Raw genomic sequence first — 144,179 nt, forward strand, 5'->3', positions numbered from 1 at the left:
TTTGTTGCTTTTCCTAGCACACAGCTTGTCCCCTAGGTGTGGGATTACAATTATGGACACGTGGGTTTTTAAACACAAAACACTGTTTATTCTATGAACTCAACTTAACATCTTAAATAAACATTGGATCTCTTAACACCCCTTACTTCAAAGATAACTCAGAAAATTTTGCAACAGTAAATAATTCCGTAAAATGTTCCTTCAAACTTCCAAGAGACTTAACATCTTTAAACAAAATCACATCAGGTTAAAGGCTTTACTTTAAATCACCCAAATGATCCAGAGATAGTCTTTCATGGCAGAGATCCAGCTCACTGCAAAACACAGACACACACCCAGCTCTTTTCCTCCAAACTGCAAAACTAAACTGCAAAATGGCTGATCTAAAGCCCAGCTCCTCCCACTGTCTGACATCACTGTTTTTTCAAAGGTACATTGCTTAATCATCCATGTCTTAAAGGTACTCTCACATGACACCTCCCCCCAAGAAAAAAAACCCATCAACTTCAAGATGGTTTCATTTTTCACTTTTGCACCATCCACTAAGAAATGTACACAGTAAATATACCTTTTTGTTTTTTAAACAACACATGCAAACAGGTATAATAATATAGTCCATTTTTCTTTGTTCTTCTTCCTCCAACCGAAAACCTTCTTGATTGACAGTCTCTTTGAACAAAGTCTCTGGACGATCCATCCAGTCCTCTACACCTCAGCATTTCTCTTTAGAATCAGATACTTTAGTTCAATCTGACCACAGAGTCCATTGCAATTCTCAAATACAGGTACATTGGTGATCACAGCTTTCAGGCAGTCAAATGCCTGTTGAAAGTCCGCTGTCCATTGAATTTTTTTACGTTTCTTCAGCAAGTCCATCAGTGGAGTAATCACGTGACAAAACCTTTGCACAGCTGTTCGATCAAATCCACTCATGCTAAGAAATCGCATTATTTCCCTTCGTCTTGAGGATATCGGAACCTCCTCAAGGAAAGTGTTTGGGCTTCTCCAAATTCACTTTCGGCTAGGTTCATCACCAAACCTGCCACCTGAAGTCGATTGAAGAACTCCATACGATGTTTTAAATGTTCTTTCCATGTCTGGAAGTTGGAAATAAAAGCAGATTGTCCCACTTTCTCAATGCAATCCTTCAAATATGGGATAGGATAAGAGTCCGTTCTTGTAACTGCATTCACCTTTCGATAGTCCACACCCAACCGTTGGGTACCATCTGGTTTAGATACCATCACTATGGGTGAACTCCATTGGCTGCAACCCACTTCAATTATGCCATTCTTCAGCATACTCTCAATCTCTCTGTTAACCTGTGCCAATTTTAAAGGATTAAGTCTATATCGATGTTGTTTGATAGGAACAGCATTTCCCACATCTACATCATGTATAGCCATTTTAGTACTTCCCAATTTATCTCTACAAACTTGCCCATGTGATATCAATAACTCTTTCAGGTCAGTTCACTTTTCCTCTGGAGGGTAACTTAACAATTCATCCCAATTTTTAAGAACATCCTCATTTTCCAACTTAATTTGAGGTATGCCAAATTCACAGTCATCTGGATTCGGTTCGTCACTTTGAGTTCGAATCATTAAAACCTCGTTTTTCTCTCCTTCCCTTTCAAAGTGCCTTTTAAGCATATTCACATGACACACTCGATGAGTCTTCCTTCTATCTGGTGTGTTTACCACATAATTCACCTCACTTAATTTCCTTTCAATCTGATACGGTCCACAAAACCTAGCTTTTAAAGGCTCACCTACCACTGGTAACAACACTAAAACTTTATCCCCACTGGCAAAACTACGAACTTTGGATTTCTTGTCCGCTACCCATTTCATTACATTTTGTGCAACTTTCAAATGTTGTCTAGCCAATTCACCTGCTCTATTTAATCATTCCCTAAAATTTGACACGTATTCCAATAGTGTAATTTCCGATTTCTCACCCACCAATTTTTCCTTAATCAATTTAAGTGGTCCTCTTACCTCATGACCAAAAATTAGTTCAAAAGGACTAAATTTGGTAGACTCATTAGGTGCATCCTTAATTGCAAACAATACGAATGGGATTCCTTTATCCCAATCCTCTGGATAATCTTGACAATATGCCCTCAACATTGTCTTTAATGTCTGATGCCACCTTTCCAACACTCCCTGCGATTCTGGATGGTACGCAGTTGATTTAAATTGTTTTATTCCTAAGCTGTCCATAACTTCTTTGAATAACTTTGAAGTAAAATTCGTTCCTTGATCCGATTGAATTTCTGTGGGTAGTCCATATCTAGCAAAGAATTCATGTAACTCCTCCACAATCCTTTCAGCTGTAATATTACGTACTGGAATGGCCTCTGGAAACCTAGTAGACACATCTATTATAGTCAAAAGATATTGATTCCCACTTTTTGTTTTAGGAAGCGGTCCTACACAATCGATTAGGACTCTTGTAAAAGGTTCCTCAAATGCTGAAATGGGTATTAAGGGTGCTGGTTTTATCACTGCTTGAGGTTTCATTATCACTTGGCATGTGTGACATGATTGACAAAATTTAACTACATCTTTATGTAGTCCAGGCCACTAAAAATGTTTTTGGATTTTAGCTTGAGTTTTCCTCATTCCCAAATGACCTCCCACTGGTACCTCATGTGCAACTCGCAACACCTCCTTTCTATACCCTACCCGCAATACTACTTGATGAACTTCTGCCCACTTTTCATCCGCCTGCATATGTACAGGTCTCCATTTTCTCATCAAGACATCATTTTTACGGTAATAACATTCTGGTATACTCTCAGATTCCTCTTCCGTATATGCTTTCCAATATATCAGTTTTCTTCCTACATCTTTCTGTTGTAACTCCGCCAATTATCTTGAGCTAAAAATATCTGCCTCATCCTCCTCCTGTTCTTGTTCTTTTTCAACCATCTGATCAAAAATCGTTTCTGATAATTGCGCTTCAACTTCATCTTCACTCTTTGATTTCTCCTCTTGTCTTAACCTGTGACTTTGAGACCTTGTTACTACACAATCCAGGAAAATCCCAGCATATTCATCCTTCAACACTTCAGTTGACTGATTTTCCACTGGCTTATCAACCACAGTAGGCATCACTCCCACCTGCGATCCAGCTATATCATTACCCAAGATAAACTGTATTCCTGGACAAGATAGTTTATCTATTACTCCTACTACCACTTCACCACTCTCCACTGGACTTTCCAACCTTACCTTATATAATGTAACGCTACTCCTCTCACCCTGAATGCAACATATCACCACCTTTTCTGGCAACATTCTTCCCAAACTACATAATTCCACATCTCTTACCATTAAAGATTGACTAGCCCCTGTATGTCTTAAAATTGTGACTTCTTTACCTGCTCCTCCTGATACACATGAGTAAACTTTACCCACACAAGTAAATTCTTTAAAAAAATAAATAAATTCAGAGTACCCAATTAATTTTTTTTCCAATTAAGGGGCAATTTAGTGTGTTCAATCCATGTTCAATACCTTGCACATCTTTTGGGTTGTGGGGGCGAAACCCACGCAAACACAGGGAGAATGTGCAAACTCCACATGGACAGTGACCCAGAGCCGGGATCGAACCTGGGACCTCGGCGCCGTGAGGCAGCAGGGCTAACCCACTGCGCCACCGTGCTGCCCTAATCTGGCACCTTCTAAACAGTTACTTCTTGAATAGGCTGTACAATCGTTTGCACCTCCTTCACTTCCCTTGGGCTTTCCTTTATCACTCTAACAAACCCCACTGTCTTATCCTGTTTTATGCATCAGCCTTCCCAGCGCTTTTCTTCAACCACCAACACTGTGACTTTACATGGCCTAGTTTATTACAGTGAAAACATTTGAAACTTTTCATTTGTTTTCCACCCTCCTGGATTTCTTTTTTAATCTGAGGTACACTCTCTTTATCGTCTCCCATCAGATCACCTTTACCTTTACCACTTGAGTATTTCCCATGTCTCCAGTTTCTATCCGTCACCGGCTGAAACTGATGTCGGAAATCAATCGGATTGGATTTGTTTATTGTCAAGTGTACCGAGGTACAGTTAAAAGTATCTTTCTGCAAGCAGCTCAACAGATCATTAAGTACATGGGAAGAAAAGGGAAGAAAAGAAATGAAATGAAAATCGCTTATTGTCACAAGTAGGCTTCAAATGAAGTTACTGTGAAAAGCCCCTAGTCGCCACATTCCGGCACCTGTTCGGGGAGGCTGGTACGGGAATTGAGCCGTGCTGCTGGCCTGCCTTGGTCTGCTTTCAAAGCCAGCGATTTAGCCCTGTGCGAAACAGCCCCTATACATAATAGGGCAACATCAACATATACAATGTAACTACATAAGCACTGGCATCGGATGAAGCATACAGGGTGTCGTGTTAATGAGGTCAGTCCATAAGAGGGTCATTTAGGAGTCTGGTGGCAGTGGGGAAGAAAATGTTTTTGAGTCTGTTCGTGCGTGTTCATAGACGTCTGTATCTCCTGCCCGATGGAAGAAGTTGGAAGAGTGAGTAAGCCGGGTGGGAGGGATCTTTGATTATACTGCCCGCTTTCCCCAGGCAGCGGGAGGTGTAAATGGAGTCAATGGATGGGAGGCAGGTTCGTGTGATTGACTGGGCAGTGTTCACGACTCTCTGAAGTTTCTTGCGGTCTTGGGCCGAGCAGTTGCCATACCAGGCTGTGATGCAGCCCGATAGGATGCTTTCTATGGTGCATCTGTAAAAGTTGGTAAGGGTTAATGTGGACATGCCGAATTTCCTTAGTTTCGTGAGAAAGTATAGGCGCTGTTGTGCTTTCTTGGTGGTAGCGTCGACGTGGGTGGACCAGGACAGATTTTTGGAAATGTGCACCCCTTGGAATTTGAAACTGCTAACCATCTCCACCTCGGCCCTGTTGATGCTGACAGGGATGTGTACAGTACTTTGCTTCCTAACGTCAATGACCAGCTCTTTAGTTTTGCTGGCATTGAAGGAGCGATTGTTGTCGCTACACCACTCCACTAGGTTCTCTATCTCCCGCCTGTATTCTGACTCGTCGTTATTCGAGATCCGGCCCACTATGGTCGTATCGTCAGCAAACTTGTAGATGGAATTGGAACCAAATTTTCCCACGCAGTCGTTTGTGTACAGGGAGTAGAGTAGGGGGCTAAGTACGCAGCCTTGTGGGGCCCCGGTGTTGAGGACTATTGTGGAGGAGGTGTTGTTGTTCATTCTTACTGATTGTGGTCTGTTGGTCAGAAAATCGAGGATCCAGTTGCAGAGTGAGGAGCCAACTCCTAGGTTTTGGAGCTTTGATATGAGCTTGGCTGGGATTATGGTGTTGAAGGCGGAGCTGTAGTCAATAAATAGGATTCTGATATAGGAGTCCTTGTTTTCGAGATGCTCTAGGGGTGAGTGTAGGGCCAGGGTAATGGCGTCTGATGTGGACCGGTTGCAGCGGTATGCGAATTGCAGCGGATCAAGGCGTTCTGGGAGTATGGAGGTGATGCGCTTCATGATCAACCTCTCGAAGCACTTCATTACGTCTGAAGTCAGGGCCACTGGACGGGTAGTCATTGAGGCACGGTGCCTAGTTCTTCTATGGTAACTAACTCTAACCCTAACCGTAACCCTAACCCTATCCCTAACCCTAACCCTAAATCTTTGATTTATGAACTAATTCATAATCATCTGCCATTTCCGCTGCTAATCTCACAGTTTTAACCCTCTGTTCTTCCACATGAGTTCTCCCTACATCAGGAATTGAATTTTTAAACTCCTCCAAAAGTATAATTTCTCTGAGAGCTTCATATGTTTGGTCTATTTTCAAAGCCCTTATCCACCTATCAAAATTACTCTGTTTGAGCCTTTCAAACTCCATGTATGTTTGACCAAATTCTTTCCTTAAATTTCTGAACCTTTGTCTGTAAGCTTCAGGCACTAGCTCATATGCACTTAAGATGGATTTTTTCACCTCCTCATACGTTACAGATACCTCCTCCGATAGTGATGCAAACACTTACTAGCTCTACCTACCAGCTTTGTTTGAATCAGTAACACCTACATGTCCTGTGACCATTTCATTTGTTTAGCTACCTTCTCAAATGAAATGAAAAAGGTTCCACTTCCTTCTCGTAAAACCTTGGCAATGCTTGGACATACTTAAATAGATCCTCACCACGTCTTCGACTATGACGCTCTGTCTCATTATCCTCATCCATCTCCTCCAACTGTACGTGTCCCTTTATGTCTGCCAATTTTAACTGATTGTCATGTTTCATGGCAATTTTCTGAAGTTCAAACTCCCTCTCTTTATCTTTTTCCCTGATCTGTATCTCCCTTTCTTTTCATTTTTGTTCTGCTAGGGCTATTCTTTCTTTTCCCCTTTCTTCTCTCTCTTTTTCTTTTTCCTCTCTCTCTCTTTCTCTTTCTTTTTCCTCTCTCTCTCTTTCTCTTTCTTTTTCCTCTCTCTCTCTTTCTCTTTCTTTTTCCTCTCTCTCACTCTTGTATGCAAGCCACTTTAATTCTTTCTCATGTTCCATTTGTTTAATTTGCAACTGAATTTTTGCCATTTCCAATGAGTCAAACTCTATCTCAGGCAACTTTAAATGCTGAACCTCCGCCATAATTACCTCATCTTTTCGCATTTTATCAGGTAATGTTAACTGCAATGTTCTTGCCAAATCTAACAGTTTGTTTTTCGTTTCTGTCCGTAAAGTACTACGTGTGACCTTCTCCACCCCCAAAAATGTCTGAGCCTCAGAAAGAGCCATTGTTCACAACACTCTCCCCACTTAAACTAAAATACCACACCGGTAAAGCAACAATCCTTCACTGTCTTTAAGTTCACAACAGCCAATCGAATAGATAGGCTTTTATCCAGGACGAGCCCCCAATTGTTATTGGCGAGGCGTTTTCAGAACCCCAAAATGTATCATGGAGTTCAACCAACCTCTCTTTTTAATGTATTTGTTGCTTTTCCTGGTACAAGGCTTGTCCCCTAGGTGTGGGATTACAATTATGGACACGTGGGTTTTTAAACAATGTTTATTCCATGAACTCAACTTAACACATTAAATAAACATTGGATCTCTTAACATCCCTTACTTCAAAGATAACTCAGTAAATATTGCAACAGTAAATAATTCCTTAAAATGTTCCTTCAAACTTCCAAGAGACTTAACATCTTATCAGGTTAAAGGCTTTACTTTAAATCACCCAAATGATCCAGAGATAGTCTTTCATGGCAGAGATCCAGCTCACTGCAAAACACAGACACACACCCAGTTCTTTTCCTCCAAACTGCAAAACTAAACTTCAAAATGGCTGGTCTAAAGCCCAGCTCCACCCACTCTCGGACATCACTGTTTTCCTAAAGGTACATTGCTTAAACATCCATGTCTTAAAGTTACTCTCACATGACAGTACCTAATTCATTTTTTCCCAATTAAGGGGAAATTTAGCGTGGCCAATTCACCTAGCTTGCACATTTTTGGGTTGTGGGGGCGAAACCCACGCAAACACGGGGAGAATGTGCAAACTCCACACGGACAGTGACCCAGAGCCGGGATCGAACCTGGGACCTTGGCGCCGTGAGGCAACAGTGCTAACCCACTGCGCCACCGTGCTGCCCCTTTTAGTCACTGTTCTAACATAGCAAATCCTGCAATTAATGTATGCACAGCAAGATCCCAGACACAGCAACACATCTGCAGGTAATTGTTTTTTTTAAAGTGTTTTTGGTTGAACGATCAATATTGGCCAAGTCACCAGGGAGGACTGTCCTCTCTCCTTTGGACAGTTGAACCCAACGTTCATTTGCTTTCACCTGGGAAGGCAAGTGGGGCTCCGGTTTAATGTTGTATCAGAAAGACAGCACCTCTGACAGGGCAACGCTCCCTTAGTACTGTCCTGGAATGCCCACCTAGATATTCTGCTCAACCCCCTGAGTGACACTTAATCCCACAACTGTCTGACTCAGAAACAAGAGTGTTGACAAGATGAAAGATCCTATTACAAGATTGAGCAGTTCCAGTGGTATTGTACACATGCAAATAGAATAGTGCCGTTTTTTAGGCCGTGTGTTTTGTTTGCTTCTAGAAATGAGCATGTACTCCAGTGCAGAAAAGTAGGACAGTCTTACATTTAATTAAGTTTTGTTTCTGATTACTCACATGTTGTCATGTTGACTGAAATTCTGGGACCGAAGGAGGACAAACGGAGCAAGACGAGGCCATTTGGCCCCGGAGCATATTTCTGCTCGTACATCTTGTGGCCGACTTTAGGCTGTTGGACTTTGACTAGGAAAGAGTGGTCCACCCTTAACAGGTTCAGGACCAGCCACAGCCCCTGCTTGGCCAACCTCTGCAGATGGGGCATTAGTGTCAACCCCTTTGTGCCCGTGGCAGAGAGCAAACTGCGCACCACATCATCGAAGAATGTCCAATCCTCAGACTCAGTGGAGGCCTATCCGCACTCAACACAGCAGCACTGGAAGAAACTGCTTGGCTTAGGGACGTTGCATTCGCTAAATAAATCACATCTACTCTGCCATTCAGTAGAATCAGGGCTGAAGTCCCTTAATTTCCTTAGTCCCTGAAAATCTATTGATCACAGTTTTGAATAGGTTCATTGACTGAACCCCTGCGGTGAAGAATTCCAAAGATTCACAACCGATTGAGTGAAAAAATATATCTTCATCTCAGCCCCAAATGGCCAACCCCTTCTCCTGAAATTAGGATCCCTGGTCTCCAGCCAAGGAGGGTGATAGTGGCTGTGGTGGGCCACGTGTCCTTACCAAGGGTGGAGGAATTTAAGGTTGTGCGGGACCCTCCTGTGTCCCAGAGAAGCTAGATCGGCTGTCCCCTAACCTTTGCTGAGACTACGGGTCGTCCTGACCTATCCCAAAGGGTATCGCAGCCCCAACTGGGGGAGCCTGTACACCGTCAGTCCGTTCCGGTCAGGTCTGTCTGATCGGACTGGGCGCTAACGCTATGTATGGGCTCTGCCTTTTTCTTATTGAGAGTGCCTGTCTGTTGGGCTCTCTGTGGTTTTTTAGGGGCCTTGCATTCTTTGGCAAAATGTCCCAACTGTCCGCAATTGTAGCATTCTTGCGGTTTTGCTGGGGGGGCTGCTCTTTCCCTCGTTTACCCAGGCGGGGTTGTGAAGAGTGGTTCTTACTTCCTGCACGTCTGCGGCGGCTTGGTTTTCCTCGGGGGTTCTAGCTGCGGGTTTACTGTGAGCCGCTTGTTCCCAAACGCGGGACAATCTTTTGACCACCCACTTCTCATTATGAGCCTCCTCCGAGGGGTCATAATTACTACAGGCATTCTGTCCTGCTTCCGTGGCATGGGAGATAAGGGTGCGGGTCCATTTGGCCATATTGTCTGCGGACAAATGGGCACGGTCTACGTTTCCGAAAACGGCTTCAAAATGAATCCACAAGCGTCCAGCGAACGCTGTGGGGTGTTCAGACTTTTTCTGTCTGCAGTTATTTAGGCCATCTACGGGGTCGCCCCGGTTATACCCGATCGCATCCAGGATCGCGGTATGCATTTCTGCAAGGGTGCCTCCTCCTACATTCTGTGTGTCGGGAAGGGCTGCTGCGACCGATGGGTCTAAGCTGAGGACCGTGAGTTTTACCTGCTCTTTCTCATCCAGGCCGTACAAGGTCGCCTGGTGTTTGACGGTGGCAAAGAAATGGTGTGGGTCTGAAGCGGGGAGGAACGGTGTGATTTTAGCACACGCGTCCTGTAATTGGGTCACTGTGAGGGTGGTGGAATATAAAACTTCAGCCTCGTCTGCTGTGGCTGTGCGGTGGGTTGTTACAGGGTTCATGGGAGCCTGTGTTACTTGCTGTGTGGGGAGTGAGGGTGCTTTCCTCCTTTGGGGCTTTCTCTGCGCACATGTTCCCTGAACATATCTCTGCGCTGTCTCTTGCAGTTCTTCCCAATCAGGGCCGTCTCCCTGTTCTAAACTTTCCCCAAAGGTGTCTTGGAATCCCTTTTGGACAGAAAGCATTGATTGCAGGTCTGCAATTTGCTTTCGGCACTTCGCATGGTCTAAGGTACTCTGCCTTTGTTCCGTGGTTGCCGCGTGGAGCGCTCTCAAGGCAGCCTTGAGATCACTACATTGCTTCTGTAGCGTCTCCACCTGCTTCTCTGTCTCTTTCTTAACCAGGACTGCACGCTGCGTGTCCTGATAAGCCTTCTCATACTGGGATTGAAAACTGCTAAAATGCGCCAGACAAGACTGGTGACCCCGTTTGGCGTCAGCCACCTCTTCGTCCTTGGCTTCTAACTGCCTTTTCAATTCCAGGTTCTCTTTTTCCATCTCGCATACATCGATTTTACTCATTCGATGTATGCCTTCTATTTCTTTTCGGAGCGTCCCGACGACCTCCTCTGTGCCTCGCAATTGTGCCATGCAGGACACGATTGCCATCGGCTTGCGCGTTTTTGCTAAGCTTTTCTTATGAATTTCACTTATGTTCTCCCACCAAGTATGCCCTATACTTCCAGGACCTGCGTCGTCATTATTACAGAAACCACTCCACGCGGGCCATCCTTTGCCCTGTAGAAATTTCTGAATTTCCACTTCCCAAATGGGACACTGTCCCACTTTAATGCTGCTGATCGGTGCAACCGCAAATTCTTCAGGGTTCATGAGGTGTTGCATTGCCTGCATTGCCTGCATGGCCATCTCTCTTATCTGCTCGCTACGTTCAAATTTGGAACAGGGGGCTAAGGTGGTGTTGTAGATGCGGGTACGGCTTGCGCTAATTTCCGAAAATACCGACTTCCGACAGTTTTGACGCAACAAAAATCTATCAGGTTTACCTTATAACCCTGTTAGTTACGCATGCATACACACACTTCCGAATTGTGAATTATTAACCCGAACACTTGTGTTTTTTTTTGTTTTTGTTTCCGATTGGATTCTATTCAAATTTCTGGGGTTCTCCCGGAGTGGATTTCCACTTCTATGTCGGGTCCCGGCAGAGTCGCCAATTATGTTGCTCTTTTTAGCCTTAGTTTTATTAGCTCTGATTATGTCATCTTTCCTCACGAGTCGCCAGGTATCTTTCTGATACCACCATGTGGTTCAAGCTCGAGTTCTGATTAATAAGTCAGCACACCGCTTAGTAAGATTGAAATCAACGGTCATTTATTATGTACAGCAATCAATACTTACACAATAATCCTACTATCTATATCAAAACCTACCACTACAGGCCAATGCTTAACTTTAGGAGATGGCCCACCAGGTCAGGGAAACAAATAGTTTATCAAATTGGATCTGGCCTGCGGGATTCAAAAGGCTGATACGGGTCGATGGCTAGGAATCTCTATCGGGTAGCGATCGCTGGAGTCAGACTTACGGTTCTTTGTTGAAGGTTCTTGCGAAGGTTGCGAGCAGGTGAAGAAGGGAGAGAGAGAGAGATCTGAACTTGGCCGCTCACTTTATAGGGCCCAGGGGCTTCCCGCCTCTAGGGGCGGCCCTTGACCCTGAGTCCGAAGTAATTGGACTTGTTCCCAATCACTGGGTTCGATACGTCCAATAACGGGGCGATTCCTCGATCGGGGGGTGGTCGTTCACCTGTCTTTGTTTCGGCCACTGCAGGCGCCAAAAGGTCTGGCCCGGCATTCAATTGCTAATATGTTGCAATTGTTCCCGGGGATAGCCGATTAAACGGCAGATGTCTGTGTTGATGTGCTGCTAATAGTCTTAGGTATCGATCTGGGCCGACTTCCCCAGATCCAAATACGCTATTCTGTCTGCAGCTGTCCGTTTGTGTCCTGTTGGCTGCTTTTCCCATCAGCCTTTTCGGTTAGCCATTTTAAATCGTGTTTTGGCCAAATTAATAGGGAATCAGCCACTTTAGGTGGCTACAACATTAAGGTAGATAAGCCCCCAGAGCCTGATGGAATCTATCCCAGAATACTGAGGGAGGCAAGGAAGGAAAGTTCTGGGGCATTGACAGAAATCTTTATATCCTCACTAGCTACAGGTGAGGCCCCAGAGGACTGGAGAATAGCTAATATTGTTCCGTTGTTTAAGAAGGGTAGCAAGGATAATCCATGTAATTACAGGCCAGTGAGCCTTATGTCAGTGGGAGGGAAATTATTGGAAAGGATTCTTGAAGGCAGGATTTACTCCCATTTGGAAGCAAGTGGACAATTAGCGAGAGGCAGCATGGTTTTGTGAAGGGGAGGTCATGTCTCACTAACTTGGTCAAGTTTTTCGAGGAAGTGACAAAGATGATTGATGAAGGTAGGGCAGTGGATGTTGTCTACATGGACTTCAATAAGGCCTTTGACAAGGTCCCTCATGGCAAATTGGTTCAGAAGGTGAAATAACATGGAATCAGAGGTGAGCTGGCAAGAGGGATACAGAACTGGCTAGGTCATAGAAGACAGAGGGTAGCAGTGGAAGGGTGCTTTTCTGATTGGAGGGCTGTGACTAGTGTTGTTCCACAGGGATCAGTGCTGGGACCTTTGCTGTTTGTCGTATATATAAATGATTTGGAGGAAAATGTAACTGGTCTGATTAGTAAGTTTGCGGACGACACTAAGGAATTGAGGGTAGTGACGAGGACTGTCAGAGCATATAGCAGGGTATGGATCGGTTAGAGACTTGGGCGGAGAGTTGGCAGATGGAGTTTAATCCAGACAAATGTGAGGTAATGTATTTTGGAAGGTCTAATGCAGGTGGAAATATACAGTAAATGGCAGAACCCTTAAGAGTATTGACAGGCAGAGGGATCTGGGTATACAGGTCCACAGGCCATTGAGAGTGGCAACGCAGGTGGAGAAAGTAGTCAAGAAGGCATACGACATGCTTGCCTTAATCGGACGGGCATTGAGTATAAAAATTGGCGATGTCATGCTGCAGCTGTAAAGAACCTTAGTTAGGCCACACTTGGAATAGTGTTCAATTCTGGTCGCCATACGATCAGAAGGATGTGAAGGCTTTGGAGAGGGTACAGAAGAGGTTTACCAGGATGTTGCCTGATCTGGAGGGAATTAGCTACGAGGACAGAGTGGATAAACTTGGTTTGTTCTCACTGGAAGGACAGAGGTTGAGGGGGACCTGATAGAAGTCCACAAAATTATGAGGGCCATGGACAGAGTGGATAGTCAGAATTTATTTCCCAGGGTGGAAGAGTGAATTGCTAGGGGACATCGGTTTAAGGTACGAGGGGCAAGATTTAGAGGAGATGAGCAAGGGAGGTTTTTTGCACAAAGGGTAGTGGGTGCCTGGAGGAGGTGGTGGAAGCAGGTACGATAGTGACGTTCAAGGGGCCTCCTGGCAAATACATAAATAGCATGGGAATAGAGGGATATGGACCCCAGAAGTGTACAAGGTTTTAGATTCGGCGAGTAGCATGGTCGTCGCAGGCTTGGAGGGCCGAAGGGCCTGTTCCTCTGCTGTTTGTTCTTTGTTTGTTCTAAAGGGCAATTTTAGAACCATAGAATTCCTAAGCGCAGAACCCGATGAAGGAGTTGCGCTCCGAAAGCTAGTGATTCGAAACAAACCTGTTGGACTTTCACCTGGTGTTGTAAGACATCTTACTGTGCCCACCCCAGTCCAATGCCGGCATCTCCACATCATAGATAAGGTAGATAGTCTACATCTTTTCCCAAAGGTATGGGAGTCTAAAACTCGTGGAAATAAATTTAAGGTGAGAGGGGAGAGATACAAAAGTGTCCAGAGGGGCAATTATTTCGCCCAGAGGGTGGTGAGTGTCTGGAACGAGCTGCCAGAGGCAGTCTTTTAAAAAGCATTGGATAATTATCTGGGAAGGCTGGGTATAGAGGGTTATGGGCCAAATGCGAGCAATTGGGACTAGCTTAGTGGCAAAAATTGAGCGGCATGGACAAGTTGGGCCGAAGGGCCTGTTTTCATGCTGTAAACCTCTATTTAAAAAAAAAATTTAGAGTACTCAATTAATCTTTTCCAATTAAGGGGCAATTTAAAATGGCCAATTCACCTACCCTGCACAGCTTTGGGTTGTGGGGGTGAAACCTACGCAAACACGGGGAGAATGTGCAAACCCCACACGGACAGTGACCCAGAGCCGGGATCGAACCTGGGACCTCGGCACCATGAGGTAGCAGTGCTAACCACTGGGCAACCCTGCTGCCCTTGCTGTAAACCTCTGTGACTCTATATCCATTCTGTGGTGGTGATGGTTCACTCAGTGAGCCCAAGTTGCTCTGGCAGTCTGGATCTATATGGATAGTCATTGTAGAGGCTCCAATTCTCTTGTTATCATATGGCTGAGCAGCAATCTCTCCTGATCTTATGTACTGGAAGGATTTGTAGGTTGATACTCAACCTGTTTGGCCATATTATGAACACCCTTCCTTGGCCATCAAGCCAGAGGGTGGGCCTAATACTGGTGCTCCTGGCTAAGGGAGAGGGGTTTACCCACTGCACCATAAGGCCTCCACCCAGTCACTGAGCTTGGGTTTAAAGGGCATATGGGAAGTTTATTTTACCTGGTTGTTGTAGGTAGCATGGGAATCACAACAGGAAGATTTTCTTATTTAAATCTAATTAAGATTTGGCTGTTACTTGCTTTGAAAGGAAATCTTCCCCCATTTCATGCGCAAGAGAACACGGGCTCATACTCAGTCAGTGGTATGTTTTACCAGGGAGTACTTCCCACTGACAATTGATGGTTAACAAAGTAAAAAGAATGTTCCATTTGTTCCACATTGATCTCCGTCAGCCTGATGAACAGGACAATTCACTCTCACTCTTCAACAAATAATAAATTAATCAACCTGCACTCAAACCAAAATGTGGACAGCAAAGACGATTTGACAATTGAGCGGGGGAATGCTCCCTGGTGTTGTGGCCAATATTTATCCCTCACCCAATGATTCCAAAACAAGTGATCTGACCATTGTCACATTGCTGTTTGTGGGAGCTTGCTGTGCGCAAATTGGCTTCTATGTTTCCTCCACTTTAACAGAGATGACACATCAAAAGTGTTTCATTGGGTGTAATCATGCTGTGGGATTTCCTGAGGTTGTGGAAGTTGCTATATAAGTCAAAAACTTTCAAAAATAGAATCCATGCCGTAACAACTTCAACAACACCAATTAATATTTATATAGGACCTTTGACCTAACAAAATAGCACAGGATGCTTTACAGGAGCATTTTAAAACAATATGGCACCGGCGACTGAATGTTTGGTCAAAGAGGTAGGTTTTAAGAAATGGCTTAAAGGAAAACAATGAGGTGGAGAAGTGGAGGGAAGGTATTCCAGACCTTGGGGTCCAGACACTTGAAGGTCGAGCAACTAAAATGGGCGACGTTCTCAAGGTCAGAATTATAGGAGCGCAGATATTTCAGAGGATTGTGGGGCTGGAGGAGACCAGAGATAGGGGGGGCAAGGCCATGGAGGATTCGAGAAGGATGATGTTGTCATGATATGCAAACATGCAGATAATGATATACAGACAGGCACAGACAGGCAGCTAATGAACACAGAGAACAGGACATGACCAATGAGCAGGCAGGACACTCAGGGGTGGTATCTCACTAAAAAAGGCACGAGGCACTCACACTCTGCCGCTTTCCACTGATGAACATCTACAGAGTGAGTCGGGGTGTATGTACAGTATCACACCTCCAGCATGTGGCTAAGAGCTAGTCTGGTTCAGTCAGACAGAGTAACCACACTTAGGTTAGCAGAGAGTCGAACTCATAGACAACTATGCTAACTGTGCTACTGGTTCAATAAATCAGATTGAACTAACTTCAAGGTCTGGAGTATCTGTTGGTCAAAGCTGCATCCAGTTGCAGCCTGTGTTATCCCAGAGTACATAACACATCATGCTACCAGGAGACTGTTTAATCTAGGTGGTTTACCTCAGTCTGTTCCGTGACGACCAGCGAATGTATCCCGGCACCATGGAGAAGATTCAGGCTCCTCACCAGCTCAGGACCTCCGGCAATCTCAGTGCCAACTGGCGGACATTCAAGCAAAAGTTTCTGCTGTACATCGAAGCGTCAGGCCTCGTGGGTGCGTCTGATGCAAGGAAGATCGCGCTTCTCCTCCCAACAGCGGGTGATCAAGCCATCGAACTCGTCAACTCTTTTCACTTCACCAAAGGCCAGAACAAGACAAAGTTTCAGACCATCCTGGACAAGTTTGACAGTCACTGTGAAGTGGACACCAATGAAATCTTCGAGCGCTACATTTTTAAACAGGGTCTACCAGGTAAAGATGAATCTTTCAACTCCTTCTGAACTAACCTCCGCCTACTCGCGGCTGTCCTGCAACCTTGGTGATCGTGCCGACCCCATGATCAGAGACCAAATCGTCTTTGGAGTTCACTCTGATCCTCTGAGAGAGCAGCTACTGAAAATCAAGCATATGACCCTGCCAGTCGCGATTAAGACATGCACAGTGCATGAGCACGGCAAAAATCGCTATGCCCAGTACAAATCGGCTGCAAATGAGAAACTTGCTCCCACAAGGCAGAGAGCGTGCAGGCCATCTCCCGGATGCAGCGCCTCAGCATTGATGAAAGCGGCCATTTTGCGCGCTTTTCCCGGGGCCCCACACATGCGCGATGCGAACGGGATGACGAAGCGGCCGACACCCGCACTGCGCATGTGCGACAACGCGCGGAGCGTCAGGATGCCGACGTCATGACGTGCTCGAACTGTGGCAACGCCCACTTAAAGCAACACTGCCCTGCAAGAGGCAAGCGATGTTCAAACTGCGGGAAGCCTGGACATTATGCAGCCTTGTGCAGGTCTGCACCACCAGTCAGGGGCCAGCGCTCCCAATTCCGACGCCGGCGCATTCAGAGTGTGCAACAACGATTACAGGATTCTGATCCTGGCAGCACAACGGATCCAGAGGAAGAATGCCTGGACTCCGCATACTGTGTGGGCATCATCACCAAATGTGACCATGCCACATCCAACTCATCACAACTTCAATCCATCCTCGCTGTGGATTCTGCGGACGAATGGCGTGCGGTGATGCAGGTCAACCACTGCTCCATCCAGTTTAAGCTGGACACAGGTGCTTCTGCCAACCTCCTCTCACAGGCAGATTTCAAACACATCAAGAAGCCCCACAAGGTCCTTCCAGCAGCCTGCAGGCTTCTGGACTACAACGGAAATGCCATCACGGCACTGGGATCCTGCCATCTACTCGTCTCCAACCGGAGCACCCATGCACGGTTACGTTTTGAAATTGTCAAGCCAGATAGGGCATCCCTACTTGGCACGCACGCCTGCAAGCAGCTGAACCTCGTGCAGGAGTTTACACACCCACATCCTCCAATGAGGATCTTCAGGCCGGCATTGATGGCATCTGATGTGTTGGGTATGCTGGGTCTGCGAGGACTGCGTTTACCAGAGCAGTGAGAGGGACAGGCTACCAACACTTGTAGAAGTACAACTCTATTTTATTTAGCTATGAGCTGTTAAACATACTTGCACTGTGGGTTCACACTATGTTAGGTTGACTGGAGACCTGAGGCTAACCTGACCAGACTATACTGCTAGCACATGGTAGATGTTCGTGTTACTGATCACGGGCTCTGGCTGTCTCAGAGGCTGCATCCCGAATGAACGGGAAGACTAGTGCCCTCTGGCTATATAGTATCCATGTCCTGTCTGGTGATTGGCTGCTGTGTTCTGTGTGTCGATTGGTCTTTCAGTGTGTCAGTCAGTGTCTGTCTCTGTATCATCATATACTTGTGTGTATATTATGACATCTCACCCTTTTTGAAAAAAAAATGTGTACGTGGCAATAAATAGTGTGGTATGTGAATGTTTCTGACTATGTGGAGAATATGTGAGCATATTTACAGGACTATATACAAAAATCCTAACATATTTACATGGGAAGGTGTCTAGTGCAGATAGACTGTATGTAACAAAACACGGGACATGAATAACAGTATGTACAAATTAGCGAACAAATAACCAGGGTAATGAAACAATCAGTCCATGAGTTTAGAGAGTTCAGAAATTCAGGCAGTTCATAAATTCAGTCTCTGTGGTGGACGACGAATTCTGGTTGACCGCCGCAAGTGTGGGTCAGGGGCCGCCTGCTCTGGAACGGGCAGGACTGTGTCAGTCGCAAAGGGTGGCAACAGAAGAGGCAGATCTGCGAGCTCTTGGATGGGCCTGTCCTGAGGGCGAGGCAGGGCATCACGATCTGGCGGCGAGCGTGGAAGGAGCCGCAGTGCCCGCCTATTTCGGGGAAGAAAAGAGCCATCCTGCATACGAACCAGGAACGACCTGGGGGCCACTTGGTTGATTACCACCGCGGCGGCAGACCAACCTCCTTCAGGAAGTTGTACACGAACCTGGTCATCAGGAACGAGAGCAGGGAGATCTGTGGCACGGGCGTCGTACGCCGACTTGTGTTGGGCCCGAGACAGTTGCATTCGATGCAGGACCGGAAAGTTGTCCAAGTCTGGGGTGTGTATTGCAGGCACCATCGTTCGTAATGTGCGGTTCATTAACAATTGAGCTGGTGACAGGCCAATGGACAATGCAGTTGACCTGTAGGCAAGAGTGCGAGGTAAAAGTCGGAACCTGCATTGGCTGCTTTGTACAGGAGTTGTTTGACAACGTGTACCCCCTTCTCAGCTTTGCCATTCGACTGGGGGTAGTGGGGACTTGAGGTGACGTGCGTGAAATTATACCGCCGGGCAAAGTTGGATCACTTCTGACTTTCAAAACACGGGCCATTATCAGACATGACCGTGAGTGGGATGCCATGGTGAGCAAAAGTCTCCTTGCACGCACGGATGACCGCTGTCGACGTGAGATCATGCAGCCTAACTACCTCTGGTAGTTAGAGAAGTAGTCCACTATGAGGACTTAGTTCCGGCCCAGTGCATGGAAAAGATCAATGCCAACCTTGGTCCAGGGGGACGACACCAGTTCATGTGGCTGCAAGGTCTCTTTTGGCTGAGCTGGCTGGAACTGTTGGCATGTCAGGCAGTTGAGAACGACGTTGGCGATGTCATGCTTGATGCCAGGCCAGTACACTGCCTCACGGGCCCGCCGTCGGCAATTCTCCACCCCCAGGTGACCCTCATGGAGCTGCTCAAGGACAAGCTCCCGCATACTGTGAGGGATGACGATCCTGTCCAACTTTAGCAGAATTCCATCTACCACTGCTAGGTCATCTTTGATGTTGTAGAATTGCGGGCATTGGCCCTTGAGCCATCTGTCTGTAAGATGGCGCACGACACGTTGGAGCAAAGGATCATTGGCTGTTTCACGACAAATCTGGATGAGTTGTTTGTCCGTGGCGGGCAAGTTAGATGCGCAGAACTCAACATGAGCATCAATTTGGCACACGAAGCCCGACGGCTCACAGGGCGTAGTGACAGAACAGGAGAGTGCATCGGAGACGATGAGCTCCTTACCCGGGGTGTAGACCAGTTCGAAGTCATACCGCCTGAGTTTAAGGAGGATTCGTTGCAGGCGCAGCGTCATATTGTTAAGGTCCTTCTGTATAATGTTGAACAGTGGCCTGTGGTCCGTTTCGACTGTAAATTTGGGGAGTCCTTAGACGTAGTCATGGAATTTGACAATTCCCGTGAGGAGGCCCAGGCACTCTTTTTCGATTTGCGCATAGCGTTGCTTGGTGGGCGTCATTGCACGCGATGCGAATGTGACTGGAGCCCATGAGGAGGCGTCGTCGCGTTGGAGGAGCACTGCTCCAATGCCGGACTGGCTCGAATCAGTGGAGATCTCCGTCTCTTTGGCAGGGTCGAAGAATGCCAATACCGGGGCCTTGGTGAGTTTCGCCCTGAGTTCACGCCACTCTTGCTCGTGGGCGGGGAGCCATTGGAATTCGGTTGTCTTCTTCACCAGATTGTGGAGAGCCATGGTGAGGGATGAGAGGTTTGGGATGAACTTCCCCAGGAAGTTGACCATGCCCAGGAAGCGGAGGACCGCCTTCTTGTCCTCTGGTGTCTTCGTGGCATTGATTGCCGACATCCTGTCTGCATCTGGCTGCATACCAAGCTGTGATATGTGGTCGCCGAGGAATTTTAGTTGTTTGACCAAAGGAGCATTTGGCTCTGTTGAGGCGGAGGCCATGCTGATGGATTCTCCGGAAGACGCGTTGGAGACGATCAATGTGTTCCTGCGGGGTGGTAGACCAGACGATGATGTCGTCTACATATACCGCACCCCTTCGATGCCCTCCATCATCTGCTCCATTATTCGGTGGAACACCTCCGAGGCTGAGATGAGGCAAAACGGCATCTGGTTGTAACAAAACCGGCCAAATGGGGTGTTAAAGATGCAGAGCTTCCGACTGGACGCATCAAGTTGTATCTGCCAGAACCCCTTGGATGCTGTGTGAAAAATTTGGCGCGAGCCATCTTGCAGGTGAGTTCTTCGCGCTTTGGGATAGGGTAGTGTTCCCTCATGATGTTACGGTTCAGATCTTTGGCGTCGATGCAGATGCGTAGTTCTCCGGAAGGTTTCTTAACACACACCATGGAGCTGACCCAGTCGGTTGGTTCGGTTACTTTAGATATGACGCCCTGGTCCTGGAGGTCCTGCAACTGCTGCTTGAGGTGGCCCTTGAGGGGCGCCCGTACCCGGCGAGGTGCATGAACCACAGGCGTGGCATTTGGTTTTAAAATAATTTTGTACATGTATGGGAGTGTGCCCATGCACTCGAAAATGCTGTGGTAGCGAGTGATGATGTTCTTCAGTTGTGTTTGAAAGTCGGCGTCCGGTGGTGCTGAAGCCTCAGCGGGTGACATGGAGTGAACCCTTTGGACGAGGTTTAGGATCTTGCACGCCTGAGCACCGAGCAGGGAAGCTTTAGTGGCCCCTACAATCTCAAAGGGCAGGGTGGCCTTTAAGGAACGGTGCGACACCACAAGCTGGCATGAGCCGCTGGCTGCAATGGCATTGCCATTATAGTCGAGAAGCTGGCAGGCGGATGGAAGGATGGTCAGCTTAACGTGGAGGCTGTCCAGGTCAGACCGCGCAGTGAGGTTGGCTGAAGCGCCGGTGTCCAGCCTGAATCGGATGCGAGATTTGTTGACCGTGAGGGTGGCACACCACTCATCGTCCGGATCAATGCTCATCACTGGGAAGGGCTTGGCCTTTTTCTTTTCAAGCACCGTGTGCTTGGTGATGATGCCCACCCGGAATGGGGATTGGAGATCCTCGGTGTCAGGGTCTGGAACCATGTCGGAGTTGGAATCGGTGACCGGTTGTTGTACGGTTCGAACTTCCCTGCGCTGCTGGTGGGAGCGACAGGAGGCAGGTGCTAGAGCAGACCTGCACAGGGCTGCGTAGTGGCCAAGCTTGCCACACTGGAGACAGCGTCGAGATTTTGCGGGACATTACCGCTTTAAGTGAGAGGAGCCACAGTTGTCACACGTCGTGATGTCAGAACGCTCAGTGCGCCACCGCACATGCGCGGTGCGGTCATACATAGTGCGCGCCTGCGCAGTTTGGTCTTTGGCCTTGCCGTCCCCTCGGTCATCGCGCGCATGCGCGGGAGCCCGGGAAAAGCGCGCGAAGTGGCCTCCCTCATCCAGGCTTAGGCCCTGGAGCTGTTTTACAGTCTGCACCCGCTCTGCTTCGTGGGGACCTTGCCGCGCTGCCTCTGCCGCTTGAATGTGCGAGTATCGGTTCGTGGCGTGCTCATGCAGAACGGAGGTTTCGATGGCTATAGCGAAGGTGAGCTGTTTAACTTTGAGGAGCTGCTGGCGTAGGGGGTCCGAGTGCACACCGAAAACGATCTGGTCACGGATCATTGAATCAGAGGTGGAGCCGTAATTGCAGGATTGCGCGAGGATGTGAAGATGGGTGAGGAAAGATTGAAAAGGTTCATCCCAACCCTGCAGACGCTGCTGAAAGACGAAGCGTTCAAAACTTTTGTTGATTTCGATGTCACAGTGGCTGTCGAATTTGAGCAGGACTGTCTTGAACTTGGACTTGTCTTCACCTTCAGCGAATGTGAGGGAGTTGAAAATATGGATGGCGTGGTTCCCGGCCGTGGAGAGAAAGAGAGCGTCTGAGGCAGCTTCCAGGTCGGTAGCTTCGAGGTACAGTTGAAACTTTTGTTTAAAAATCTTCCAGTTCGCACCGAGGTTGCCGGTGATGCGGAGCAGCGGGGGAGGGCGTACGCTGTCCATACTACCGGATGTCTGATTGTTGGTCGAAGGCAGATTATTTCATGGTAGATCCATCAAACTCTAACATCACGTCCTGGTACCATGATGTGTTCGGTATGCTGGGTCTGCGAGGACTACGTTTACCAGAGCAGTAAGAGAGACAGGCTACCAATATTTGTAGAAGTACAACTCTATTTTATTTAGCTATGAGCTGTTAAACATACTTGCACTGTGGGTTCACACTATGTTAGGTTGACTGGAGACCTAAGGCTAACCTGACCAGACTATACTGCTAGCACATGGTAGATGTTCGTGTTACTGATCACGGGCTCTGGCTGTCTCAGAAGCTGCATCTCGAATGAGCGGGAAAACTGGTGCCCTCTGGCTATATAGTGTCCGTGTCCTGTCTGGTGATTGGTTGCTGTGTTCTGTGTGTTGACTGGTCTTTCAATGTGTCAGTCAGTGTCTGTCTCTGCACCACCATATACTTGTGTGTATATTATGACAACATCCTCGCTCAGTATCCGGCTGTTCGACGGGATGGGCACGCTGCCATATCGATACAAGATTCTGCTATGACCTGATGCCAAGCGAGTGGTCCACGCACCACGCCGGGTCCCGGCTCTGCTGAGGGAGCGCCTGAAGGCACAGCTCAAGGATCTTCAGCAACAGGGCATCATTTCCAATGTAACCAAACCGACTGACTGGGTCAGCTTGATGGTATGTGTCAGAAAGCCTTCAGGAGACCTGCGCCTCTACATTGATCCCAAGGATCTCAATAAGAATATAATGCGTGAACACTACCCCATCCTGAAGCGTCCTACGAAACCTGGTAAAAAAGTCCACTGCCTTTGCGTGGCAGGCAGCACATCAGGCAGAGTGGCTGAAGCTGAAAGCCAAGCTCACAACTGCACCTGTCTTGGCATTTTTCAATCCCGACAAGGAGACCAAGCTCTCCACAGAAGTGAGCCAGGATGGCATTGGTGCGGTGCTGCTTCAACGCTATGCCACTTCGTCCTGCGGACCGATAGCCTATGCATCGAGGGCCATGACGCCCACCGAAACACGGTATGCGCAGATAGAGAAGGAATGCCTGGGTCTTCTCACTGGCATTCTCAAGTTTCACAACTATGTCTACGGCCTGCCGACATTCACTGTCGAGACGGATCATAGGCCTCTGGTCCAAATTATCCACAAGGACCTGAACGACATGACGCCTCGGTTGCAGCGCATCCTCCTCAAACTCAGAAGGTACGACTTTGTCTTAGTGTACACGTCTGGCAAGGAGTTCATCATCGCTGATGCATTGTCCCGCTCCATCACATTGCCTAGTGAACGGCTGGAAATCATCCGGCAGATTGAATCACAGGTGCAGCTGTGTGCTAGCACCCTCCTGGTGTCTGATGAGAAGGTGGTTCGTATCCGCGAGGAGTCAGCCAAAGACCCCCTCTTGCAGCATGTCATGCACCACCTCGCCAATGGCTGGCAGAACGGGCAGTGCCCTCAATTTTATAATGTAAAGGATGACCTGACGGTGATTGATGGTATCCTCCTCAAGCTGGACCATATTGTCATTCCACTCAGTCTCCAGAGCTTGGTGCTCCGCCAAATCCATGAGGGACACCTGGACCTATAGAAGTGCAGACGCAGAGCCAGGCAGGCTGTCTACTGGCCCGGTATTAGCCAGGATATCTCGAACATTGTCCTCAACTGTGCGACCTGTCAACGCTTCCAGCCAGCGCAGAGCAAGGAGACGCTCCAGCAGCACGAGATCGAGACCTCCCCTTGGTCCAAGGTTGGCATCAACCTCTTTCATGCGAATGGTCGTGACTATGTGTTGATTATTGACTATTTCTCCAATTACCCTGAAGTTGTGAAGCTCTCAGACCTCACTTCTCGGACCGTCATCAAGGCCTGTAAGGAGACGTTCTCTAGGCATGGTATCCCACTCACTGTCATGAGTGACAATGGCCCGTGCTTCAGCAGCCACGAGTGGTCTATGTTTGCCAAGTCGTACCAGTTCAAACATGTCACTTCCAGCCCACACTATCAGCAGTCCAATGGGAAGGTTGAAAAAGGGGTGCACATTGTGAAGCAGCTCATCTGCAAGGCCACAGATTTTGCTTCTGACATCTACCTCACGCTGCTTGCGTACAGAGTGACCCCACTGTCCACTGGCATGTCGCCGGCTCAACTCCTGATGAACAGGGACCTGCGGACGACACTTCCAGCCATACACTTGCCCAACCCGGATCACCTCCCGTTGTTGCAGACGGTGCAGCATCTCCGAAACCAGCAAAAGCAGGGCTATGATGCTCATGCCACCGATTTGCCCGTGTTAACCCCGGCGGACACAGTCAGGATCAGGATACCGGATGGTGGCTGGTCTGCTCCAGCTGTCGTTGTTCGACAGGCTGCGCCCCGCTCGTATGTTGTCCATCTGGCTGATGGTTCTGTTGTGCGACGGAACAGACGGGCACAGCGCAAGGTTGCCTGTCCGCGACCGCTTTCTTCTCCGTTTCCATCCATTGTTTTGCCACCTCCTGATACCTCGAACTACGAGGCCACCAGTCAGGCTTCCATCCCGCCTGTCAAGACACTATCGTCTCCACCTCCACCTCTCCTGCGATCGACAAGGATCAGACGCAAGCCCCAGAGGCTGGACTTATGAACACTTGTGTTGTTTGCTATGTTCTGTTTTCTCACATTAGACAGCTGTCTTTATATGTAAATACTTTCACATATGCCACCGTTTGTACATATGTTAGTCTCTGACACCACATGTGTATACATTTCCATATGCCAACAGAGCATACAAAAAAAAAGGGAGATGGCATGATATGCAAACATGCACATAATGATATAGAGACAGGCAGCTAATGAACACAGAGAACAGGACATGACCAATGAGCAGGCAGGACACTCAGGGGTGGTATCTCACTATAAAAGGCATGAGGCACTTACACTCCACCTCTTTCCACTGATGAACATCTACAGAGTGAGTCAGGGTGTATGTACAGTATCACACCTCCAGCACGTGGCTAAGAGCTAGTCTGGTTCAGTCAGACAGAGTAACCACACTTAGGTTAACAGAGAGTCAAACTCATACAGAACTGTGCTAACTGTGCTACTGGTTCAGATTGAACTAACTTCAAGGTCTGGAGTATCTTTTGGTCAAAGCTGCATCCAGTTGCAGCCTGTGTTATCCCAGAGTACATAACACATCAGACGTATTGGAGGGAGCTAAGACGTGGGCAGCAGCGTTTAGACGACCTTAAGCTTATGAAGGGTAGAATGTGGTAGAGTGGCTGGGGCCTGGCATCATCGAGTCTAGAGGCAACTAAAGTACGACCGAGTGCTTCAGCAGCAGATGCGCTGGGACAGGAGCAATATTATGGAGGCGGAAGACCTCTGCGATGGCATGAATTCAAAATCGACATCACAGACTCAGTTTCCAATTTACTCAATCTGTTTAAACTGGTTATGAATTCAGGAGTTAAATGGATCCTCCAGCTATTGGAATAAGAGCCTTTCTCTTATCATGTTGGCCTATCTCCTGTGCATTACTCTTCACTTGAGCTTGTGGGCTCACACCAGATGAATCTGCACCAATTATTTATTTGAAGTCAATTACGAATGCTAATTGAGGGCGGCATGTGGCGCAGTGGATAGCACTGGGACTACGGCGCTGAGGACCCGGGTTCGAATCCTGGCTCTGGGTCACTGTCCGTGTGGGGTTTGCACATTCTCCCCATGTCTGTGTGGGTTTCACCCCCACAACCCAAAGATGTGCAGGGTAGGTGGATTGGCCACGCTAATTGCCCCTTAATTGGAAAAAAAATAATAATTGGGTACTCTAAATTTTAAAAAATTTAAAAAGGAATGTTAATTGAATGGTAAATTATTAAGCCAAGAAGAATGAACAGAGTACAATATATTACATATGTTTGACCTGATTGTTCACATCTGTTCTGATGACCTTTGCAATATTACAAAAATGCCAGAATGTATTTTTATCCTCCACTTTATTAAGTGGATAATGAACATTATTGTTGTCATTGGCTGTCCCTCGATTCGAGGGTGATGTCTGCTCAGGGGTGTGAATTTCTACCATGGGTCTTCATGTGACTGAACAGGCAGATTCCCTGCCCGCCAATCTTTGGGCACTTGGGGCAGGGTGTCCCAAGAGGTCGTGCGATCCGGAGTACAGGGGTTGCTTCCTGTTCTTTACTCCTCCCTCGCTGCCCTGTTGCATCATTATGACGTTGTGACACAAAGCGTGATGCAGCTTAATGGACGAGTTGCCACCAATTTGAACGTTTGCGAGAAAGCTCCGCCCAGTCATCAATGTCAATGCAGCCTCACTTCAAGGAGAGCTCCAGGCTGTCTTTGAAGCATTTCCTTTGCCCTTCCCAAGAGCATCGGCCATTTGTGAGTTGGGAAAACAGGATCTGGCAGGAGAGACACTTTTCAGCCACCTAGTCACAGTGTGCAGTCTATCGGAGTTGATTTTGCAGGGGTTTTGCCTGAATGTTTCTGGATGTTGTCCCATTGAATCTGGAGCAAAGGTATTATTGATGGGACTTCTCTAGCACTTTTGTGTGTCACTGATACACAATCCAGATCTCACTGTGGTGTAAGTACAAGTACATGGTAGCAACATTTACACCCAGACTTTTGTTGACTTGTGGAGGGAGATCTTCATTATCAAACACTCACTGCTATAGTTTATTGGAGGCTGAGCTGACACAGCTGATCCAGTGCTGGATTTCCTTGTCAATGGTGGCCTTTTGAAGGAGATAGATCATAAACATAACAAGAGCATAAGAACTAGGAGCAGGAGTAGGAAATTCAGCCCTCGGGCCTGCTCCGCCATTTATTACGATCATGGCTGATCCCATTGGCCTCATCTCCACCTTCCTGCCTGATCCCCATAGCTGTTGAGGATGGGCGGTGCTGAATATATTCCTTCAACATATGTGGGGGGTCGAATGACCTGGTGTGGGGCTATAGGAATTTTGTTGGAGCAACATTCAAAGACAGGCCAAGTTTCCTGTATACAGAATTGAAGAGATTGAGGTGTAACGTCCAGTATCTTGGGGCCAAACTAAAAATCATGCAAAAAACACTTTCATAGTTGATGAGTTAGACAAAAGTGTATATTTTTAAAGTTGATACAATTTTTGATCATCATTAAGGAGAGGGATGTTAATACAAAAAAATCGAGCTGTTTCTTTCTTCAAAGCCATTGATTTGTCATCAATGAACATTTGGCAATGATGGCGCAGAATCCATTCTCTATTCCTTCTCCCTTGTCCTGCAGAAACGCCTCATCATCAGTGTTGATGGAGAACAATGTATTGCTTTGCAGTTTCATACTCCATACCAGTAATCCTTTATCCCACAACTCTTATAATTTTCTGAAATCTAAACTTATAAGTTCTCAGCTCTCTACACTCCCCTCCTCTATGATCCTCCTTCAAATCTAATTCTTTTGAACAAGCTTTTGATCATCTAACCCTAATTTGGGGGGGGGGGGGGGTATGGGGGTGGGGGGGCTTGAAAATCATGTGGTGGAAGGCCTATGAATGATATTAAAATTTACCAAATTAATTTAAATAGGTTCCTGTCCCTTCTGGGCGGGAACTTCATTACATCGCGAGCAGGGGGTGGGGGCGGGGAAACTTGGGAAACTAGGGCAGAGTCTATCGGCAGCGTTGCGCTTGAACAGGAGCGTGGCGTGGCTGGTAGATGCTGGGTGAAGCCTCCTGCAGGCTTCTTGACAGCCAGTACGTCTTGTGAGATCTACCCAGAGAGTTGGGCGCCATTCAGTACTGGTGGTTCACACAATCATGGACCAGACAGGATGGCACCCGGGGGTCTCCGGGCCATCGGAGGCCCCTGGGTGGGGTGGCACCCTGGCCCTCCCCCTGGAATGTGGGCACCTTTGCTCTGCAAAGCAGGCACCTTGGCACTGCCACTGCTACTGTGCCTGGGTGGCACTGCAAAATCAGCAGGAACACTGCCAGGGTACCAGGATGGCAGTGCCAAGGTTTAGGGCCTGAGGGGGACCATGCCCATGAAAGGCGGGATGTTATGAAGGGTGGGGGGATTGCAGGGCCGGTATGTAGGGGCCTCTGGGAGATTGGGATGAGATGAAGGGTAGGGGTCTTGGAAGGAGGGCCTGTAAGGGGGTGAGAGGGGGGCCTGAAGAGGGTGAGCCCTTTGGGACCCAATGGCAGGGTTTTCTCACTTGGAGGGGTGTAGGGTAATGCCCATGTGTGTGGGGGGGGGTCACATTCCATTGGTGTGGGTGTGGGGGACACTCAAGCTCACTGAGAGATCGGGGCACCCTTTCAGAATGGTACCCCAATCTCTGATGAGCCGGTCTGGCCAGTGGGTTCCGCCCCTGCTGTGATGAAAATAATTCTAAGTGTGGGCTAAACCGGTGAGAAACTCCCCAGGGCCCAAGGAGCTGACGACGTGTTGGTTCGACAGCGGTGGGGAACTTGCCGACTGAACCGGCGGGAAACTCCCAGCAAAACCCGCCACAAATGACACTTAGAAACGTTACAGTTAGCCCGCGCCCTAGATCTCACCAGCGAGAATCTCATTTCCCGACGCTCGTGGGATTTTGCGCCCGCAAAATCTCCCCAGTGACCCAGCTTCCACTGCTTGCTTAACAGAATTTCACAGACTAATGATCCCCTGAGAAAAAAACATTCACTTCAGTCTCAAATGCGAGATCCCTTATTTTTTTAAACTGTGCCCCCTAGTTCTAGACTTCCTCACAAGGGAAAACATTCTTTCAGCATTCACTCTGTCAAGCCAATAAGATCGTCTCTCATTCTTCTAAACTACACTAGGTATGGGCTCAACCTGTTCAATGTTTCATCATGAGCTAATCTATTCATCCCAGGAATCAATTAAGTGAATCGTCTCTGAACTCCTTCGAATACATTGCTACTTTTTTGCAAGTGGGGGACCAAAACTGTACACCGTGTTCCAGACGCTATCTCACTGAGGCCCTATTTCTACATTTTACTCCTCTTGCAATAAACACCAACATTCAATTTGCCCTCCTAATCACCTGTTATATCTGTGTACTAACCTTTGTGATTCATGTTCCAGGCCAAGTTTTCTCTGTTCCACTGAGTTCTGCATTCTCTCCCTGTAATAATTATTTGCTACTTGTCTATTCTCCCTGCCAAAGTGGACAAGTTCACATTTTCCCACATTATAGAATCATAGAATCCCTACAGTGCAGAAGGAGGCCATTCAGTCTATCAAGTCTGCACCGACTCTCCGAAAGAGCACTCTACCTAGGGCAACACTGACCTTACTCAGTGAAGCAGTGATGTAAAAGTACTGCCTTTCTGGCACTCTCCCTCAGATCAATCCAGGTTTGATCGGGCAATGGAGCAGAGAGTCCCTGATAGCTACTAATGAATTCTGAGCAGGCCAGGCCTGAAGCCTGTTTCATTCACCGCTCATTAATCTCCTGCTATAGATGCTTGATCATCTAATTTACACCCTGCAAGATCCCACAAACAAGCAATGAGATAACCGGTCAATTAATTCCACCCAGGGCTCCTAAATAAAGGGCCTTCATCAAACTGAGCAGTGGGACCACCGCCTCTGTACATTGCTTGCGATACAAACCAATTTCTACCCCCACATGGTTTGTAATTCAAGATTCAGAAATCAAAAACACTGACGACAGTCCGTCCCATGATATCACCCAGTTCCCAGTGCTATAGTGGAAATCAGGCAGGCATCTTAATGTGAGGTCGCATGTGCACTCACAACATACTTTCAATTTGAATGTGAGCTTTACAGATCGTGTCACTGATGGGACCTTCATGGCAATGTAGCAACTGCACTGTTTGACTTTGGTTAACTTACAAAAAAACATACATCGAAAATAGGAGCAGCAGGAGGCCATTCGGCCCTTCGAGCCTGGTCCGCCATTCATTATGATCATCAAGTTCAATACCCTGACCCCGCCTCCCCCCACTTGATAACTTGATAATAATAGCATTAGGTAATCTATCCATTTTAGATTATTTTTCAATCCATGTGTCATAAAGTCTGGCAATCTTTATATGAAACTCTGAAGCTGAGTTGGATATTTCAAAGTGACATGAAATCCATTCGGTCTTCGATGCCAATGCACGCAATTATTTTTATATTTTTAGGCTGTCCGGGTTCTGTGTAGAAAGAAAAGCTGGCGCCGATATGGTGCTCGCCATGACCACCAGGTATCTCAAAGCGCCTAACGGAAGTGTGGTCACAGTTGTAATGCAGGGATCTGGTGACCACAGCAAGCTCCCAGAGACAGCAATGCGATACTTGTCAGATAATCTGGTTTTTTTTAATGTTGATTGAGCGCTAAATATTAGCCAAGAAACCAGGGATAATTCCCCTGCTCTTCTTCAAAGTTGCACCTGCAATCTTTTACATCACCTCCCCAAGCAGGCAGATAGGGCCTCTGCTTAATACCTCATGTGAAAGATGGCGTATCGAACGGGGCAGTACTCCTTCAGTGCTGCTCGAGAGTGTCAAGAACTGTCCTGTGCTAAAGTCCTGCAGTGGGACTTGAACCTAGAAGCTTGTGACTCAGAAGCAAGCGGGCAACCAACTGGGCCACAGCTATGAGAATCCTAAGCCATGTTTTCACTGGGGCACATACAGGAAACAAAGGTTTGTGGACTGTACACAGTCCTTCAGACTGACACGTCAGTTTAGTTCAGTACCAAAGAACAAAACAAAGAACAAAGAAATGTACAGCACAGGAACAGGCCCTTCGGCCCTCCAAGCCCGTGCCGACCATACTGCCCGACTAAACTACAATCTTCTACACTTCCTGGGTCCGTATCCTTCTATTCCCATCCTATTCATATATTGTCAAGATGCCCCTTAAATGTCCCTATCGTCCCTGCCTCCACTACCTCCTCCGGTAGTGAGTTCCAGGCACCCACTACCCTCTGCGTAAAAAACTTGCCTCGTACATCTACTCTAAACTTTGCCCCTCTCACCTTAAACCTATGCCCCCTAGTAATTGACCCCTCTACCCTGGGGAAAAGCCTCTGACTATCCACTCTGTCTATGCCCCTCATAATTTTGTATACCTCTATCAGGTCGCCCCTCAACCTCCTTCGTTCCAGTGAGAACAAACCGAGTTTATTCAATCGCTCCTCATAGCTTATGCCCTCCATACCAGGCAACATTCTGGTAAATCTCTTCTGCACCCTCTCTAAAGCCTCCACATCCTTCTGGTAGTGTGGCGACCAGAATTGAACACTATACTCCAAGTGTGGCCTAACTAAGGTTCTATACAGCTGCAACATGACTTGCCAATTCTTATACTCAATGCCCCGGCCAATGAAGGCAAGCATGCCGTATGCCTTCTTGACTACCTTCTCCACCTGTGTAGCCCCTTTCAGTGATCTGTGGACCTGTACTCCTAGATCTCTTTGACTTTCAATACTCTTGAGGGTTCTACCATTCACTGTATATTCCCTACCTGCATTAGCCCTTCCAAAATGCATTACCTCACATTTGTCCAGGTTAAACTCCATCTGCCATCTCTCCGCCCAAGTCTCCAGACAATCTAAATCCTGCTGTATCCTCAGACAGTCCTCATCGCTATCCGCAATTCCACCAACCTTTGTGTCGTCTGCAAACTTACTAATCAGACCAGTTACATTTTCCTCCAAATCATTTATATATACTACAAAGAGCAAAGGTCCCAGCACTGATTCCTGTGGAACACCACTGGTCACAGCCCTCCAATTAGAAAAGCATCCCTCCATTGCTACCCTCTGCCTTCTATGGCCTAGCCAGTTCTGTATCCACCTTGCCAGTTCACCCCTGATCCCGTGTGACTTCACCTTTTGTACTAGTCTACCATGAGGGACCTTGTCAAAGGCCTTACTGAAGTCCATATAGACAACATCTACTGCCCTACCTGCATCAATCATCTTAGTGACCTCCTCGAAAAACTCTATCAAGTTAGTGAGACACGACCTCCCCTTCACAAAACCGTGCTGCCTCTCACTAATACGTCCATTTGCTTCCAAATGGGAGTAGATCCTGTCTCGAAGAATTCTCTCCAGTAATTTCCCTACCACTGAAGTAAGGCTCACCGGCCTGTAGTTCCCGGGATTATCCCTGCCACCCTTCTTAAACAGAGGAACAACATTGGCTATTCTCCAGACCTCCGGGACATCCCCTGAAGACAGCGAGGATCCAAAGATTTCTGTCAAGGCCTCAGCAATTTCCTCTCCAGCCTCCTTCAGTATTCTGGGGTAGGTCCCATCCGGCCCTGGGGACTTATCTACCTTAATATTTTTTAAGACACCCAACACCTCGTCTTTTTGGATCACAATGTGACCCAGGCTATCTACACCCCCTTCTCCAGACTCAACATCTACCAATTCCTTCTCTTTGGTGAATACTGATGCAAAGTATTCATTTAGTACCTCGCCCATTTCCTCTGGCTCCACACATAGATTCCCTTGCCTATCCTTCAGTGGGCCAACCCTTTCCCTGGCTACCCTCTTGCTTTTTATGTAAGTGTAAAAAGCCTTGGGATTTTCCTTAACCCTATTTGCCAATGACTTTTCATGACCCCTTCTAGCCCTCCTGACTCCCTGCTTAAGTTCCTTCCTACTTTCCTTATATGCCACACAGGCTTCGTCTGTTCCCAGCCTTTTAGCCCTGACAAATGCCTCCTTTTTCTTTTTGACGAGGCCTACAATATCATTCGTCATCCAAGGTTCCCGAAAATTGCCGTATTTGTCTTTCTTCCTCACAGGAACATGCCTGTCCTGTATTCCTATCAACTGACACTTGAAAGCCTCCCACATGTCAGATGTTGATTTGCCCTCAAACATCCGCCCCCAATCTATGCTCTTCAGTTCCCGCCTAATATTGTTATAATTAGCCTTCCCCCAATTTAGCACATTCATCCTCGGACCACTCTTATCCTTGTCCACCAGTACTTTAAAACTTACTGAATTGTGGTCACTGTTACCGAAATGCTCCCCTACTGAAACATCTACCACCTGGCCGGGCTCATTCCCCAATACCAGGTCCAGTACCGCCTCTTCCCTAGTTGGACTGTTTACATATTGTTTTAAGAAGCCCTCCTGGATGCTCCTTACAAACTCTGCCCCGTCTAAGCCCCTGGCACTAAGTGAGTCCCAGTCAATATTGGGGAAGTTGAAGTCTCCCATCACCACAACCCTGTTGTTTTTACTCTTTTCCAAAATCTGTCTACCTATCTGCTCCTCTATCTCCCGCTGGCTGTTGGGAGGCCTGTAGTATACCCCCAACATTGTGACTGCACCCTTCTTATTCCTGATCTCTACCCATATAGCCTCACTGCCCTCTGAGGTGTCCTCTCGCTGTATAGCTGTGATACTCTCCTGAACAAGTAGCGCAACTCCGCCTCCCCTTTTACATCCCCCTCTATCCCGCCTGAAACATCTAAATCCTGGAACGTTTAGCTGCCAATCCTGCCCTTCCCTCAACCAGGTCTCTGTAATGGCAACAACATCATAGTTCCAAGTAGTAATCCAAGCTCTAAGTTCATCTGCCTTACCCGTAATGCTCCTTGCATTAAAACATATGCACTTCAGGCCACCAGACCCGCTGTGTTCAGCAACTTCTCCCCGTCTGCTCTGCCTCAGAGCCACACTGTCCATATTCCCTAGTTCTCCCTCAACGCTCTCACCTTCTGACCTATTGCTCCCGTGCCCACCCCCCTGCCATACTAGTTTAATACTTTATAAAAATAAATTTAGAGTACCCAATCGTTTTTTTCCAATTAAAGGGCAATTTAGCGTGGCCAATCCACCTACCCTGCACACCTTTAGGTTGTGGGGGTGAAACTCACGCAGACACAGGGAGAATGTGCAAACTCCACACGGCTAGGATCGAACCCGGGTCCTCAGCGCCGTAGGCAGCAGTGATAACCACGGTGCCACGGTGCCGCCCCAGTACCAATACTATTACCTTTAAGCCCAGGAGATCATGGCAAGATTTGGGAGTGCAATTGAGGCTGAGATTCACCGATGCCGGGATGACGTGCGACACAATTGAAGGCGCCACATTTAAGTTGAGATGTAAAGCCAAGGTCCCAGTTATCTACACAGAGGAATGCAAAAAAATTACACGACACACTATTGAGGGCAGAGTGAATTTCCCCTTGTGTCCCGTCCAACATTTATCTCTTGACTGACACCATCAAGAAGAAAAATAGTCATTGTTGTTTGAGGGACCTTCGAGCACCATGCTTGACTACATCACAACATCCCAGAAGTAACTGATTGGCTGCGAAGCCCTTTGGGACATCATGGGTTGTGAAAGGTGCTATGGAAATGAAATCTTTCGAACTGTCATCTAATCAACTCAGACTTAGTGGAACTTTATTTCCAGTGAAAATAATTCCCGATTCCTAAATCACTTATGATAAAGACATAAAGATTTATGGACCGGGATGCATCCATTTAGCTCATCAAATTGATGCTTCCAGTGGATCACAAGTGATTTGAATATTCATGAATGGTTTCAATTCACCAATCGCCTGAGGAAGACAACCGACAGTAAAATCTAACAAGAGGATAATAATCTATGAAGTGTTCATTCTGATACAATTGAGCAAAAGACCCCAGGAAGCAAATTAAATTATAATTTCATTATTCATCTCTGATTATTTATATTGTGGGATTGATCCTGTATTTCTATTGTTCCAGCAGGACAGGAATCTCATCTCAAACCCAAGAAGTTCAGTCAAAGAACAAAGAATAAAGAAAAGTACAGCACAGGAACAGGCCCTTCGGCCCTCCAAGCCTGTGCTGACCATGCTGCCCATCTAAACTAAAATCTTCTACACTTCCTGGGTCCTTATCCCTCTATTCCCATCCTATTCATGTATTTGTCAAGTTGCCCCTTAAATGTCACTATCGTCCCTGCTTCCACCACCTCCTCTGGCACCCACTACCCTCTGTGTAAAAAACTTGCCTCGTACATCTCCTCTAAACCTTGCCCCTCGCACCTTAAACCTATGCCCTCTACCCTGGGAAAAAGCCTCTGACTATCCACTCTGTCTATGCCCCTCATAATTTTGTAGACCTCTATCATGTCGCCCCTCAACCTCCGTCGTTCCAGTGAGAACAAACCAAGTTTATTCAACCGCTCCTCATAGCTAATGCCCTCCATACCAGGCAACATCCTGGTAAATCTCTTTTGCACTCTCTCTAAAGCCTCCACATCCTTCTGGTAGTGTGGCGACCAGAATTGAACACTATACTCCAAGTGTGGCCTAACTAAGGTTCTATACAGCTGCAACATGACTTGCCAATTCTTATACTCAATGCCCTGGCCAATGAAGGCAAGCATGCCGTATGCCTTCTTGACTACCTTCTCCACCTGTGTTGCCCCTTTCAGTGACCTGTGGACCTGTACACCTAGATCTGTCTGACTGTCAATACTCTCAATGGCAGCATTCTCACCTTTCAGTCAGATGGTTCAAGACCCACTTCTGGCATTTCAGCACAAGAACCAGTTTGTGATTGCAGCGCAGTACTGAGGGAATGCTGCACTGTCTGAGGATCGGCCTTGTGGCCGGGACGTTAAATTAAGGCCCTGTCTGCCTTCTCAGAAGGATTTAGAAAAATCCCACGGAGCTAGTTTGATGAGGAGCAGGTGTTTCTTCCTAATACCTATCCTTCAACCAACACCCCAAACTAAGTTGTCTGGCTATAATTGCTTTGAGACTGAATGGATCTTGCTGTGCTCAAATTACGTGCTGTGTTTCTTATATCACAACAGTGGCCGCCCCTTCAAGAATAGTTTAATTGACTATGAAGCATTTTCAGACATCCTGAAAGGTATAAATGCAAGTTCTTTATTTATTGATCATTTTTTGTTTAACCCTATCTTTGCTAATTTTAATACCATTCTTAATCACCGTGTAACACTAATTCTAACTCTAATTGGTACTAATTTCATAGTACCAATGAAATTCATAGCCACTATAGTTTATCTGTTGCCAAAGCCTTCATCTAGGCCTTTGTTATCTCTTGAGTTAACTAGAGACAACCCCTTCATCTATCATCTCTTTGTTAGCTGATGTACATTTAAAAAATGTATTCTTTCATGAGATGAGGGTTTCACTGGCAAGATTAGCATTTGTTGTCCATCCCTAATCGACCTTGAACTGAATGGCTTGCTAGGCTATTTCAGAGGGAAGTTAAGAGTCAGCCACATTGCTGTGGGTCTGGGAGTCACATGTCGGCCAGGCCAGGTAACAATGGCAGAGTCCCTTCCGTAACGGACATTAGTGAACCAGATGGGTTTGCACAATAATCGATGATAGTTTCATGGCCATTATTATTGCGAGTGGCTTTATTACTTGTGGCACTAATAATGATTTTATTGATTGAATTTAAATCCTGCTATCTGCTGTAGTGGGATTTGAACCCATATCCCCCATTAGTCATTAGCTTTGGCCACTGGATTACTAGGCCAGTGGCATTACCAACGATCGACCATTAACCCTTGGATCCAGGCTTTTGAATTCTTAAAAAATAAATCCAAAATGGTACAGGTCCTCAACAAGACCATAACCGTTTGAATACAATAATTTAATTTATGATTTTTAAACCATTTATTCATGTCCGGTAATTTTTATTTCTATGTAGAAATGTCAGAAAACCAGAGATACTGAAACACAGACCAACTGCAGCCACTGATATGCCAGCTCACACTCTCCCGGCCCCCTTTAGTTTCCTCTCCATAACTCCCCCCATCGAAGCAACGAAAAGACAAAATAGCCCTAACCCCCAACCCTCCCCACCGCTAATGCCTTAATTCACTTTGAAGGTTCCCCCGCTCCCCATAAGGCGAACGTAACCATCTCCAAGTACAGGAATTCAGCCGGGTTGTTCACCCACACTCCTGTCTTTGACGGCTCCAACTCCCTCCAGCTCAACAGAACCCTTCACCGGGCTATCAGGGAGGCAAAGGCCAAGACATTGGCCTCTTTCTCCACCTGAACTCCCGGCTCTTCCGACACTCCAAATATTGCCACCTGCGGATTCAGGCCCACCCCCACACCCAGACTCTTGGACGTAACATCCGAGAACCCCTGCCAGAACCCCCTCAGATTTGGACATGCCCAGAACATGTGGGCATGATTGGCGGGTTACCCCACCCCAACCCTTACACTGCCCACACGTATCCTCCACCCCTGAAAAGAACTGGCTCAGCCTCGTAACCGTCATGTGGGCCCTATGCACCACCTTAAATTGGATGAGGCTTAACCATACCCACGACGAGGACGTGTTCACCCTCCACAGGGCTTCCTTCCATAGACCAGCCCTCACCTCCTCACCCCATGCCTCCTCCCATTACCGCCTGATCTCCTCCACTGGCTCTCCACCAGCTCTCCATAAATGTCTGACACTCTCCTCTCCCCAATTTCATATTTGGACAGCAACTTATCTTGTAGCAACGGATGTGGTAGCCCCAGGAAGGACGGCCGCTCTCTCCTCACATCGTCCCTCACCTAGAGGTATCTGAACCTATTCCCCTTAGACAATTGATAAGTTTCCTCCAGTTCCTCCAGGCCTGCAAATCTATCCCCTACAAACAGATCCCGGAAGTACTCTATCACTACCTGCCGCCACCCCCTGAATCTGGCATCCAGCCCTGCTGGCACAAACCTATGATTATCCCACTTTGGCGCCCACAGAGACATGCCTTCCAACCTGAAACGTTGCCTGCACTGGTTCCAGACTCACACACTGAGACCACCACCGGGATCACTGAATACAGGGCCAGCGAGAACAGGGGGGGCACCGACAACAGTGTCCTCAGACCCGTCCCCCGACACGACGATGCCTCCACCCGCCCCCAAACTGACCCTTCCTCCACTGCCCATTTCCTGACCGTTGCGATGTTCACGGTCCTGTGGTAATTCAGCAAACCTAGCAAAGCCAGCACACCCCCCCCTTCGCCCTCTCTCAAAGAACACCCTGCTCACCCCCGGGGTCTTCCCCGCCTACACAAACCTCAAAATTATCCCATTCACCTTCCTAAAAAGGACTTTGGAACAAAGATGTGAAGGTTCTGGAACACGAACAGGAACTTGGGCAGCCCAGTGTTTTTAACCCAGCAAGAGACAAAGGCAACACATCCTATCTCTTAAAGTCCGACCTCATACCCTCTGTCAGTCGCGCCAAATTCAATTTATTCAGCTGGGCCCTGCTCCACATCACTTGTAGCCGAAAACTCACGCCCACCACCCAGAATGGTAACTTCCCTAGCTTCTTTTCCTGCTCTCTGGCATGAATCGGGAACACCTCGCACGGGAACACCCCATGTTCCATTTATACCTTGAAAAACAGTCAAATTCCCTCCATAATCCTGTCAAAACTCCCCACCGGGTCTGAGATATTTAGCAGAAGGTCATCTGCATACAACGAGACTCTGTGCTCGACCCCTCCCTCCTCAATCCTTCTCCAACCCCTCGATGTCCTAAGCACCATTGCCAATGGCTCTATCACCAGAGCAAAAAGCAATGGGGAGCGCGGACCCCCTTGCCTCATCCCCCGATTCAGCCTGAAGTACCCCAAACTTGCCCTGTTAATCCGGACACTAGCCATTGGTGCCCTATACAGCTGCTGATCCCAAACCATGAAACCCAGGCCAAACGCAAACCAGCCCTACACCTCCAACAAACATGCCCACTAAACCTCATCGAAAACCTTCTCCGCATCCATTGCCACCACCATGTCTACCTCCTGCCCCATCCGAGGGCATCATAATGACATTGAGCAATCTGCGCACATTTGTCGACAGCTGCCGCCCCTTCACAAACCCCCATCTCGTCCTTTCCTATCACCCCCGGCACACAGTCCTCTATCCACTACGCTAACACCTTTGCATCCAAATCTAACAGCGAAATACACACTGCTCCGGATACTTATCCTTCTTTAACATCAACAAAATGGACGCCTGCGACAATGTGGGGGGCAGTTCCCCTCTTCTCCTCGATTCATTATACATCCCCACAAGCAGGGGCCCCAGCTCCGCACCAAACATCTTATAGAACTCGAAGGGCTGCACGGTGGTGCAATGGTTAGCACTGCTGCCTCACGGCACCGAGGTCCCAGGTTCGATCCCGGCTCTGGGTCACTATCCATGTGGAGTTTGCACATTCTCCCCGTGTTTGCGTGGGTTTTGCCCCCACAACCCAAAGATGTGCAGGGTAGGTGGATTGGCCACGCTAAATTGCCCCTTAATTGCAATAAATGAATTGGATATTCTAACCTAAAAAACAAACAAAAAAATCTTGTAGAACTCGGCTGGAAACCCACCCGGTCCCCGGCCTTCCCCACCTGCATCAACCCCACGCAGACCATCACCTCCCTCAGCCCAATTGGGGCCCCCAACCCCTGCACTTTCTCCTCCACCTCTCTTGGGAACTTCTGCCCATCCAAGAACCACCTCATGCCCTCCTCCCCACGCAGAGGCACCGACTCATACAGCTTCTGTAACAGGCCTCAAATAGCCTATTCACTCCCTTGAGGTCTGGCACCACCTTGCCTCCCTCATCCCTCACCCTTCCGATCTCCCTCATTCCTGCTTGCCTCTTCACTTAGTGCATCAACATCCTGCTCGCTTTCCCCCCATACTCATACACTGCCCCTCTGGCCCTCCACAGTTGCCCTACCACCTTCCCCGTGGACACCAACCCAAACTCCATCTGGAGCCTCTGCCTCTCATTTAATAGCCCCTCCTCTGGCACAATGGAGTACCTCCAGTTCACTCTCAAAACCTCATCCACAAGCCTCGCTCTCTCCTCTCATTGCACCCTCTCCCTGTGCGCCAGAATCGAGATAAGTTCCCCCTTACTATGGCTTTAAGTGCCTCCCAGAATGTGGAGGCCGTGGCCTCGCCCGTGTCATGCAGTTCTACATAACTTTGGATGGCCGCCCTCACCCTCTCGCACATCCGCTCATCCATCAACAATCCCACATCTAACCTCCACTGCGGCTGCTGGGCCTCCTTGTCTCACACCCACAAATCAACCCAGTGTGACACGTGGTCTGAGGCCAAGATCGCCATGTACTCGGTGGCCTGCGCTCCTTCAATACCCTCAGACATCCTCACGATCTGGAGATTTTGCCTCCTGGAGCAGGTCCCAAGATCCTCCAACTCCTCCCTCAGCCTTTTTTGGCTGCTCAGCACCATCCTATCTTCACCTCCATAAGCCTGTTCCACGAGAGGAATTCCCTCAGTATTCATGCACCTTTTGACATCACACACCACACAAATCAGGTGGGGCAGGACCAACAAAATCCACCTCAAGCGGGAGCCACAAAATGTGCGACCACTCACTCCATGGCCGCCACCAGAAGTCTATTGAATGAGATGTTAAACTGAGGCCTCACCTGCCTGCTTACCTGGATATGAAGATCCTGAGGCAGTTTTCAAAAAGAACAGAGTGTGTGGGTCAACATACTTCCCTCAATGAACGCTGTCAAGCACAGGTGAAATTGTCATTCATCTCCTTTTTAATTTTTGAGGCTGTACTGAGCTGCGGGCCTTTACACAGAAGAATATATCTTAAACTGACACAGCCGATTGACCTCCCATTATAGGAAACGTCCGATTTCCTGCTTCTTTGAAATCCATGTCATGGTCCATGACTGACAAGTAAAAATTCGCCTCTCACCTTTCTGACTATTTTGACCATCTTCCTTTCTAGATTTATGTTAGCTGGTTAGACCTTGTCTCCCTAGTTAACACCAAGGGCTGGATCGTCCAGCTCTTCCCACCACTGGGATTAAAGGTGACTGACCCCCTGTGGCAGGTTCCCCGGTGACAGGGGGGGGGCGCGCGAACCATGCAAAGTGCCGTAGACATTGACGGGACCAGAAGATCCATCCGGCGGCCAATGTTGACCCGTTCCGTCACTGGAAAACACACCGCCATGACCAGGGGGGGGAGTGGCAGGGGATCAATCCCACTCAAGTATTTGTTTACACCTTTCTGTACCTGAAGGACGATGATTCAGTTTTCACCTCCTAAAATACTTCTTTTGCAGCACCATGTGTTGAATCCCATTGCCCTATAGCCACTGCAATATTGTCTCATCTTTGAAACCATTTTCCTTTTTGAAGCAACTCACAAGTCCCATTTTTGTCCATGTGTGCATTTTGCTATTTTACGCTTTTGACAGCTTCTAACTGCTGTACAACTTTGTCCGGACAAAGCAATCCCTTTGAGTAGGATCTGGTTCATATGTGTTTTATTCCCAGAATACCACTCCAACCTAAACAATCAAAGCAGCTGAGTCAGCAAATTGCTGATTAATGCCACCTGGAGCGTGGTCCCTTGAAGACTCAATGCTATGCAGGAGTGCAGTAATGGTTAACTACAAAGCAGCAGTCAGTGACTGCCCTTGGAGTTTAGAAGAATCAGAGGTGATTTTATTGAATCATATATGATTTTGAGGGGATTTGATAGTGTGGATACCAGGAGGTTGTTTCTACTTGTGGGAGAGACTAGTATCAGGGGGACACAGTTTAAAAATCAGTGAAGTGTTTTCTCTCAGAGTGTTGTTAGTCTGTGGAATTCCCTCCCCCAGGAAGCAGATAAGGCTGGGTCATTGAATTTATTCAAGGCTGTTAGACAGATTTTGATAGGCAAAGAAGTTGAGGGTTATGCCAGGACAGGAAGTGGAGTTGAGGCCACAACCAGATCGAACATGGTCGTATTGAATGGTGGAGCATGCTCGGGGGATCGGAATGGTCTACTCCATCTCCCAAGTCGTATACTCCTATGTTTCCTTAACATGTTGGCTGCTGACTACTGGTGATTCATTTCTGCATGAGAATGGAATTTTCCAATTTCACCTCACACCCATCATCATGTAACTAGTGGGGTCCCTCAAGGATCAGTGTTGGGCCTGCAGTTGTTCACAATTTACATAGACGATTTAGAGTTGGGGACCAAGTGCAATGTGTCAAAGTTTGCAGACGACACTAAGATGAGTGGTAAAGCAAAAAGTGCAGAGGATGCCGGAAGTCTGCAGAAGGATTTGGATAGGTTAGGTGAATGGGCTAGGGTCTGGCAGATGGAATTCAATGTTGCCAAGTGTGAGGCTATCCATTTTGGGAGGAATAACAGCAGAATGGATTATTATTTAAATGGTAAGATGTTAAAACATGCTGCTGTGCAGAGGGACCTGGGTGTGCTGGTGCACGAGTCGCAAAAAGTTGGTGTGCAGGTGCAACAGGTGATTAAGAAGGCTAATCGAGTTTTGTCTTTCATTGCTAGAGGGATGGAGTTCAAGACTAGTGAGGTTATGATTGTATAGGGTGTTGGTGAGGCCGCATCTGGAGTATTGTGTTCAGTTTTGGTCTCCTTACCTGAGAAAGGACATTTTGGCACTGGAGGGAGTGCAGAGGAGATTCACTAGGTTGATCCCAGAGTTGAGGGGATTAGATTATGACGAGAGGTTGAGTAGACTGGGACTGTTCTCATTGGAGTTTAGAAGGATGCGGGGGTATCTTTATTGAGACATATAAACTTATGAAGGGAATAGATAGGATAGATGCGGGCAGGTTGTTTCCACTGGTCGGGGAAAGCAGAACTAGGGGGCATAGCCTCAAAATAAGGGGAGGTAGATTTAGGACGGAGTGTAGGAGGAACTTCTTCACCCAAAGGGTTGTGAATCTCTGGAATTCCTTGCCCAGTGAAGCAGTTGAGGCTCCTTCTTTAAATGTTTTTAAGAAAAAGATAGATGCCTTTCTAAAGAATAAAGGGATTCGGGGATATGGTGTACGGGCCGGAGAGTGGAGCTGAGTCCACAAAGATCAGCCATGTTCTCATTAAATGGCGGAGCAGGCTCGAGGGGCCAGATGGCCTACTCCGGATCCTAGTTCTTATGTTCTTATGTTCTTATCACCTACTATCCATCATCACAAAATATCATTAGGGGCAGCACAGTAGCACAGTGGTTGGCACAGATGCTTCACAGCTCCAGAGTCCCAGGTTCGATTCCCAGTTTGGGTCACTGTCTGTGCGGAGTATGCACGTTCTCCCCGTGTCTGCGTGGGTTTCCTCCGGGTGCTCCGGTTTCCTCCAACAGTCCAAAGACCTGCGGGTTAGGTAGATTGGCCATGCTAAATTGCCCTCCGTGTCCAAAAAGGTTAAGTGGGGTTGCTGGATTACAGGGATAGGGTGGAAGCATGGGCTTGAGTAGGGTGCTCTTTCCAAGGGCCGGTGCAGACTCAATGGGCTGAATGGCCTCCTTCTGCACTGCAAATTCTATGATTCTATGTTCACTTCATACCTGTCATCACCTCATACCGATCAGGAACTCAAACTGATCGTCACCTCATACCCATCGTCACCTCACATCCATCATCACCTCACACCCATCGTCACCTAATATCCATCATCCCCTCAGGCCCTTCATCACTTCATAGCCATCGGGATCTCATACCCATCTTCATCTCACATCCATTATCACTTCATATCCATCATCACCTCAAATCCATCTTCACCGCATACCCAGCGTCACCTCATACCCATCATCACCTCATACCCATCATCACCTCATACCCAACATCACCTCATACCGATCATCACCTCAAACCTAGCATCACCTCATACCCATCGCCACCTCATATATATCATCACCTCATATCCATCATCACCTCATACCCATCATCACATCATATCTATTGTCACCTCATACCCAGCATCACCTCATACCCAGCATCACCTCATATCCATCATTACCTCATATCCATCGTCACCTCATACCCATCATCCCATCACCTACCAAGGCGAACGTTGAGCGATGGTGTTGGATTCAAGTAGTTTTCTACCAAGGCTACCAAAGCTGCAAAAGACCGGAGTCAGATTATATCCATTATCACCTCATATCCATCATCACCTCATATCCATCGTCACCTCACACCCATTGTTACCTCATACCCATCATCACCTCATGTCCATCATCACCACATATCCATCGTCACCTCATATCCATCGTCATCTCATATCCATCGTCACCTCACACCCATTGTTACCTCATACCCATCATCACCTCATATCCATCATCACCTCATATCCATCATCACCTCATACCCATCATCACCTCATACCCATCATCACCTCATACCCATCATCACCTCATACCCATCATCACCTCATACCCAGCATCACCTCATAACCAGCATCACCTCATATCCATCATCACCTCATACCCAGCATCACCTCATAACCAGCATCACCACATATCCATCATCACCTCATATCCATCATCACCTCATATCCATCATCACCTCATACCCAGCATCACCTCATAACCAGCATCACCTCATAACCAGCATCACCTCATACCCAGCATCACCTCATATCCAGCATCACCTCATATCCAGCATCACCTCATATCCATCATTACCTCATACACATCATCACCTCACATCAATTTTCACCTCATACCCATCAGGACGTCAAACCGATCGTCACCTCATGGATATGAGGTGACGATGGATTTGAGGTGATGATGGCTATGAAGTGATAATGGATGTGAGATGACGATGTGTATGAGGTCCCGATGGGTATGAAGTGATGATGGGCGTGAGGGGATGATGGATATTAGGTGACGATGGGTGTGAGGTGATGATTGTCACCTCATACCCAACATCACCTCATATCCATCATCACCTCATACCCAACATCACCTCATACCGATCATCACCTCAAACCTAGCATCACCTCATACCCATCGCCACCTCATATATATCATCACCTCATATCCATCATCACCTCATACACTTCTTCACCATGACCATCATCACATCCATCCATCATCATATCCATCATCACCTCATATCCATCGTCACCTCATATCCATCATCACATCATATCTATTGTCACCTCATACCCAGCATCACCTCATACCCAGCATCACCTCATACCCATCATCACCTCATATCCATCATCACCTCATATCCATCATCACCTCATACCCATCATCACCTCATACCCAGCATCACCTCATAACCAGCATCACCTCATATCCATCATCACCTCATATCCATCATCACCTCATATCCATCATCACCTCATATCCATCATCACCTCACATCAATCTTCACCTCATACCCATCAGGACCTCAAACCGATCGTCACCTCATGGATATGAGGTGACGATGGATTTGAGGTGATGATGGATATGAAGTGATAATGGATGTGAGATGACGATGTGTATGAGGTCCCGATGGGTATGAAGTGATGATGGGCGTGAGGGGATGATGGATATTAGGTGACGGTGGGTGTGAGGTGATGATTGTCACCTCATACCCAACATCACCTCATATCCATCATCACGTCATACCCAACATCACCTCATACCGATCACCACCTCAAACCTAGCATCACCTCATACCCATTGCCACCTCATATATATCATCACCTCATATCCATCATCACCTCATACACTTCTTCACCATAACCATCATCACATCCATCCATCATCATATCCTTCATCACCTCATATCCATCATCACCTCATATCCATCATCACATCATATCTATTGTCACCTCATACCCAGCATCACCTCATACCTAGCATCACCTCATATCCATCATTACCTCATATCCATCGTCACCTCATACCCATCATCCCATCACCTACCAAGGCGAACGTTGAGCGATGGTGTTGGATTCAAGTAGTTTTCTACCAAGGCTACCACAGCTGCAAAAGACCGGAGTCAGATTATATCCATTATCACCTCATATCCATCATCACCTCATATCCATCGTCACCTCACACCCATTGTTATCTCATACCCATCATCACCTCATGTCCATCATCACCACATATCCATCGTCACCTCATATCCATCGTCATCTCATATCCATCGTCACCTCACACCCATTGTTACCTCATACCCATCATCACCTCATATCCATCATCACCTCATATCCATCATCACCTCATACCCATCATCACCTCATACCCAGCATCACCTCATAACCAGCATCACCTCATATCCATCATCACCTCATATCCATCATCACCTCATATCCATCATCACCTCATACCCAGCATCACCTCATAACCAGCATCACCTCATATCCATCATCACCTCATATCCATCATCACCTCATATCCATCATCACCTCATACCCAGCATCACCTCATAACCAGCATCACCTCATACCCAGCATCACCTCATATCCAGCATCACCTCATATCCAGCATCACCTCATATCCATCATTACCTCATACACATCATCACCTCACATCAATTTTCACCTCATACCCATCAGGACGTCAAACCGATCGTCACCTCATGGATATGAGGTGACGATGGATTTGAGGTGATGATGGCTATGAAGTGATAATGGATGTGAGATGACGATGTGTATGAGGTCCCGATGGGTATGAAGTGATGATGGGCGTGAGGGGATGATGGATATTAGGTGACGATGGGTGTGAGGTGATGATTGTCACCTCATACCCAACATCACCTCATATCCATCATCACCTCATACCCAACATCACCTCATACCGACCATCACCTCAAACCTAGCATCACCTCATACCCATCGCCACCTCATATATATCATCACCTCATATCCATCATCACCTCATACACTTCTTCACCATGACCATCATCACATCCATCCATCATCCATCATCACCTCATATCCATCGTCACCTCATATCCATCATCACATCATATCTATTGTCACCTCATACCCAGCATCACCTCATACCCAGCATCACCTCATATCCATCATTACCTCATATCCATCGTCACCTCATACCCATCATCCCATCACCTACCAAGGCGAACGTTGAGCGGTGGTGTTGGATTCAAGTAGTTTTCTACCAAGGCTACCAAAGCTGCAAAAGACCGGAGTCAGATTATATCCATTATCACCTCATATCCATCATCACCTCATATCCATCGTCACCTCACACCCATTGTTACCTCATACCCATCATCACCTCATGTCCATCATCACCACATATCCATCGTCACCTCATATCCATCGTCATCTTATATCCATCGTCACCTCACACCCATTGTTACCTCATACCCATCATCACCTCATATCCATCATCACCTCATATCCATCATCACCTCATACCCATCATCACCTCATACCCATCATCACCTCATACCCATCATCACCTCATACCCAGCATCACCTCATAACCAGCATCACCTCATATCCATCATCACCTCATACCCAGCATCACCTCATAACCAGCATCACCTCATATCCATCATCACCTCATATCCATCATCACCTCATACCCAGCATCACCTCATAACCAGCATCACCTCATAACCAGCATCACCTCATACCCAGCATCACCTCATATCCAGCATCACCTCATATCCAGCATCACCTCATATCCATCATTACCTCATACACATCATCACCTCACATCAATTTTCACCTCATACCCATCAGGACGTCAAACCGATCGTCACCTCATGGATATGAGGTGACGATGGATTTGAGGTGATGATGGCTATGAAGTGATAATGGATGTGAGATGACGATGTGTATGAGGTCCCGATGGGTATGAAGTGATGATGGGCGTGAGGGGATGATGGATATTAGGTGACGATGGGTGTGAGGTGATGATTGTCACCTCATACCCAACATCACCTCATATCCATCATCACCTCATACCCAACATCACCTCATACCGATCATCACCTCAAACCTAGCATCACCTCATACCCATCGCCACCTCATATATATCATCACCTCATATCCATCATCACCTCATACACTTCTTCACCATGACCATCATCACATCCATCCATCATCATATCCATCATCACCTCATATCCATCGTCACCTCATATCCATCATCACATCATATCTATTGTCACCTCATACCCAGCATCACCTCATACCCAGCATCACCTCATACCCATCATCACCTCATATCCATCATCACCTCATATCCATCATCACCTCATACCCATCATCACCTCATACCCAGCATCACCTCATAACCAGCATCACCTCATATCCATCATCACCTCATATCCATCATCACCTCATATCCATCATCACCTCATATCCATCATCACCTCACATCAATCTTCACCTCATACCCATCAGGACCTCAAACCGATCGTCACCTCATGGATATGAGGTGACGATGGATTTGAGGTGATGATGGATATGAAGTGATAATGGATGTGAGATGACGATGTGTATGAGGTCCCGATGGGTATGAAGTGATGATGGGCGTGAGGGGATGATGGATATTAGGTGACGGTGGGTGTGAGGTGATGATTGTCACCTCATACCCAACATCACCTCATATCCATCATCACGTCATACCCAACATCACCTCATACCGATCACCACCTCAAACCTAGCATCACCTCATACCCATCGCCACCTCATATATATCATCACCTCATATCCATCATCACCTCATACACTTCTTCACCATAACCATCATCACATCCATCCATCATCATATCCTTCATCACCTCATATCCATCATCACCTCATATCCATCATCACATCATATCTATTGTCACCTCATACCCAGCATCACCTCATACCTAGCATCACCTCATATCCATCATTACCTCATATCCATCGTCACCTCATACCCATCATCCCATCACCTACCAAGGCGAACGTTGAGCGATGGTGTTGGATTCAAGTAGTTTTCTACCAAGGCTACCACAGCTGCAAAAGACCGGAGTCAGATTATATCCATTATCACCTCATATCCATCATCACCTCATATCCATCGTCACCTCACACCCATTGTTATCTCATACCCATCATCACCTCATGTCCATCATCACCACATATCCATCGTCACCTCATATCCATCGTCATCTCATATCCATCGTCACCTCACACCCATTGTTACCTCATACCCATCATCACCTCATATCCATCATCACCTCATATCCATCATCACCTCATACCCATCATCACCTCATACCCAGCATCACCTCATAACCAGCATCACCTCATATCCATCATCACCTCATATCCATCATCACCTCATATCCATCATCACCTCATACCCAGCATCACCTCATAACCAGCATCTCCTCATATCCATCATCACCTCATATCCATCATCACCTCATATCCATCATCACCTCATACCCAGCATCACCTCATAACCAGCATCACCTCATACCCAGCATCACCTCATATCCAGCATCACCTCATATCCAGCATCACCTCATATCCATCATTACCTCATACACATCATCACCTCACATCAATTTTCACCTCATACCCATCAGGACGTCAAACCGATCGTCACCTCATGGATATGAGGTGACGATGGATTTGAGGTGATGATGGCTATGAAGTGATAATGGATGTGAGATGACGATGTGTATGAGGTCCCGATGGGTATGAAGTGATGATGGGCGTGAGGGGATGATGGATATTAGGTGACGATGGGTGTGAGGTGATGATTGTCACCTCATACCCAACATCACCTCATATCCATCATCACCTCATACCCAACATCACCTCATACCGACCATCACCTCAAACCTAGCATCACCTCATACCCATCGCCACCTCATATATATCATCACCTCATATCCATCATCACCTCATACACTTCTTCACCATGACCATCATCACATCCATCCATCATCCATCATCACCTCATATCCATCGTCACCTCATATCCATCATCACATCATATCTATTGTCACCTCATACCCAGCATCACCTCATACCCAGCATCACCTCATATCCATCATTACCTCATATCCATCGTCACCTCATACCCATCATCCCATCACCTACCAAGGCGAACGTTGAGCGGTGGTGTTGGATTCAAGTAGTTTTCTACCAAGGCTACCAAAGCTGCAAAAGACCGGAGTCAGATTATATCCATTATCACCTCATATCCATCATCACCTCATATCCATCGTCACCTCACACCCATTGTTACCTCATACCCATCATCACCTCATGTCCATCATCACCACATATCCATCGTCACCTCATATCCATCGTCATCTTATATCCATCGTCACCTCACACCCATTGTTACCTCATACCCATCATCACCTCATATCCATCATCACCTCATACCCAGCATCACCTCATAACCAGCATCACCTCATACCCAGCATCACCTCATATCCATCATCACCTCATACCCAGCATTACCTCATACCCAGCATCACCTCATACCCAGCATCACCTCATATCCATCATCACTTCATGTCCATCATCACCTCATGTCCATCATCACCTCATGTCCATCATCACCTCATATCCATCATCACCTCATACCCATCATCACTTCATATCCTTCATCACCTCATACACTTCTTCACCATAACCATCATCACCTCATACCCATCATCACCTCATACCAATCATCACCTCATACCCAGCATCACCTCATAACCAGCATCACCTCATACCCAGCATCACCTCATACCCATCATCACCTCATACCCAGCATCACCTCATATCCAGCATCACCTCATAACCAGCATCATCTCATACCCATCATCACCTCATATCCATCGTCACCTCATACCCATCATCACCTCTTACCCATAATCACCTCATACCCATAATCACCTCATACCCATCATCACCTCATATCCATCGTCACCTCATAGCCATCATCACCTCTTACCCATAATCACCTCTTACCCATAATCACCTCATACCCATCATCACCTCATATCCTTCATCACTTCATGTCCATCATCACCTCATATCCATCATCACCACATACCCATCGTCACCTAATATCCAGCATCACCTCATAACCAGCATCACCTCATATCCATCATCACCACATACCCATCGTCACCTCATACCCATCATCACTTCATGCCCATCGTTGATGGGATGCCCACTTACCAAAATTGGGGCGTCTCAGGATGCCGTAACACTGTTGAGTTGTTGGTAGAGGTCCTCCTTGGGGTCGTCAACATACTACGCATTGTCATTGCGGGGGTGGGTTGGGGGGAGGAACTGTCTACAATGGTGAGCTGGTCATCACGTGGCCCACGGGGTCTTGGGCCTGAATGTCTGTCTGGGTACCCCTGCTCCATGGATTTGTTGCTGCGCCCCACGGTTGCTCTGCAGTAGCGGCTGCCATCCTTTGGGCGGGTACCCCACTGCTGGGTCTCCCGGTATTCCGGCTGAGATGGATCTAGATGCCGTCTTCCTGAGCACCCCAGAGTCATTACCACCATCCCTTGAAGCTTCGTGCTCTCGTGGGAAACGGCAAGCTCAATTACTCGCTGCAAAGTCAGCTAGGTTTTGGTCAGCCACTTTCAGCAGCGTCCCGGATCCCGCAGGCAAAATGGTCATGAAAGGGTTCAGTCACGGTAGGCCCAAACTCGCAAGTCTCAGCCAGCTTCCATAAACGCGCTAATGAATCGCTGTTTGATTCATCTTGGGCTTGGGTGGCTGTGAGGAAGGGGAATTGGCGAACGATGAGTGGTGGTGTTGGATTCAAGTGGTTTTCTGCCAAAGCTATCAAAGATGCAAAAGACTGGAGTCAGGCACGTCTGGGCGTGTCACACCTTTGATATTGCATACGGTGGCTCGCCAACCACCGTTAGTAGGGTTACAGTCTGCCGTTCATCTCTGGCGTTGTTCCGAAAATATATTGCATACACTCTATATATTGAGCCTAATCATCATTGCTCACATTGAAGGCTTTCCTATATGAGGCACCTACGTTGGTTGAGGGAAGCACTCTTGCAGCCTAGATGAAGTGGTACGGGTATGGAATGCACGGTGCCGGTGGCAACTCCACTTCAGCCTCGTCGCCAGTGTAGAATCCGACGGGTGAGAAACACTCATAGGATGCACGGCAAGATAAAAAGAGATTTATTAAGATACAGTACTAAACTCCATGCCCTGGAGGCTCACCCTCCCTGACCTGCACCCAGGCTGGGGTTTTTATACTGTGGAGCTTTCCCTATTAAGGGGAAGCTTCATCCCCAATTACCGGGGCAGCTCATAGTCATTATGCGTTTGTGGGAGTCGAATGATGCACAGTCCCTTACTTACCAGGTGGTCATAATAATATTATTAAATATTATTAAAAACCTGGAACAGGAGGTCACAGATTCCAGGTGACTGGGAAGAGAAACAGAGGCAACATGAGGGAAAACAGTTTTCACATTTGCGAGTCTATTTGTATTGTGCGGCACTGGTTTTCAGGTGGGGGCGGGATTCACGCCACGCTGGTCGGGGGCTGTTGGCAGCGGCCTCCCCGGCAATTCTCTGGGCCCCGATGGGCCGAGTGGCCGTCAGTTTCTGTCCAGTCCCGCCGGCGTGGATTGGACATGGTCCCAGACGGCGGGATCTAGTAGATAGGTTGGCTGGTGCGGTCCTCGGGGGGGGGCGCGGGGGGATCCGACCCCGGGCTGGGGGTTGGGGGGGGCCCACTGTGGCCTGGCCCACGATTGGGGCCCACCGAGCGGCGGGCGGGCCTGTGCCTTGGGGCACTACTTCCGTCCGCGCCGGCCCCTGTAGTGCTCCACCATGGCGGAGAAGACACTCCTCTGCGCATGCACCAGAATACGCTGGCCGGTCTGCGCATGCGCTGAACCACACTGGCGGTTATATCATAGAATTTACGGTGCAGAAGGAGGTCATTCGGCCCATCAAGTCTGCACCGGCTCTTGGAAAGAGCACCCCACCCAAGGTCAACACCGCCACCCTATCCCCAGAACCCAGCAACCCCACCCAACACTAAGGGCAATTTTGGACACTAAGAGGCAATTTATCATGGCCAATCCACCTAACCTGCACATCTTTGGACTGTGGGAGGAAACCGGAGCACCCGGAGGAAACCCACGCACACACGGGGAGGACGTGCAGACTCCGCACAGACAGTGACCCAAGCCGGGAATCGAACCTGGGACCCTGGAGCTGTGAAGCAATTATGCTATCCACAATGCTACCGTGCTGCCCAAGGTTCTGCGCATGTGCTAACTCGTGCAGTCCCTTCGGCGCCGGCTGGTGCGGCGCCAACCCCTCCGGCGCCGGCCTAGCCCCCAGAAGTGCGAAGAATTCCGCAACTTCCGGTCGGCCCGACGCCGGAGTGGTTCACGCCGTTTTTTATACCGGCGTCGGGCCAAAGCGCCGATTCGGAAGAATCCAGTCTATACTGTTTGCAAGTGCGGTGGAGGCAGGTTCAATCAAGGTATTTAAGAGGAACTTATGTTATTATTTGAAATGAAAAGGCACGCAGGGCTATGGGGGAAGGCTGGGGAATGGCACAAGATAAATCTTTTCTTCAGATAGCACAGGGCAGAAAGGACAATCCAAACAGGCTCCTCTGTGCGGTAATAATTCTGTGATTGGAACGAACTTCCCGAATCGTTCAAACATGTCCTCCGAAGCGGCCTGATTCAATAATGTAACCGGCATGAAGCGTGTGTGCATAGTTTCTGCCATATCGGACCTTTAGGCTCCCATTTTATGCCTGTTAAGTGGCATAAATAGACGGAATGGTGTGCATAAGAAGGAATGAAGCATGTGAGTGAGCTTTTGGCAGACATCTCTCTATTACTATCAAGCCTTGCTCACTATGATTCCTTGAAAGTTTCAGGTTTGTATCCTATTGCTTCTCAGTCAGTACATGCTAAATGTATTCCCCTTTCTTTTTTATTATGCAAGTCATTTCAAACTGTACACTTGGCACGGTTTGCCATGTTTCAGTTACAAAATAGGCATTACGTACCCCAGGGTTATAATCACACTTCCTGAAGTGTTGGCTGCTGAAAGGAAAGGACAAATTAGGTCATTTTTTAAAAACAAACTTACATCAGTGTAAACATTGACATCAAGTAAAGTTCCTTGGGTATAGGTTCAGTTTTTCCATTTATGTTTAAATGTCTGACATTTAAAATTTCAACAGAAAGATGTATAAACGATGATTATGCATGACATAACATGCTCAATGCGTCATTAAAATTAAATGTATTAAATGCGACATGTTTCACGGTTTATTTGCTACTTTTCTCACAACTTGATTGCTGGTTGGGTCACTCTTCCCCCAGACAGAAATGATCCTGTGGCTATGGGCCACACTTGAGCCTTGGTGGTGACAATCAATGAGCTATTCAACCACATAGTCCCTCACAGTCAAGTCCCATCTGATAAGGGCAGCGGATAAGAATCAGGAGCCAGAACATTGTCCGATATTTTTCCCATCTCCAAACCCAGAGGCGCTGAGGCCGATTGTAACATCCCCCTGGGTTAATAGCTAAGATTCAGTGCTGATGTGCTAAAATTCAATTATGCTTGACTAACTGGATTGAGTTATTTGATGAAGCAACAAAAAGAGTTGATCAGGGTGGTGAGGTTGAAGCAGTATATGTAGACTTTCAAGGACAGTTTAACCTTCAGTATTTGCTATTATGTGGTACATAATAGATTTATAAGTAAAACAAAGCACACAAGATTAAAGGGGCAGTGACAATATGGATACAGAACTGGTTAAGTGACAGGAAAGAGAGACTCGATGTACTGTGGTGTTGTCCAGGGCTTGGTCCGAGGACAACTATTATTTTTAATATATATTAACGGCATGAACTTGGGGGTATAGGACAGCATTTTAAACTATGCAAAAGTCAAGAAAAACAAGAATGTAGTAAAGAGTGAGGAGGGACACATGGTCAAAATGGGCTGGCATGTGGCAGGTGAAGTTTAATGTCAAGAAGCGATGAACTGTGGTAGGAAGATTGAGGAAAGGCAAAGACGATGCAAGAATGGACAGACCTGGGGTGCTGTGTACACCAATCTCTGAGAGTGGCAGGAGAAGTTGATAAGCTATCAAAAAAGCCTATTTCCATGGTTTTATTAATAGACGCAGTGGGCGGAATTTAATGTCCTCCATTGAGGTGGGTTTGGAGGTGAGATGGGCATTTAATCGAGTCAGGAAGGTGCTGGATGGTCCAAATTACGTCAGGGGTGGGGATGCTCATGGATGGCCTTCCCACCCTGCTGCCAATTGAAGTCATTAAGTGGGCAATTAATACTAACTTAAGGGCCTCATTACACTGGCGCTGGTATTGAGCCAGTGGCAGGAGGGGCAGTGACCACAGGGCATGGCTGAAAAAGGAAATCTTGTCAGGTTTGCTTGCGGACTTCCAATTTGGGAGGTGTGCGGAGAAGGGTGCCTCACTCACTGACCAAGGGGCCTGGCATTGGGAAGGGGGGGATTGATGAAAGCCATCCCCTCTCCCCCCTTGGCCTTTGCCACTGGTCCCTGAGAGACACATTGTATGACCAGGCCTTTGCCACAGGAGGCAATGTTGGAGCTCTCACAGCTCTTGAGTCAGTGGGCAAGATTCTATCGCAAGCATTAAACCGCTGAGTGCGTAGAAATACAAGAAAGCTATGCTTCACATTTATAAAACACTGGCATGGCCACAGTTGAAGCACTGTCTTCAGTGGATTTCAAACACTTAGAGAGGGTGTAGAGAAAATTTGCTAAACTGGTAGATGGAACGAAGGGCATCAGTTATGTGGAGACACTGTAGAGGGTTTAGGGGAGATTTAATAGATGGGTTCAAAATCATGAATGGTTTCGATAGAATAACTAAGGAGGAACGTTTACCAGTGGCAGATGGTTTAAGGTGATCGAGGAAAGACCCAGAGGTGGCACGGGGGCACAGTGGGTCGCACTGCTGCCTCACAGCTCTAGGGACCCGGGTTCGAATCCGGCCCCGGGCCACTGTCTGTGTGGAGTTTGCACTTTCTCTCCGTGTGTACGCAGGTTTCCTCCGGGTGCTCCGGTTTCCTCCTACAGTTCAAAGATGTGCAGATTACGTGGATTGGCCATGATAAATTGTCCCTTATTGCCCAGGGAGGTACAGGTTAAGTTATGGGGCTAGGGCCGAGTGGGCAGGGGAGTGGACATGGGGGGTGCTCTTCCGAAGGATCAGTGCAGTCGCGATGGGCCGATGGGCCTCCTTTTTCACTGTAGGGATTCTATGAGGAAACATTTTATAGTTTTTTATTATTAATAATAATAATAATAATAATATTTAGTGTCACAAGTAGGCTTACATTAACACTGCAATGAAGTTACTGTGAAAATCCCCTAGTCACCACATTCCCACGCCTGTTCGGATACACAGAGGGAGAATTCAGAATGTCCAATTCGCCTAACAGCACGTGTTTCGGGACTTGTGGGAAGAAAATGGAGCATCTGGAGGAAACCCCCGCAGACACGGGGAGAACGTGCAGACTCCGCCCAAGCCGGGAATTGAACCTGGGACCCTGGCACTATGAAGCGACAGTGCTAACCACTGTGCTACCGTGCTGCCCGTGTTCCACAGCGATCGACAGGCATTGTACAAAAGAGTAACTTTTAAACTGAGATTGGACAAATACTTCAAGGGGAAACCATTACAGGGCAATGGGGCAAGAACAGTGAAGCGGGACTAATTGGATAGCTCTTTCAAAGAGTTGGTACATGCTCGATGGGCTGAATGGCCTACATCCGTGTGGTATAATTGACTCCATCATATTTGGCCTGTAATCAGTTGACTCAGTATAATCCAAGACTGAATCCAGAACTTTCCTGGATCTGGGCATTTATCTATGTTAAAGGCCCTATATAAATCCAGGTTGTTGTTACTATAGACCTCAGTTTCTCACTGAACCATCAATGGAACTCGATGCTACATTCCAGGCATATCTGATATTGCATATTAAGGTAAGTCAAGCATATAAATATTGTATTCAGGCAGGGAATGCTTCCAGTCCATTACACATGTTTTGAATATATAGCAGCTGTTTATTAACACGAGAATGCTGAGTGTCCTAATGTTTTTATCCTCTTTTTGAAGCCAAACTATTACTTTTAAGATAAACCATGTGTGGATTAATGTGCTGAAATCACGCTGTGTGACATTGGTTACAAATGCTCACTTGTTTAATAAATGGGTCAACGCCTTTGATAAAATAATGCACCAAAATGCAATTTGCACTCAAAATCCCCAGTGGGTACCACTACGAGGCACATCTTTTCTTTGACTCCATCTGATCACAACCATGGTTTTCACCAGAGGTAAACCATCAACAATTGTTGGCGTTGATCGTTATTCTGTTTGTTCTTGGTGGATTATTGTTGCAGGGCCAAATGTTATTGTCCGTTCCTAGTAAAACCCTGAGAAGGTGGTGGTGGGTTTAATAAGGACATGGGAGTCCATACCGAGTACGGGTTTATTTACAGTTACGTTACGTATAATTTCCGGCAGATAACTACCGGGTCTCCCCGGGTTGGTGCCTAAATGGCCTTTTAAACGTAGTTGAATGTAGTTCCCCTACTCCCCAGCAGGGGAGCTTGTACTCCGCGAGAACCACGGGGCAGATAATCATTCTCACCCATAAGTCCCGTGTGGGATATTACGTTCCTCACCCCCCCCCCCCCACCCCCCAAAAGTCTGAAGACACTTTCGACGGCCAATTGAGGTGGAGAATAAGGAGCAAGTGGAGGATGTTGGACCCTCTTCATATCCCGTGAAACATCAATACCCCAAAGCGCCTGATCAGGCATCATATACCTCGAAGGATAATGCCGTCTGGAGTAGGAACACCGCAGTGGACGATCGGCGGGAGACGGCTGAATCGTTGAATCTGGCCTGAGACCTCAGACGTCTGTCTCTCCATGTCTGAATCTAAAGGTTGGGCATATCGGCATCGACACATGCTGGAGGCATCATAACAGACTGCTTCAGCAATGGAGTTGGAGGATCCAAGACAGGAGTCTTCACTAAGGACCAACCTCCGTGAGCGAATGTGATCCAAATCCGTTGCATCAGTTGCCCTCGGACTCAAACCTGAGTCCGGTCCCGTTTGACGAACGACAATCCCAGGAAGCCCTGTCAGTGAAGTTCCGCCTGGGATCTGGGAGCAGCAAACTAAGTCATGTACGAAGCCGCCGACTCGTGAATATCTCTGTGGGGGCCACCCCAGTTACTGCGTGTGGGATGGTCCTGTATGAGCCCCAAAAACTTGGCAGCCTGGTGTCCATCGAGAGGGAAGACTGCTTCTTTAGCTCCCCCTTAACCGTTTGCACAGCCCTCTCTGTCAAGCCATTTGATGCCGGATGGTATGGGGCAGTGTGGACATGCCGAATCCCTCTGCCCTTCATGAAAGCAGCAAATTCCGCACTCGTGAAAGAGGCCCCGTTGTCTGTGACGACCATCTTCGGGATTCCATGGGTCAAAAATGAAATGCACAATCACTCGACGGTTGCCTGGGTGGTGATGGATGCCATCTTGTGGACCTCCAGAAACTTGGATTGGGTGTCCACCAGGACGAGGAACATCGAACCCAGGAATGGACCGAGAGGCAAAGGCGATTGGCCGTTCACAGCCATCGCTCACCTGATGACAGGATTGCCCCAATCCCACATGTCGATGCATCACATGTGACAAATAATAGTTTTGAAGGAATGAATCTGCCATAATAATTGACCAATCCAAAAAAAAAGAGCGTAGCTCCGCAGCGTCCCATGGGGCGGGGGACAGTTGGCTGGCTCGCACTTTCTCAGCGACCGGGTGCAAGTCCACATGATACCCAAGTAGACAACCTATTTTGCGTGAAACAACCACTTTGCACAGTGCAGGCAGACCCCATACTCAGAAAAACGCTGCAACACCACTTCGAAGATCTGTAAATGCTCCTGGTCCGTGGTCCCCATGACTAGCACGTTGCTTAAGTAGGCCGCAATGTGTGGCAATCCATGCAGGATGTTCTCCATTACGGGCTGCAGGACTGCGCACGCCAAGAATACTCCGAATGGTCGTCAGGTATTCTCTTAGAGATCCTTGTGCGTATCGATCGTGATGTACTGCATTGAATCATTGAGCTCCAGGTGTAGATAAGCATTACTCATGTCAAATTTCGTAAATGTGCAGCCAGTGGCCAATTTACCAAGATCCTCGATGTGGGGTAAAGGATGACAGTCTAACCTCGAAGCTGTGTCAACTTATTGTCTCCGCAGAGGTGGACTGGTTTATCCGGCTTCATGACTGGGACCACTAGTGCTACCCAATCGGCAAAGCGCTAATAAAGTGTCTAATGATGCCCAAACTCTCCAAGCGATGGAGTTCAGTCGCGACTTTCTCCACTAAGGCGTCAGGAACCGGGCGGGCATGACAATATCGGGGCTAGGCTTCCAGGTCCACCTGGATCTTGGCTCCGGCCGCATTAATGTTCCCCAAGCCTGGCTGCAAAACCTCGGGGAACTTGCTCAGGACCTCACACAGGCCGCCAGATCCCACTTGGAGGATACGCTGCCAATCGAACTGCAGCTGGTGAAACCAATCGCAACCTTACAGGCCAGGGCCGCTTCCTTGCACGACAATGTCACATGTGCACACCAGGTTTAATAAGGTCAAAGGTGCTTTGCGTCACCACAGAAACAATTCCAAGACCGGGTCTCCCCTCAGTTGGTGCCTTGCTCGCCGACCTTCTATATATAATTGAATGGACTTCTCCGCCCCTCAGCGTAGAAGCTTGTACTCTGTGAGAACCATGGGGAAGGTGATCATTCCCACTCCGTAAGTCCCGTGCAGGATATGACAGTGGACTTTCCTCTCAAACTGCTGCAGTCCATGTGGTGACGGTGATCCCGCAGTGCTGCCCGACAAGGAATTGCAAGGTTTGGGCTCAGCAGTGATCAGGGGATGGTGGTTTATATCCAAGTCGGGATGGTGTGTGACTTGAACATGAAGTTGGAAATGGCGGTGACCCCATCACTACAACCCCTCGAGTCCGGTAACTGAAGTGAGATTACACACTAGGCCCAAGTGATAGGCATAGAGCATACGGGCCGCCTGGTAGCACAGTGGTTAGCACTGTTGCTCCACAGCTGCAGGGTCCCAGGTTCGATTCCCGGCTTGGGTCACTGTCTGTGCGGAGTCTGCACGCTCTCCCCGTGTCTGCGTGTGTTTGCTTTGCCTCCTCCGGTTCCTCCCACAGTCCAAAGATGTGCAGGTTAGGTGGATTGGCCATGCTAAATTGCCCTTGGTGTCCAAAAGAAAGGGTAGGTGGGGTTATTGGGTTAAGGGGATGTAGATGTGGGCTTAAGTGGGATGCTCTTCCGAATAGCCTTCTACTGCACTGTAAATTCTATGACCCTATACATTTAGGGTGGGATTCTCTATTGGCCAACGGCGGAATCGGTAAACGCAATCGGGTGGAGAATCGCGCGTGAGGAGAAAATCGCGGCCGCATCGGGCGCCCGACAGAATGCCATTCTCCGATGCCTCAACAGTGGCGTTAATGCATTCTACTCTGCATGTACTCTGCGTTGGCATATCATTAATGGGCCGGACGCGGTATTTTCCGGGGATCCCGTGATGCTCCGCCTCCGCCAGGGATAATTATCAATTGCGAGTTTCACTTGTGGTTTCACATGTGGTTTTAAAATTGTGAAACAGGCGTCATGGCTGCTGAGGGGGAGAGGGGGGGGGGGGGGACAACATCGCTATAGTGTGCTGGCAGTTGTGCCACTGGTTGGGGGGCTTCTACCAGGGCCGGGGTGGGAGGAGCGGGGGACAGCCAGGGCCGTGGGGTCGGGGTGGATAACACGGAGCACCATTGCCGTTCCCTGCAAGGCAGCCATGTGTTTGCGCATGCCACTGACTACCCACTGTGAGCGTAGTGCCATGGGTCCTCCCCAGGTCGCCCACCCCTAGGTGTCCTCTGGCCCCAGCCGACCAATCAATGGGACGGATGTACTCCAAAGCGACCAGCGCCATCTTGTTGGCTGGAATAAGCGTGTGCAGGGAGTGCAGTGCTCATACGCCGCTGCAGTCTGTCAGCCACTCGAGTGCCAATCCGACCCTGGCGAATCGGACACCATTTTACATTGGGATCGCTCGTGTTCCACGTGGCGCCGGTACAAGCCCATTAACCATTCCAAAATTGCTCCGGGACCAGCGCCAAATTTGCTGTTGTAGAAGTCCCCCGATTCTGTCCTGACAACAACACCTGGGGCTGGATTCTCCAATATTGCGGCTAAGTGCCGACGCCGGTGTGGGAACTGTGGCCTTTTACGACGCCAAAATCGGCATCGATCGCTCACCAATTCCGTGACCAGTGAGGGGCTAGCAGCGGTGCCGGGTAAAGCCCCTGGCTCCTGCGCCAAAAACGGCTGGAGAATGGTCGAGTCCGTGGCCGCGCATACGCACGGCGACGATCTGCAGCGGTCACGCCATACGACATGGCACCGTCCGGGTGCGGACCCAACCTGCCAGATAGTGCCACCCTGGACACCCCCTCGCCACCCCCCCCCCCCCCCACCAGTCCCCCCAGCCCTCGCCAAAGCCCCCCCCCCCGGCCAGTGGCATGGCTCCCCCCCCCCCCGGCAACTGTGGCGGTGCTGGATCCGGTCCGTAGCCGCCACGCCGGCTTCACGAAAACTGAGAGCACGCGTGTCCCGCGCCGTTGGGAACTCAGCCCATCGCGATGGAGCATCGGGGGAGGGCCTTTAGGTAATGTCCTGAGGCCGTCCCAACGGCATGCAGCGTGCGCCCCGATGTCGCCGCTTTGGAGGGGGCACAGCATCCGAAAACAGGCACTGCCCCAATTTCTCTGTGAAAAGGGATTCTCCGCCCGATCGTCGATGACAATACCAGCATCGGGCAACAGAGAACCCCGTCCTTAGTCTCTGGAACGGATAATGCCATCCACAATGTTAGCAGTAATGGAAGGGTTAAAAATAAAAATAATTGTTAAATAACAAAGGGCTCTTCTTTCTATTTTCTTCAATGTGCAATTTTCCCTTTACAAAATGAAACAATCCACTGTTGTATCATTCACATGGAACAGCATTGACGAGGCATTTCTCCACCCAAACGTTCAGATATTCCTGTTAGTGTGGGACACACAACTATTCTAAATAATTCTGCACTTAATTAACATCAGTGAGAATTGTTTGTGAATTTGCTGCTAATGTCGCCCTGTCTATAACCCACAGGCCTGACCAGAAATGAAGACGACTGAAACATGCTTTCATTGACCACAATTATTTTCTTTCACGGCATGTGGGCATCACGGATAAGAACAGCATTTGTTGCCCATCCCTAATTATCCATAAACTGAGCGGCCCGCGAGGTCATTTCAGAGAGCAGTTAAGAGTTAACCACATAGCTGTAGGTTTGACATCACACATGGGTCAGACAGGGTGAGGACGGCACATTTCCTACCCTGAAGGACATTGGTGAACCAACACTCAAGAAGTGCGACACCATCCAGGACAAAGCAGTCCGCTTGATCGCTACCCCTTCCGCAAACATTCACTCCCTCCATCACCGCCGTACAGTGGCAGCCCTGTGTACCATCTGCAAGATGCACTGCAGTAACTCACCAAGGTTCCTTGGGCAGCACCTTCCAAACCCGTGACCACTACCATCTAGACGGACAAGAGCAGCAGATACCTGCGAACCCCACCACCTGGAGGTTCCCCTCCAAGTCACTCACCACCCTGACTTGGAAATATATCACCGTTCCTTCACTGTCACTGGGGCAAAATCTTGGAACTCACACCCCAACAGCACTGTAGGTGCACCGAGACCTCAGGGGCTGCAGCAATTCAAGAAGGCAGCTCATACCACTTTTTGAAGGGCAACTAGGGATGGGCAATAAATGCTGGCCTAACCAGTGACGCCCACATCTCATAAATTATTTTTTTTTAAATGAAGGAGAATCCTGGAACGCATGCTGGCAGAAGTAATATTCAGAGAACGTTTTTCAAAATTAAATAGCTGCATGTTTTAAAGGCTCACAAGAGGGTTAACAATGGTTGGCATGGAAAGGTCTACTGAGGTGGTTTACCGTACCTTCAGGGCCGAATTCTCCGTTGCCGGGCACCGATTCTTTATGACCGAATTGGGGGGGGGGGGCCTGTTTTCGGATGCTCTGCCCCCTTCGAAACTCATCATCGTTGCACGTCGCTGGGACGGCTTCAGGGCGTCACCTGAAGGCCCTCCCCCGATGCTCCGCCCCCGATGGGCCGAGTTCACGACGGCGTGGATCACTTGTGCCCTCAGTTTTTGTCAACCTCGTGTGGCGGCTGTGGGTTGTCCAGCTACGTCACAGTCGGTGTGGGAGGGGGTGGAGCCGTGCCCCTGCCTGTGGAGGCTTCAGCGAGTGCTGGGGGGACTGGTGGAGGGTGGTCTGGGGGTGGCGAGGGGGCATCCAGGGGGCCACTATCTGTCAGGTCGGGTACGCACACGGCCGGGATCATGTTATACGTTGCGACAACTGCAGGTCGTTGCCGTACGCATGCGCGGCCATGGACCCGGCCATTCTCCCGCCGTTTTTAACGTGGGAGCCGGGAGTTTTACCCGGCGCCACTGCTAGTCCCTCACCAGTCCCGGAATCGGTGAGGGTTCAGCGCTGATTTTGGCATCGTAGAACGCCACAGTTCCCATGGCGGTGTCGGCACTTAGCCGCAATATCGGAGAATCCAGCCCCTTGTTCTCGGCGAGCATCATTGTCATGAGTAAAATACAAAGTTTATTTTGTCAGTCTTGTCGCCCTGTATCTTGTTCTTGGCATATTCTGTGTCATATAATTAAAATGACCCTGATTAATGTTATCCAGAAGCAGCACTGAGGTAAACCTTGTTGGGGAGGGAATGGGGGCGAAGTCCATGGAGAGGAGAATCTGTGGTCTACTGATCCACAGGGTCATTCCTAATGGTACACCAGCAGGTGTACATACTCTTCTCAGAAATTCCCTTGGAATTCTAGGAGCTTCCTGAAGGATACATTTAATGAATCTTCACCACAGGCTGCAGCTGTTCAAGAAAAAGACCCACCATTATCTTCTCAAGGAAAACTGGTGATAAATGTAGGCCTTGCTGTCAATGCCCATGACCCAAGGATGTTGAAATAAAGCTTAAAGTTTGGAGAACCAAATTTATCTTTCACACGTTAAAGTAGCTGATAGATAACAGTACTTTATCAGCCTTGACAAATAATGAAAGATTCTTAAAGTTTGTGTTAACCATAACTTCAATTTCTCTCAACAGTTCATTGCTTTTGGTGGCAAAACCTATTAAATCCGGAGCTATTTTGAATATTCATTGGACTTCGGCATCGCTGATGGCGCCAGCAGTTGTTGCCCATCTTTAATTGCCCTTGAACGGCATTTCTGAGAGTCAATCACATGGCTGTGGGCCTGGAGTCACATGTAGGCCAGACCAGGTAAGAACATAGAACATAGAAAATACAGCACAGAACAGGCCCTTCGGCCCACGATGTTGTGCCAAACCTTTGTCCTAGATTAATCATAGATTATCATTGAATTTACAGTGCAGAAGGAGGCCATTCGGCCCTTTGAGTCTGCACCGGCACTTGGAAAGAGCACCCTACCCAAACTCAACACCTCCACCCAACACCAAGGGCAATTTTGGACATTAAGGGCAATTTATCATTGGCCAATTCACCTAACCTGCACATCTTTGGACTGTGGGAGGAAACCGGAGCACCCGTAGGAAACCCACGCAGACACGGGGAGGACGTGCAGACTCCGCACAGACAGTGACCCAAGCCGGAATCGAACCTGGGACCCTGGAGCTGTGAAGCAATTGTGCTATCCACAATGCTACCGTGCTGCCCTTAAGAACAAATAAATCTACACTATATCATTTTACCGTAATCCATGTACCTATCCAATAGCTGCTTGAAGGTCCCTAATGTTTCCGACTCAACTACTTCCACAGGCAGTGCTTTCCATGCCCCCACTACTCTCTGGGTAAAGAACCTACCTCTGAAATCCCTCCTATATCTTCCACCTTTCACCTTAAATTTATGTCCCCTTGTAATGGTTTGTTCCATCCGGGGAAAAAGTCTCTGACTGTCTACTCTATCTATTCCCCTGATCATCTTATAAACCTCTATCAAGTCGCCCCTCATCCTTCTCCGTTCTAATGAGAAAAGGCCTAGCACCCTCAACCTTTCCTCGTAAGACCTACTCTCCATTCCAGGCAACATCCTGGTTTCAAAGCTTCCACATCCTTCCTAAAATGAGGCGACCAGAACTGTACACAGTACTCCAAATGTGGCCTCACCAAAGTTTTGTACAGCTGCATCATCACCTCACGGCTCTTAAATTCAATCCCTCTGTTAATGAACGTGAGCACACCATAGGCCTTCTTCACAGCTCTATCCACTTGAGTGGCAACTTCAAAGATGTATGAACATAGACCCCAAGATCTCTCTGCTCCTCCACATTGCCAAGAACTCTACCGTTAACCCTGTATTCCGCATTCATATTTGTCCTTCCAAAATGGACAACCTCACACTTTTCAGGGTTAAACTCCATCTGCCACTTCTTAGCCCAGCTCTGCATCCTATCTATGTCTCTTTGCAGCCGACAACAGCCCTGCTTACTATCCACAACTCCACCAATCTTCGTATCGCCTGCAAATTTACTGACCCACCCTTCAACTCCCTCATCCAAGTCATTAATGAAAATCACAAACAGCAGAGGACCCAGAACTGATCCCTGCGGTACGCCACTGGTAACTGGGATCCAGGCTGAATATTTGCCATCCACCACCACTCTCTGACTTCTATCGGTTAGCCAGTTCGTTATCCAACTGGCCAAATTTCCCACTATCCCATGCCTCCTTACTTTCTGCATAAGCCTACCATGGGGAACCTTATCAAATGCCTTACTAAAATCCATGTACACTACATCCACTGCTTTACCTTCATCCACATGCTTGGTCACCTCCTCAAAGAATTCAATAAGACTTGTAAGGCAAGACCTACCCCTCACAAATCCGTGCTGACTATCCCTAATCAAGAGTGTCTTTCCAGATGCTCAGAAATCCTATCCTTCAGGGTGGTAGATTTCCTTCCCTAAAGAATATTAATCAATTTTTAAAACCATCGACAATAGTCAGCATCAGTTCCAGATTAGTTTAAAAACATTTAATTGAAGTTTCACCATCTGCCATGTCTCTAGAATGCTACCCTGGGTCTCAGGATTACTAGCCCAGTGACAATACTACCACACCACCTCATCATTAATGACTTCCAACTTAGATCACTAATCAATAACAGATGACTGATAATCTCATGATTGAAGTTGGGATTGCGGAGTACTTGGAAGTGCATGATAAAATAGGACTGAGTCAGCACGGCTTCGTTAAGGGGAGGTCCTGCCTGACAAATCTGTTAGAGTTCATTGAGGAGGTAACAAGGAAGTTTGCCAAAGGAGAACCAGTGGATGTGATTTATTTGGATTTCCAGAAGGCCTTTGACAAGGTGCCGCACAGGAGACTGTTAAATAAGTTAAGAGCCCATGGTGTTAAGAGTAAGATACTGGCATGGATAAAGGATTGGCTGACTGGCAGTAGGCAGAGATTGGGGATAAAGGGGTCTTTTTCAGGATGGCAGCTGGTGACTAGTGGTTTGCCTCAGGGGTCGGTGCTGGGACCACAACTTTCCACAATATATATTAATGATCTAGAAGAAGGAACTGAAGGCACTGTTGCTAAGTTTGCTGATACAAAGATATGCGGTGGGACAGGTTGTATTGAAGAAGAAGGCGAGCTTCAGAAGGACTTGGACAGGCTAGGATAGTGGCAAAGAAGTGGCAGATGGAATGCAATGTGGAAAAGTGTGAGGTTATGCACTTTGGAAGGAAGAATGGAGGCATAGACTATTTTCTTAATGGGGAAATGCTCAGGAAATCAGAAACACAAAGGGACTTAGGAGTCCTTGTTCAACATTCTCTTAAGGTTAATGTGCAGGTTCAGTCGGCAGTTAGGAAGGCAAATGCAATGTTAGCATTCATGCCGAGAGGGCTAGAATACAAGAGCAGGGATGTACTTCTGAGGCTGTATAAGGCTCTGGTCAGACCTCATTTGGAGTATTGTGAGCAGTTTTCGACCCCATAGCTAAAGAAGGATGTACTGGCATTGGAAATGGTCCAGAGGAGGTTCACAAGAATGATCCCTGGAATGAAGAGCTTGTCATATGAGGAACGGTTGAGGACTCTGGGTCTGTACTCGTTGGAGTTTAGAAGGATGAGCAGGGATCTTATTGAAACTTACAGGAGACTGTGAGTCCTGGATAGAGTGGGCATGGAGAGGATGTTTTCACTGGTCAGAGAAACTAGAACCAGAGGACACCATCTCAGACTAAAGGGACGATCTTTTAAAACAGAAATGAGGAGGAATTTCTTCAGCCAGAGGGTGGTGAATCTATGGAACTCTTTGCCGCAGAAGGCTGTGGATGCCAAATCATTGAGCATCTTTAAAACAGAGATAGATAGGTTTTTGGATATTAAGGGGATCAGCGGTTATGGGGAGAAGGCAGGAGAATGGGGATGAGAAAATTATCAGCCATGATTGAATGGCGGAGCAGACTCGATGGGCCGAGTGGCCTAATTCTGTTCCTATGTCTTATGGCCTTATGTGCATAATTTTGAAATAAAAATTAGACAGATTCACATATTGTGCATATTTTGCCCCAAATCAATTTCCAATTCACAGTGGCAACAAATACTTGACAAGGTTGGGACAGGAAAATGAACAGTGGAGGTTGTCAAGTGGTTTGTTACATTTGTTGCTAGGCAATCTATCTTAGGGGTTTGAAGTTGGAACACAGGTAGATATCAGCCACAAGGGAAGATTAAATGGATCCCTTTCCATGTGATGGAAGCAGAGATTCACCTGGCTTCAAACCATGGAAAACTCCCTGCGTTAGATCGAAATGGTTGGGAATTTAAAGTATCATTCTGTTTGCTGCTTCCTGAACAAGATTCTTTTTATCTTTATGTTGGGAAGAGAGCTAAAGCATTGCTTAAATATTGTATAAGGATGCATATCCATGGGAGCTGTTTGGCCCAGCCAGCCTCGCAGGTAGAAGTTCTTCCTGTCAGTGTTAATTGCATCAGAAATTCTCCCCAAGCTTTGAAATGCTGGATGTTTGCAACGTTTTCATATCTGTAATGGTCACAATAGGTTTTCGCTTGAGTTGAATGTCAAAAGCAGGAACGCCACCCTGCAAAGATGGAAGGCTGTACACGTGCTTTGACAAGAAAAGAAAAACATTACAATTTGCTTGCCTATTGGTACGAAACCCTTTTGTATATAGAAATAAATAAAGGCCAAGAAGTAGCATTTAAAACGCACCTGGTCACAACCATGGGCTATTTCAAAGTTCTTCCCACGCAAAGAATGACTTTGAAGTGCAGTCATTGCAGTGATTTAGGAACAATCCTGGTGAGATGAAAGCCTGTCTCTATGGTATAAATCTAGCTGGCTTCCCCTATTATACTGCTCCTTTGCTGCAATCATTTCTTTCTGTGCCATGGTGCTGAGGTGGGATTCAGTGGGTGGAAGGTATCCATTTTATCATCTTCAAAGATTTGGTTGAAAGATTCTGAAAATGACTTCAGATTTATTCCACTTTACATTATTTTCTTCAGAAACTGTTCATAATACTGTGCAAGTGAAACATTCTGAATTGTCTACTGGCCATCGTTCACATCATTTCATTATCGGTAAATTGCTTCGGGAATGTGCTTCGATCCCAAAGATTGCCATGCAAATCCAATACAATCGTTGTGTAATTAAGTGTTTTGTAAATAAATTTGTTTCTTAATTTTAGCCTGAATAAAGGAGTTGCTTTCCACCCTTCAGAATGGACAAGGATGCATGGTGGGCAAATTCCAGGATGAAATAGCTTGTTTTATAATTTTTATTGTCACAAATAGGCTTACATTAACACTGCAATGAGGTTACTGTGAAAAGCACTTAGACGCCGCACTCTGGCGCCTGTTCGGGTACACAGAGGGAGAATTCAGAATGTCCAAATTACCTGACAGCACGTCTTTCAGGACTTGTGGGAGGAAACTGGAGCACCCGGAGGAAACGCATGCGGACACGGGGGGAACGTGCAGACTCCACACAGACAGTGACCCAATCCGGGAGTCGAAACGGGACCCTGGCGCTGTGAAGAACAGTGCTAACTATTGTGTTACTGTGCCGCCCTTGTTTGACTGGTTACTGTTATTCCTGCCAGTCGAGTCAATGTAAATGTTAAGGTGTCAATCTCAGACCACAGAATTCATGAGTTTTCTTTCATTATGAACACGAATCAAGAGTTGGGAGAAAGCCCACACTGTAATAATGCCAAGGACACGCGGAACCTAAAGAAAAAACACAACGATCTGTTAGAGCTTCCAACTCCCAGAAGTGCCTCTTTGTAATTTTGGAAAAAAAGAGTTGAGATTTTTCTCAAATTGTTGGATGGGTGGGGGTGGGATGGAGGGGGTGCATCACTACATATGGAAACCTCTTTAAGTCTGAACTATGTAAATCACGGCTCCCTTGAGGCCTCCTTTCCCCACTGAGAATCCTGGTGCATTTTCTTGAGATCATTTTTGAAATCTTTGGATAATCCAATTCCCATTCTATTTAAATGAAGAGCCTCGGGCGTGTACTTGAATATCTCATTGCCATGAGTCAAGGGGAGGGAAGCTCAATCCCGAAACGAGTTCCCCATGTGATTGGCTTGACAGGTTTGCATATCCACTTGAAAAAATGACCTCAATTCTCAGGTAAATTGAAATAAAAAAAGATGAATTTCCAAGAAGTACTGATTGTGTACTGAGGTATTTTCACAGGATGTAATTTTTAAAAAATTCAATAGGTACTCTTAAAAGTGTTCCACTGATTTTAAATAAATTGTTCAACTACGATTTACATTGAAGGACAAATAAACCATTCATCCCAACAAACCTGAGTTTCTGTCCCAAATGAATTTCCTCCCACTACCCAATTACCCAATCGACACGTCCTTCTCTTTTTCTCCTCATGTACTTCTCAACTCGCTGCAATGACCCTATGTGGTACGGAGATCCACTTTCTCAGTACTCACTGAGTAAAGATTATTCTCCCGAATACGCACGGTAGCACAGTTGTTAGTACTGTTGCTTCACAGTGCCAGGGTCCCAGGATCGATTCCCGGCTTGGGTCACTGTCTGTGCGGAGTCTGCACGTTCTCCCCGTGTCTGCGAGGGATTTCCTCCGGGTGCTCCGGTTTCCTCCCACAAGTCCCCAAAGACGTGCTTGTTAGGTGTATTGGACATTCTGAATTCTCCCTCCTTGCACCCGAACAGGCGCCGGAATGTGGCAACTCGGGGATTTTCACAGTAACTTCATTGCAGTGTTAGTGTAAGCTTACTTGTGACAATAATAAAGATTATTATTATTGAATTTATGAATGAATATCTTCTATTCATGGCATTGCATGGAGGTCCCCTTTTTCCTTTGGTTGTAAAAGTCATATAAGAAAAACTGTTGTTATCCTTAGGACATCCCAAAACAGTTCATAATTACTGCAGTCACTGTTGTTATGTCATCAAACCTGGCAGTTCATTTGTATCACTGTAAATGTTTTTAAAGTTGGTGTTGAAATGTGGATGTCACTAGCTAAGCCAGGAATTATTGACCATCCCTAATTGCCCTTGAGAAGGTGGTGGTGACCTGCTGCAGCACCCACAGTGCTGTTAGGGAGGGAGTTCCAGGATTTTGACCCAGCGACGGTGACGGAACGGCAATATATTTCCAAGTCAGGATGGTGAGTGTCTTGGAGGAGTATTTCCAGGTGGCGGTGTTCCCATGTCCTTCCCATGTGGGGTGCTGCTAGTGCACATGGGTTTGGAAGGTTCTGCCTAAGGAGGTTTGGTGAGATATTGAAGTGCATCTTCTAGAATCATGGAATTCACAGTGCAGAAGGAGGCCATTCGGCCCATTGAGTCTGCAGCGGCCCTTGGAAAGAGCACCCTACCTACCCTGCACCTCCACCCCATCTCTATACCTCCACTTTGTCCCCGTAACCCACCTAACCTTTTTTGGGCACGAAGGGCAATTTAGCATAGCCAATCCACCTAACCTGCACATCTTTGGACTGTGGGAGGAAACTGGAGCACCTGGAAGAAACCAACGCAGTCACGGGAAGAACATGCAGACTCCACACAGACAGTGACCCAAGCCGGGAATTGATCCTGGGACCCTGGAGGTGTGAAGCAACTATGCTAATCACTGTGCTACTGTGCTGCCCTTGTAGATGTACCGCACATGCAAATAAGATGATTGATCATTGTAAAGACTTGGCGCAAGGTTAAGGGCCGAATATTGGCCGAGGCATTCATTCTTCTTTCGATTGTGCCATGGGGTCTTTAGAATCCATCTGAACAAGCTTGGTTAAATATCCCATCTGGCAGCCAGCACCACCAATAATGCAGCGCTCCCTCAGCACAACATCTAAGTGTCACCTTGAATATGTGCCCAAGAAATGTTGTCAGATCCAAACCCACAGTATCCCGAGCCAAAGGCAATGGTGCCACTGCCTACACCAAGCTGACATGTTACATAAATATTGTACAGTAGTTTTTGTGATGGTCTCCCAGCACAAGACAGCTTCAGGAATAAATCATTATCAAACAGCGTTAAATAGGCAATCTCCCTGAGAGAGGCATCAAGATAGCGGAGTGAAGCATGGAAGGCATTTCACAATGATATGTTGTGGTGGTGGGTGGGGGGAGGGGGTGAAGGCAGGGGGGGGGGTGCATGTGAGGAGGGTGTTCTGAAAATGGCATTAAGGCATGTTGGCAGGACAGTGCACCAATTTTTATTCTTCGCCTCATCCTGCTTTACTTGACCTAGAAGCATTTGGTGGGAGCCCAAAACGTAAAAGCTTTCACTCACAGAATCTTAGAATTTACAGTGTGGAAGGAGGGCATTCGCCTCAGCGAGTGGACACTGGCCCCGGAAAGAGCACCCTACTTAAGCCCACATGTCCATCCGATCCCAGCAATCTCACCTATCTTTTGGACACTAAGTGCAATTTGGCTTGATCAATCCACCTAACCTGCACATCTTTGAACTGTGGGAGGAAACCGGAGCACCCGGAGGAAACCCACGCAGACACGGGGAGAACCTACAAACTCCGCACAGTCTGTATCCCAAGCCGGGAATCGAACCCGGATGCCTGGCGCTGTGAAGCGAGAGTGCTAACCACTGTGCTACCGTGCTGCCCGAGGCATTCCCTCACTTCTGCGACCACAAAATTTACAATGTTAAAAAAAAGCTGAAATGGCATGTTTTAACCGGAGAGTTAATTGGCTGCACTGAATTCCGATCCCATATTCACCCCGTCCCATTCCGCAAAAATCATGAGTACTTTTGGCTCCCTATGCATTCTTGAGGGATAATCTCAAGGCACTTGCAACAAACAATCCCACAACAGCCGCCGTCTAGATCACTGAGTCTCAGGGACATGTGTTTTTCGAGCAGAGTTGCTGCCTGTTTGTGTCGATTCTCTCCATCAAGGATCCGTTTGAATACTTTGCCTAAGGAAGTTGGCTGCTTCCCATTTAAGATGTATGCTATCCAGTTGGCTATGAATTCCCCAGTGTGCAGCGCCTGTGCAGTTGTGTGATGTTCAATCTCCAGACCTGGTTTTGCAGCCTCCAGCTACTTTTCAACAATTATTTGTCCAATTGCAGTCAGCTGAATGACTACAAAGATGCCCCAGCAATGAGATTGTTTAAACAATAAAATAAAATAGAAACTGTCACATTTTACTTGTTTTTTTCACTGAGAGGACATTGTGCATTGGCAACCTGCTGTGTATCCAAAATGATTTTCAAAACCTACTGCAGCTCGTGCACAAAAGCGAGTTGAAAAAAATATATTCTTGGACCATATTTTCACTCCTCAATTAATAGCTGGCAACAACAGTATGGTTTAATGAGCTTAACTAAACTGAGAAAGGCCTGGATTTTGTGTAGACGGAGAGGAGCTCTGTCAAAGTCAAAATGGCACCAGAGGACTGAATCCTGAAGCTGCGCTCCTGAACCTAGCACCCACTGTTTTCACCAGAGTGAGGATGAATTTGAGGAGGGTTGTTATTTTACACATCTCCAGCCGTGGGCGACACGGTGGCACACTGGTTAGCACTGCTGCCTCACAGTGCCAGGGACCCAGGTTCGATACCGGCCTTGTGTGTGTGTGTGGAGTTTGCACGTCAGCCCCGTAACTGCCTGGATTTCCTCCGGGTGCTCCGGTTTCCTCCCACAGTCCAAAGATGCGCAGGGCAGGTGGACGGGCTCTGCTAAATTGCCCCTTAGTGTCCAAAAATGAGGTGTAGGTTAGGTTAAGGGGTTACTGGAATAGAGTGGGGGAGTGAGCTCGGGTGGAGTACTCTTTCAGAGCATCAGTGCAGACTTCATGGGCCGAATGGCCTCCTCCTGCTTTGGAGGGATTCTATGATCTGTGGTTCATGTAGGTAACTGAACATGTAAAGGTGCCTTCCTCAGATATGATTTTCGTTAGTTGCCTAAAATATGACTTGTGAACTTTAGACCTATTAAGGGAAGGTCTAACTTCTCAGAGTTATTTGGAAAGATAGAATACCCTGTATGACAGGTATGGAACCCTTTTTGATAGGTCCTGGGACACCTTTATCAGAGGTGGGAGGGGCAAGGTAGCCTTTGGGATTTTCAAAATAGACATGAAAGTGTGTAAAAGTGCATAAACGCACTGGAATTGTCGAGCTCATTGGACCTGTCAAAGATTGGATTGGATTGGGTTGGATTTGTTTATTGTCACGTGTACCGAGGTACAGTGAAAAGTATTTTTCTGCGAGCAGCTCAACAGATCATTAAGTACATGAGAAGAAAAGGGAATAAAAGAAAATACATAATAGGGCAACACAACATATACAATGTAACTACAAAAGCACTGGCATCGGATGAAGCATACAGGGTGTAGTGTTCATGAAATCAGTCCATAAGAGGGTCATTTAGGAGTCTGGTGACAGTGGGGAAGAAGCTGTTTTTGAGTCTGTTTGTGCGTGTTCTCAGACTTCTGTATCTCCTGCCCGATGGAAGAAGTTGGAAGAGTGAGTAAGCCGGGTGGGAGGGATCTTTGATTATACTGCCCGCTTTCCCCAGGCAGCGGGAGGTGTAGATGGAGTCAATGGATGGGAGGCAGGTTCGTGTGATGGACTGGGCGGTGTTCACGACTCTCTGAAGTTTCTTGCGGTCCTGGGCCGAGCAGTTGCCATACCAGGCTGTGATGCAGCCTGATAGGATGCTTTCTATGGTGCATCTGTAAAAGTTGGTAAGAGTCAATGTGGACATGCCAAATTTCCTTAGTTTCCTGAGGAAGTATAGGCGCTGTTGTGCTTTCTTGGTGGTAGCGTTGACGTGGGTGGACCAGGACAGATTTTTGGAGATGTGCACCCCTAGGAATTTGAAACTGCTAACCATCTCCACCTCGGCCCCGTTGATGCTGACAGGGGTGTGTACAGTTCTTTGCTTCCTGAAGTCAATTAGCAGCTCTTTAGTTTTGCTGGCATTGAGGGAGAGATTGTTGTCGCTATACCACTCCACTAGGTTCTCTATCTCCCTCCTGTATTCGGACTCATCGTTATTCGAGATCCGGCTCACTATGGTCGTATCGTCAGCAAACTTGTAGATGGAGTTGGAACCAAGTTTTGCCACGCAGTCGTGTGTGTACAGGGAGTAGAGTAGGGGGCTAAGTACGCAGCCTTGCGGGGCGCCGGTGTTGAGGACTATTGTGGAGGAGGTGTTGTTGTTCATTCTTACTGATTGTGGTCTGTTGGTCAGAAAATCAAGGATCCAGTTGCAGAGTGGGGAGCCAAGTCCTAGGTTTTGGAGCTGTAGCGCACAAAGACTCCGAGAGACGAATAGAGTGAAGTCGATGAGGCTTTATTAAGCGTGACTGTTCCCCCGCAGTTCAGTAGTAGACTGCCTGCGGGGGAGGACTCCTGGTACTTATACTCCGCCTTCAGGGCGGAGCCAGAGGTCAACGTCCAACCAGGACCCGGGATCTGTCAGCCAATGACATCACGGCTTCACAGTCCCACATGACCCCTAATGCATACTACCACATTCACCCCTTGTTAAAAATGAACCCGGCGGGGTGATGCTTCGCATGGTGGTAAGGGTTTACAAGGCTGGTCCTGGGAGGAAAACTTTCGCATGTTATTACAGTATGTACAAGGTTTTTTTTTGTTTCGAACTATTTACAGTAATCGTCAGGAAAAAAAAGACAAAATGTTCTCGTTAAAAGTCCACATATTGTAGTGTTAGATCGACGCCACGAGTCGGTCGGGCGGTCTGGTCGTCCGTGTCGATCGCCTTGGCCCCGGTGGTGGTGGTGGTGCTTGTTCCGGTGTTGTCGTCTCCGGGAGCCTTACGGTTTCAGCTTGGGCTTCACTCCTGGTCGGGCCTGGGAGGAGGACCGATCCTCCTGGGAAGGGGGCGGTCGCGGGGTGCGGCGGTGGCAGGAAGGGGGTGATTGGTGTCGGGGGGGTGTGTGTGTTGCCGGCGGGCGCCAGATCTCGCAGGGAGACCGTGTCCTGTCGGCCGTCGGGGTACTCCACGTAAGCGTACTGCGGGTTCGCGTGAAGGAGGTGAACCCTTTCGACCAACGGGTCCGACTTGTGTGCCCGCACATGTTTTCGGAGCAAGATAGGTCCTGGGGCCGCCAGCCAGGTCGGCAGCGACGTTCCAGAGGAGGACTTCCTGGGGAAGACAAGGAGGCGCTCATGAGGCGTTTGGTTCGTGCTAGTACAGAGTAGTGACCGGATGGAGTGGAGGGCGTCCGGGAGGACCTCCTGCCACCGTGAAACTGGGAGGTCCCTGGACCGTAGGGCCAGTAGGACGGTCTTCCAGACCGTGCCGTTCTCCCTCTCTACTTGCCCATTCCCCCGGGGGTTGTAGCTGGTCGTCCTGCTCGAGGCTATACCGTTGCTGAGCAGGAACTGGCGCAGCTCGTCACTCATGAAGGAGGACCCCCTGTCGCTGTGGACGTATGCGGGGCAACCGAACAGTGTGAATATGGTGTTCAGGGCTTTAATGACTGTGGCCGCGGTCAAGTCAGAGCAGGGGATGGCGAATGGGAAGCGGGAGTACTCGTCCACCACATTAAGGAAGTATATGTTGCGGTCGGTGGAGGGGAGGGGTCCTTTGAAATCCAGACTAAGGCGTTCAAAGGGGCGGGAAGCCTTAATCAGGTGCGCACCATCCGGCCTGAAAAAGTGCGGTTTGCACTCTGCACAGATGTGGCAGTTCCTTGTGACTGTACGGACCTCCTCTAAAGAGTATGGGAGGTTGCGGGACTTAATAAAGTGGTAGAACCGAGTGACCCCCGGGTGGCAGAGGTCCTCGTGGAGGGTTTGGAGGCGGTTAATTTGTGCGTTGGCACATGTGCCGCGGGATAGGGCATCGGACGGCTCGTTCAGCTTTCCGGGACGATACAAGATCTCGTAGTTGAAGGTGGAGAGCTCGATCCTCCACCTTAAGATCTTGTCGTTTTTGATTTTGCCCCGCTGTGCATTATCGAACATGAAGGCTACCGACCGTTGGTCCATGAGGAGAGTGAATCTCCTGCCGGCCAGGTAATGCCTCCAATGTCGCACCGCTTCCACTATGGCTTGGGCTTCCTTTTCCACTGAGGAGTGGCGGATTTCTGAAGCGTGGAGGGTTCGGGAGAAAAAGGCCACGGGTCTGCCCGCTTGGTTAAGGGTGGCCGCTAGAGCTACGTTGGAGGCGTCGCTCTCGACCTGGAAGGGGAGGGACTCGTCGATGGCGCGCATCGTGGCCTTTGCGATATCCGCTTTGATGCGGCTGAAGGCCTGGCAAGCCTCTGTCGACAGAGGGAAGGTCGTGGTCTGTATTAGGGGGCGGGCCTTGTCTGCGTACTGGGGGACCCACTGGGCGTAGTATGAAAAGAACCCCAGGCAGCGTTTTAGGGCTTTTGAGCAGTGCGGGAGGGGAAATTCCATGAGTGCGCGTATACGTTCGGGGTCGGGGCCTATTATCCCATTGCGCACTACGTAGCCCAGGATGGCTAGCCGGTTTGTGCTAAAAACGCACTTGTCCTCGTTGTACGTGAGGTTCAAGGCTTTAGGGGTCTGGAGGAATTTTTGGATGTTGGCGTTGTGGTCCTGCTGATCGTGGCCGCAGATGGTTACATTGTCGAGATACGGGAACGTGGCCCGTAACCCGTGTTGATCAACCATTCGGTCCATCTCTCGTTGGAAGACCGAGACCCCGTTTGTGATGCCAAATGGGACCCTTAGGAAATGGTATAATCGCCCGTCTGCCTCGAAGGCTGTGTACTTGCGGTCACTTGGGCGGATGGGGAGCTGATGGCAGGCGGACTTGAGGTCCACGGTGGAGAAGACCTTATATTGGGCAATCCGATTGACCATGTCGGATATGCGGGGGAGAGGGTACGCATCTAGCTGTGTGTACCTGTTGATGGTCTGGCTATAGTCTATGACCATCCTTTGCTTCTCCCCTGTCTTTACTCCTACCACCTGTGCTCTCCAGGGACTATTGCTGGCCTGGATTATGCCTTGCTTTAGTAGCCGCTGGACTTCGGACCGAATGAAGGTCCGGTCCTGGGCGCTGTACCGTCTGCTCCTAGTGGCGACGGGTTTGCAATCCGGGGTGAGGTTTGCAAACAAGGATGGGGGTTGCACCTTGAGGGTTGCGAGGCCGCAGATAGTGAGTGGGGGTATTGGGCCGCCGAATTTGAAGGTTAGGCTCTGTAGATTGCACTGGAAGTCTAATCCCAGTAATGTGGGGGCGCAGAGTTGGGGAAGGACGTAGAGCCTGTAGTTTTTGAACTCCCTCCCTTGCACCGTTAGGGTAACTATGCAGAAGCCATTGATCTGTACGGAGTGGGATCCTGCAGCTAGGGAAATCTTTTGTGCGCTGGGACGGATGGTCAAAGAACAACGTCTTACCGTGTCGGGGTGGATAAAGCTCTCCGTGCTCCCGGAGTCGACCAGGCATGGTGTCTCGTGCCCCTTTATCAGCATTGTTGTCGTCGTCGTCTGGAGCGTCCGGGGCCGTGCTTGGTCCAGCGTCATTGAAGCCAGACGTGTTTGTAATGGTTGAGCGTCTTCTTCGAACCCCGTGGAGCCGTCGACACTGGGGTCCGTTGTTGCCGTCCAAGATGGCGTCGGGGGTGAACAAGATGGCTGTCCCCATGCATCGCACATGGCTGGGGGGTCACAAGATGGCGGCGGGGGTGGACAAAATGGCCGCCCCCATGCGTCGCACAGGTCTGGGGTGGTCCAAGATGGCGGCACCCTTCCTCCCCTCGTGGTGGACGGGACCCAAAATGGCGGCGCCTGCGGGTCGCACATGGGGCGCTGGGGGGGTTGGGGAGCGTTAGGAACGCGCAGGGCTCCCTCTTCTCTGGGGACAGCGGTGGCCGGGACCCAAAGTGGTAGCGCCGGCGGGTCATATATGGGGCGCGGGCGGGGGGGGGGTTGGGGAGCGTAAACGGCGTGCAGGGCTCCCTGTTCTCCGGGGAGAGCGGTGGTCGGGACCCAGAGTGGTAGCGCCGGCGGGTCATACATGGGGCGCTGGGGGGGTTGGGGAGTGTAAACGGCGTGCAGGGCTCCCTGTTCTCCCGGGACAGCGGCGACCTCGCGGGACCGGCACACAGCCGCGAAATGGCCCTTTTTCCCGCAGCTCTTACAGATCGCTGCGCGGGCCGGGCAGCGCTGCCGGGGGTGTTTCGCCTGGCCGCAGAAATAGCAGCGGGCTCCCCCGGTGTGACTTGCCGTTTGAACCGCGCAAGCCTGTGGGGTGTCCGGGGGGGGGGGGGGGTGGGTTTGTCGCGACGGGTGCGTACGGAGCCCAATGAGCTGCCGCGCGGTTGGGGCCGTAGGCATGGGTATTTCGCGCGGCCACGTCTAGGGAGGCTGCTAGGGCCCGTGCCTCTGAGAGTCCTAGCGACTCTTTTTCTAGAAGTCTTTGGCGGATTTGGGAGGAGTTCATACCTGCCACAAAAGCATCGCGCATTAACATGTCCGTGTGTTCATTTGCGTTCACCGGCGGGCAGCTGCAGGCCCATCCCAAAATTAGTAGCGCGGCGTAGAATTCATCTATCGATTCTCCGGGACTTTGCCGTCTCGTTGCGAGTTGATAGCGAGCGTAGATCTGGTTTACTGGGCGAACATAGAGATTTTTTAGTGCTGCGAACGCCGTCTGGAAATCCTCTGCGTCTTCGATGAGGGAGAAAATCTCCGTGCTTAACCTCGAGTGCAGGACCTGTAGTTTTTGGTCTTCTGTGACCCGGCCGGTGGCCGTTCTGAGGTAGGCCTCGAAACAAGTCTGCCAGTGCTTGAAAGCTGCTGCTGCGTTCACTGCGTGGGGGCTGATCCTCAGGCATTCTGGGATGATCCTGAGCTCCATAGTCCTTTAGTCATGCTTAATAAATTGTAGCGCACAAAGACTCCGAGAGACGAATAGAGTGAAGTCGATGAGGCTTTATTAAGCGTGACTGTTCCCCCGCAGTTCAGTAGTAGACTGCCTGCGGGGGAGGACTCCTGGTACTTATACTCCGCCTTCAGGGCGGAGCTCGAGGTCAACGTCCAACCAGGACCTGGGATCTGTCAACCAATGACATCACGGCTTCACAGTCCCACATGACCCCTAATGCATACTACCACAGGAGCTTTGATATGAGCTTGGCTGGGATTATGGTGTTGAAGGCGGAGCTGTAGTCAATAAATAGGAGTCTAATGTAGGAGTCCTTGTTTTCGAGATGCTCTAGGGATGAGTGTAGGGCCAGGGAAATGGTGTCTGATGTGGACCGGTTGCAGCGGTCTGCGAATTGCAGTGGATCAAGGCGTTCTGGGATTATGGAGGTGATGCGCTTCATGATCAACCTCTCGAAGCACTTCATTACGACTGAAGTCAGGGCCACTGGTCGGTAGTCATTGAGGCACGTTGCCTGGTTCTTCTTTGGTACCGGTATGATGGTGGTCTTCTTGAAGCAGGTGGGGACCTCAGAGTGGAGTAGGGACAGGTTAAAGATGTCCGTGAATACCTCTGCCAGCTGGTCCGCGCAGGCTCTGAGTGCACAACCAGGGATCCCGTCTGGGCCCGTCGCCTTCCGAGGGTTCACTTTCAGGAAGGCCAATCTGACTTTGGAAGCTGTGATGGTGGGTATGGGTGAATTATGGGCTGCTGGGGCACTCGCCAGCGGATTGTTGGTTACCTGCTCGAACCGAGCATAGAATGCATTGAGTTCATCGAGGAGTGGTGCGCTGCTGCCAGAGATACTGTTCGGCTTCACTTTGTAGCCCAGTAGAGAGCTGCCAAGACATTTAAATCTCCTGCCCTATAAATATTTGAAAACAAAACTGCCTTCAGTAAAACAAAATCTGTGCTAGCTATTTCATTCTGACTGTTGATATTAGCCCATCTCTTAACTCTCCTGAAACTGAATGGTTTGCTGGGCCATTACAGAAGGCAATTAAGAATCAACCACATTGCTATGGATCTGGGGTCACATGTAGGCTATACCAAGCAAGGGCAGCAGAATTCCTTCCCCAAAGGGACATTAGTGAACCAGATGGGTTTTTAGGACAATCAATGGTAGCTAGCAGAGCCACAAGACCAATTTTGATTTTCTTATTTAATTAATTAATTGAACTTAAATTCCACCAGCTATCTAGGTTGGATTTGAGCCTGCATCCTCAGAGAATTAACCTGAGCCACTGGATCACATGTCCAGTGACATTACCACTACACTAGCATCTTCCTGGGGGAGAGACAATAAACAGTGGAAGAAACAGTGGATTCACCTGAGGAAGGAGCAGCGCTCCGAAAGCTAGTGACATCGAAACAAACCTGTTGGACTTTAACCTGGTGTTGTAAGACTTCGTACTGTGTTCACCCCAGTCCAACGCCGGCATCTCCACATCAGTGGAAGGAAGAAAGAGGTCTGGGAGCAAAACCATCAATCGGTCAAGTCCTGCTTGAAGTGGCCCAGCCCCAGTCCGATTGAATCAAGTTGGTCTGCAGTCAACCTCCCCTCACAAACTAGAGGGTGATTGTATGGTTTAAATCACTCTATGCTGTATTAAAGTTTACGTTTTTGGCAATAAAGCTGTTGAATTTTTTGGAAAATTGTGTCAGAGCTGGTACTGAATCTCTCGGACATTACAAAACCTATGGGGTGGAATTTTCACCTGGGGGAAAATAGTGGTCTTGATGCAAATTATGTTCTAAATTGCGTTAGTTTTGAGAAATCATATTTCTTGCTCAATATATGAACATTCGAATTGTGAGCAGAAATACGTAATTTGGCCTCTCAGACTTGCCCCATTATTCAATAAAATCATGACCGATCTGATTGTGGCGTCATCTCCACATTCCTCCTACCCCCTGTAATCTCTGACTTCATTGTTAGTCAAGAATCTATCTGCCTCTGCCTTAAAAGTATCCATTGACCCTGACTCCACCATTCAACGGGAAGAGAGTTCCAAAGATTCACGACCCTCGGAAAATTCTTCTCATCTCTGTTTTAAATGGGAAACCGCTTATTTTTAATCTGTGTCCCCTAATTCTCATCTCTCCCATAAGGACAAAAATCATTTCAGCATCCACCCTGCCAAGTCCCCTCAGGATCTTATATGTTTCAATAAGATGACCTCTCATTCTTCTGAACTCCAATGGACACAGGCCCAGCCTGTCTAACCTTTCCTCATAAGATAACCCCCCCCCCCCAACCCAAGGTATCAGAATCATAGAATCATAAAATTTACAGTGCAGAAGGAGGCCATTTGGCCTATCAAGTCTGCACCGGCCCTTGGAAAGAGCACCGTACTTAAGCCCACACCTGCACCCTATCCCTGTAACCCAGCAACCCGACCTAACCTCTTTGGACACTTAAGGGCAATTTAGCATGGCCAATCCACATAACCTGCACATCTTTGGACTGCAAAGTGAACTTTCACCGAAATGCTTTTAATGCATTTATATCCTTTTTTAAATAAGGAGACTAAAACTATACACATAACTTCAGATGTGCTCTCACCAACTGTCGCAAAACAACATGCTTCATTCTCCTTGCAATAACCATCATTAACCATTCCATTAGCTTCTGAATCATTTGCTGTGCCTGCATACTAACTTCGCCTCATTCATGTAGCAGGACACACAATCTCTCTGTACTGCGGAGTTCTGCAATCTCTCTCTATTTAAATAATATAATACTTCTCTATTCTTCCTGCCAAGTAAACCAGTTCACATTTCCCCACAATGTACTCCATTTGCCAAATTTCTGTACGGTCTCCTAACCTAACTCTATTGCTTTGCAGACTCCTTATGATCCTCTTCACAACTTACTGTTCTATTGAGCTTTATGCCATTAGCGACCATACATTCAGCCCCTTCATCCAAATCATTGATACGAATTGTAAATATTTCAGGTCCCAGTACTTATTCATGCGCACTCCTCTTGTCACATCTTGCGATCCTGAAAAAGCCTCTTTTATCCCTACTCCTTGCTCCCTGTTAGCTACCAATCTTCTATTTATGCTGATATGTTACCCCCTACACCATGTCAAATGTCTTCTGGAAATCTAAGAACAGCACATTCACAGGTTGCCTTTATACATGTTATCCACATCAGATACTTCTTTTAAGACCCTAGGATGAAGTCTATCAGGTCCAGGGGGATTTCTCACCTTTTAGCTCTAATAATTATCTCAGTATCCTTTCCCTTGTAATTGTAACTGTTTTAAGTCCCCACTCCCTCATCTACACCACCTGATTTATTTCTGGGATCTTGAATCCTCTGCAGTGAAGACAGATGCAACGTTCTGTTGAAACTCATTTGCGTAATCACCAAACTTAAACTGCCACGAACCAATTGGACAGCATTTTAGAAAGTAATTTTAAAACTTGCTTTAAAGAAGTGTTCCATGATGCTGTAAGAGTGGGAATCAGGTTCAGTTTTATTAATGGCGCTCAAAATGGACTTACTGTGATTAAAAACGTAAATATTTTATGGTATCTCGGGGTAACCCAATGTTAAATAACTGCAAATGACTTAAAATCAAACTGCACCGAACCATTGACTACTTTTGTTGGTGTACAGTGGTTCATTTCTTAGTAAATTGAAAATACATTTGAAAGCTTTCAAAACTTGCCAATGAGTGCCCTTACAACCGAAGGGACCAAATTAGGTCCAAGAAGCTTTGAAGGCTTGCAAACTGGCGCGGTTAGTGGAAACTCGCCACATGGATTCAGTCAAACTGGCGGGGACAACCTCTAACTCAATGTTTCTTAAACTCTTGTGAAATATCATGGAAAAGTGATCTGCGCTGGATGGAAGTTCTGCTTGATTCTCTTGTGATCGTTTCTGCTGGTTTGGCTGATTCCAGTCAAATTACACTGAACGAACCCCCCCCCCAACAAATGAATGGAAGCCTCTCTGCATCGTGCAAACTGCACAGATGCAAACTAGTTGGGAATGGAGGTCGCTTTGGTGAAGAAAAGGAAAAATCCCAGAGGCTAGCCAAGTCCGTTGCAGCATATACATTTTTAAAAATATTCAGTGAAGGCCGCGCGTTTGTCCATGTAAAACGTCAGTGAGGTTGCCCAAATGCTTTGGTTTCCTCGTAAAATTGCTCATGTAACGAAAACCTGTATGCCCTCCAGAGCTTTTAAGTACATCAAGGGTGCTCTGTTGCTACCGATGTGCAGTCACCTACACAGCAATTGGTTTCAGAGGCAGAACTGGAGAAGCCATTTTTTTTGCATAACTTTCAAATTGCTTGACATAGATTTGTGGTCTCAATATTTCAGCTCTGAACTGTGACATAAAATTCTCCACGTTTACAGAGCTGATTGATTGCACCTCATCTTCATAAGATACTGTGCCACGACCATAAGCTTTCGATTGAGAGCAGAAAGAGCCCCTGGTCCCTAACCAAATCACGTATTGTGGCCATATAATTTAGATGAAATGGTTGCACAGCGTTATTGGCTTTTATGGGGTGTGTGTGTGTTTTCTTTCACATTGCTATCAATAATACGACTCTGTACAAATTGGACTAAATGGTCATTAACTGGAACTCCATGGTCTGGGATAAACAAAGCACTCATAATTATGCACAACGGAGGAATGTCCAGTTCACTCCGAGGATAATTAGCCGTTTGGCGACTTTCCCAGGAATAGGGAGCATTATAACTTGTAACATTTTCCAGGAATGAGGGGGGAAGAAAACTGAACCAAAATAGAAGTCAGAATCCACAAAAGGTTAAAAATGAAACAAAAAAAATATGGGGAGCATTGCAGATCCGTGAGAGAAAAACGCAGAATGCTGGAAAATTGCACGCAGTCGCTGTGTGAAAGAGAGAGGTATCGGGGATAGACGCTGTTGATTTTGACAGTAAAATTGTGCCTTATGATGGAATTTAAGCTGGAAAGCACTGGTAACAATTTGGAAAACCAGGGTAATGAAAACATGAGGAGAAAGGAATATCTGAACAGATGAATTAGGAGCAGGAGAAGGCCACCAGGGGCTTTGGGCCTGTTGAGACATTCAGTAAGATCATGGCCGATCTGATTTCAACCTGAATTCCACATTCCTGCCAATTCACCATTATCTTTCAACCCCTTGTTAATCCAGAATATATTCAAAGACTACTTCCACCACCTTTTGAGGAAGAGGGCTCCAAAGACTCTGAGAGAGAAAGCTGCTCCCCATCTCTGTCTTAAATTGGCGATGCTTTATTTTTAAGCTGTTGACCCGCTAGTCCTGGATTATCTCACAGCATCCTTCCCATATCCACCCTGCCAAGCACCCTCAGGATCTTATATATTTCAATCAAGTCACATCTTACTCTTTTAAACTCCAGTGGATACAAGCCTAGCCTGTCTAGTCTTTTCTCATAAGACAACCCTCCTATTGCAGGTATTACCTGGTAAACCCTCTCTGAACTGCTTCTAACACATTTTTCCTTAAATAAGGAGACCAATACTGTACACAGTACTCTATATGTGGTCTCACCAATGTTTTGGAAAACTGAAGCATAACCTCCCTACTTTTACATTCAACTGCCCTTGCAATAAACAATAACCCAATTCTATTAGAACATAGAACAAAGAACAACACAGCACAGGACCAGGCCCTTTGACCCTTCAAGCCTGTACCGGTCATGTACCAACCTTGGCTAAAACCTTCAGCACTTCCTTGTGCCGTATCCCTCTATATCCATCCTATCCATGTATTTGTCAAGATGCCTTTTGAACGTCGTAATAGTATCTGCTTCCACAACCTCCCCTGAAAATGCATTCCAGGCACTCACCACCCTCTGCGTAATAAACCTGCCTCTCACATCTCCTCTAAACTTTGCCCCATGGACCTTAAACCTATGCCCCCTGGTGACTGACCCCTCCACCCTAACCATGCCCCTCATAATTTTGTAGACTGCTATCAGGTCATCCCTCAACCTCCATTGTGCTAATGAAAACAGCCTGAGTCTATTTAGCCTCTCCCATAGCTAACACCCTCCAGACCAGGCAACATCCTGGTAAACCTCCTCTGCACCCTCTCCAAAGCCTCCACATCCTTCTGGTAGTGTGGCGACCAGAATTGTGCACAATCGGGAGGCAGAGATGGTCATAGATAGAAGCTTCAGGGACGTAGTTACTCCGAAGAATAAAGATAGATGGGTGATGGTGAGAGGGGCTGGGAGGAAGCAGTCAGTACAGGGACCCCCTGTGGTCGTTCCCCTTAGTAACAAGTATACCGCTTTGGATACTATTGGGGGGGAGAGACTTACCAGGGGTAAGCCATGGGGTACAGGTCTCTGGCACAGTGTCTGTCCCTGTTGCTCAGAAGGGAAGGGGGGAGAGGAGTAAAGCATTAGTCATTGGGGACTCCATAGTTAGGAAGATAGATAGGAGATTCTGTGGGAACGAGAGAGACACGCGGTTGGTGTGTTGCCTCCCAGGTGCCAGGGTGCGTGATGTCTTGGATCGTGTTTTCGGGTTCATTGAGGGGGAGGGGGAGCAGCCCCAAGTCGTGGTCCACATAGGTACCAACGACATAGGTAGGAAAAGGGATAGGGATGTAAGGCAGGAATTCAGGGAGCTAGGGTGGAAACTTAGATCTAGGACAAACAGAGTTATTATCTCTGGGTTGTTACCCGTGCCACGTGATAGCGAGACGAGGAATAGGGAGAGAGAGGAGTTGAACACGTGGCTACAGGGATGGTGCAGGAGGGAGGGTTTCAGATTTCTGGATTATTGGGGCTCATTCTGGGGTCGGTGGGACCTCTACAAACGGGATGGTCAGTAAGCTCAGGGAAGGTGGTAAAAGAGGGGGAGGGGTGGCATTGTTAGTCAAGGACAGTATTACGGTGGCAGAAAGGACGTTTGATGAGGACTCGTCTACTGAAGTAGTATGGGCTGAGGTTAGAAACGGGAAAGGAGAAGACACCCTGTTAGGGATTTCCTATAGGCCTCCGAAAAGTTCCAGAGATGTAGAGGAGAGGATTGCAAAGATGATTCTGGATAGGAGCGAAAGCAACAGGATAGTTGTTATGGGGGACTTTAACTTTCCAAATATTGACTGGAAACGCTATAGTTCAAGTACTTAAGATGGGTCTGTTTTTGTCCAAAGTGTGCAGGAGGGTTTCCTGACACAGTATGCAGATAGGCCAATGAGAGGCGAGGCCATATTGGATTTGGTACTGGGTAATGAACCAGGCCAGGTGTTAGATTTGGAGGTAGGTGAGCACTTTGGTGATAGTGACCACAATTCGATTACGTTTACTTTAGTGATGGAAAGGGAGAGGTATATACCGCAGGGCAAGAGTTATATCTGGGGGAAAGGCAATTATGATGCGATGAGGTAAGACTTAGGATGCATCGGATGGAGAGGAAAACTGCAGGGGATGGGCGCAATGGAAATGTGGAGCTTGTTCAAGGAACAGCTACTGCGTGTCCTTGATAAGTATGTTCCTGTCAGGCAGGGAGGAAGTGGTCGAGCAAGGGAACCGTGGTTTACTAAAGTAGTCAAAACACTTGTCAAGAGGAAGAAGGAGGCTTATGTAAAGATGAGATATGAAGGTTCAGTTAGGGCGCTCTAGAGTTACAAGTTAGCTAGGAAGGACCTAAAGAGAGAGCTAAGAAGAGCTGGGAGGGGACATGAGAAGTCTTTGGCAGGTAGGATCAAGGATAACCCTAAAGCTTTCCATAGATATGTCAGGAATAAACTAATGACCAGGGAAAGAGTAGGGCCAGTCAAGGACAGTAGTGGGAAGTTGTGCTTGGAGTCCGAGGAGATAGGAGAGGTGCTAAATGAATATTTTTAGTCAGTATTCACACAGGAAAAATACAATGTTGTCGAGGAGAATACTGAGATTCAGGCTACTAGACTAGAAGGGCTTGAGGTTCATAAGGAGGAGGTGTAAGCAATTCTGGAAAGTGTGAAAATAGATAAGTCCCCTGGGCCGGATGGGATTTATCCTAGGATTCTCTGGGCAGCTAGGGAGGAGATTGTTGAGCCTTTGGCTTTGATCTTTAAGTCATTTTTGTCTACAGGAATAGTGCCAGAAGACTGGAGGATAGCAAATGTTGTCCCCTTGTTCAAGAAGGAGAGTAGAGACAACCCCGGTAACTATAGACCAGGGAGCCTTACCTCTGTTGTGGGAAAAATCTTGGAAAGGTTTATAAGAGATAGGATGTATAGTGATCTGGAAAGGAATAATTTGATTAGAGATAGTCAACACGGTTTTGTGAAGGGTAGGTCGTGCCTCACAAACCGGATTGAGTTCTTTGAGAATGTGACCAAACAGGTGGATGAGGGTAAAGCAGTTGATGTGGTGTATATGGATTTCAGTAAAGCGTTTGATAAGGTTCCCCATGGTAGGCTACTGCAGAAAATACGGAGGCATGGGATTCAGGGTGATTTTGCAGTTTGGATCAGAAATTGGCTAGCTGGAAGAAGACAAAGGGTGGTGGTTGATGGGAAATGTTCAGACTGGAGTTCAGTTACTAGTGGTGTACCACAAGGATCTGTTTTGGGGCCATTGCTATTTTTCATTTTTATAAATGACCTGGAGGAGGGTGTAGAAGGATGGGTGAGTAAATTTGCAGATGACACTAAAGTCGGTGGAGTTGTGGACAGTGCGGAAGGATGTTACAAGTTACAGAGGGACATAGATAAGCTGCAGCACTGGGCTGAGAGGTGGCAAATGGAGTTTAATGCAGAAAAGTGTGAGGTGATTCATTTTGGAAGGAATAACAGGAAGATAGAGTATTGGGCTAATGGTAAGATTCTTGGCAGTGTGGATGAGCAGAGAGATCTCGGTGACCATGTACATAGATCCCTGAAAGTTGCCACCCAGGTTGAGAGGGTTGTTAAGAAGGCATACGGTGTGTTAGCTTTTATTGGTAGAGGGATTGAGTTTCGGAGCCATCAGGTCATGTTGCAGCTGTACAAAACTCTGGTGCGGCCGCATTTAGAGTATTGCGTGCAATTCTGGTCGCCGCATTATAGGAAGGATGTGGAAGCATTGGAAAGGGTGCAGAGGAGATTTACCAGAATGTTGCCTGGTATGGAGGGAAGATCGTATGAGGAAAGGCTGAGGGACTTGAGGCTGTTTTCATTTGAGAGAAGAAGGTTAAGAGGTGACTTAATTGAGGCATACAAGATGATCAGAGGATTGGATCGGGTGGACAGTGAGAGCCTTTTTCCTCGGATGGCGATGTCTAGCACGAGGGGACATAGCTTTGAATTGAGGGGAGATAGATATAGGACAGATGTCAGAGGTAGGTTCTTTACTCAGAGAGTAGTAAGGACGTGGAATGCCCTGCCTGCAACAGTGGTGGACTTGCCAACACTAAGGGCATTCAAATGGTCATTGGATAGACATATGGACGATAAGGGAATAGTATAGATGGGCTTTAGATTGGTTTCACAGGTCGGCGCAACATCAAGGGCCGAAGGGCCTGTACTGCGCTGTAATGTTCTATGTTCTATATTCCAAGTGCGGCCTTACCAAGGTTCTATACAACTGTAGCATGACTTGCCAGTTTTTAAACTTAATGTCCCGTCCAATGAAGGCAGGCATTCCGTATGCTTTCTTGACTACCTTGTCCACTTATGTTGCCACTTCCAAAGATCTGTAGACCTGCACGCCCAGATGTCTCTGACTTTCTAAATTACTTGCTTTCCTAATTACTTGCTGTATCTGCATACTAACCTTTTGTGATTTATGTACTAGGATACCCAGATTCTACTGCATCTCAGAGCTCTGCAATCTAAAAAAGAAATGGATTCTGTCTTATTGTTAGAGGGAGGGGTGAGGCAATGTGTGTTCCTTACACGTTGGGGTGGGACTTCTGCCCATCAGTCTAGCCCTCAGTCTGAGCTTTCCCTGAGTCAGGATCAATCCTGTAATCAAGGCAGATTCCAAGTAGTATTTCTTCATGACTCCATGGGGAATGATGTGATACTGGAATGGAGAACACATGATAGTATTTGGGGGTCAGATGGGGTCAGTCTTAAACCAGGTCAAAGGCCCCTGAATGATCCAGCATAACATATTGGAGGTGTTGGAGAGATTGAGAGAGAGAGAGAATTATTCACCTCCTCTTATACAACCACATTCCAAGGGAAATCCTTGCTCTGCCTCCCATCATCTCCCACTGCCTCTTCCTTCTTCGATTCTTCACCCTCAGAGTGGAGCAACTCATAGAATCATAGAATTTACAGTGCGGAAGGAGGCCATTCAGCCCATCGAGTCTGTACCGGCCCTTGGAAAGAGCACCCCACCCAAGCCCATGCCTCCACCTTATCTCCGTAGCCCAGTAATGCCACCTAACCTTTTTGGACACTAAAGGGCAATTTAGCATGGCCAATCCACCTAACCTGCACATCTTTGGACTGTGGGAGGAAACCGGAGCACCCGGAGGAAACCCACGCAGACATGGGGAGAACGTGCAGACTCCACACAGACAGTGACCCAAGCCAGGAATTGAACCTGGGACCCTGGAGCTGTTAAGCAATTGTGCTAACCACTGTGCTACCGTGCTTCCCCTGACTTAGTCAGAAGAGTGGGACCCACCCACTCATTGTCATTTACTTGTGATAGGGTGGGTGTATGTCTGTGGTTTGTATTTGTGTGGTATCTTTCATGAGCTTGGGACATCCCAAAGTGCTTTACAGCTGCCATGTATTCTTGTTGCCTTCTGTTACTTCTCTCTTTAAGCTTGGGAAGGTGAGATGTTTTCATATAAAATACTGGCCCTACTGCCTTGTGCAACAGAAGGGCTGGTTTGGACTTGTTCCATCACACCTCACATGAGGCTCCAGCACAGCAGTGAAATGTGGCCTCCTGAAATTCTTACACATAAATTTAATTCCTAACTAATTAGACTTTATAATTATAGACAATAAAAAAATGTATAACATGCCTCTTTCTTTAAAACATGATGCCCTTATCAATGTAACTGTGCCTGTCACCATTTTAAACAAAAGATTAATCTTCGATTTTTGGAAATAAACGTAGCCCCTTCTTACACTGTTTTATTGCATGTGTTCTTTTCTAAAAATACCTTTCACGGTCAGTTAGGTGATAAGCTGTGCCTCCATCTTGTAGATTTGACATTTGTTGTGCTCAGTGCTGGATTGGCACGCTACACATGCGGTACGGAGTTCCACTTTGTCAGAACTCACTGAGTAAAGATTATTATCCCGATAACGCACGGTAGCACAGTGGTTAGCACTGTTGCTTCACAGTGCCAGGGTCCCAGGTTCGATTCCCGGCTTGGGTCACTGTCTGTGTGGCGTCTGCACATTCTCCCCGTGTCTGCGAGGGATTTCCTCCGGGTGCTCCGGTTTCCTCCCACAAGTCCCCAAAGACGTGCTTGTTAGAACGAAGAACAAAGAACAAAGAAAAGTACAGCACAGGAACAGGCCCTTCGGCCCTCCAAGCCCGTGCCGACCATGCTGCCCGACTAAACTAAAATCTTTTACACTTCCTGGGTCCGTATCCCTCCATTCCCATCCTATTCATGTCTTTGTCAAGATGCCCCTTAAATGTCACTATTGTCCCTGCTTTCACCACCTCCTCCGGCAGCGGGTTCCAGGCACCCACTACCCTCTGTGTAAAAACCTTGCCTCGTACATTTCTTCTAAACTTTGCCCTTCTCACCTTAAACCTATGCCCCCAAGTAATTGACGCCTCTACCCTGGGGAAAAGCCTCTGACTATCCACTCTGTCTATGCCCCTCATAATTTTGTAGACCTCTATCAGGTCGCCCCTCAACCTCCATCGCTCCAGTGAGAACAAACCGAGTTTATTCAACCGCTCCTCATAGCTAATGCCCTCCACACCAGGCAACATTCTGGTAAATCTCTTCTGCACCCTCTCTAAAGCCTCCACATCCTTCTGATAGTGTGGCGACCAGAATTGAACACTATACTCCTAGTGTGGCCTAACTAAGGTTCTATACAGCTGCAACATGACTTGCCAATTCTTATACTCAATGCCCCGGCCAATGAAGGCAAGCATGCCGGATGCCTTCTTGACGACCTTCTCCACCTGTGTTGCCCCTTTCAGTGACCTGTGGACCTGTACTCCTAGATCTCTCTGACTTTCAATACTCTTGAGGGTTCTACCATTCACTGTATATTCCCTACCTGCATTAGATCTTCCAAAATGTGATAGCTCACATTTGTCCGGATTAAACTCCATCTGCCATCTCTCCGCCCAAGTCTCCAAACAATCTAAATTCTGCTGTATCCTCTGACAGTCCTCATCGCTATCCGCAATTCCACCAACCTTTGTGTCGTCTGCAAACTTACTCATCAGACCAGTTACATTTTCCTCCAAATCATTTATATATACTACGAACAGCAAAGGTCCCAGCACTGATCCCTGCGGAACACCACTAGTCACAGCCCACCAATTAGAAAAGCACCCTTCCATTGTTACTCTCTGCCTTCTATGACCTAGCCAGTGCTGTATCCACCTTGCCAGCTCACCCCTGATCCCTTGTGACTTCACCTTTTGTACCAGTCTGCCATGAGGGACCTTGTCAAAGGCCTTACTGCAGTCCACATAGACAATATCCACTGCCCTACCTGCATCAATCATCTTTGTGACCTCTTCGAAAAACTCTATCAAGTTAGTGAGACACGACCTCCCCTTCACAAAACCATGCTGCCTCTCACTAATACGTCCATTTGCTTCCAAATGGGAGTAGATCCTGTCTCGACGAATTCTCTCCAGTAATTTCCCTACCACTGACGTAAGGCTCACCGGCCTGTAGTTCCCTGGATTATCCTTGCTACCCTTCTTAAACAAAGGACTAACATTGGCTATTCTCCAGTCCTCCGGGACATCACCTGAAGGCAGTGAGGATCCAAAGATTTCTGTCAAGGCCTCAGCAATTTCCTCTCTAGCCTCCTTCAGTATACTGGGGTAGATCCCATCAGGCCCTGGGGACTTATCTACCTTAATATTTTTCAAGACGCCCAACACCTCGTCTTTCTGGATCTCAATGTGACCCAGGCTATCTATACACCCTTCTCCAGACTCAACATCCACCAATTCCTTCTCTTTGGTGAATACTGATGCAAAGTATTCATTTAGTACCTCGCTCATTTCCTCTGGTTCCTCACATAGATTCCCTTGCCTATCCTTCAGTGGGCCAACCCTTTCCCTGGCTACCCTCTTGCTTTTTATGTACGTGTAAAAAGCTTTGGGATTTTCCTTAACCCTATTTGCAAATGACTTTTCGTGACCCCTTCTAGCCCTCCTGACTCCTTGCTTAAGTTCCTTCCTACTTTCCGTATATTCCACACAGGCTTCGTCTGTTCCCAGCCTTCTAGCCCTGACAAATGCCTCCTTTTCTTTTTGACAAGGCCTACATTATCTCTCGTTATCCAAGGAAATTGGATTAGGTGAATTGGACATTCTGAATTCTCCCTCAGTGTACCCGAACAGGTGCCGGAGTGTGGCGACGAGGAGATTTTCACAGTAACATCATTGCAGTGTTAATGTAAGCCTACTTAATAATAATAATAGTAATCTTTTATTGTCACAAGTATGAAGATACTGTGAAAAGCCCCTAGTCGCCACATTCTGGCGCCTGTTCGGTTAAGCTGGTACGGGAATTGAACCCGCGCTGCTGGCCTTGTTCTGGTACTTGTGACAATAATAAAGATTATTATTATTATGTTGCGTATGCTTTCCCTGCTGTTGCAGGAATTGTGCTTTCTGTTTCTAATGTTGCCTCACTTACTGGTGATCTTGTTTACGTTGCCTCGTTGGTAGTTGGTGTTTCAAATGTTGTTGCTGGTCTTTTCTGTCAGTTGAATATGGGCTCATTCTCATTTGTTCCCTGGTTTGTGTCTCAATGATATCTTGGCCTTGGTGTCTCGGCTTCAGCAACAACCTTTGCTGGGTTCCAGTTATCATGACTGCACCCTGTACGTGTACACTTTGTCCTTCCCCCAGCTCAGTTAGGGATTTAGCATTTGTGCTGATGGACTGACATCCTCTTTTATCTGTTTCAGTGAGTTATTGTCTCACTTCCTCCTGCTACCTGCAGGACCGATCTCACTTGGCAGAGCAGTTTTACATTTTCTTCCATTCAATGACCCTGTCGGTGATTTCATGTCAGCTTTGAGAGGTGTGGATCAGAGTGACAATAAGGCAAGGTTTGGGTCTTTCTTTGTCTCTTGGCATTTCACAAAGGTTCATTTGGCTGTCTGGATGTGTCCTCATAGAACAGACAGTGCAGAAGGAGGCCATTCGGCCCATCGAGTCTGCACCGACCCACTTAAGCCCTCACTTTCACCCTATCCCCGTAACCCAATAACCCCTCCTCACCTTTTTGGACACGAAGGGCAATTTAGCATGGTCAATCCACCTAACCTGCACATCTTTGGACTGTAGGAGGAAACCGGAGCACCTGGAGGAAACCCACGCAGACACGGGGAGAACGTGCAGACTCCGCACAGACAGTGACCCAGTGGGGAATCAAACCTGCGACCCTGGCACTGTGAAGCCACAGTGATAGCCACTGTGCTGCCTCGAGGTTAGTGAGGTGGTGATGTTGAACCAATGTTGTCCAGCGAATCTTCCCCGGATGTGAATTGGGTCCCATTGTCACATATTGATATTTCAGGAGTTTGGTGCTCAAAGAAACAGAACTCAGACTGCTATAATGATTGCTGTCGCTCTGAAGTCTTTCATCTCCCGGATTAAAGGGAACTTTGAGTGGTATTCCATGACTAAGATTTGGATTTGGATTTGTTTTATTGTCATATACTGAGGTACAATGAAAAGTATTGTTCTGCGTACAGTCCAGACATTTCGTTCCATACATGAAAAGAAAAACATAGGACATACATAAAGGCACAATGTAAACACATAGACACAGGCATTGGGTGAAGCATACACAGAGTAGCACTACTCAGTAGAGAAGGTATGTGAAGAGATCAGATCAGTCCACAAGAGGATCATTTAGGAGTTTAGTAACAGCGAGGAAGAAGCAGTTTTTGAACCTGATAGTGTGTATTCTCAGACGTTTGTATCTCCTGCCCGATGGAAGAGGTTGGAAGAGAGAGTAACCCGGGTGGGAGTTGTCTTTGATTACGCTGGCCACTTTCCCCAGGCGGGAGGTGTAGACAGGGTCAATGAATGGAAAGTGGGTTCACGTGATGGTCTGGGCTGTGTTCACGACTCTCTGTTGTTTCTTACCGTCTTGGGCCAAGCAGTTGCCATACCAGGCTGTGGTGCAGCCAGATAGGATGCTTTCTATAGCTTTTCAGATAGGGGCAGCACGGTAGCCTTGTGGATAGCACAATTGCTTCACAGCTCCAGGGTCCCAGGTTCGATTCCGGCTTGGGTCACTGTCTGTGCGGAGTCTGCACATACTCCCCGTGTGTGCGTAGGTTTCCTCCGGGTGCTCTGGTTTCCTCCCACAGTCCAAAGATGTGCAGGTTAGGTGGATTGGCCATGATAAATTGCCCTTAGTGTCCAAAATTGCCCTTAGTGTTGGGTGGGGTTACTGGGTTATGGGGATAGGGTGGCGGTGTTGACCTTGGGTAGGGTGCTCTTTCCAAGAGCCGGTGCAGACTCGATGGGCCGAATGGCCTCCTTCTGCACTGTAAATTCTATGATAATCTATGATGATAATCTATGCTATGAGATACCATTCCTAATTATGTGAATGATTCGGCTCCCGCAATATGTCCTGGTGATTCAGTAGCTTTTTAAAAAATAAATTTAGTGTACCCAATTAATTTTTTCCAATTAAGGGGCAATTTAGCGTGTTCAATCCACCTACCCTGCACATTTTGTGGGGGTGAAACCCACGCAACCACGGGGAGAATGTGCAAACCCCACACGGACAGTGACCCAGAGCCGGGATCGAACCTGGGACCTCGGCGCCGTAAGGCTGCAGGGCTAACCCACTGCGCCACCGTGCTGCCCCTGATTCAGTAGCTTTTATCCCCTTTTCCTGCTGTGTGTTTCTGTACCTTTGGTGTACATTGCAAGTAGACACGATGGGGGGAATTTTCCAATTTTCTGACAGTGTGTCAACGCTGCAGAGAAAGCCGGATTGTAGTATGCCTCTGGCGTTGGCAGGTTTTCCTTCTGTCTTTTGAGCCATATTGGAAATAAAAATTTGTGCATGTTTCAATCCACCTCTGTGGGGGGAATCTGCTTCCTCCGTCCCGCCATCAGCTGGGCATCTCAATTGGTGGGGCACGCCATTTAAACTCCGGCCCAACACCCCCCGCCCCCCCCCCCCCAACACTTGTTCCAACCCCAACCAAGAGAATGGCTGCAAGGAAGTCTGGCCTGAGGTTTTCTGAGGGAGCCCTCCTGAATGGAGGCAATGGAGGTGAGGTGACACATCCTATACCCACAGGTGGAGAGGAGACCCGTTTTCAATGTCGCCTTTAGATGCCTGGCCAGTACACATCTGGCTCTGAGCTTACACTTCTCCATTCTCACGTGGCCTTCATGTATCTTCTGGATTCATTCTTCCTGTATTGTTTTGGGTGTGAGTGTACTGCATCTGGCTGCAGAGAACCATCTTCCAGTGAGCTGTCATCGCTAATAGGCCAGTGTTGCTGTATTGCTGATTGTGTTTGCTGCCGTCCTTTCTGATCTCAGATATGGAACCATAGAAGAAGAACCGTAGAATCCGTACAGTGCAGAAGGAGACCATTTGGCCCAACAAAACTACACTGACCCTCTGAAAGAGCACCCCACTCGCCTGTCCTGTCCCTATAACCCTGTAATCCCACCTACCTGCACATCTTTGAACATGAAGCGGCAATTTATCATGGTCAGTCCACCTAACCGGCACATCTTTGGGCTGTGGGAGAAAACTGGAGCACCCGGAGGAAACCCATCGCCGACACGGGGAGAAAGTGCAAAGTCCACACAGACAGTCACCCCAGGCTGGAATCGAACTTGGGTCCCTGGCCTGCTAACCACTGTGTCACCTTGCTGTCCCGTTTGTGAATAGCTGGGGTCCAAGCTCTGATCCCTGTGGTACCCCGCTAGTCACAGTCTTCCACTCTGAAAAAGACTCAATTATTCCTACTCTCTTTCCTGTCTGCCAACCAGTTCTCATTATCCTCCCAGGGGTCAGCTCAATGCCGTTACCATTCTGAAAAATTGGCATTCCCTGCGCGTGTCCAGCATGGACCCTGTGATTCTCCCACCACTTTACGCACGTTCTGTGGATATTTCATGCGGCACCTGTGCTAGCCCCTCACCGGTAGTAATATCAGCACCAATTCTTCTGTCGTATAACACCACGGATCCTCCATTGGCCTCAGCACTTAGACGCAGGAACGGAGAATCCAGCCCCAGGTCTTCACTCTTCAACTCTCTGGTCTACACTGCCTAGGGACCTGTTTCCAGGGCCCCATGCAAGCTCCCCATTGGCCAGGGTTTACGCTATCCCACACAATTGGCCCCCGAGCCAATCACGTGGTCCATGAAACCTGCACCCTTAAAGGGGCCATGCTATCACACACCCCAAACAATAGAAAACAGCATATTTGAACCCGGGGAGGGAGAATGGGTTAGACTATAAAGATCTTTACTAACCTAACTGCTTTGACCAGGAAAAAACTGTTAACAAAATTGACTCTCTTTCCTCTTTAATAACTTTAATTCATAGCCTTGTCTGAATGGATGAACCTTTTGATTGTTCCCATGTGTATCGTGGCTCTTAATCTAAAGCTTTGTTTTGTTGGCGTGAATTTTGATTTCCGCTTTGGATGTAACAGAAACTGTATGATCACTACCACATGTCTCCTATCTGCTCAGTATAATGAGGAACAAAACAAGCATTTCACTCTTCAGCTATTGAAATTAATCAGCAAGACTCCTTTGACAGCCCTTTCCAAACCCGCAACATCCACCATGGGAAGGACAAAGGGAGCAGATGCGTGGGAAAACCACCACTTGCCCCATCAGTCCACTTGGAAATATATCACTGTCGCTGGGTCAATATCCTGAAACTCCCTCCCTAACAGCACTGGTTACAGAGTGCAGAAAATTAGAGACATTCACCTAATGAAGGAGCCAAGCTCCGAAAGCTAGTGATTCCAAACAAACCTGTTGGACTTTAACCTGGTGTTGTGAGACTTCTTTTTCTTTAAATTTAGAGTACCCAATTATTTTCTTTTCAAACTAAGGGGCAATTTAGTGTGGCCAATCCACCTAACCTGCACATCTTTGAGTTGTAAGGGTGAGACCCACGACGACACGGGGAGAATGTGCAAACTCCACACGGACAATGACCCAGGGCCGGGATTTGAAACCTGGGTCCTCAGCGCCGCAGTTCCAGTGGAGATCCTGGAGAGGGGATAAGTAGTTATACAAAGCAAAAGGATATGACAGCATTAAAGGCAATGACTCAGATAATGTTTCCCCAGCAAGGGTAAGATCCAGATCGTGACATCTCACGAGATCTAACGAGAACTTGTGACGTTTTCCGAGCATCCCAAATCCCGCGAGAAGCTTCTTGTGAGATTTAACGGCCTCGTCGGGTCACCGAGTCAGGCGCGACGAGGCCGCTCGATCGCGCCCATTATTTCTGAGGAAACTCCATCCGATTCAATCCCTATAAACCGATGGCTTTGCATCAAAGTTAACCAGCTCATGCTGATGAAAGGTCGCACCTGAAATATCCCTTCGATCAAAAGCTGGTGGACCTGAAGCACACCCCTGGCATTTTGTTTCCATTTTTCCTCTCTCTGCTCCTGAATGCTTTCACATCCTTGCTGTGCTTGTCGTTCCACAGACAGAGGTTTTTCTCTGAGATTTGGCACAATGGCGACTGCTCATACATAAAGTTGGGAGCTCTGCAGGATTAGCCCAAAACTCTTCTGGATCCTAAGATTAGTTTCAAGGTTATTGGGATGAGCAATCAAGGAATTAAATCGTGGATTGACATTAAAAACAAATATGGTTTTTTTGTCCATTCATTTTGAATTCTTTAGCTTATTGTTATAAAATGTATCAGCAATGTTTGACCAATGGATGGGTGTTTGACCAAGAATGATCCAATTGGATCTTTAAGCAATCAGTTCAATTTCTTCTTCCTCAAAGACTCTGATCACCCATCACTTCTTGGACTTTTGGCTAACATCAAGTGACAGATCAAGCCCAAGATGAGGTGCAATGCCTTTTCTTTTCAGCTTGGATCTTGTATGTCTCTCTTGTGGAGACCATGGGCGGGACTCTCCGACCCCCTGCCGGGTCCGAGAATCGCCGGGAGGGATGTGAATCCCGCCCCCGCTGGCCGCCGAATTCTCCGGCACCGGAGATTCGGCGGGGGCGGGAATCGCGCCGCGCCGGTCGGCAGGCCCGCCCCCCCGGCGATTCTCTGGCCCGCGATGGGCCGAAGTCCCGCTGCTTTAACGCCGGTCCCGCCGGCGTGAATTAAACCACCTCTCTTACCAGCGGAACCAGGCGGCGCGAGCGGGCTCAGGGGTCCTGGGGGGGGGGGGGGGGTGCGTGGGGCGATCTGGCCCTGGTGGGTGCCCCCACCATGGCGTGGCCCGCGATCGGGGACCACCGATCCGTGGGCGGGCTTGTGCCGTGGGGACACTCTTTTCCCTCCGCGTCAGCCATCAGCCTCCGTGATGGCCGACACGGAGGTGAGCCCCCCCTTGTGCATGCGCGTGGATGACATCAGCAGCCGCTGACGCTCCCACGCATGCGCGGACTTCCACCGGCCGGCGGAGTCCCTTCGGCCCCGGCTGGCATGGTGCCAAAGGCCTTCCACGCCAGCCAGCGGGACGGCAACCACTCCCTCGCGGGCCTAGCCGCTGAAGGTGAGGGCTTGGCCCCTAAAGGTGGACGCTGGAGTGGTTCACGCTGGAACCTCCCGATGGGACCCCCCGTCCCGCCGGGTAGGGGAGAATCCCGCCCCATGAATTTGAATTTGAATAGGTTCAGGAGCAAGCAATGAGATGGATTAAGGGTTTTCCCTGTCCACTCTGCGCATTGGCTTTGTAACTTTAAGGATGGGATATTTAGGGGCTGGTTTAGCACAGTGGGCTAAACAGCTGGCTTGTAATGCAGATCCAGGCAGCAGCGCGGGTTCAATTCCCGTACCAGCCTCCCTGAACAGACACTGGAATGTGGCGACTAGGGGCTTTTCACAGTAATTGCATTGAAGCCTACTTGTGACAATAAGCGATTATTATTATTATTATTTTTTAACTAGACTCTGATCACCTAGAAAGCCAGGAAAGAAAGACATGCATTTGTATCGTATCCTTTTCAACTTCAGAGCACCCCAAAAGCTCTTTACCGCCAATAACTTTCTGAAGAGTTCTCGCTATTGTAATGTTGGATGGATGGCACAATACATATTAATGATTTGGATGAGGGAACAAAATGTAACATCTCAAAGTTTGCAGATGATACCAAATTAGGTGGGAGGGTGAATTGTGATGAGGAAGCAGGGATCCTACAGCAAGATCTGGGCAGGTTGGGCGACTGGGCAGATCAATGTCAGATGCAGTATAATTTGCATAAGTGTGAGGTTATTCACTTTGGAAGCAAAAACAGGAAGGCAGATTACTACCCGAATGGTTGTAAATTGGCAGCGGGGAGTGTGCAGCGGGAACTGGGTGTCCGTGTGCACCAGTCGCTGAAGGTAAGCATGCAGGTGCAGCAGGCGGTAAAGAAGGCTAATGGTATGTTGGCCTTCATTGCGAGAAGTTTCATGTATGGAAGCAGGAATGTGTTGCTGCAGTTATACGGGGCCTTGGTGAGGCCACACTTGGAGTATTGTGTGCAGTTTTGGTCTCCTTCTCTGAGGAATGATGGTCTTGTTCTTGAGGAAGTGCAGCGAAGGTTTACCAGACTGACTCCAGGAATGGCGGGACTGTCATATGAGGAGAGATTGACTAGGTTGGGATTGTTCTCGCTGGAGTTCAGAAAAATGAGGGGGGATCTCATGGAGACGTATACAATTCTAAAAGGACTAGACAGGGTAGATGTAGGGAAGATGTTACAAGTGATAGGTGTGTCCAGAACCAGGTATCCATGGCCTCAGGCCATTGCCTGAGGCCCACCCCGCGATGCTCCATCCCCGACCGGCCGAGTTCCCGATGGCGTGGCACACATGTGGTGTCACCCGTCATGAAATCAACGTGGCGGCTGCGGACTGAGTCTAGCGCCGCCACAGTCGGGGGAGGGCCGACCCACGGGTGGGGAGGGCTTCATTCGGGTCTGGGGGCACTATGGGGGGGGGGGGGGGGGGGCGGTCCACATCCGTGGGCTGCGTCTGCCATGAAGCATGGCATGGCCGCTGCAGGCCGCCGCCGTGGGAATGCACGGCCATGGACCCGGCAATGGTCCAGGCCGTATCAGCAGCTAGGGCTGGCAACTCTACGCTGCCTGTCTGCTAGCCCCCCTCTGGAGCAGGGAATCGGTGGTCGTTTTGCGGCGGTTTTCCTGGCGTAAAACGCCACCGTTTTCACGCCAGCGTGGGGCTTAGTCTCCCAAATGGAGGATGCAGTCCCTGCCCTTTTAAATAATTTAAAAGATTAACTTAGGGAGGAGGGATAGTTCCCCACTGTCACAGTGACGCGATTTTGAGTTAACCTTTTCAGTGTCTTGTCAGATGTTTTGGTCACCTTTTTCAGGTTGGCCAGTGTAACTCCTTTGCAGAGATGCCCTTGCTGCTCATCACTTTTACCTGAAGCTCTTTGTTAGTCGGCTGAATCGGGCCACAGGTCCCTGTACCTAACAGAGCACTGTGGATTTGAACTGGAGAGTGGTGTGCTGACAAACACACGCTGTGAATAGTTTGCCAAAGAACTGCTCAGCTTGGCTCTGAAAATGAAGATAAGCATGTTCTATTTAAAGATTTTAGATCGTTGCTTATAGGTTTTCCTTCATTCAGGTGTTCAGTCAAAACACAAATGTTGAACAAAAATAAAATGTGCCACGCTTTTTGCTGACTTTATGAATCCCTGTCTGAGGCTGGAAAACTGGATATAGTGGAGAAACCTTAAAGGAATGCGAAAAGGCTTTTGTTCAAATCATGATATCCTGCATTGATGCCCTTAACATTGGCTCTGATCGGTGCAATGGAATCTTCTGTTTGAATGACAATGATTACCCCTTACAAAAAAGAATCGATTGGGAATGAGATAGAAGGTTATAGGAAAGCAATCAAATGTTTCTGCGTCCTGGATTTGGCACGATAGCACAGTGGTTAGCACTGTTGCTTCACAACGCCAGGGTTCCCCAGGTTCGATTCCCGGCTTGGGTCACTGTCGGTGCTGAGTCTGCACGTTCTCCCTGTGTCTGTGTGGGTTTCCTCCATCCGGGTGCTCCGGTTTCCTCCCACAAGGCCCAAAAGACGTGCTGATAGGTCATTTGGACATTCTGAATTCTCCCTCTGTTTACCCGAACAGGCGCCGGAATGTGGCGACTTCGGGATTTTCACAGTAATGTCATTGCAGTGTTAATGTAAGCCTACTTGTGACAATAATGAAGATAATTATTATATATATTTTTTTTAACTCCCACCAAATGCTGTACATCTATCACCCATGAGCTAACGCACCATAATCGACCCACACTTTGACATTGCCACAATTTTAAAATTCTCATCCATGCCCACAAATCCGTCCCTGGCCTTACCCTTCCCTACCTCTTCAACTACCTCCAACCCTACAACCCTGCAAAATATCATGGACCTTTCCCATTCTGGCCTCTTGCTCATACCCAATTTCCATTATTTCAATACTGGCAGCCACGCTTTCAGCTGCCAAGGCCCTAGGCTCAGAATTCCCCTTCCTATCTTCTCTCATCCTCTGCCTCCTTACACAGCTCCATGTTAAATGTTGTTTGCCAACGTGCCTGTGAAATACCTGAGGATTGTTGCGTTGATGGTGCTGCGCAGTGGCAAATTGGTGTAGAAAGCAAACAGTCAGAAGTGAAGAGTGCGGTTGAGGAGATGGACATTTGACAATATCGTTTGATCCCCTCTGATGAAAAGAAGGCATTTGATGGAACTTTACAATCTTCTTCTTTCTCTTTCAGCTTCTCCAATTTAACTTGATGAGGCCACAATGCAGGCCGATCACACTTCTCCATTTCCTCGTGTTGTTCCTCCACATCTAGTCCAATTCTGCTGTGTTTAAGTCTCTGCGCCATTGCCATCTTTTTAATCTGACTTCCTGTTCTCCTCCTTCCTGGCAGTCCCATCACCATCACCACTGCCACCACATTTCACTTCAATCGCGCTCTCTCCGTCATAGATGACCAGACCACTACAATTTCTTCTTGGCTACTTTCTTCGATGCTCCGACATTCTTCACTGATCCCCAGATGTACTGGTTGCTTATTTTTTCCTTTCTTATTCCTATTCTTATTCTTATTCTTATTCTTATAAAACACTGGGCTAGTGCACAGTCAACTTCAACCCCACTTGACACAGAGTCACAACACAAGTGAATCTCAAAAAAATATCCAAGTCCTTGGTCTTTGGCTGTCTAATAATTACAGTCACTAGGTTTGTAAGTTTAAATACAATTACTGTTTATTTTTAACAAGAACTCTAATGAAATCTGCAGCAAATACAACTGGTTAACTATCATCTAATTCCTAATCCCCCGCTTTAACTTGTCTCCCACACTCTGCACACACACAAAGACACACAAACACAGATGTGAAGAAAGGGGAAAAAAGTATGTAAAAGAGAAAAAGAGTCTTTGTTTCAGATTAGTTTTACCAGTACCCTGCCCCTCTTCAAACTTCGCTTTCAGTTCAAGATTTTTACTGCGGATTCATTCAGGCCTCTGAAGTTTTAGGAATACAGCAGTCACAGCCTTTCTGGAAAGAGAGAGAGTCAAATGCCTTCTTTTCCTGGTCTTTGCCTTCAGCCTGTAATGTTTTTCCTATAGATTCATTCATTCAGGTTCTCTGCAGCATCAGGCATACAGCACTCACAGCCTTTCTGGAGAGGGAGAAAGGAAGCAGGTCCTTTCATTTCTATATCCAGGAGTCACACATGGGGCTCTAAACACTCCTGGGAACATTCCACTGAGACAGTATCCAATTACCATCTGTTATCAGGCAGAGTACAGCCTTTTGGGCCAATTCATTGCCCCCCCCCCCCCCCCCCCCGCCGCCCCTCCCCAGCCAATCAATCATACCGAGTCCCAGTACATCTCTCCCTCTGGTCACGACAAGTCCAAATCTCCTCTCTCCTGTAACTTCTGAATTCCATATTCTCTCTGCTGCTTGCCTTAAAGAGCCGTGTCCATTAAGCAATCATGGATCAAAAATGATAACGGCAAAATAAAAGAAAGGGGAATAAGGGAACAAACAGGAAGGACCCTTACATTGTTAGTCCACAGATCCAGTTCAACATCCACATCACATTAGAATCAATCATTTTCCCCCTCTTCTTGATGTTGACCAAGTTTCTGCACACAACTGTCTTGTAGTGTCTTCCTCTGGTTTCAATGCTAATTTTCTATCACTTGAGATGCCACTGCACTACTTCCAATTATTCAAACCAGAGCTGATCCGTTGCTTAATTTCCATTTCCGTACTTCCATTTTTGACCACCACTGACTTGAGGTATGTGAAGGGATTCCCTTCCTCAAAGTCTTCACCCATAATATTTACACATTCACTTAGGTCTTCTTCCCTGGGCTCAGAATGATACTCCATTAATTGGGTCTGCTGCCTTCTGCTTTCTGATTTTCATACCCCCTGTCTTGCCGTACCTTTTGTCAGCTCTCCACACAGCTCAGCCATGTTCTCTTCATCCTAAACACACTGTTCAATGTCGTCAGCAAACACCATTGACCACGGAATGGCCTGGCAGAATTTTACAATGCTGCAAGCCATTGTAAGGTCTGTTGGCTTCCACGGAAAATCCCGCTGGTGGGAGGGGCCGGACAATTGTTCCCCCCATCGCACCTGCTCAGTTGGAATATCTGCGACAATCAGGAAGAGGTTCCGTGCCATAGCCTTGTATCCTCTGGTGTTTCACTCCATTCGGTCTTTTCTCATTCTCTGCTTTCTCATGTTGTCAGGATTAGGTATGAATAAATATTGCATTTAAGAACAGACTGGAAGGAACTAAGGGTGGAATCTTCGGCTCTGGATGGTGGTGAGCTTGGGAGGCAGGGAGAACATTTACTTCTGGAGGATGGTGGCATACTAGATCCCCGCCGCCTTCCTGCCTACTCCAGAATTACGTTCTGGCCAGGAAGGTCCATGTTTGACTTTCCCGCCCCACTGCCTATTGAGGCCCTTAATAATGACCAATTAATAATGACTTAAGAACCTCATCCACCCACCACTGGGAGCTGCAGGTGGGCCTGTTACCATGCAGTGTACATGACAGCTAGAACCATGCAGCCAGTGTGCCACCTCCTCAGGAGGGAGGTTGGGGAGGAGGCCAGTCCTTTGATCAGAGACTCTCACTACCTGATTGAGGAACCTGACATCAGGAAGAGGACGGTTGCTGAGAGCTACCCACTGTCAGTATCTGCTGACCCCTCACCCATGACCCCCCCCCCCCTCCCCCATACCCACTGTATTACTTACCTGCGGCCTAGATTGATCTGGGACTCCAGGTCTGTCCCTCTGGCACAGTGGTTAGCACTGCTGTCTCACAGCGCCAGGGACCTGGGTTCAATTCCTGCTTTGGGTGACTGTGTGGAGTTTGCACTTTCCACCCAAGTCTGCATGGGTTTCCTCCGGGTGCTCCAATTTCCTCCCTCGGCCAAAGATGTGCAGATTAGGTGGATTGGCCATGTTAAAATTGCCCCTTAATGTCCAGAGATGTGCAGGTTAGATGGGGTTACTGGGATAGGGCGGGGGAATGGATTTGGTAGGGCGCTCTTTCAGAAAGTCAGTGCAGACTTAATGGGCTGAATGGCATCCTTCTGCACTGGTTTCCAGGATTCAACCACGGACCGCCCTGTGGCACCGCTGAGCACCAGAGTTGCCAGCCTCAGATTGACTGGCTGCCCTCAGTAGTAGGCTGTAGGCTGCCCTACATCCCATACAATGGACAAAGTTTTCCCTTAACTGTGATTGGACGTTGTACTGCTATATTCACACACAGAGTTTGTTCCAGTTGTGTATTTAGTTGTCTAGATCCAAATACACTCGTTCAACCTATTGCTTTCCTTTACTAATAAACGCTTGCGTAGTTCATGTCAAATATTGCTTGACAACATTCCTGGGACTGCTCACCAGATGCAAGTGGGTGTCATTGATATGAAGAGTCTCCAATTAATTGAGCATTTCAGAATACAAGATTGATGTTGGGTAAAATCCCAAACAGATCTTTGGTGCAACAAAAGATGGATTTAATCAAGAACTATAAACTGGTTAAGGTGTTCCACTCAAATTTGTTTACTTCCCCCTCTATGCTTGTTTGAATTGCCCACCAACATCTGGTATAAATCTTTATCTGCCTGTTTTATAGCAGACCGTAATGCCTTTGTTTTTAACAGGTTAACATTTGTGCCAAAATAGCACCAACATAAATCTTTGCTTTTGCATTAATATGAAATATTACAATAAAAACATGTTTAACTGTTGGGAAGCCAATAGGGCAAAGTTCACTGACCAGTTGCTCAGAGCTGTGCCAAAGAGGCATTCAGAATCAGAGGATCTCAGGACATCCCAAAGTCCTTCAATGTCAATTAAACACATCTGAATTGTAGTCATTTTTGTATTGTGTGAAACATAGCAGAGCACTTGTTTTGGGAGACACGTGTCAGGCATGCGGACGATGTGGCCGTCCCAGTGGAGCTGATCAATCACGGTCAATGCTTCGATGATGGGGATGTTGGCCCGAGCAAGAACACTGACATTGGTGCATCTATCCTCCCAATGCATTTTCAGGATCTTGTGGAGGCAGCATTGATGGTACTTCTCCAGAGTTTTGAGGTGCCTGCTGTGAACAGTCCATGCCTCTGAACCATATACGAGGAAGAGTAGCACTACTGCTTTGTAGACTATGAGCTTGGTGTCGGGTCTGAGGTTCTGGTCTTCAAACACTCTCTTCCTCAGACGATGAAGGCTGGGCTGGCTCAATGAAGGCGGTGTTGAACCTCGTCCGCGATGCCTGCCCTTGTTGACAGTAGTTCCCCAAGATATAGAAAGTGGTTCACTTGTCCAAGACCTTGTCTTGGATTTTGATAACTGGGGGAGGCGGGGGGCAATGCTATGTGATGAGGGCAGGTTGGTAGAGGAGCTTTGTCTTGCGGATGGTTAGTGTAAGGCCCATGCTCACGCACAGCTCAGTGAAGATGTTGACGGTGACTTGGAGCTCGATCTCTGAGTGTGCACAGACGCAAGCATCATCTAGGGGTTGTTTAGCACAGGGCTAAATCGTTGGCTTTGAAAGCAGACCAAGGCAGGCCAGCAGCACGTTCAATTCCCGTAACAGCCTCCCTGGACAGGCGCCGGAATGTGGCGACTAGGGGCTTTTCACAGTAACTTCATTTGAAGTCTACTTGTGACAATAAGCGATTTTCATTTTCATTTTCATTTCATTTCATTTTCATCTACATTCTGTAGTTCAATAACAGGATGGGATGACCTTGCATCTGACCTACAGGTTCTGTAGTTTAGCTCCAATCCAGCAGGGAGCTGGCTGAGTGTGTGATGGAGCATTGCAGCAAGGAAGATTGAGAAAAGCGTTGGTGCAATGAGACAGTCTTGCTTGACCGCAGTCTGAATGTGAATTAGGTCTGTGGTGGATTCATTGATCAAGATCACGGCTTGCATGTCATTGTGGAGCAGGAGGAGGATGATGACAAACTTGGGAGCAGCTGAAATGGAAGAGAACGTTCATTAGTCCTTTATGGATGACAGTGTTGAAGGCCTTTATGAGGTCAAAAAGGTCATGCACAAGGATTGGTGCTGTTCCCTGCATTTCTCTTGCAGTTGTCGTGTGGTGAAAATCCATTGTGCCCCTTAGTGGATGGAATCTGCATTGCGACTCTGGAAGGACTCTGGAATAGAAGGTCAGCCATGATCTTTTTGAATGGCAGTAAAGGCTTGAGGGGCAATGCAGTCTACCCCCTTATGCCCCACAAAGAGCAAAAACAATCAGAACATCTATATTTTTGCTATTAGTTGAGGGATAAATGTTGACGAGGGCACTGGGGAGAATGTCCCCCACCCTTCTTCGAAAATAGTGTAATGGGAGTTTTATTTAAATTATTAATTATAATCATTAGGTTAAGCCCTTGAAGTAACATGGAGGTATTCCAATGCAAGGAGTGCGACGGAAACAGCAGCAAGTATACAGCAATGAAGTGTGCGCGTAGCTCTGAGCCTACTGCAGGTCTATGGGCCTCTTGGGGAGTAAGGCCGCTGGTGTTGACTTGATGAGCCAAATGGCTCGTTGGAACGTTCTTTTATTTCAGGGATTCCAGGACAAGAAACGTTGGAAGATTGAGCTGAATATAGAAAAAGTCAGTATTTGAATTGCTCCTTTACCAGGAAAGTCATACGTTCTCTTTCTGGATATCATTAGGACGTGTGTTTCTTGGCACCTGGTTCCGTGCTCCTGATCACCATAAATCAAGACTCAGAACAAGGCTTTCGATCTGCAGCAATATGATCCCTTCTCTTGGCTCGGTGGATTGATGGTGACTACCCTTAGGGAGCTGACTTAGACAAGTCTGGGTTCAGTCTTCTCTGCTACCTAATGGCTGGAGGAGAAACTGAAATCCAGGGAGGCACCGAACGGACCTGAGTTCCTGCCTTTAGGAATTCTTAAAAAGCTGGTTCGCCCAAGAATACTGTTTACAGATGAACCAGCCTTCGTGCCACCTCGAGGTGAAGCCCTTGCAAAGTCTCACAATTGTCTGCGGAGGGGATTTATTAATATGTGCTGCGTGGTCTCAGACGAGAGAGGGAGTATGAGATATAAGGCAGAAGAGTGTTGAAAAGTTAAGTAGAAATTTCATCAGGCCATTGGTGTTTGTGACAAGTTATGCAGGCTACAGAAACAAATGAAGAGAACTGTTGTCAGATTTACAGCGCATCTATCTAAAGGTAATAAAAGTTAATTGGTCATTTAGCCGGAGTTACTTGCAACCGCCTGAAGTAATAAGGGGAGACCATATCCACTTGTTCAGCAGCGAGCATTAACAAGCACACAAACGCAACATTGGATCAAAACAGTATGTGCATTAGAAGGGATTTTGTCCAGTTTCAAACTCACAGGGATGAGAGCGTGCGTTATCCAGCAAATTGCCTATGGCCGGGGTTGTTACATGGCATCTACAACAAGCCATTCAGCACAAGTCTGTGCCAGTGTTTAGGGTCCACGCTAATTCTGCCTGTGGCCAGCAGTTACATGCGTGAATGCAGCTGGTAAGACCTGGACTACATTACAAACTGCAATCGCCTCTCCTGTGACCAGAATAGAGCACAAACATGTACACACACAGGTTAATTTTTCATGGTTCAAAGACTTGATGGTAAAAAAAGGGAAGTGGTATTTATTTTATGACCTCAGGACATCCCAAAGTCACTTTTGTCATTCAGCCGCCAGGTTGTGCACAGCAAGATCCCACAACGACCAATGAGGAAATGCCAGGTAATCTGTTTTTTAACTCATCTTGGTCGAGGACTCAGCCAACACATCACATCACAGCCAACAAATCACCACCCTACCGGCAGAGTTCTCCATTTGAGCATCTGTCTGGATTCATTTTCATTAGAAGCTGGTCATTGACTTCAGGTGTATCGTACACACCCTGTCTGCATCAATGGTGCCAGGGTGGAGATGGTGGACAACTTCAAATTCCGAAGTGTGCACATCACCAATAATCTGTCCTGGTCTACCCAAGTCGATGCTACGACCAAGAAAGCACAACAGCGGCTATACTTCCTCAGGAAACTAAGGAAATTCGGCGTATCCACATTGACTCTTACCAACCTTTACAGATGCTCCACAGAAAGCATTCTATCTGGCTGCATCACAGCCTGATATGGCAACTGCTCGGCCCAAGACCGTAAGAAACTACAAAGAGTGAACACAGCCCAGTCCATCACGCGAACCTGCCTCCCATCCATTGACTCTGTCTACACCTCCCGCTGCCTGGGGAAAGTGGGCAGCATAATCAAAGACCCCTCCCACCTGGGTTATTCTCTCTTCCAACCTCTTCCATCGGGCAGGAAATACAAAAGTCTGAGAACACTCACTCACAGATTCAAAAACAGCTACTTCCCCGCTGTTACCAGACTCCTGAATGCAGGGACTGATGGACTGATCTGTTGATTTCTCTACGCATCTTCTCTACTGAGTAGTACTACACTCCGTATGCTTCACCCGATGTCTATATCTATGTGTTTACATTGTGTCTTTATCGTATGTCCTATATTTCTTCATGTATGGAACGATCTGGCTGGACTGTACACAGAACAATACTTTTCACTGTACCTCGGTACACGTGACAATAAGTTAAATTCAAGTTGGTGGTGCCGAACCACCCAACCTTCAGCCATCAGAGGAGAGGGTCACCTAAATTCATCAAATTCCTGGAAACACAGAACCCTAAAGCCAAAGGGTATAGGATGGTCTCCTGCAGAAGTAACAGCCTACTTGGAATGAGGGCATTCGGGCTCTGGCCCCTGTGCTATGCTACTACTTATTTGCCTCTCTGCCTCCAAAAACCTTCTTCGTGCCAATACTAAAGTAGCAGCTGGAGGTCATATGGAAACACTTTTCTCTTTGTGTCTAATAGAACATTATATACTGCCAGGCTTGCTGATATGTATCAATATGCCATCATCAACAACGAAACCGCCCTGCATTTATATAGCATCGTTAACATGGCAAAACTCAAATTATACTGTCAGCTCCACGTTGGCCTCTGATCAAAAAGCCTGCTGTGGATTCTGCAAATTGTTTGTCACATCTTTGCTGTTAACCAAGAGCGGTCTTTTCTTCTCATATCATAAGGTTGAAAACCAAGTCAACGTGTTACTAGGAAGTTATTTGGACACCCCGAGAGATTTTTGTTCAGGTTTAATTCCCGCTGAGCGCAGTTATACTGTGGAGGTTGAAGCAATGTCAGAGCCCTGTCCTAGCTCTGGTTCAGACGGCACCACTCCTCCTTACACTGCACAAGCCAGGACTGCTTTGCAGTGCAATGCAGAGATGGTAGCATACATAGTCCAGAACAGCCTTTGTATCTTGTCATAGTTACATAAAATTCCCACTAAGTTGTACAGTCATATTACATCTACAGATGTTGCAAACATTCCGGTTGTTTAATCACAGCCACAATGCATTAATACTTCAGAAAATAAAAGTTCCAGAACATTGACATTGGGCGGAGAATCCCGGGGGGGGTGGCGTGAATCCCACCTGCCACTCCGATGCCGGTTTTCGGACGGGGGCGGAGATCGCGCCGCGCCGGTCGGGGGCCGTTGGCAGCGGCACCCCCGGCACTTCTCCGGGCCCCGATGGGCCGAGCGTTTTCGGCCAGTTCCGCCGGCGTCAAGTAGACATGGTCCATCCCGGCAGGGCCTGGTTTGGAGGGCGGCTTGCTGAGTCCGCGGGGGGGCGTGGGGGGATCCGGCCACGGTGGCCTGGTCTGCGATCGGGGCCCACTGATCTGTGGCGGGCCTGTGCCATGGGGGCACTCTATCCCACCGCGGCAGCCTCTGTAAGGCTCTGCCATGGCCGGCGCAGAGAAGAAACCCCCTGCGCATGCGCAGGAAATACGCCGGCGGTTCTGCGCATTCGCCAGAACATGGCGGCAGTCCTGCACATGAACCAACTTGCACCGGCCCGCGGTGGCCCTTCGGCGCCAGTTGGCGCAGCGCCAACCCCGCCAGCGCCGGCCTAGCCCCCAGAAGTGCGGAGGATTCCGCAACTTCCGGGTGGCTCGACGCCGGAGTGGTTCGCGTCGCTCTTGGTGCCGGTATGGGTTGCCCCGCCAATTGCGGGAGAATCCCGCCCATTATATTTACCCTGATTTCAATACCTTGTCTCTCGTGTGAAGCTTTAAGGCTTCCTTCGGGTTTGCAGTCAGAAAGAAAGCCCTGCATTTCTGTGTCACTTTTCCTGACTTCAGGAAGTCCCAAAATGCTCGGCAGCCAACCAAGTGCCTTTTGAATCTCTGTTGGAAATGTGGCAGCCAATGTGCACACACCATAATCCCAAGAACAGCAATGTGATAAGTGATCTGATAATTTGTCTTGTTTCAAACTGATATTTGGTGAAGGATAAATAACGTCTTACCCTCCTTTGAAACCATGCCCCGGGATCTTGGATATCCACCTGAGGGGGCAGCCAAGCAGATTTCATGTCTCGTCTGAAAGCTTATCCTCTTGGATTTTGAGCAATTCTTCACAGACAGTCACCGCTGAAGTTATGTGTGCTTGTCGACTGAGTTCATGCCATCACAGTTGAAGTGAGAAGTATGCTGCTCGATGGCTTGTGTGGATGAAACATCAGACGAAATAGTCAATCGAAATAGTGTAAACAGAGGAGCAAACCAGTAACAATTTACCTATGATGGACAAAACAACTCATTGAAATGTTGTCTTGTATCCTGGGGGTCACCACCACCAACAGTCTGTCCTGGTCCACTCACGTTGATGCAACATTCAAGAAAGCCCAACAACGACTCTACTTCCTACGGAAGGTAAAGAAATTCGGCATGTCTGCATCGACTCTCACCAACGCCTACAGATGTGCGATAGAGAGTACCCTAGCCGGCTGCATCACAGCCTGGTATGGCAACTGCGCGGTCCAGGATCGCAAGAAACTGCAGACTGTGGTGAACTCAGCTCAACGCATCACACAAGCTTGCCACCCCCACATTGATTCTGTCTACACCTCTCGCTGCCTCAAGAAGGCAGACAGCGTTATCAGAGACCCCTCCCACCCAGGCATTGCCGTCTTCCAGACCCTTTCATCAGGCAGAAGGTACAGAAGTCTGAAGACTCGCACATCCAGACATAGGAACAGCTTCTTCCCCACAGCTACAAGACTCCTCAACGACTCCCCCTTGGACTGATCTGTTCCTTGTAAGAACACTATTCACGATGCCTATGCTGCTCTTGCTCATGTATTTGTTTTGTTTGACCCCTTGTTCCACACTATAACCAATCACTGTTCTGTCAATGTACCATTTGCCAATGTTCTCTGTTGATTATTCTTGTGTCTACTATGTACGTACTGTGTACGTTCCCTTGGCCGCAGAAAAATACTTTTCACTGTACTTCGGTACATGTGACAATAAATCAAAACAAATCAAATCATTTCGTTTTCTGCTTAGAAATGTGACTGAAGGTACTCATTACATGCTTTTTTAAACATTTAGAGCACCCAATTATTTTTTTCCAATTAAGGGGCAATTTAGCGTGCCCAATCCACCTACCCTGCGCATCTTTAGGGTTGTGAGGGCGAGACCCACGCAGACACGGGGAGAATATGGAAACTCCACACAGACAGTGCCCCGGGTCGCGATCGAACTCAGGTCCTCAGTGCCATGTGATAGCAGTGCTAACCACTGCACCAAATATATTTGTAGGGTGTATATAACATTACGGGTATATTGTTAGGAAAACAAAGATAGTTTTACGGGATTTATATTTGTGCTGGTAAACATTAGAAATAAGGTGTAGCTTTAAGTGTGTTCAATTTAATGTTTCTGTGCCTGGAAGGGTAAAACCTATAGTTGGATTCATGCTAGACAAAGGTGTTTGTATGTGCACGGGTTGGTTTCAATCCAATTGTGATTCTATTGTGCTTAGAGAGGGTTACAACGTGAAGAATAAATAGTAGTAGCAGTGATTGTTTAGCAACTGGAGGCCCTTGTGAGGTAAGAAAGCTTTTAAGTTTTAGTTTTAGCTGGATATATTGCAGTTGGGGACAGTACACCAGCGAGTAAACATTTCTCAACTCTGCCAATAGAAGCTGGACAGCAAAAGGGATTTGCAAAGATGCAAGCTATGAAGGAAAAGGTTACAGTACAGATAATCAGGGAATTGGGATAGAAAGATTGCCTAAAGACGATTGAAGTTAAGAGAACAGAGACCAAGGTATTGTTCGGAATAATATAAAAAGTGTCCTGAGTTAAAGTGGCAATTGCAGTAACCAGATTTAATGTGGCACAGCAGACTTCAGAGTAAATGCAACATTTGATGTCATTTTACTCGAGTCTGAGAATAGAGAGTTAAAGCAATTGTGAACAGTTGTTACAGCAGTCAAGACAAAGAGATCCTAAAAGGTTTGGTGTAAAGCCTGGGCTGGAATCACAATTAAAATTGGGACAGGATTTTTGTTTAAAAGTGTCATTTGGAAATCCTGGTCTGGATTATGGAATACAAACTGCAATGTGAAAGCATTGTTGTGAGAGAAGATTTTAAAGCGTGTGTTAATGGGAGTGGAGTTTGGAAACTTTCATGTGACAATCATCTACGTGATTCTGGGGAGAGCTCCACAGACATTAATATTAGTTTCAGAACGGAGTGTGTGCATTTGACCACAGTCATCTTGTGTGCTTAAAAGGAACTTTGTGTTAATGAACCCATTGTAGTTTAAGATTTACTTTGAAATCCATGTTAATCTTAAAATCTGTGTGTAATTGTTAAGCTAAGGGGAAGTAAAGAGTATTGTATCATAATCCAATTTCTTCATGTTGAATAAATATTTTTTTTCTTGGCACAGTGGTTAGCACTGCTGCCTCACAGCGTCTGGGACCTGGGTTTGATTCCAACCTTGGATGACTGTATGAAGTTTGCACATTCTCCCCGTGTCTGTGTGGGTTTCCTCCGGATGCTCCAGTTTCCTCGCACTTCCAAAGATGTGCAGGTGAGGCGGATTGGTCATGCTAAAAATTGCCAGTTTCCAAAAGGTGAGGTGGGCTTACAAGGCTAGGGCGGGGAAGTTTGCTTCGGTAGGGTGCACATTCGAAGAGTTGGTGCAGACTCGATGGGCCAAATGGCCTCCTTCTGCATTGCAGGGATTTTATGATTCTAAAAACATTAAGCGGTCCTATGCCTCTGTTCGTCTACATTTTACTTTAAAAAAATTAAATGTTACGGTATTTTGAGTCTGGGTTCCATTCTGGCATCTTGCCCTCCAGTTGAAACATCATTTACATCACATGGACTGCAACAGTTCAAGGCAGAAGCTCACCGCTCCCTTCCCAAGGGCAATTAGGGATGGGCAATAAAGGCCGGGATTTACTGCCCCAGGGAGATTTTTCCGGTGACAGAGGCGATTCACTATTGCCCACTGGTGAGATTTTCCAGCCCTGCCAAAGTCAATGGTCATTTGCATTGCTTGCCGGCTGCAACACTGGGGAACCCACCATGGAACCCTTTCACAGGAACAGACGATCCTGCGGCAGAAAATCGTGGCCTATGGGTTTAAGGGCATCAAAGTTTGTATTCAGTATCTCTTGTGTCAACGAGAGCCAGTCCATCAAGACGGCACGATTACAGTCAATGTAATGAGTAATGAAAACACCTTCCAGGCAAACCTTTCAATACCTGAGTTTGACAATTGGACCATCGTCCTGCCTGAAACTTCACTGCACAATTTATAGTCCATCAGTAATTATGAAGCTCACTGACTGAGACTCATTTGCGTGCTGGCCTAAAGGATCATTTAGAAGTGGCTTTGAGCAATCTTAATTCAGTCCAAACTCGGCGACATCATCAACATTGACACTAATTCAGAACTAATTGTCACTGAGAGGCAATTCGTTCAAAGATAGTTGGCGTGAGAAGTATAAAAAGTAGATCACACTGGTGCTCTAGGGGCCACTGATCTGACAATGGGGCTGCGGAATTGTATTGAGGTAATATAGGAAACTTTATGCTTCGATTAATCTTGTACACAGGACCTGGGAGATGCTGACATTTGTGTCAAAATTAAAAAGCAAGCAGAGAGTTTGAGTTTGGGTAAGGTTTGGATGGGCGTCCATGTCCATCTTGTCATGTGAGAGTACCTTTAAGAAATGGGTGTTTAAGAAATGTACCTTTAAGAAATGGGTGTTTATCAGTGATGTCACGGTGTGGGTGGAGCTGGGCTGTCTGTCAGCTTTTAACTTTCGTTTTAGGCTGTTTGCTGCAGGGTGTGTTTTAGTTTCGTTTTCAGTGTTGGAGCTGAAGCCAGACAGAGCAGGTGTACTGTTGATCTCTCTGCCATAAAATACTATCTCTTGATCATTTGGTGAATTCAGAATTATAAATGTTCTCAGTAGTGAATGTAAACCTAATGTGCTTCTGTTAAAAGGTGTTTCTTCTGTCTTCTGGATGTTGTTTAGGAAGTTATTAAGGATTACTTAGTGTTGTATTCTTTGGGGGTTGTATTTGAATTGATGGTTGCTAAGATGTTCACTGTATGTTTTAAAAAGGTTAACTTGAGTTCATAGAAGAAACATTGTTTAGCTTTTAAAAAATACTTTTCCATTTTCTGCTGTACCACACCTGTAGAGTGGGCCGTGTGCTCCCCATACCACAATCTATTAAAAGTTGTGGGTCAGGTGAACTCCATGATACACTTTGGGGTTCTCTAAACCCTGACCCATAACAATCTGCATGAAGCCCTTATCACTACGCCCAAGCCATTTCGAGGCCCAGGTGTCATTTGTTTCATATCGGTAAGCTGCAATCTTAGAGCCAACGCTCACTGAGAGGTACATTTGGGGGGCGTTAGGGTCTCAGGTTACCGTTCTGAGTGCTGGCCATTTTGGGGAGGTGGGTTCACAGCCCAGGAAAACTGCCCACCCTCATAAAGTGTGTGGGCAATTATACTTATTAAGAGCCTTGTTAAATTTCTAATTCTGCTCCTATGTCTTATGGTCTTATGGTCTTAAAGGTAAGTTTAAGAGGCTGTCTGGGATTTTCTAGTTGGGCCACCAGTTCCCCAACTCAACGGTGGAGTGGGGGGAGAAGGATGTTGGTAGATTGCAAATCAACTGAAAGTGGGTGGGTACACAACTGGCTAGGGTCCCAGTGCTCCTGACTGGCTACAAGTCCTCCCTTCATGCCTGGGTGATGCCCCTCCCAAAGGCCACCCTCCTCCCTCCACAATGGTGGCCTGGCAGCTTTCTCTATCTTTGAATTAAAGTTTTGAAAAGTAGTTGAGGGTACCTTCCTGTTGAAGCTTGCACAGCAGCCATATGCTTCTCTGAAATGGGAAGCCCTCCGATTGGCCCTTTTCAGCTTTAAGAGCCCAAACGCCACCCTTGATTGGGCAGGGAACCCGTTGCCATGGCAATTTAGGTTCCATCCATTTAAAAATCTTGCCGTTTCCCCACCGAGGCAGGTCTTCATCTGAAAGGTCCCCACCTGCTTCAAGAAGACCACCATCATACCGGTACCAAAGAAGAACCAGGCAATGTGCCTCAATGACTACCGACCAGTGGCCCTGACTCCAGTCATAATGAAGTGCTTCGAGAGGTTGATCATGAAGTGCATCACCTTCATACTCCCAGAACACCTTGATCCACTGCAATTCGCATACCGCTGCAACCGGTCCATATCAGACACCATTTCCCTGGCCCTACCCTCATCCCTAGAGCATCTCGAAAACAAGGACTCCTACATCAGACTCCTATTTATTGACTACAGCTCCGCCTTCAACACCATAATCCCAGCCAACCTCATATCAAAGCTCCAAAACCTAGGACTTGGCTCCCCACTCTGCAACGGGATCCTCGATTTTCTGACCAACAGACCACAATCAGTAAGAATGAACAACAACACCTCCTCCACAATAGTCCTCAACATCGGCGCCCACAAGGCTGCGTACTTAGCCCCCTACTCTACTCCCTGTACACACACGACTGCGTGGCAAAACTTGGTTCCAACTCCATCTACAATTTTGCTGACGATATGACCATAGTGGGCCGGATCTCGAATAACGAAGAGTCCGAATACAGAAGGGAGATAGAGAACCTAGTGGAGTGGTGCAGCAACAACAATCTCTCCCTCAATGCCAGCAAAACTAAAGAGCTGGTAATTGACTTCAGGAAGCAAAGTACTGTACATACCCCTGTCAGCATCAACGGGGCCGAGGTGGAGATGGTTAGCAGTTTCAAATTCCTAGGGGTGCACGTCTCCAAAAATCTGTCCTGGTCCACTCACGTCGACGCTACCACCAAGAAAGCACAACAGCCCCTATACTTCCTCAGGAAACTAAGGAAATTCGGCATGTCCACATTAACCCTTACCAACTTTTACAGATGCACCATAGAAAGCATCCTATCAGGCTGTATCACAGCCTGGTATGGCAACTGCTCGGCCCAAGACTGCAAGAAACCTCAGAGAGTCGTGAACACCGCCCAGTCCATCACACGAACCTGCCTCCCATCCATTGACTCCATCTACACCTCCCGCTGCCTGGGGAAAGCGGGCAGCATAATCAAAGTTCCCTCCCACCCGGCTTACTCACTCTTCCAACTTCTTCCATTGGGCAGGAGATACAGAAGTCTGAGAAGACGTACGAACAGACTCAAAAACAGCTTCTTCCCCACTGTCACCAGACTCCTAAATGACCCTCTTATTGACTGACCTCATTAACACTACACCCTGTATGCTTCATCCGATGTCAGTGCTTCTGTAGTTACATTGTATATATTGTATTGCCCTATTATGTATTTTCTTTTATTCCCTTTTCTTCTCATGAACTTAATGATCTGTTGAGCTGCTCGCAGAAAAATACTTTTCACTGTACCTCGGTACACGTGACAATAAACAAATCCAATCCAATCCAATCCAATCCAAACGAAGCCCTGTTCCACCGTGCCATGGGGAATATTCAGGCCAGGAGTGAGGGTGATTTTCATCAGCGCCAACTGGGAATTGCATGAAAGGTGTAAGTATGGGGTGCATTGGCTGTGACAGAGAGGGTACAGAATGAGTTTGAAGGTACTGGTGAGGCTGGGAAGAACATGGTGCTGCTCCGGGTTCTGCAAAAATCCTTAAAAAAATAAACAAGTATTTAACTAAAGTGAGAACATGACAGCTGGAAGAATTCAGCCAGCCAGGCAACATCTGTGAAGAGAGAAACAAAGTTAATGGGTGGGGTTTCTGCCCCTGCACCCCCCCAATCCCTTGTGTCATGTTTTGCAGCATCAGAGGTGATCCGCCGTTGGACAGGATTTGTCAGTCTCACCACTGTCAATGGGGTTTCCCATTGTGAGGCCATTCTGCCAGGTACCAATGGGCAGAGTGGAGACAGCGCCACAGGATCCTGGGTATGTACCAGGACCCTGATCAACACAACATTCGCTCAGCCGCTGCTGGAGACAGCTGGGGACTCGGACCAGCCATGCGAAAGGCACCAACTAAAATGGCAGCAAATGTAAATGGAGTGGGATTAGGATGTTAATGGCATCACCACAATTTTCAGCACTCTGTTAACCGACTGTGGCTGGCTGTGTGGAGTTTGCACGTTCTCCCCGTATCTGCGTGGGTTTCCTCTGGGTGCTCCGATTTCCTCCCACAGTCCAACGATATGCAGGTTAGGTGGATTGGCCATGCAAGATTGCCCCTTAGTGTCCAAGGATGTGCAGGTTAGGTGGGGTTATAGGGACAGGGTGTGGGGGGTGGACCTTGGTAGGGTGCTCTTTCAGAGGGGCTGAATGGCCTCCTTCTGCTATAGGGATTCTATGGATAATCTATGGACTGAGTGGAGGCCCTCAGAACCAGTCCTTCATTCTGGTACCCCGCTCTCAACTTAATCAGGCAAAGTCCACAAATAATGTTTGCTGCACAGCTGGAGTACTCTTACCCTGCCTTGGAAAGCATTCAAAGCCAGAATGTACCTCAGCCCAAATCCAGGTCTCAAATAGTTTTTGCTGAAATCTCTGGGTTTCATCCAGATTTAAATCCTGCCTTCCAAACAAAAGGCGTCATGCCAGAGCCCGTGTTCACTTGCACATTCTCTTTACCTTTACCCAGCCTCAAGAAGCCCCCAGGAAATAGGCATGGTGAACTGCTCCTTGAAATGTTGTTCATCGCTGGACTGCAGAGAGTCTAAGGAATTCATTAATAGCTGCTGGCCACAGCGTCGATGTAATGCCGAACAGTCATAAATCTTAAGCAGACTTTCTCCGAAACTCGCTTTCACAATAGAGGGTTACTCTCCGTCCCCCAGAGATAGCAAACTGGGCAATGCCACACCCCCAACATCTCCCTCTCCCACAGTATTCATGTTACGCTAAAGAAAAAAATGTTACAGTGTTAAAACCTAACAATTTCACTCACGGTCATGTGACAAGGACACACAACAATTTGGCACCAAAGTAATATGACAGCTTTGCAAAACAAAGCATCCCTGAAACACATGGATTTGCATCTCATCTCAAATAGAGGCCTCTGCCCCAAACTTTAACCTGATGTTTCTTTTCCCATGTGCTGATAGTACTGCTGAATGTTTCTCGAATTTTCTAGGGTGGGACTTTCCAGGCACTCCTGCACTGAGACCAGACATTGGTAGGACAGTGTTTAGCACGACTGCTTCACAGCGCCAGGGTCCCGGGTTCGATTCCCGGCTTGGGTCACTGTCTGTGTGGAGTCTGCACGTTCTCCCTGTGTCTGCGTGGGTTTCCTCCGGGTGCTCCGGTTTCCTCCTACAAGTCCCGTAAGACGTGCTGTGAGGTAATTTGGACATTCTGAATTCTCCCTCCGTGTCCCCGAACAGGCGCCGGAATGTGGTGACCAGGGGCTTTTCACAGTAACTTCATTGCAGTGTTAGTGTAAGCCTACTTGTGACAATAAGAAAGGTTTTTTTGAATTTCACCCGAGGTCAACGGACCTTTAAATGGTCCACCAGATTTTTTGTCCTGCCCGTGATGATTCCCATTGTGGACGGGACTGGAAAATATACCCTGGGCGGGATTCTCCCCTACCCAGCGGAGCGGGGGGTTCCGGCATAATTAGGGGGGCTAGTTTAGCTCAGTAGGCTAGACAGCTGGTTTGTAATGCAGAGCAAGGCCAGCAGCGCGGGTTCAATTCCCGTACCTGCTTACCTGAACAGGTACCGGAATGTGGCGACTAGGGGCTTTTCACAGTAACTTTATACTTGTGACGAGAAAAGATTATTAGGGCAGCACGGTAGCATTGTGAATAGCACAATTGCTTCACAGCTCCAGGGTCCCAGGTTCGATTCCAGGTTGGGTCACTGTCTGTGCGAAGTCTGCACATCCTCCCCGTGTGTGCGTGGGTTTCCTCCGGGTGCTCCGGTTTCCTCCCACAGTCCAAAGAGGTGCAGGTTAGGTGGCTTGGCCATGATAAATTGCCCATAGTGTCCAAAATTGCCCTTAGTGTTGGGTGTGGTTACTGGGTTATGGGGATAGGGCGGAGGTGTTGACCTTGGGTAGGGTGCTCTTTCCAAGAGCCGGTGCAGACTCGATGGGCCAAATGGCCTCCTTCTGCTCTGTAAATTCTATGTAAATTCTATTCTATGTAATGGAGTGGCGGGAACCACTCCGGCGTCGGGCCGTCCCAAAGGTGCGGAAGTCTCCACACCTTTAGGGATCAAGCCGTCACCTTGAGGGGCTAGGCCTGCGCTGGAGCGGTTTCCGCTCCACCGGCTGGCATGAAAGGCCTTTGGCGCTGCGCCAGCCAGGGCCGAAAGGTCTTCGCCGGGCGACGCGGGTCGGCGCATGCGCGGGAGCGTCAGTGGCTGCTGACGTCATCACCGTGCATGTGCAGGTGAGGCGGTCTCTTCCGCCTCTGCCATAGTGAAGACCATGGCGAAGGCGGAAGAAAAAGAGTGCCCCCATGGCACAGGCCTGCCGATCGCGGGCCAGGCCACCGTGGGGGCACCCCCCGGGGCCAGATCACCCCGCGGCCCCCCAGGACCCCGGAGCCTGCCCGCGTCGCCTTGTCCCGCCGTTCAAAAGGTGGTTGTGGTAATACCAGGTATTGCAGTACCTGAGAGAGGAATGACCATTGGCTAGACCGCGGGGTCTACCATTGGGTAATATATACAATTTACAGTGCAGAAGGAGGCCATTCGCCCCTTCGAGTCTGCACCGGCTCTGAGAAAGAGCACCCTACCCAAGCTCACACCTCCACCCTATCCCCATAACCCAGTAACCCCACCTAACACTAAGGGCAATTTTGGACACTAAGGGCAATTTAGCATGGCCAATCCACCTAACCTGCACATCTTTGGACTGTGGGAGGAAACCGGAGCACCCAGAGGAAACCCACGCACACACGGGGAGGACGTGCAGACTCCGCACAGACAGTGACCCAAGCCGGAATCGAACCAGGGACCCTGGAGCTGTCAAGCAATTGTGCTATCCACTATGCTACCGTGCTGCCCGTACATAACCCCGCACTGAGAGGCGGGGTATAAGAGCCGGTGCCGTCCCAGCAACCTTCACTTCTGTAACATCGCTGCTGGGTACAGTTCTATCTGATTAAAGCTGAATCGATATGACTCCTCGTGGACTCAAGCGTATTGATTGTGCATCAATTTAATCAGATAAGTACTTTGAAGGATGGATCTCCGTATCAAGACGACGTGCCTTCAGCTCAGCCCTCATGCAGAAAACTCCGCCGCGATTTTTAAGCATTGGCTGGCATGTTTTCAGAGCTACCGCAATATGGCTGCCGACACCCCCACGGAAAGGCAGAAGATACACCTCCTACGCTCGCGGGTCAGCCCGGCGATCTACCCCCTGATCGAAGGGGTGGCAAACTATGATAAAGCCATGGAACTGCTGGAAGGACATTACATTCGTCCACTGAACCAGGTCTACGCCCGTCACCTGCTGGCAACGAGACGGCAGAGCCCAGATGAGACACTCGAAGACTTCTACCGGGCACTGATAGTGCTGGGCCAAAACTGCGGCTGCCCAGCGGTGACGGGGAACGAGCACACCGAACTTTTAATTCGAGACGCTTTCGTGGCAGGTATGGTTTCCCACGACATTCGCCGAAGGCTACTCGAAATGGACACGCTGGGCCTCACCGAGTCCCGGGCCCTGGCTGGGTCCATGGACGTGGCGTACAAGAACGCCCCTGCAAACGCCCCCGCGTGCACCGCGCCCCCCTGGGCTGCGTGGCACCCCGCCGCGGCAGCCCCCCAGACTTACCCGCTTAACCCCCAGACTTACCCGCTAACTCCGCAGGCCTGCGCGGCAAGGCGCCCCGCTACCGCCGCTGGCCAACGCTGCTTCTTCTGCGGCCAGGCGAATCACCCGCGCGCGTTGCCCGGCCCGCACCGTCACCTGCAAAGGGTGCGGCAAGAAAGGCCACTATGCCGCGGTCTGCCTAGCCCACATGGTGGCCGCGGTATCCAACGAGTACCCACAGCCGTTCTTCCAGCCACGCGCTGTGCAACCACAGCCGTTTTTTCAAGTCCCGACCATCCAAGGCCCACCGCACTCCTCTTTCCCAGCCCCGCCGGCCCAACGCGCACCGCAGCCTTTGTCCCTCCAGGCAGCGTCGCAGCCACGGCCATTCTGCATGGCAACCATGCTGGAGGAGTGCGCATCTTGTACCTCGCCGGTCCAATCGTCGGAGTCTCCGTCCCCGAACTCCATGTGCGATCCATGGCCGGCGCCATCTTGGATGGGGCCTCAAGCCCCCAGCACGGCTGGCTACGCGCTGCCCGACCAAAACCCTTTGCTGCAGCTGGCCTCCGCCACGCTGGAGCAGTGTGCGCCGCCATTTTGTCCCTCCCCGCCGCCATTTTGTTCCTCCCCGCCGCCATCTTCAGAGTCCCCGGACTCCATGTGCGATCCATGGCCGGCGCCATCTTGGATGGGGCCTCAAGCCCCCAACACGGCTGACGACGGCTGCCCGATCTAAACTCCTTGCTGCAGCTGGCCCCCATTACCCTGGACCAGAGTCGGCCCCGAACGCTAGTGAAGGCCACCACGACGATCGCCATCAACGGCCACGTGACGTCGTGCCTCATCGACTCCGGGAGCACGGAGAGCTTCGTCCACCCTGACACGGTAAGGCGCTGTTCTCTGGTCACCTATCCCATCCACCAAAGGATCTCCCTGGCCTCCGGGTCACACGCGGTGCAGATAAAAGGGTTCTGCCTCGCGAACCTCACCGTCCAAGGCAGGGAATTCCGCAATTTCCGCCTATACGTGCTGCCGCATCTCTGCGCAGCCACCCTTCTGGGACTGGATTTCCAGTGCCACCTACAAAGCCTTACTTTTAAATTTGGCAGCCCTATACCCCCCCTTACTGTTTGCGGCCTCACGACCCTTAAGGTCGACCCGCCTTCCCTGTTTGCGAACCTCACCCCGGATTGCAAACCCGTCGCCACCAGGAGCAGATGGTACAGCGCCCAGGACCGGACCTTCATCAAGTCCGAGGTCCAAAGGCTGCATCGAAGCAAGCAACATCCCCGGGAGGGCTCAAGTAGTGGTGGTAAAGACCGGGAGAAACATAAGATGGTCATCGACTATAGCCAGACCATCGACCGGTTTACGCAACTGGATGCGTACCCTCTCCCCCATATTGCCGACCTGGAAAACAGGATTGCGCAATACAAGGTCTTCTCCACGGTGGATCTCAAGTCTGCCTACCACCAGCTACTCCTCCGCAATAGCGACCGCCAGTACACTGCCTTCGAAGCAGATGGCCGGCTCTACCACTTTTTAAGGGTTCCCTTCGGTGTCACAAACGGGGTCTCGGTCTTCCAGCATGAGATGGACCGAATGGTTGACCGATACGGCTTACACGCAACGTTCCCGCATCTTGACAACGTCACAACCTGCGGCCATGACCAGCAGGACCACGACACCAACCTCCGTAAATTTCTCCAGACCGCGCACCTCCTAAATCTGACCTACAATAAGGAGACGTGCGTGTTTAGCACCGACCGTCTAGCCATCCTAGGCTACGTAGTGCGAAATGGAGTCATAGGCCCCGACCCCGAACGCATGTGCCCCCTCATGGAGTTCCCCCTCCCTCACTGCACCAAGGCCCTAAAGCGCTGCCTCGGCTTCTTTAGCTAGTATGCACAATGGGTCCCTGATTACGCCGACAAGGTTCGACCCCTGATCCAATCCACAACCTTCCCCCTGTCGACGGAGGCCCGCCAGGCCTTCTGCCGCATCAAAGCGGACATCGCAAAAGCCACGATGCGCGCCATCGACGAGTCCCTCCCCTTCCAGGTCGAGAGCGACGCGTCTGACGTAGCTCTGGCCGCCACCCTCAACCAAGCGGGCAGGCCCGTGGCTTTCTTCTCCCGCACTCTCCATGCCTCCGAAATTCGCCACTCCTCGGTCGAAAAGGAGGCCCAGGCCATAGTAGAAGCTGTGCGGCACTGGAGGCATTACCTGGCCGGCAGGAGATTCACTCTCCTCACGGATCAACGGTCGGTGGCCTTCACGTTCGATAATGCACAGCGGGGCAAGATAAAAAACGACAAGATCTTGCGATGGAGGATCGAACTCTCCACCTACAATTACGAGATCTTGTATCGTCCCGGGAAGCTGAACGAGCCTCCTGATGCCCTATCCCGCGGCACTTGTGCCACTGCACAAGTAGACCGCCTCCGAGCCCTCCATGAGGACCTCTGCCAACCGGGAGTCACCCGGTTCTTCCATTTCGTTAAGTCCCGAAACCGGCCTTACTCCATCGAGGAGGTCAGGACAGTCACCCGGGGCTGCCGAATCTGCGCGGAGTGCAAACCGCATTTCTACGAACCAGAGAGGGCGCATCTGATAAAGGCTTCCCGTCTCTTTGAATGCCTTAGCATGGACTTCAAAGACCCCCTCCCCTCCACCGACCGCAACACGTACTTCCTTAACATGATTGATGAGTACTCCCAGTTCCCATTCGCCATCCCCTGCCCAGACATGACCACAACCACCGTCATCAAGGCCCTCCAAAGTATTTTTACATTGTTCGGTTTCCCCGCATACATCCACAGTGATAGGGGGTCATCCTTTATGAGCGACGAGCTGCGCCAGTTCCTGCTTAGCAAAGGCATCGCCTCGAGCAGGACAACCAGCTCCAACCCCCGGGGAAACGGGCAGGTAGAAAGGGAGAACGGAACGGTCTGGAAGACCGTCCTGCTGGCCCTTCGCTCCAGGAATCTTCCAGTCTCCCGCTGGCAAGAAGTCCTCCCAGTGGCCCTTCACTCCATTCGGTCACTGCTATGTACTACCACGAACCAGACACCTCACGAACGTCTCCTTGTTTTCCCCAGGAAGTCCTCCTCTGGGACCTCGCTCCCAACCTGGCTAGCGACACCCGGAACCGTCCTGCTGCGGAAACATGCAAGGGCGCACAAGCCGGACCCGTTGGTCGAGAGGGTCCACCTGCTGCATGCCAACCCCCAGTACGCCTACGTAGCGTTCCCCGACGGACGCCAAGATACGGTCTCCCTTCGGGACCTGGCGCCCGCCGGAGCCCCACGCACGCCCGAGCCACTGCCCCCCCCCCCCCCCCACTGCACCTGACCGGAGGGTCAGTACTGCCGCCAGAACCCCGACCCAGAGCCGAGCAGGCACCGACGCCCCCTACAGGCACCCCTTCCTCCTGCCCATTTTTCGACCCTACAGCCGGTGACGAAACTGCCTGGGAGGAAGACACCACGTTCCCGGAGTCACAACCGCCGGGGTCCTCACCAGGATCGCCGCCGAAACTTAGACGCTCCAGTAGGACGACCAGGCCACCCAATCGTCTGATTGCAGCACCATGAAGAAAATAAACAACACAAGAACTTTCTCCGTTACCCTCGACAGCATGGTACCTGCAATACCTGGTCCTACCATGAAAAGGCGACAGTAACACTGGCCATCACCCTGCTGGCTCTTTTTTTAACAGGGGGTGAATGTGGTAATACCAGGTATTGCAGTACCTGAGAGAGGCATGACCATTGGCTAGACCGCGGGGTCTACCGTTGGGTAATGTACATAGACCCGCCCTGAGATGCGGGGTATAAGAGCCGGTGCCGTACCAGCAGCCTTCACTTCTGCAACATCGCTGCTGGGTACAGTTCTATCTGATTAAAGCTGAATCGATATAACTCCTCGTGGTCTCAAAAGTATTGATTGTGCATCAGTGGTTTAATCCACGCTGGCGGGACAGGCATTCCAGCAGCGGGACTTTGGCCCATCGCGGGCCGGAGAATCGGCGGCGGTGGGCCCGCCGACCGGCGCGGTGCGATTCCCGCCCCGCCGAATCTCTGGTGGCAGAGACTTCGGGACGCGGCGGGGGCGGGATTTACGCCAACCCCCGGCGATTCTCCATCCGGCGGGGGGTCGGAGAATCCCGCCCCCTATGTCTATTTCATAGAATCATAGAATTGTTACAGCACAAGAAGATAGCCACTTGGCCCATTGTGTCTGCCTTGGCTCTCTGAATGAGCATTTCACCTCCTGCCGTTCTCCTGCCTCCGACCCATAACCCACACATTGGTTCTTTTTGAAATCACAGCTCTTAATTTGTATTTTTACTCTGTGTTAATCATGAGCAAATTTGAGTGATTCCTTTCTTGGTAACAAGAGCATGAATCATATTGAGACAAAAACAAAAAGTGCTGGAAAAACGCAACAGGCCTGGCAGCATCTGTGGAGGATATTTTGAGTCCAGTATGGCTCCTGTTCAGAACTGAAGAACGGTCGAAATGTGATGGGTTTTATGCTATTGAAAAATGGGGGGAGGGGCAGGTGGAGCAAAACGGAATTGTCAGGGATAGGTTAGAGAGCTGGTGAGAAGTTACAAAGGTCCCATGGAACAAAAGGCAAAGATACTGGGAACGGCCGTGGTAAAGGAAAAAAGCATTGTTTATCCAGGGTAGGAGTTAATAGCAGAATAAATGGCAGTGCTGTCTGAAACCAAGACATGAGAACAAGATATAAACTGGCACTCGTTGTGGGTGGTGGGTGGTGGAAACACAAAATTAAGGACAGAGTTCATGGTCTGAAGTTGTTGAACTGAAGGTTGAGTCCAGAAGGTTGTAAAGTGTCCAATCGGAAACATATGTTAATGTCAGACCGTTAGGTATAAAAGTGCTAACTCTAGCTTGTAATCCCCTGTATATGTTGCAGTATTATAAAATCTAATGTTAGCCCATTCTCAAACAGTATCCACTCTTGGTGAGTAATATTTATGAGATATATGATTACTAGCATCAAAGTCAATGTGAGCCCTAACCTTTTCCTGTACAAACCTGGCCTCCCAGCTCGACAACACAATACAGCACCGACTCATAGAAACATACATAGAAAATAGAAGGAGGAGAAGGCTTACATGGCTGATCATTAAGTTCGATACCCTGATCCCACCTCCCCCTCCTCCCCCATATCCCTTGATCCCTTTAGCCCCAAGGGCTATGGGCACTGTTCTCCCCCCCCCCCCCACCACGCCGGGTGGGAGAATCGCCGGGGCGCCGCGCGAATCGCGCCACGCCGCCCCGACCCCCGCAGGCGATTCTACCACCCCCCGGAAACCAGCGGCGCGCGATTCTCACCGGGCCGCTCGGAGAACCGGCGAGCGGCGATTCTCCGGCCGGATGGGCCGAGTGGCCGCTACGGCACGAAAGGTTCCCGCCGGCGTCGTCCACCCCGCGGGAACTCTGCGGGAATGCTGGGGGGGCCGCCTGTGGAGGGGGGATGGGGGCTCCTTCACCGGGGTGGCCTCCGATGGGGACTGGCCCGCGATCGGGGCCCACCGATCGGCGGGCCGGCCTCTCCCCCCCCGGGCCGACCTCTTTCCGCGCGCGGCCCCATAACACCGGCTCCATGTTGGTGAGGGGCCGGCGTGCGTAAGACGTTCCCCACACATGCACAGGATGGCGCGGCCCAACTGCGCATGCGCGGGTTGGCGCGGCGCCCAATTGGTGTCACGTAAGGAGGCTGGAGTGGCGTGAACCGCTCCAGCACCGTGCTGGCCCCCTGTGGGGGCGAGAATAGGTCGTGTCCGGGCCCTGTTTGCGCCGTCGTGAAACGCGACGGCGTTCACGACGGCGCGAACACTTGGCCTCAATATCGGAGAATCGCCCCTTATATCTTTTTTCTTAAAATTTAGAATTCCAAATTCATTTTTTCCAATTAAGGGGCAATTTAGCGTGGTCAATCCACCTACCCTGCACATCTTTTGGGTTGTGGGCTCGAAACCCACGCAAACACGGGGAGAATGTGCAAACTCCACACGGACAGTGACCCAGAGCCGGGATCGAACCTGGGACCTCGGCGCCGTGAGGCCGCAGGGCTAACCCACTGCGTCACCGTGCTGCCTCCAAGGGCTATATCTAATTCCTTCTTGAAATTATCCAACTTTTTGGTCTCAGCTACTTTCTATGGTAATGAATTAAACAGATTCACCACTCTCTGGGTGAAGAAATTTCTCCTCACCTCTGTCCTAAAAGGTTTACCACCTTATCCTCAAACTGTGACCCCCTAGTTCTGGACTCCCCCACCATCAGGAACATTCTTTCTGAATCTATCCTGTCTAATCCTGTTTGAATTTTCTAAATTTATATACACCCACAGTGCTGTTAGGAAAGGACTTTCCACGCTTGATGCAATGACAGTGAAGGAGCAGCGATGTATTTCCAAACCAGGATATTGTGCGACTTGGAGGGGAACTTCGAGTCATAGATAGTAAAGTCCATCACGTCTGTGCCCACCATCAAATGGTTATCTATTCTAATCCCATTTTCCAGCACTTCATCCATAGTTTTGTATGCTATGGCATTACAACTGTAAATCTATATGTTTCTACAATGCTGTGAAGCTTCCTGCCTCTGCTACCCTTTCAGGTTGCGAGTTCCAGATTCCCAGCACCCTCGGTAAAATATGCTTTCTTCAAATCCCCTCTGAATCTCCTGCTCCTTACCTTAAAACTATGTCTGCCTGGCTACCGACCATTCTACTAAGGGGAAAGGTTTCTTCCTGTCTACCCTATCTATGTCCCTCATAATTTTGTACACCTCAATCGCATCCTCCTTCTCTGTTCTCAAAAACAACCCCAACTTAACCAGATTCTCTTCATAGCTGAAACACTCCAGCTCAGGCAACTTGTGGCTGTTGAAGTTCCCCAGCATATGCCCCCTTTGACCTTCTCAGTGTTGCAGGTCTCGGGTTTGAAAGGTACTTTCGAAGGAGACTTGGTGGTTGGTGATGTTGCACACTGCTGCTCATTTGCATCTGTGGTTAAGAAAGTGAATATTGCAGGTGATGGGTGGGTGCCAATCAAGTGAGCTGCTTTGTCCTGGATGGTGTTGAGTGTCTTGAGTGTGGTTGAAGCTGCACTCATCCAGGCAAGAGAAGTGTATTCCATCACACTCCTGACTTGTGCCTTGTAGATGGTGGACAGGCTTTGGGGAATAATAGATGAATTACTTGCTGCAGAATTCCCCAGCCTCTGGCCTGCTCTTGTAGACACAGCATTGATACAGCTAGCCCAGTTCAGTTTCTGGTCAATGGTCAGTTCCCAGCAAGTTGATAGTGGGGGATTCGGTGATGGTAATGCCAGAATGTCAAGTTGCGATGGTATGATTCTCTCTTATTGGAAATGGCCATTGCCTGGCACTTACGTGGTGCAATTGTTACTTGCCACTTATCAGAGATACAGAATCACACTACAGAAGAGTCTGCCCCGACATGTGAAAAATTCTTGACCTGTCTACCTCATCCCATTCACCAGCACTTGGCCCATAGCCTTGTGTGTTATGACGTGGCAAGTGCTCATCCAGGTACTTTTTAAAGGATGTGAGGCAACCTGCTTCTACCACCCTCCCAGACAGTGCATTCCAGACCGTCAGCACCCTCTGGGTAAATCCGTTTTTTTAACATAGATTAACATAGAATTTACAGTGCAGAAGGAGGCCATTCGGCCCATCAAGACTGCACCGGCTCCTGGAAAGAGCACCCTACCCAAGGTCAACACCTCCACCCGATCCCCATAACCCAGTAACCCAACACTAAGGGCAATTTTGAACACTAAGGGCAATTTACCATGGCCAATCCATCTAACCTGCACATCTTTGGACTGTGGGAGGAAACCGGAGCACCCGGAGGAAGCCCACGCACACACGGGGAGGATGTGCAGACTCCGCACAGACAGCAACCCAGGCCGGAATCGAACCTGGGACCCTGGAGCTGTGAAGCAATTGTGCTAACCACAATGCGACCGTGCTGCCCCATCTCCCCTAAACTTCACACCCCTCACATTGTCTCCTCATTACTGACCTTTCAACTAAGGAGAACGGAACAGCTGTTCCCTATCCACCCTGTCTATGCCCCTCATAATCTTGTACACCTCGATCAGGTCGCCCCTCAGTCCTCTCTGCTCCGATGAAAACAACCCAAGCCTATTCTTCTTTTCTTTTTTTTAAAACAAATTTAGAGTAACCAATTATTTTTTTCCAATTAAGGGGCAATTTAATGTGGCTAATCCACCTAACCTGCACATCTTTGGGTTGTGGGGGCGAAACCCACGAAGACATGGGGAGAATGTGCAAACTCCACACGGACAGTGGCTGGGATTCGAACCTGGGACCTCGGCACCACAGTCCCAGTGCTAATCACTGCACCACGTGCCGCCCCCCCCAACCCAAGCCTATTCAACCTCTCTTCATAACTTAAATATTCCAGCTCAGGCAACACCCTGGTGAATCTCCTCTGCACCCCCTCCAGTGCACTCACATCCTTCCTATAATGTGGCACCCGGAACTGCGCACAGTACTCCATCTGTGGCCTCACCAAAGTTCTATCCAACTCTAACATAATCTCCCTGCTATTGTAATCCATGCCTCGATTGATGAAGGCAAGTGTCCCATATGCCTTTTTCACACCCCGTTAACCTGCCCTTCTGCCTTCAGAGATCTACGGACAAACACACCAAGGTCCCTTTGTTCCTCAGAACCTCCTGGTGACAGCCCATTCATGGAATACTTCCTTGTCAAATTACTCCTTCCAAAGTGTATCACCTCACACTTTTCAAGGTTAAATTCCATCACAAGCCTGGATATTGTCATGTCTTACTGCATGGCGACATGGACATGGAGGCAGAAATCCACTTGAGGCATCACATCACATAACATTGCATGAGCTCCATCATATTGCACGCATGTTAGATACTCTGTTATTTCGATCGATTTAAGTCAATGGAAGCAATCTTGGGAAGGGAGGTTTTTCTGATATCCTGTGACAGGAGCGGCCATTGCTAGGCCAACATTTGTCGCCCTTTCCTAATTGCCCTTGAGAAGGATGTGGCGAGCTGCTGTCCATGTGGTGTAGTTATACCCACCGTGCTGTCAGACCGTGTAACAATAGCTTGGATGTTGGCCGAAAGACATAACTACTTCAATACCTGGGCAAGATCCTCATCCTAATGAAGAAGCAACAGAAGATATCACCATTCTGAGAAGGAGGCAGGAATTTGAATTTGAGTCAAAGAGTGTGAGTCAGGTAGAATTCCAGTGGTTGATCAGGAACATCCAGAAAAATGTCCCCAAACTTGATTTTGATGTAATGGGCTCTTCTGTACAACCCCACCCTGACCTCTCCCCATGAGTTCTAACTAGTGGGCAGCTAAGTGAGGTGGAAACCAGGAAACTATGGCTTCTGCCTCCAATGACTTTTCTCCCCCTCCACAACCCCATTCTGGACTCACACTATCCACAAGCCCCTTGATGAATAGAATTCTTTCTCTGCGATTATTAAATCTGTCAGAAGCAAGATAAAGGAGAAATGCCCATCGCACAGCTTGTCACCAATGTGACAATAGAGAAAGAAGTCATATTTACATACTGCCCAAATTTTCTACCCGAAAGTTCTTCACTGACAACAGGGTACTTTTGTAGTTGTAATACTGAGCAGCCAATTTGTGCACAGCAAGATCCTTGAAACAGCAATATGATAATAGAACCATAGAATTCTATGCAGAAGGAGGCCATTCAGCCCATTGGGTCAGCACCGACCCACTGAAAGAGCACGCTATATGGGCCCACTCCTCGTCCTATCCCTGTAACCCCACCTAACCCGCACATATTTGCACTGTGGGAGGAAACCGGAGCATCCACAGGAAACCCACGCAGACACGGGAGAATGTGCAAACTCCACACAGACGAGGCAGCACGGTGGCGCAGTGATAGCACTGCAGTCTCACAGTGCCGAGGTCCCAGGTTCGATCCCAGCTCTGGGTCACTGTCCGTGTGGAGTTTCCACGTGTTTGCGTGGGTTTTGCCCCCACAACCCAAAGATGTGCAAGGTAGGTGGATTGAACACGCTAAATTGCCCCTTAATTGGAAAAAATGAATTGGGTACTCTAAATTTATTTTTTTAAAACTCCACACAGTGACCCAAGGCTAAAATTGAACCTGGGTTCCTGGTGCTGTGAGGCAGCAGTGCTAACCACTGTGCCACCGTACCACCCTAACATGACCAAAACTATTCACAGTATTCCAGGTGTGGTCTAAATAGTGCCTTGTATAGTTTTAACAAGACTTCTCTATTCGTACGTTCCATTCCCTTCTCACTCTCAAACTGAATGCTAAATTCTATCATGTTCCAGTCCCTGTTTCCTCGGAAATCTTTTACTCTGAGATTGTTTACTAAACTAGCCTCATTACACATTACCAGATCGAAAACAACCAGATCCCAGGTTGAATTCACAACATATTGTTGTCGGAAACTGCCCCAAATAGACTCGAATTCTTCCTCATGGTTACCTCTGCCAATTTTGATTTTCCTAATCAACCTGATGATTGATGTTCCCCATGATTAATGTACTGCCTTTTTTACATGCCTTCATTATCTCTTGATTTATTCTCCATCTTACACTTTAGCTGTCGTTTGGGAGCCTGGAGACTACTCTCACCAATGCCTTCTCTACCTTGTTATTTCTCACATCCACCTGTATGGATTCAACATCTTCTGATCCAAGATCATTTCTTGCTATTGTACGTATTTCATTTTGTATTAACTAAAGCTACCTCGCCACCCTTTCCTTCCTGTCTACCTTTATGAAAAGTCACATACCCTTGAATATTTATTTCCCAGCATTGATCTCCTGGGAACCACCTTTCTGTAACAGCTAGAAGATCACAGCCATTAACCTCAATTTGTGCTGTTGATTTATTTATTTTGTGATTAATATAATAATAATCATAATCTTTATTATTGTCACAAGTAGGCTTACATTAACACTGCAATGAAGTGAAAATCTCTGTGCATTTATTTCCTCCTTTGACCCTGTTTGCTGTTTTTTTAATGCGTTTACACACTGTCCCTTCCTGACACACTGGGGTATCATCAAAATAGTTGCCTTGCAATTCTGCCGTATCCTTTTGCTTTGTAAGCATATTTATCCCCTCTCCAGAATCATAAACCACCCCCCATTTTAATTTAAAGCCCTCTCAACTTTGCCAGTTACGTTGTCATGTGAGAGTACCTTTAAGAAATGGGTGTTTAAGAAATGTACCTTTAAGAAATGGGTATTTATCAGTGATGTCAGAGTGTGGGTGGAGCTGGGCTGTCTGTCAGCTTTTTACTTTCGTTTTAGGCTGTTTGCTGTAGGGCGTGTTTTAGTATCGTTTTCAGAGCTGGATAGCTGCAGTCACAGCCAGAAGGTGTACTAGAATCTCTCTCTGCAACCTAAAGACTGTAAATCAATCCTGGTGATGTAAAACTAATAACACTAGTGACTGTAACCTGATGTGCTTCTGGTAAAAGGTGTTTTAAGTCTTATGGATGTTAAAAGGAAAGCTTAAAGGATTACTTAGTGTTGTATTCTTTGGGGGTTGTATTTGAATTAATGGTTGCTAAGATGTTCACTGTATGTTTTAAAAAGTTTAACTTGAATTCATAGAATAAACATTGTTTTGCTTTAAAAAATGCTTTTCCATTTCTGCTGTACCACACCTGTAGAATGGGCCGTGTGCTCCCCATACCACAATCTATTAAACGTTGTGGGTCAGGTGAACAACATGGTACACTTTGGGGTGCTCTAAACCCTGGCCCATAACAAATTGGGGGCCCGAGGGGGATAAAAGTCTATCTATTGGATTGGCTTTGTGAACTTAAAGACAGTGAGGGGTGAGTATATTGTGAGTGCTTTTCAGATGTGGTATTTCAGTTTAAGTAGGGAGTGTGTTGTGAACAATACTCTTTCAGAGGCTCAGATGTTTTTGGGGGTGGAGACGGTCACACGCAGTACCTTACAGACAGAGACTAAAAGCAGACTGTTAGATTTGGCAAAAAATATTGCAGTTAACAATACCTGACAAAATGCATAAATATGAGGTAATTATGGCAGTGACTTAGCATTCAAAGTTGCCTGAGATACAGTTTGACTCATTGGAAATGGCAAAGATTCAGTTACAAATTAAACAAATGGAACATGAAAAAGAATTAAAGCAGCTTGAATATGAAAGAGAGAGAGAAAAAAGAAAGAGAAAGAGAGAGAGAGAGAAAAGAGAGAGAAGAAAGGAAAACAGAAAGAATAGCCCTCACAGAACAAAAAGAAAGAGAAAGGGAGATACAGATCAGGGAAAAAGATAAAGAGAGAGATTTGGAACTTCAGAAAATGGCCATGAAACATGACAGTCAGTTAAAATTGGCAGACGTAAAGGGAAACGTACAGTTGGTTGATAGTGATGAGGATAGTGAGAAAGAGAGTCATAGTCGAAGGCTTGGTGGGGATCAATTTAAATATGTCCAAGCATTGCCAAGGTTTGACGAGAAGGAGGTAGAAGCCTTTTTCATTTCATTTGAGAAGGCAGCTAAACAAACGAAATGGCCACAGGGCATGTGGGTATTACTGATTCAAACAAAGCTGGTAGGTAGGGCTAGTGAAGTGTTTGCATCACTACCGGAGGAGGTATCTGGGTCGTATGAGGAGGTGAAAAAATCTATTTTAAGTGCATATGAACTAGTGTCTGAAGCCTACAGACAAAGGTTTAGAAATTTAAGGAAAGAATTTGGTCAAACATATATGGAGTTTGAAAAGCTCAAACAGAGTAATTTTGATAGGTGGATAAGGGCTTTGGAAATAGGTCAAACGTATGAAGCTCTCAGAGAAATTATACTTTTGGAGGAGTTTAAAAGTTCAATTCCTGATGTAGTGAGAACTCATGTGGAAGAGCAGAGGGTTAAAACTGCGAGATTAGCAGCAGAAATGGCAGATAATTATGAATTATTTCAAAATAAAAACTTGGTTTCCGACATCAGTTTCAGCCTGCGAGGGATAGAAACTGGGGACGTGAGAAATACTCAAGTGGTGAAGCTAAAGGTGATCTGATGGGAGATAATAAGGTGAGTGTACCTCAGATTAATAAAGAAATCCAGGAGGGTGGAAAAGAAATGAAAAATTTCAAATGTTTTCACTGTAATAAACTAGGCCATGTAAAGTCACAGCGTTGGTGGTTGAAGAAAAGCACTGGGGAGGCTGATGTGGTAAAACAGGATAAGACAGTGGGGTTTGTTAAAGTGGTAAAGGAAAGCCCAAGTGAAGTGAAGGAGGTGCAAAAGATTGTACAGCCTGATCAAGAGGTGATTTATAAGAAGGTGCCCATTCTCTTTAAAGAATTTACTTGCGTGGGTAAAGTTTACTCATGTGCATCAGGAGGACCAGGTAAAGAAGTCACAATTTTAAGAGATACGGGAGCTAGTCAATCTTTAATGGTAAGAGATGAGGGGTTATGTAGTTTGGGAAGAATATTACCAGAAAAGGTGGTAATATGTGGAATTCAGGGTCAGAGGAGTAGTGTTCCATAAAATAAGGTAAGGTTGGAAAGTCCAATGAAGAGTGGTGAAGTGGTAGTTGGAGTAATAGGGAAACTATCTTGTCCAGGAATAGTTTATCTTGGGTAATGATGCAGCTGGATCGCAGGTGGGAGTGATGCCTACTGTGGTGGATAAGCCAATGGTAAATCAGGCAACTGAAGTGTTGAAGGACGAATATTCTGGGATTTTTCCGGATTGTGCAGTAACAAGGTCGCAAAATCACAGGTTAAGACAAGAGGAGAAATCAAAGAGTGAAGATGAAGTTGAAGTGCAATTATCAGAAACGATTTTTGATCAGATGGTTGATAAAGAACAAGTACAGGTGGAGGATGAGGTGGATATTTTTAGCTCAGGAAAATTGGCGGAGTTACAAAAAAAAGATATAGAAATAAAACAGATGTATCAGAAAGCATATACGGAATAGGAATCTGAGAGTATACCAGAGTGTTATGAAATGAAAATCGAAATGAAAATGAAAATGAATGAAATGGTATTACCGTAAAAGTGATGTCTTGATGAGACAATGGAGACTTTTACGTATGCAGGCAGATAAAACGTGGGCAGAGGTTCATCAAGTAGTATTGCTGGTAGGGTATAGAAAGGAGGTGTTGCGAGTTGCACATGAGGTACCAAGCTAAAATCCAAAAACATTTTTATTGGCCTGGACTACATAAAGATGTAGCTAAATTTTGTCGATCATGTCACACATGTCAAGTGATAGGGAAACCTCAAGCAGTGATAAAACCAGCGCCCTTAATACCCATTCCAGTGTTTGAGGAACCTTTTACAAGGGCCCTAATTGATTGCGTAGGACCGCTTCCTAAAATGAAAAGTGGTAGTCAATATCTTTTGACTATAATGGATGTGTCTACTAGGTTTCCAGAGGCCATTCCAGTACATAATATTACAGCTAAAAAGATTGGGGAGGAATTACTTAAATTTTTTTACAATATATGGACTACCCACAGAAATACAATCGGATCAAGGATCAAATTTTACCTCGAGGTTATTCAAAGAAGTTATGGATAGCTGAGGAATAAAACAATTTAAATCAACTGCATACCATCCAGAATCGCAGGAAGCGTTAGAAAGGTGGCATCAGACATTAAGGACAATGTTGAAGGCTTATTGTCAAGATTATCCAGAGGATTGGGATAATGGAATTCCATTCGTACTGTTTGCAATTAGGGATGCACCTAATGAGTCAACCAAATTTAGTTTGTTTGAACTAATTTTTGGTCATGATTTAAGAGGACCACTTAAATTGATTAAGGAAAAATTGGTGAGTGAGAAATTGGAAATTACATTATTTGATTATGTGTCAAATTTCAGGGAATGATTAAATTGAGCAGGTGAATTGGCTAGACAACATTTAAAAGTTGCACAAAATGAGATGAAACGGGTAGCGGACAAGAAATTCAAAGTTCATAGTTTTGCCAGTAGAGATGAAGTTTTAGTGTTGTTACCAGTGGTAGGTGAGCCTTTAAAAGCTAGGTTTTGTGGACCTTATCAGATTGAAAGGAAATTAAGTGAGGTGAATTATCTGGTAAAAACACCAGATAGAAGGAAGACTCACCGAGTGTGTCATGTAAATATGCTTAAAAGGTACTTTGAAAGGGAAGGAGAGAAAAAGGAGGAAGGTTTAATGATTCTAACTCAAAGTGACGAACCAAATCCAGATGATTGTGAACTTGGCATACCTCAAATTAAATAGGAAAAAGAGGATGTTCTTAAAAATTGGGATAAATTGTTGAGTTACCTTCCAGAGGAAAAACAGACTGACCTGAAAGAGTTATTGATATCACGTGGGCAAGTTTGTAGAGATAAATTGAGAAGTACTAAAATGGCTATACATGATGTAGATGTGGGGAATGCTGTCCCAATCAAACAACATCCATACAGACGTAACCCTTTCAAATTGGCACAGGTTAACAAAGAGATTGAGAGTATGCTTAAAAATTGTATAATTGAAGTGGGTTGCAGACAATGGAGCTCACCCATAGTGATGGTACCTAAACCGGACGGTACCCAACGGTTATGTGTGGACTATAGAAAGGTTAATGCAGTTACAAGAACGGACTCTTATCCTATCCCACATTTGGAGGATTGCATTGAGAAAGTGGGACAATCAGCTTTTATTTCCAAACTGGATTTACTTAAAGGTTACTGGCAGGTACCTTTATCCGAAAGGGCGGAGAAGATTTCAGCTTTTGTGACTACAGATGGTATGTACCAATTCAAAGTTATGCCATTTGGCATGAAAAACGCCCCAGCCACATTTGAACGGTTAACTAACAAAATCGTATCAGGATTACCCAATTGTGCGGTATACATCGACGATCTGGTAATTTTCAACCAGACATGGAAAGAACATTTAAAACATCTGATGGATTTATTCGATTGACTTCAGGAGGCGGGTTTGGTGATAAACCTTGCCAAAAGTGAATTTGGAAAAGCCCAAGTCACTTTCCTTGATGAGTTTCCGATACCTTCAACACAAAGGGACATAATGTGATTTCTTGGCATGAGTGGATTTGATCGAACATTTGTGAAAAATCTTTGTCGCGTGGTGGCTCCACTGATGGACTTGCTGAGGAAACATCGAAAATTTCAGTGGACAGCAGACTTTCAACAGGTACTTGACTGCCTGAAAGCTGTGATAACCAATGCTCCTGTGTTGGAGAATTACAAGGGACTCTGTGATCAGATTGAACTAAAGTATCTGACTTTAAAAAGAAATGGATGGATCGTGCAGAGACCTTCTTGTTCAAAGAGATGTCGATCGAGAAGGATTCCAGTTGGAGGAAGAAGAACAAAAAAAACATAATGGACTATATACCTGTTTGTGTGTGTTGGTTTTTGAAACAAAAAAGTATATTTACTGTATGCATTTCTTAAAGGATAGTGAAAAGGTGAAAAATGAAACCATCTAGAAGTTTATGGTTTGTTTTTTATTCTTGGGGGGAGGTGTCATGTGAGAGTACCTTTAAGAAATGGGTGTTTAAGAAATGTACCTTTAAGAAATGGGTGTTTATCAGTGATGTCAGAGTGTGGGTGGAGCTGGGCTGTCTGTCAGCTTTTTACTTTCATTTTAGGCTGTTTGCTGCAGGGTGCGTTTTAGTTTCGTTTTCAGAGCTGGATAGCTGCAGTCACAGCCAGAAGGTGTATTTAAATCTCTCTCCGTAACCTGATGACTATAAATCGATCCTGGTGATTTAAAACTAATAACAGTAATGACTTTAACCTGATGTGCTTCTGGTAAAAGGTGTTTAAGTCTTGTGGATGTTAAAAGGAAAGCTTAAAGGATTACTTAGTGTTGTATTCTTTGGGGGTTGTATTTGAATTAATGGTTGCTAAGATGTTCACTGTATGTTTTAAAAAGGTTAACTTGAGTTCATAGAATAAACATTGTTTTGCTTTAAAAAATACGTTTTCATTTCTGCTGTACCACACCTGTAGAGTGGACCGTGTGCTCCCCATACCAGAATCTATTAAAAGTTGTGGGTCAGGTGAACTCCATGATACACTTTGGGGTTCTCTAAACCCTGGCCCATAACAACGTGGTTTGCAAGAACACAGGTTCTAGCACAGTACTGATGTCGGCCATCCCAAAATGTATGGCCCCTCACTTTCCCTAGTACTGACGATCGAGTCGCACAAACTGAAATCCACTTTTCTCACACCAGTTTTCTGGCCACGTATTCATCTCTCTGATTTTATGCACCCAGTTGTGTTAGGGAGGGAGGTTCAGCATTTCGACTCAGCGACAGTGAGGGGATGGCTGATATATTTCCAAGTCAGGCTGATGTGTGGATTGGAGGGGAACATGCAGGTGGTGGTGTTCCCACACATCTGCTGCGTTTGTGTCAAAGGAGCCTGGCTGATTAATTTCAATAGTTTAAGAGCTGAAGAGTGAAATGCTTGCTTTGGTCCTCATTATACTGAGCAGATAGGAGACATGTGGTAGTGATCATCACAGTTTCTGTTACATCCAAAGCGGAAATCAAAATTCACGCCAACCGAAACAAAGCTTTAGATTATGAGCCGCAATACACATGGGAACAATCAAAAGGTTCATTCATTTAGACAAGGCCATGAATTAAAGCTGTTAATGAGGATGGACAGTCAATTCTCGTAACAACGGGTGGTCAGATCATAGACTTTTTCACAGAATCTACAGTGCAGAAGGAGGCCATTTGGCCCATCGAATCTGCACCGGCTCTTGGAAAGAGCAACCCACCCAAGGTCCACACCTCCACCCTATCCCCATAACCCAGCAACCCACCCAACACCATGGGTAATTTTGGACACTAAGGGAAATTTAGCATGGCCAATCCACCTAACCTGCACATCTTTGGACTGTGGGAGGAAATCGGAGCACCCGGAGGAAACCCACGCACACAAGGGGAGGATGTGCAGACTCCGCACAGACAGTGACCCAAGCCGGAATCGAACATAGGACCCTGGATCTGTGAAGCAATTGTGCTATCCACAATGCTACCGTGCTGCCGGCTTGGGTCACTGTCTGTGCGGAGTCTGCACGTTCTCCCTGTGTCTGCGTGGGTTTCCTACGGGTGCTCCGGTTCCCTCCCACAAGCCCCCAAAGATGTGCTGTTAGGTGAATTGGACGTTCTGAATTCTTCCTCAGTAGTCGCCGGAATGAGTCGACTTGGGGCTTTTCACAGTAACTTCATTGCAGTGTTAATGTAAGCCCGCTTGTGACACTAATAAAGATTATTATTATTATTAATTTTCCTTGCCAATCTCTATACTATACATGGGTGCAACTCTGGTCACACAACTTCCTGGAGGTTTTATCAAATGACCCATGACCTCCTGGCCGCCAACCACACCCCCATCCTGTTGTAACCTTCCCGAATCCTATTGGCTGGGGACAATTGGTATCTTGGTGAAAATGAGCTCCCCCGATAAGTGGGCAGGGTAATCGTTACCCTTGCAGCTGTATAAATAGAGCTCGGCAGTATGATACCGGCTAGAGAGAGAATCAATAGTGAACTACAGGTACTGTGTAAATATGTTTGTAAACACAAGTTACTTTTGGTTTGACTCAACAAACATATGCTGGAGAAGGACAATAGATAGGCATTTCTGACTCCAGATGGTATGTTGCCTTCCTGGTGCTCGGGTCAAGGATGTCTCGGAGCGGTTACAGGGTATTCTGGAGGGGGAGGGTGAACAGCCAGTGGTCGTGGTGCACATCAGTACCAACGACATGGGTAAAAAAAGGGATGAGGCTCTGAAAGCAGAATATAGGGAGTTAGGAAGAAAGTTGAGAATTCGGAGTCAAATGTGGTGATCTCAGGATTACTGCCAGTGCCACGTGCTAGTCAGAGTAGAAATAATAGGCTGTATCGGATGAATACATGGTTGAAGATATGGTGTGAGGGGAAGGGTTTCAGATTCCTGGAGCATTGGGACCAGTTCTGGGGAAGTGGGACGTGTACAAACTAGACAGGTTACAATTGGGCAGGACCGGGACTGATGTACTTGCTGGAGCAGTTGGGGGTGGTTAAAACTAATATGGCAGGGGGATGGGAACTAAAACTAATATGGCAAGGGTGCCCCCATCCTGACCTATAACAGGGTGAGTGATGATAAACTTCAACATGAAGCCTTGCATTGGGGTTCACATCAGTGTATCCTGTGTGATGTAAACTCCTGTATGAGCACTGGGGTTCAATGTGTGGGATTGAAATCAGTGGCAGTGAACATTAGCTCTGCATAATTCATTGGCACAATTGACTTCTCAATGAAGGATGAAATAGCATATCAAGTAAATGACTGCCTCTCTTGACAGATGAGTGAAGCCTGCAATGAACATGACAAGTTCCTCTCTTGAGGGCACCCTCATTCTCCCATTTCACTGCCCTACACACTAATTCCTAGGAGACAAACGTCCGAGACAAGTGGAATTGAAATTCAGGAGAGCGTATACCCCTGTCCTCGCAATGCTGCCTGAGGGTGAGGTTCTACTAACAATTCAGTTGCCCTTCCCCAAGTGAGAGGTTCTTCATTCCTCTTGAGGCAGGGATGCAACCCGTTCCTGTTTACGCCACTCTGAGCTTGTGACCTGGTGTAACCCGACCAGAGACCACGGGGTCTGCAACATCAGAGCCCCTGTGGCTTCACCTGAATATGACCTCCCCAGATGAGGGGGCGGAACTACACCCTTAAGCCAAGGGCTCCATGGGGCATAAATACCCCCACCTGAGTGTGGGCTGGGTGCGGGAGACCCTTCGGGGAGTATTAGTGGGATTATAGCAGGTAAAATAAATATTGAGTTTTCTTCCAGTGGTCGCTCACCTGGAACTTTACAGGACCCCACCCAGGAACCTCACAGTCACCCCCAATTCTGACCCTCAGTATTCACTTCCTCCCACCCACTTTCCAGCACCCTCTCAGGACAGGCCCTCCCTCAGTGGTGATTTGGCCACAACCCCAGCAAGGAGGACACAGGAAGTGATGTCTGCGTCCCAGCTTCCTGACCCCCTTAAAGCAAGTGGTGCATCCAACTGAATGGAAGGTGAGGCCTCTTAGCGACCCCTCCACCCTGAGACTGAACCCCAGCCCCCGAACCGAGTTGCCCGCCACGTCCTCTCCGGTGCACCCTGAGCACGGAAGAGCCTGGGAATCATGGCTTCCTGAGCGCTCACCTCCGATATCCTCGGAGAAGGTGAGGCCACCAGGTTCATGGTATTGGAGGCCTGGTGTAAATAACAATGGCGCGACCGCATGGCCGGGGCCCGGTGAATATTCTGTCAGAGGGGAAGGTCTGGAGAGAGTCCTCACTAATGTCATGTTAATGTATTAAAATGAGGATCCTGGGCTCCTGGGGTGCGATTCGTACCACTCCACCAGAGATGGGGGCTGAAGATTGCAAAACCCAATCACACCGGAGAGAATCGCGTTTCTCCGGATTTTGAGCCAAGGCTGGGTTCCACACGGACGGAGCATGCAGACTCTCAATTGCCCCCCTGAGGCAGGAGTAAGCCATTCAGCCTCTCGGGTCCGTTACAGCTGAGCTATACCTTAGCTCTATTTATCCACCTTGGTTGCATAACCCTCAGGCAGTTCCCAGCCTTCCATCACGTGAGACAGTGGCTTGAGCCACGGTGGGGGTCAACTCTGTCTTACGCATCACCAGGTAAGGCTCTGCAGCCCCGTAAAGCCATGGGGAAAGCTTCAGGTGATGATGCTATAATACCTGAACTCATCAAACACAGGAAACCAGCACTTCTGCAGCAATTGCAGAAACTTCCCAGTCTCTGCTGGGAGGAGGGCCAGGTGCCCCAGGAGACGGGTAACTCTTACAAAACTTTGCCTAACACAAATCTATTGATCCCAGTTTTCAAATTTTCAATGAACCACTAGTCATTGTCCTGTCTGGTCATTATCATATGTCGGACCTTGTTGTGTGTAAATTGGCTGCTGGGTTCATAGAATCCCTACAGTGCAGAAGGAGGCCATTCAGCACGGTCTGCATGGTCCCTCTGAAAGAGCACCCTACCTAGGCCCATTCCCCCGCCCTATCCCTGTAACCCACCCTAACCTGCACATCTTTGGACTGTGGGAGAAAACCCATGCAGACATGTGGGAACATGCAAACTCCACACAGTCACCCAAGGCCGAAATTGAACCTGGGTCCCTGTCGCCGTGAGGCAGCAGTGCTAACCGTTACATAGATACATAGAAGATAGGAACAGGAGGAAGCCTCTTAGCCCTACGAGCCTGCTCCGCCATTCATCACGATCATGGCTGATCATCCAACTCAATAGCCTAATCCTGCTTTCTCCCCATAGCAAAGAACAAAGAAAGA

This window comes from Scyliorhinus torazame, chromosome 15 (genome assembly GCF_047496885.1).
Source record: "Scyliorhinus torazame isolate Kashiwa2021f chromosome 15, sScyTor2.1, whole genome shotgun sequence".
NCBI classification, from domain to species: domain Eukaryota; kingdom Metazoa; phylum Chordata; class Chondrichthyes; order Carcharhiniformes; family Scyliorhinidae; genus Scyliorhinus; species Scyliorhinus torazame.